Raw genomic sequence first — 122,768 nt, forward strand, 5'->3', positions numbered from 1 at the left:
TGTTAGCTTGCATTTACATATATGTTCCCCCGACATCAGTGAATCATCCAACTGCAAATAGTTTTGCGTTTTAGAATAATTAAGAAGAAAGGCTTGAATAAAACCTAAACGTCTTTTAAAGAGTCATTGAACTACAAATCATTAAGGTAAATTCGATATTTTCGTCTATCCGCTTGAAATGGATTCGGAAACAGAGGCATATCTGTTAAATATTTTAAAGCACTTATCTTCCATTTTAATACCTGTTTAAAATTTTTAAATATGTGTATAATTTTCTGAATATTCTTTTATTATGAGGCTAAATATCTCAGACGTACCATAAATAAACAGTTTAATTAGAAAAATTACTAGAAAATCGCGTAATTCTAACATAATTTAGAAAGAAAATAACACCTTATATTTCTTATGGAAAACTCAGATTGGCGACACTTTTCCTGTTTTGGCGACACTCAGCCACCATTTCGGCGACAAAATTTAAGTCCTAGAATATTCTAACTTTGAAGCGATAGGACAAATATTTACGGAGTTACACGAATTGAGTTTAGAATCATGTCGAAAATTCCGAAACTTCATACAAATATAATTTTGATAAACTTTTTAGCAAATATTAGATTGTTTTTACATTAAAAAATACATAAATATATTTTTGCTTCTAATTAGAGCTTTAGAAAAAATATTAAAAAAGACAACGGTGTTCCATCCGCGTCAAATGGATAACTGTTTCTCTTTTAATGTAAATAATTGCCTCATAGTGGCCTCAAGGTAATCTCGGAAGTCAAGTAAGAGGTTTAATTGGCCCTATTATAAAACAAGCTCATCTTTGTGTATGTTTCAAGAAAGGAGAAACCTCTTCAATAAGTTCAAAACCAGTATTAGTTGATATTCAGAAGAAAAGATGATGCCTGGATGTGGCAAAAACTAATTTTCTACAAACAAGATAATTTTGAATTCAGAGGTTTGGAAGATTTACATACAAAAGAAAACAAGTATCTTAGAACATCCTATGCCAAAAAAATCAAACAAAAAACCTGTAACTTGTATCAATTAATTTTGCAATTATTTTTAAAAACTGCATAAAGTTTCGTAAACCTAGAGTAAATATTTATGGAAATATGGACATTTTTATAAAAAATAGTAATTTTTTTGGCTTGCGATTTTATTTTTATTGCTTCATAAATATTCAATGGAATTAAACAAATATTTTTGAAGAAATTTAAGATTAATTACAATATTGTTAATTTAAAAAAAAAAAAAACTCGTTAAAAACTGTGCAAGATATGAATATTCAAGCTAGTTCTTTTATACTTCGCAAACACAGAAAAAAATTTAGATAAGTTTTTTCATATTTTTGTAGGTAACCGTATTTGGCAACTAATTATAAAAGCCGTATTTGAATATCTTAAAAATTTAAAAAATTTCAAGCAATTTTCTAAGCAGTATTTGTACTTTTTCAAGGAAAGCTCAAAAAGACAATCCCCAAATTTCATCTTGTGCTATTAAACAAGATTTATTAAATATGAGACCGGCATTGTGGGGGATCACCTCTCATAAAAGTATGTTTTCTTTCTCTATATCATCAAAGTTTGGTTTCCGGATGGTTACTGTAAGGTATCATCATTTGTTATTAAATTTTGTCTTTTGATACAAAATACTATTTGTGGAAAACCCCTGATCATTTTGAGCTTTCTTTTGAAAAGCACAAAACTACTTAAAAAATTGCTCAAAACTTTTTAAATTTTTAAGATCTTAAATCAATTTTTTCTTATTCGTTGCCAAATACGATTCACTACAAAATTATAAAAAAACTTTTTAAATTTTTTTAATTGAATGTTCAGTATAAAAAAACTTGTTTGAATACTCGTTACTTGCACAGTTTTTAAGGAATTTCTTTTTAAATTTTAAATCAGTGATTTTGCAATTAATGTTAAATTGCTCCAAAAATTCCATTGAATATTTATAATGTTATAATGAAAAAAAAAAAAAATAACGTATGGCAAAAAAAATAAATTTTTTGCAAAAATTTCCATATCTTTATAAATATTAATTCTAGGTTTACGAGACTTTGTGCAGTTATTAAAAATAACAACTAAAGTAAACGATACAAGCTTAACGCTTTATTTTCTGACATAGGGTGCTCAAAAATACTGTTTTTCTTTCGTAATTTATTATAGGTCCCTCAAACCTCTGAAAGCCTAAAATTTTATTGCCAAGCATAAAAAATTGCATGAACTAAACATCTCTGGAGATACAAAATATATATACATATATTTTACGTGCTGCACCAACAAAGTTTGACTTTAAGACCAACAAATCTCTGACAAAAAATTAACAGAAATCTTTTTTATCTAGGTATTTTAAATTAAATAAAGTATAAACAAAAAAGATTTCACGATTTTATTTAATCATTTTCTAATTAACGATATTTTAAACAGTAAAAAAAGACAATATTAATTCATTATAATAATAAATTTAAAAATTTGTTAGAAAATTAGTACAACTCTTTTTCTCAGAGGAGTAGTTTCAATATGACATGCATTATTTTTAATTATTCAAAGTTAAAAATAATGTATGAGAAATAATTTTTTATTTATTGTATTTCAAGGAAGTACAACTGAATAACCCTTTTAACATCCCCACCCTTGTGGGTACCCATGAAGAGCACAATCCTTATTTTATTACAAGGAAATATCGCAATAAATTTAGTATTTTTGATCTTAAATACCTAATTTTTTGTTACACAAATGCATAATATCTTATTATGCCAAGATTCATAACAAAACATTATTAAAATCTTTGCAAAGACAAACATTAAAACACTCTGTTTTAATACCTCATCTCAAGCGCTACAATTTTTTTTAATTACTGAGAAGCTTCACTCGCCCACCCCAGAAATAAATGTGAAGTAATTTTACTTGCTGAAAAGTTTGATAACAAATCAAATAGGGATCCCCATTTAATAATTTATTTTTTCTCTTTTAAAATATTCACAATGAATGTTTAAGATTTATATCTGGCAACATGTTATCTCTCTCCCCCTCTTGCTACTTTTGATTGGTAATCTACTCAAGCACAAGCTCATGAAATAAAGATCTCGTGAAGGAACAATAAATTGTCTACAACAATTTGTAAATAATCAATATTTAAAGCAAAAAATAAAAATGACGAGGAATTTCCCAAATAGCTTAATTATATATATGGATAAAACTAAGTAGATTTCCCTAAAAAAATTTAAATTGTGAAGTATTTAAACTACAAAATTTCAATTCAAAAGTCTGATAAAATGATTAAGGTTTGAAAAACATAGAACCATGCAGATTTATGAGCAGCTACGGTACTTGCTACATAGACTGCTATATTAAAAATTAAGAGTAGATTAGAAACATCCTAAATAAATATATTAACACTTTGTTAATAATAAATAAATGGAATTAACAATTTATGCAACTGATACAAGGATATATTCATTATTATTTCGATAAATACACAAAGTTCAATTTACTTTATATTTTCTTTGAAACAATTTTTAAATCCTTCATTGGATGTGAAAACATTTCTAATAAAAGGGATGGATTCTTCTCAATATATTCAGACCATTCACAGGATTTAAAGATTTCATTGAAATGTTTTACTACGAAATCAACTGCATTGTCTTTGAGAAGCTTGAGATTCAATAGATCAGATAAATACAGGATTTTGCATGCATTTTCCAAAGACAGAGCTGATAGAGCAAACTTATAACATGTATCTATTAAAGAAAGAACTTGATACTTATCGGCAATTATCAGCAATTCTAAAGTACTTTCGTCATCAATAATATCCACTGATCCTGTATACAAGAATTCCAAGAAAGATTTCAATGTCTTGGGATCAACGTCTGAGATTTCCACGACATTAGATTGATTTTCGAGCATGTCCTGGTGGTGAAACATGGCGCGAAACACTGGTGATCGAGCTGAGAGAAGAAATTTATGCGCAGGTAAACTCATGTTATCGGCTCTTAGTTCCACATCAGAATGTTCCAGGTCTGCAAAAAATTTTATGAGATCGTCTCTCATAGTTAGAAAATTACTCAACTTCATTGAATTAGGATCGTTTATGCTGACGATATCAGATAATACACTACCATTGGGTTCGGAAAACTCGCAAAACAAAGTAAAAGTAACACCGTTCATGTGGTTACTTTTATCATTTATAATCGTTCTTCTGGGGATAAAAGAAGGAAGCACCCATACGTCATTTTTGTTATTAGAAGGGAACAAATGTTGGACATTTAGCCATAAAATCTTTTCTCCTTCATGGTTTAGAAATGATATTTTGCCGTTTAAAAGTCTAGGTGAGGATGAGCCATCTTTTAATTTCCGTACTCTTAATCCTATAAAGTCATTTGGAGCATCAGCCGCAGATATTTCGTACATTGATGTTTCTGACAAAGAAAATATTCGATCCATTAAAAAAGACTTGCTTTCGGGTAAGGTTATTTGCCAAATAAAACTGGCCCTATCCACTTCTATTTTAGTTCGGGCTACACAGTTTGGTCGTTCCTGCATGGTGTACATCTGGCACTGGATGGTTAAGATGTCCTTGTTCCAGGTCAAACTGTCTTTAGCTATCTTCCCACAATGAAAACGCCACCATAGAAAGCTCTTTCTTTTAAATACTGTCAAGCTCTTTCCTGTACATATTTTTGCGAAACGACTACTATCATAAGTTTCTATTATATTGCCACTTTCACCAATCAATTGAAATATGAAAGAAATTGATACTTCCTCATCACCCGCATCGATGTCATTTCTGTGCAAATAACATAAAACAATATCATTATCTATTGTTTTAAATGGAGGTGTAATGCTTAAGTACCATTTGCTTCCGCCAAAATTTATAGGAGTAAAAACTGGACTCTTGAGATGCTCTCCGTCCCTGCTTTCATAACAGCAAGAAGAAAAATTTTTAATTTCCCATCGGAAAGAATAACTTATCCGTTCAACCATCACAAACTACTTTTTGAAGAACCACTTTGGAGAGCTTCAATTATTAGTCCACACAATATTCAACAAATTCTTTGGCAAGTGACTCTAAGAAATGTGGGGCGTAAGAAATGGAAAATGTATGGTGAGAAAAACAGACCAATGAGAGCGAACTACTCGGTTCTGATCACTCTCTTTGACAAATACGAGATTTTAGGGAACAATACGAAAAATAGATAAGAAGATATATGTTTTGGGGAGCAAAGGGGGTCTTCTTAACAATCAAGTTCAACAGGTGGCATGAATGATGTTGTAGATTAGAATATAGATATCCTAAGATAATTTTCAGGAAGAGTGACAATTAAAAAAGGAAGAATGAAAAGTTAGGAGCAGCAAAGCAGATTTGGTAAGTCTCAAATATTAATAATAAACACGAACGCCAGCAGAGAGAGTCAATATGAGCACAATAGATTTTTAGGGTCAAATAAGTAACTTGCTTAAAAAAAATTTGAAAAATAAATTTAAAGTTCTATTTCTCGGAAATTATTCAAATGATTTCGTTCAAATGCTGCATTTTGGCATATAAATATATTTGCCATTGCTTTAAAATGAATGTAAAAATTTGCATACCTTGCAATTGAAAATTTTGTCGACCATTATTTATTTTTGTAATCAATTGTCTTTGGATAAACCAATTTTTTAATTGCGTACAAGAAATTTTCAACTAGCTTAAAAATTCCTCGAGATAAAAGAATGAAGATATCGTTCGCTCTCCTGACCACACTATTGGAATCATATATACTCTAGATTGCGGTCATCCCGCAATTTTAAAACACAAAGTTTTTTTATTAAAGAAAGAAAGGTAGTTTATTAAATGAATGCAGTGTCTGATTTCGCAATTTAAAATACCGTCAACGCGAACGAATTAGCAGTCCTATGGCGGAAAATATAAAAGTATTCCGTATATTTTTCGCGCACTGTAGAATGCGCAATAAAATTAAACGGATCACTCTGAATAACTTTTGATCTAATGATCGGATCTTCAAGATCAAATAAATAATTTTTTCTGAAATTCGATGTCATAGGAACTATTCGACCGATTTCGCTCATATTTTGTATTTTGCTGTGTAAAATTACTTTCTTTAACATGATGTAAAAAGTTATATATCTTACAATCATTACAATTTTTCGACTTTTTTTTAAATTAAATGATAAACAATAATAAAAGTTTTATATTTCTTTCTTTCTTTCATTTTTTTTTCCTTCTTCTTTTTTTCTTCTTCTTTTTTCATAATTTATGTGCTAAAAACTATTTCAATTCACTAAAAAAAATTCTCGATATATGGCAAAAAAAATTAACATGTAAGGGTCCATTCCATACCTTTTTCCTGAACAAAACTATTCGACCCTGTTTCTCAGATTGTGTCTGCCAGGTATCTTACAGGTCAGAAATCTGAAAAAGATGTAAAAAAAAAAAAGCATGTTTATTCAGAGAAAGTACGTTTTTGCGTCCGATTTCGTAACTTAAAATATCGTCTGCACTTATTAATTAGCATATTCGAGATCAGACCTTGAAACCATTAAGATTGCCCTAGAATGTGAAATTCCGCTCATTAGATCAAAAGTTATTTAGGTCGATTTGTTTTATTATTTACCCACTGTTCGCCCCAACGCAAATTACTAATTGGCAATACAGATATTTGGCAATGTTATTAACATTTGATAATTCAAGGATCGCTACAGATGCGATAGATAAAATCAAATCAGTGTAGATTGAATCTTTATACTATCAAAACAAGGTAAGGTCATACATTTATGAAATTTGTAAATGCAAATTTTTTTAAAATCAATCTTGTGAAAAATTCCATAAAATGAAACTTTTCTTACCCAAACATATCTCCCCCATTTATCTTTTTTTTCCCCTTCTCATTTCAAATTTTGTATAGAGATAAGGAATTCAAGCCATCCACTAAGAAATTGAACTAACTTACAGGTACTCTTATAACGCCAGAATCGTTTGTTCTATCATGAAATTTGGTTAGCAGGTGCAAAGGGCAAATTAATCCTCGATCCTGAAATTCACGGTAGAGCCTTGTAAAAAATTGTACGGTAGAGCCATGTAAAAAATGGAACATTTGTTACAAGCTAATTAAAAAAGGAACTATATTCTTGGAAACAAAATTAAAGGAAAATTGGTACTTATTCATTTAAAGGAACCTTGAGAAATCACCATACTATTATTGACTCCAATTAGGCTTAATTTATTTTGTTAATATGTAAAACTTGAAATTAAAATAAGCTGTATACTTAAAAGAAGAAATGGTACTAGTATTTCGTTAAGAGAAACGTAAAAGATCAAGCTATTAAAAACGTCGATAAAGCTTAATTTAGTTAACAAGTACTCATTGAAATGATAAAGACATGCTGTGTACTATAAAACAAAATTAATAGAGAAATGGTACTAAATTGTTGATGAAAAATAAAAGAAAACTGTGGTATTATGATAATGGGTTCAATTTTAGTAGAAACCAAATATACAAAAGTAAGTACAAAGTGATTGCATTAGTATATTTGGTACCTATTAAAACTGCATCAATACTGTGCAGCTTTGATATAGATATTGTGAAAAAGAGACTTTTTACGGATTTCATGAGTGAGGTAAATTTCGACTATCATGAGTTGGCCTCGAGCAACAGCCCCCTGCTGAATGATTCTGAATGTAGTTAATCTCTATTTTGATGGTTTGAACTATTAAAAACTTGTTTGACTTAATCTAATAAGACCAAAAATAATAATAAATTTTAAAAATGGAATTATTACAGCTTTGTTAATTGTGTTGGTATAGATCTTTTAGTTTTGTGTAGGATTTACATTATTGTTTAGAACAGAACTGATAAGGTATTCAGCTAAGTAAGGAATAAAATCAACCAATTAAGATAATATCTTAAACTGGTTGATTATGTGGCTTATCATAGTTTCGAAATAAACTCATATTGCATTCTATTGTGTCTGGGTTGTGTAGTTTTTGTGCAGAAAGACCTAGAAAGATGATGGCCGTCCTTTCTTTTTTTTTTTTTAAACTTCTTCTTTAATGCTTGAATTAAAAAAAGTTTTATGGAAAAAAAAATATTTTTCCAGTTTTTTGCTGGAGAAAATCATATCTTCGATAAAAAAATAGATCGCGAAATACCGATTTCTTTTGTGCCGCTCTTCTCAAAACACAAATGCTTTTTTTATTTTATTTTTTTTAACTTCCTCTTTAATGCTTGAATTAAAAAATTTGTATGGAAAAAAAATATATTTTTCCAGTTTTTTGTTGGAGAAAATAATATTTCGAAAAAAAAAAAAAAACGCGAAATACCGATTTCTTTTGTGCCGCTCTTTTCAAAACATAAATGTTCAAGAAATAAAAACAATCTCAACTTTTTCAAAGTAAAATCTCATATAGCCTGGATTAAATAGGTTCTGAGAGGGTTTAGGTCTACTGTTCCCAAATGGCGGGACCCTGAGTTTCCCTTGAAGAATAAAAGAGAGTTTCAATTCCTTGAAGAATTCCGAGAGTTTCAATTTTTTAAACCAATGATGATTTCAAAACCTGTCATTATATCCAAATAACAAACCATCATTTACTTGATATTTTGTTTATTTAAATAAAATAACAATAAAAAAGAATTCGTAAAATTTTTAAATAAAATATTTCTTACAAAAACACTGTATTGATTACATTATATTATATAAAGAATATACATTTATAAAAACTGCATTATCATTTCTCATTGAACTTTTCCGTTCAATATAAAAAAATCAAATCATAGAATAATGAATTAAGTTTCACTGATAACCCTTTTCAACGCTTATAAGTTCTTTTTCGGAAACTATAATTCAGTGTACTTCATATTTATTAGCTACTATTTTATTTTATTTATCATTTATGTTTCCGTGACCGTAAAAAATTGAGAAACGCTGGCTGGAGCCAGGGCTCTTTATTTAATTCTTTATTTATTTAACTCTTTATTTCTTAATTTAGGCTTCTCTTTATTTAATTAATTGAATTAAAGAGAATAGAAGGGCTGGTTCACTCCTTAGTAGAAACTCTCGCCGCGCCGATCCTCCGATTTTCTCTAGTGACGTCACTTTGGCGCAAAGTTCGCATTTTTACTTCAAGAACGAAGCGTTCGGCCTTAATAGCTCTAACTAATATTGAAACATTTCTTTCTGTGACATATTCTAAGATCTTTTTTTTTTCTTTTCTATAATGACTTTCCTCAGTTTTTGCAGTGAATTTACAAATATTTAAAACTATTATCGAAATGCCAGTTTGCGCGATTGCAACTTGCAAAATGAACAACTATGTAAAGAATGGATTCTGAAATGACACAGTTAATATAAAACAGCAATACGTTTATTCTATCGTTAAGAACTTTTATAAAAATTCATTATCTAAATAGAAACCGCCTCATTACTTCAAAAAGAAAGGTAGGTGAAAAAAATTGATAAAGTCAAAGAAAATTAAAATGTAAATAAAAAGTATAAATAAAATATAGAGTATATAGTTGAAATTCTCCTAATTTCATAACATATTTTTAATGTAGTTATTCGAAATATTTATGATTTTTTTAAAAAATTACATTCTCTTCAATTTAAATATCTATAAATTACATCATCGTAAATTTAAATATCTATAAGCAATTGTAAAATTTCTAATGTCATAATGAGCCTAAATTATTATTCTGTTTCAGTAATTAGCGTTCAATGTTGATGTTTTCTAATGATTAAGTATGAACAAATTAATGGCATATTTTAAAATCAGGGATTCTAAATTTAACTCAACTTAATGTTATAAAAGAATATGTAGATAAAAAAGTGTCGATATATGCTTTAATTTTTCTTAATAATTAAAGTTAAAACTAGACTTTTTAAAATAAAGTATTTATAGTGTTATTTTCGCCAACTAGTAAAATATTTTTCTAAGTTTAAAATGGTATTTTTTTTTAATATAATGGCCAAGAAGGTTTTTTTGAACCACGTTTATGAGTGGAAATAATGTGTTAATTACGTAAAGTTTGAAAGCTAATAACCAGAAAAAGTCTAACTTATTTTTACAAAGAGAAAGATGCAAAGTTATCATAATATCTTTGCTTTCGATCTCCGAGATCTGTGGACACAGTGACGTCATGAGGAGGGAAATCGTAGCTTCAGCTCTAAGAGCGGAGTGAACTAGCCCTTCTATTATCTTTAGCCCTGGGCTGGAGCCCTGGATTATATTATTTTCTGACTTCGAACCACCTTGCCTCGGACACAGTAAAATATATGGAGGACTTCTTTCCTCATAATTTTAGGGGATTTATGCTTGTGGTAAACTTTGGCATTTTTTTATTTTCATAAACATATTGTTTTTCTTTGCACTGTGGAATAATTTCTGATGAATCATTTCCTTTGTAATCGATCAACGTCAATTATTTTATGTTTTATAACCGTCGTGTAGCATCCGACTCACTTTTTGGGTTTACGACTACTAATGTTCAACTCCGTAGCCTTATAATTTTTAACCTAATCCAGAAGGCAAGAGAACTCCTGGATCAAGTATTGTGGTAAATTTGTCTTCAGGAAGAACTTTTTGATGGAACTAACCATGGAGTGGAGAAACCCCATTGTTAACCTGACTGAAAAGGGACTCTAACCCATGATCCGTCTATCAGAGGATATTTTACGCAAACACTGTGGTCTGTGCGAGCCGGAAGCGGAATTCGTATCCCCAACCCCTGCCATCGCTGGGATTCGAACCTGGTTCACCCCATCGGAAGGCGAACGTTCCACCACGGCTCTAACATCAATTATTATTGGTATTGTATATTGGTGATGATTTTGAGGTGGTTGATCGTCAAAGTAGATCATTGGCTGCGCCAAAGTATTTTTGTCAAACATAATTTCTATCACCAATTTTCTTCCTTACCTATTTCAAAATTTAGGCATTTTTGGAAACTGAAAACGTTTTAAAAACTAAATTTAAAACTGACCTTTGTTTATGATTAACACATATTCTTGTGTTCTTAAACATGCTTTAATAGTCAGCATTAAGATTGAATTACAACTTAGACTTGAAGGGATATCATAAATCACCAATAAACTAAAAATACGTCAATAGGTAACAGATCAGACAATTTTACAAAATTATTATTTATTTATTTTTTACCACCACATGTAAATTTTTTCTGGTTTATCATGGACGGCTCAAATATTGAATATAAAATTGTATATTCTTTGCATCCTAAGTATATTCTTTGTATCCTATGTATATTCTTTGTATCCTATGTATATTCTTTGCATCCTATGTCTATTCTTTGTATCCTATGTATATTCTTTGGCTCGAAAATGGTTCACAGACTCACTTTGTGTATGTCATGCACCACTTAATAAAGTTGCACTTATTGACTTTAAAAATTTGGTAACAGGCTGGACAACATAAAATATTTTTTTTCTCCCTTTTTTCAGAATTCAAAAATTTTTAGAAGCAATCTTTCAGCCAAAGATTGTTTTTAAAATGATTATTACCACTTACGGAATCATGAAAATAATATCAAAAAGTGATATCATCTACAAATGATTATCATTAGTAACAGCTTTGACAGTAACAGACAGGACACTTCACTTGGACAACACAAAACAATTAATATAAATCAGGAAATAAATACAATGGACCCCGCTTAAAGGAATACCATTTGCAGCCAATATTAACACAGCGTTATTCGATTAAAAGTGGAATGCTTCATTCAGTTTTAAATACTTAATTTTTTCAGAATTTTAATTTTTAATGGGGGAATGCATAGTATAGTGTTTTGTCATAAATTCAATTTTATGATCAATAAATAATTACAATTTAAACTGTCTGTGTCAGTATGAAATAGAAGTGTCATTTAAAGTTTTATGAAAATAAATATATGCTAACGAAAAAAAATATTACAGGTAGGATAATATTATTTTTCTGTTCCTTTCGAAAAAATCTGTGTCTAAAGACTGACTTTTCACCCATTTAATTCGTCAATTTATCGAAATTCGAATTTCCCTTTCTTTTTTTACTTAGACTTTCAGAGCTTGCATATTCCTTCCAAATACTGCAATTTTTATTTATTTATTTATTTATCCTCGATATTTGAGAAATTTTAAAACTTCTCTATTTTTTTCTTTTACGATTATTTTAAATCATTCCTTTTCACATTCATCTTGTATTCTCTGGAGTAAGCAATGATTATTCTACTTTAGAGAAAGACACACTCAGGGCCTCTTTATTGCCTGGGCCCACTAGGTATGGGCCTAGAGCCCACAATTTCTGTGGAACCTCAGATATTAATAAAAAGTCCTTATTATTACTGTTTCTTTTAATTACTGAAAGAAATAGGTTTTCTCAAAAAATTCATTTTTTTTTTTAAATTTCAAATTTTTTTGCATGCATTTTCCAGATGCAATCAAGTAATAAGTGACTTTTAGCAGAAATCACGGATTTCAATTGTTTGTGGTCACCAAAGTATTTTTATTTTGACATATATAACATTGTTTTTTTATATTTTGCTCTAATTTATAGATGCGTAAACTTTATCTTACAAAAATGATCTTCAATTGTTTGCTTCCAAAATTTCCTAGAATGTTTCTCTTGAACCATGCAAATCAATCGATTCTTTTTTATTGTTAGGACTACTCTTCAGTAATATAATTTCAAAATATTTTGCAAGAGGCCCGGATAATTTGGGGGGCCTTGGTCCTGAATTTGTTCTGATCGGTCCCTGGACACACTGTAGACTAGTGTGCTAGGTTTTTGAAACTTTTTCTTATCAAAGCTAGTAGCACACCAGGAGGGTAGCATAAGTCTTCACCTCGAAACAAATCACCATATTGAAGTGACTACCTGATGTTTCATTCTAGCTAGTGAAACATTTCTCATTTTTTTTTTTTTTTTTTTTTTTTTTTTTCATTTCAGTACCTCTTCTTTGCGTAATTAAGCGAGGACTGAAAACGACAAATATCCACTTAAACGAGGAAATTTAATATTAGTTTCATATAAAATGATTTAGTTCCATTAAATTTTATTCCTATAAGCGGGTTATTAGATTAGATTACATCCGATATACAATTAAGTATACACACATCTTCTAGATTTATTATAAAATGCATTTTTTAAATGAATAAGTGTTTTGAAGTTATTTTGCACATTGGAAATAATTGGTAAGCTGAAAAAAAAAGAAATTTAACTTTTTATGACAGTATATCGAGGAATCTTCCAGGATTGCTCTTTGCCAAAAATGTATAGAAAATATAACGCTTGACAAATTCTTATATTATGTATTACACATAATAACTTAATACGTATTTTCGAAAATCACAATCATCCAAGCCAACAGTCTATTTCATTAAAAAAATATTATTTTGACCTTGGCCAAAGAATTTGCCATGTGGCAAACTATTTACGTTTTGGATTTCAACTCGGTTAACAGCTAACTTAGCTGCATCACAAAATTAAAAATTGACTAGTTGTCCATTGTCGAACTAGAAATATACTTCTGGTGTATTGTTGAGGAGGTGGGATCAATAACAATTCGAAAGTTACTCTAGCGCACGCACAAACACACCACAATTTTAGAGCGGAACGTAAATAATAATAGTCCCCTCCCAACCTCCGCACCACGCTTCACAACCAATCAAATGTCCGTAGACATTTTCGGCTCTGAAACAACCGAAAGCATGACATTGAAGTGAATACTAAAGCGCCATTCACACTGCCCCCGAGTTCCCTAAACGCAAGTGCGAGAACCATGATGACTCAGGGGATAGAGCGTTCGCTTTCCAATGAGTGCACGGGGTACGAATCCCAGCGCTGGCTGGTCGATACGAATTCCGCATTCGGCTTGCACAGTGCTGACGTAAAATATCCTCAGTGGTAGGCGGATCATGGGTTTGAGTCCCCCTGCAATCAGGTTAACTGTAAGAGGTTTACGCGGTTTTCCTCTCCATGAAACGCAGATGCGGTTTAAATCCATCAAAAAAGTTCTCCACGAAGGCAAATTCTCCCAATATTTGATCCAGGAGCTCCCTTGTCTTCTGGATTGGGTTCAAAATTACAAGGCAACGGAGTGAACCAAAAAAATTGGGTCGGCTGTTCAACGACGGTTATGAAATAAAAAAAACGCTCGTGCGAATAATTAGAAACTACCTATAAGATTGAACTGCTCGCGTATGTGCCAATCACGCTTGCGTGTGAAAATGCTCCTTAAACTAATAAACTCCTTAAACTCAGATTCAGTAATAGTCGTTTTCTAAAATCTCAACAGAAATTCAAAGTCCTGTCGCGGACACCATATGTCAAAAAATACAAAATAAAAAGATGACCTGAAATGATACTCAAAAGACTTCGAATCAAATAATTAAGAAAACTCTACTATTACGTTTAATAAAAGGAAGATTTATTCACTCAACAACAAAATTATAGCATCGCCGTTCCAAAGAAAAAGAAAAACAAATCTCTTAGTCCAAAAACTATTATTTTCATTCTAAACTTACCATGGCAACCACCAAAACTCTTCTTGTTGCCATCTTTAAATAGGAACAAAATATAGGCTGCGCATAAGCACATAATATTTCACAACACGATAAGAGAAAACACAACCCAGACTATCGACTTTTTAAGAGCGGGTACTCAAACCCCGAAGTCATGGCTGGAAAAGGAACACAATACGGGAAAATATTGTTAAAACAAGGGGAAAAAAGTACTCCGTAACTAACTCAAAATATGAGGACAGATCAAAAAGGAAATTGCACTAAATCGCAACAAGAGCTGCGTCGTAATCTTGGACAATGCGGAGAAAGAAACAGTAAGTGCTCAGGCGTCTGATAGCAAGAGGTGCATTTTTTTTTTTTTTTTTTTTTGCTTGCCAGTCTTGTTTTGTGTGTATAGCAGGTTAGCACCTCAACTGGAAGTTCAGTCCAAATTGGAGGTGCGTGCAACAGTCAAATTTCTATGGGCCAAACGGATTAATCGCATGGGCATTCATCGTGAAATCAAAGCCGGACACACGTATATCCCGGGTGAATGCCGCAACATTCAGTACCATTGCAAAGGTTGACCACGTGAATACGATGATTGGAGACAAAATCGGCGCATAAAACTGCTCGAAATTGCCAACATGTGAAACATTTCGCATGGCAGTGTGTTCTCCATTGATCTCGAAGACCTAAGATTTCGTAAACTGTGTGAAAGATGCGTCCCACGTCTTCTCACCGATGATCACAAGAGACAATGTATCCAATCCTCACTGGTATTTTTGCAACGGTGTTTTGCGGAGGACAACAAATTTCTGCGGTGAATCATCACCGGGGATGAAACGTGGGTCCACCACTTCGCCCCGAAATAAAGAAAATATCGATTGAATGGTTGTACACCTCATCACGACAACAAAAGAAGCCCAACGTCCAATTATCAGCAGGAAAGGTTATTGCGACGGTGACATGGAAGATATGGTGGTCGTAGAATTTATGCGGAAAGGCATGACAATCAACTCGGCTTCGCATTGTCAAGCGTTGAACCGGTAGCGTAAAGCAATTAGCGAGAAGCGCCTCGTTAAATTGAGAACCGATGTGATGCACGATAATGCAATGCCTCACACGGCCCGCCAAAAGAGTGAACTGCTGCAGTGAAATGGGAGGTACGGCAACACCCTCCATTCAGTCCCGACTTATCGCCAAGCGATTTTCATGCTTCCAGTCAGCTGAAAAAGGGTGGACAACGATTCCGTAACAATGAGGAAGGGAAAGCAGCTATTTCCGGGTAGCACTAGAGGAAATCTCTACTCATCCGGAATCGAAAAGTTGGTTGTTCGCTTTAAGAAATGTTTAGAGTCTCTTAGGAAAAGTGAATTTGCATTGTATACTGTCATAGCCGTGTTGCTTTTGTACAGGTGATTTAATAAATGGCAATAACTTTTCAGTGTAATTTACTTTTTGACCTCCCCTCGTATTATTTTAAAAAAAATATATTATTTAAGGAAGTATTATTCAAAAAAAAATATTATTTGAAAAAATATTGCTTAATTTTAGTTAAGGGACAATGAGTCGCACAAGTGTAAACAGCCTGTTTTATATTTAGTGCTGACCACTTTTCTAAAACATGTAATATTTTATTTAAGAAATTATTGGTTCAGAGTCAAGCATCACGGGTAAGCTGTCCATGAGCGGGTGGTTGACCATTTTGATCAGATTGAGAAGGGGCTGAGATTGCGCAGTATCGGTCTTCGCCTTACCATAAAATGCTCAACTTCGTGAGCAGGTCTTCGGCCTACTAAACCTAGGTGGCCATCTCCTCTGCAGAGAATTAAAATTGTCAATGCATTCACATCATCCTCAGGGATGTTTTCCAGCCCGTCGCCAATAGCTTATTGTGCAACTCTAGTGTGTTGTAAATAAAGTACTATAAGTACTACTACTACACCTACTTAAAGAAATCAGGAAAAACAAATTATGACAAAATAAGGTATACTTCCCCAATGGTAATTTAAATTTTTTTTATGTATGTGTATTTTAAAAAACTTTTTATTTAGTGGCATAAAAGTTTTACTCAAACCATAGAGTTGAGGCAGCACTTCAATAACTAATTTAAAATAAGCAGACGTAATTTAAATTTCTATTTCAATTTTCTTATTTTTGATCGATGTATTCTACATTTTATGAACTGTTTCTATGAACTGTCTATGCAGATTTTATGAACTATTTACATAGTTAAATTTCCTTTTATAATACATGATTACTGAATCCTGTTCAAATTCTCACAAAACTTTCAATGACATAATATCACGACAATTTCCAGATAAAACAGACACGGTTTGATGAAACTTACAGGTTACAGGCAAATGACAATTAAGGAAGAGAGAAGTAAAATTCCATCTACATTCATTCAAGCGGTAAGGAATGAAAACGAAAATTGTGGGCAGGTGACAAGTTTAGCCATTTTCCTTAAAACTGAAAACGATTTGGTTCTTATTTTCTCTTTACAACATCTCAACTTTACCTTTATTTTATTTACTTATTTTTTTGTATCGACAAATAATAAACAAAGTTTTCCTTTGCCTAATTTGAATCGAAACCAGGTCGTTGCATCTTCTTCGTAAATAGGTCACTTACCGCTCCCGGCCTTGAAAAGAAAAAAAAGAAAAGTAAAGAAAAATTCAAAACCGCAAACAATGATTATTCGAAAAAAATATATAATAAAATGAACTGAAAGGGCAATTTTCTTTTGTTTGTGGAATATTATCGTCATATTCGGTTTTCAGATTAAATGGCTGTATTTGCATCAAAAGGACAGTTTTGAAGAATCACATGACTTGACGAGCCAACAAATATCTCGGTCACTCTACGCTTAACTCAACTTTTTTTTAACACTCAATAACAATAGAGAGTCGTATCTTATGACAATAGCGATATAATCGCAACAATTTTAAGAGTTATTTGATATTATTGTAAACGGAGAGATTTTTAGGGATGGTAAAAACGATAAATCTTATTCAAAGGTTTAAGAGGTTACAGTTTTTATTATTTTAGTAATAAATTGAACAAAAAAAAAATGAATAAGAAAACGTTTTATATATATAATCAATAGTTTCGACTAGAACCAATACAGGAACTTAGTAAACATTAATCCTTTAAAAATCGAAATATTCTTAAGACCCAGCCAAGATCGAAATAATTTGAAGGCTGGGAAAAACCCTTCGCGTTGATAAAGGTCTACTAGAGGTACCTCCATAAATTAAAAAATATATAAAATTCGGGCTTGGATGAGATCGGACTTGAAAAGTTAATCCGAACTCATATTTTGTGCATCACCGACCCCACTACCATCGATAAAATATTTACCATTCTAAAATTTAGATTTAGTTTTTTAAAAAAAAACTATCATCCTGAATAACTTTTAATCTAATAATCGGATCTTTACGTTTCAGGACACAATCTTAATGGCTCGAGAGGATGATCACGATCGGAAATATGTTAATTAATTAGTGCAGATACAGACGATATTTACGAGAGCAGACTCAAAAACATACTCTCTCTAGTTAATAATATTTTTTTTAAATTTTTTTTTTTTTACAACGGATTTGAATTTCTGACCCCCAAACTAAAGGAGGTATCAGCAATCCGGGAAATAGTTTAATCAGGACTGGGATCCTAAGTTTGAACCCCTTTAACGTTAATTTTACTTTCAGCGAATTTCACCATATCTCGAGAACTTCTAAGCGAATTGAAAAATTTCTGCTCGAAACTATAAAATTCGTTTATCCAAAGATAATTCCATTCAAAAATTTGGGAGGGGGGTGGGGAAGGTTCGAAAAATTGTGACATTTGGTGATAAGGGTTATAGATGGGTTCTACGTGTGAGACTTTCCCCATTTTGGTTAAAGGAAAAAAATTTATAATCAGCGGATAAAATAATTAATTTTTTATTATTTTTTATTAATTATTTTATAATTTTTCTTCTTTTGGATCAAACTAAGAACACAACTAATTATTATTATTGTTTTATTACCAACTGTCACTAAAAAAATTGTAGTTATAAATTAAAAATAAAATGAACTTTAACATGTGTTTTGCATCTGAAATATGTTTATAATATAGCATGACGTGTTTTAAGGAGTTTCCTCAAAATAAAGAGTTCGCGATACAAATTTTGAAATAAATCTTTTAATTCCCCATTATGTTATCACATACTAAGTCGCTCTTTCATGTAAGTAGAAACTTATTTTTAAAAAATTTGTTTCTCCGAAGCAAAGTGTATGGAATGTACTATGTTAAGTGTTAAGCACAGACACGAATTTGCATTTCTTTAAAATAAAGAGTTCACGATACAAATTTGTAAAAAATAAATAAATGAATGAATGAAAAATAAAGTAAAAAATTCTGTTTGATATTATTTAGATCAGGATGCAAAATTTCCTCCCCCTAACTCGCCATTGGCAACCAAAATGTAAGGCGAGCTAGAACACGGTTTGTTACAACAGAGTTTGTCTTAAGTGTAACAAAGTTTAAACGGCAGAGTTTGCCTTGAGAATAACCATAGCCACCACGTGTAGCTATGGAATAACAGAGTCTGAGATTATACGGAATTGGACGCTGTAATTGACAGATTTCTGATATTTTAATTTTTTGAATACTTATTTTATTTAATGACATTTAATAACGCGATATTTATTCTGTTTTCTCATTTTTTATTTTTAAGGCTGGGTGAAAACGAAAAATCGCCGAAAAATGTAAGACATCCGTCAACTTATTATTATTATTTTAAATTTATTTTTAAACACCTAAAAATTAAAATTTAAAAAAAAAAATTTAACAAAATAAAGAAAAGTCAAAAACAAATAATTGAATTTCCTTGCACTCGGCCATTCGAAAAGTTCCTTTCAATTAAATAATTAATTTGATGGGTAATATCTTAAAGTTATTCACTTATTTGTTTATTTTTAACTCTTTCATCGCAACGAGCGAAATAACTCGCCTTCCTACTTCCTAGAATATTCACTGTGCTCTATTGTAGAATCAAAAAACTTTAAATAAAACTTAAATGTTAGCTAGGAAAGAAAATATCCATTTATATGAAAAATTCATGAGCAACCACTATTTTTATAACATTGTTTCTTAACATCATTGAAATAAAAAAAGATATATAAGTTAATATGATTAAACTCAAAGGTGGAATTTTAAATCCTCAGTTGTGAACACTGATGAAACAACAGCAAATTTAACTAAAAACGAATTTACCAAATACCTCAACTGTTTCACCCACTTGAAACTTAAATTTACAATTTGAGAACTCTCAATGATTTAAAATCAACTTAACCCGTACTGATTTGTTCGAAAGACAGATAGAGTTTGTGGCGTAACTACCACTACTAGTATTAAATACCAATTCACTAAGACATTCTACAAGACATGTTAAAGTGATTCTATCTACAGGTAACTTTTGATAGATGAATGTTTACATAGTTGATAATTATATCTAGAGGTGATATGAACTCGCCAACATCGATGGATGTTCTATATTGAATAGTTGATTTGCTCATTAAAATAGCGCTGAAGATCCGGTGAAGTAAATATACACTTGAGTACTTGCATTCCAAGAAGAAGGCAACCAATACCCACGCATGTGAATTAACATTTAGTTACTTAAATAGAACCGTATAGCACATCGAATTTGCTTAAATATAATTCTTTCTACTCTACTTAATTTACTTAACTCAGATTTTTCTTTTTTAAATGTATTTTACTGTAACCGTGATGGATTTTTCTTTTGTGCACCTGGTAACTTCGATGCATAATAAGTTTGTTTATATTCTACATTGCATCGTGCTTGTCTTTGTGTAGATATATAGTGGTAGAATTGAAATCTTTGTGAAAGAATCTTTGCGCAAGAATATAGGCTGCTGTGTTACTTAAGAGAATTGGTACTTGGCAGGCTTGGCTTAAGAGAATAGAAAGAACAGTTGCTAACCTAAGCAAATACCACGTTTCAACAACCAATCAGGATCGAGATACCCACACTACGTCACTTGCAGGCATCCCATTCTCCCAGACAATAAATAAATAATAATAAAATATTGAGCAAAAAATAAATGTACAGCATAATTCAACTAGTGGTATTCGTTCATCGAATTCTATCGCAGATTAAATTCCGGAAGAGGAGTAATGTGACCTCACTACCATTGCAAATATTAAATACCAATTCACTAGCACAGGAGTGGCGAACCTTTATACACCAACGTGCCGTTTTCTCTTAAAAAATTGCTTAATGAGGTCATAGACGTGCCGTCAAATAATTTTGACTTCGTGATTATTGGGAAAATAATACTAAAAACTATCAACTCAAAACTCTTTATTTACATTGAAAAAAAAATACATTTTGCAATGTCTCAATTATACAAGTAATTCAACTTAAAGTAACATCAATGTGACTTGAGTTGTTGCAGATTAGATGACCAATAACTTATATTAGGTTCTAAGATGTTAGTTTAAGCAGGACTGTTGATTTTTTTTGCTAGTTATTTATTGTTAGCTTGTTTTTTACGGTTATTAATTGTTTTTTAGTATTAATTTTTAATTTTTTTATTAGTAATTGTTTAATATTTTGTTTGATTTTTGTGAATTTTAATTTAATTGTTTTTTAGTATTAATTTTAAATTTTTTTTATTAGTAATTGTTTAATATTTTGTTTGTTTTTTGAGAATTTTAATTTAATTGTTTCATAGCGTAATAGCATTTGTGTAATAACAATTGTGATCGGTGGAGTGCCCAAAATATTGCGTCGCGTGCCATTGGTTCGCCATTCCTGCACTAGCATATAAGACATGTTAACTTGATTCCATACGAAAGATCCCATCATATGATTTAGAACTTACTTGTTGCCAGGCACCCTCCCCTCACCTTATTTCTATTCAGTTCCTCATTACATAAACCCATTATAGATAAATTCTAATTCGACGAATCAGTTAATGTCGCTTTGCGGCATTATCTGAACTTCGCGTTATTTTACAAAAGATTCTTCTTTCAAAAACTCTACCTCTTTGAAATTCCTTCAAAATTATTTGACACAAATCTCGATTATTTACTACGCTCTATTAAGAAACGATTTATCATGTTTAGCACTTTCCCGAGATTAATGTGAAACCACTTTTACAAATTCCAACCCCTCCGTTTAGAGGTCAAGGGGTGAAAAAACAGGAAAAAAGGTAACAAATTATTCCCGTTTACCAAAAACATTGACCATCTTAGAATTTTGATGAGGTGAAAGGTCATTAAGGGGTAAAATAGGGCAGATTCGATCCGATGCTCTGTTTCGAACAATACTTGCTCCAATCCATGGGCGTCGCAAGGGTCTAAATTTTGAGGGGAACAAAAATAAAACACACAGTTACAATAGTTCTCTAACACAAAAAAAAAAAAAAATTCTTATGTCTGTTAAATATGTACAAAAAGATAAATTATTTTTCTCTCCCTCCTGCTTTTAACTTTGATGAATTTAATTCGATAATGATTTATGAAAATTTTCTTCATTTGTCTGAAATACTCAACTGGTTTAACTAAACGTGGCGACTTGCTCAAAAGAGCTAATCTTCGGTAAAACAGTTGTCGGTGCCTAAAATAGTTAAATAAATACATGACGCGAGATTTTGCTGAAAAATAATAATCGAGAATTCACAAAGAATTTTGAGAAAAGTTTTCAGCAGATTTGAGAAGTTCCAAAATCCTATAGAATGAGAGAAGATGATGTTTAAGCGAAAAATACTGAAACGAGTATATCGTATGTTCATGACAATGACATACATACTGTATATGGTATGTCCTATAATTATAAACTTTAAACTCATGACGCAGAGACATCTATGAAGGAATAAAAATATCCGCTAAGAGGAAAAGGACTCTCCTGTAACTGCCATCATCCAAATCCTTTGGTCCCATGTCGCAAATTCCCGCCATCCGAAGACTACCCGTGTACAAAATGGTGACTGGTGCTGGGTAAATCTGTCGTGGTCACAAAGTCCTTCAAGTCCCTTCCCCATAACAAATCAATACCTCTAGGGGTACTAGATAGGAGATTGATCATGCTTTGGTTGAGGTCAAAATTACTATCTGCGGATGGATGGAGTGTGAATGCGTCCTTCCTGTAAAACAGGCTGTGACGTATGTGCGTGACCGAAGTCGAATTCTCGGCCATAGATGGCGCCACTGGAAAACAAAGAGAACCGTGTCCATCTACCTTAAATAGGCTTTTCAATATTGATAAGTGGCATAAGACAACAACAAGAAAAATGTAGTAGCTAATGCGAGAAATTCAAAACAAATCTCTTGAAATAATTCTAGTTAGCAATGGCAATCATTGACTTGTCAGAAACTCTTCTTTTAGTCATGACTAATTCAACCACAAAATATGAGAAGAAAAAAATTCTTTTCAGTACCTCTGATAAAGAAATATTTAGAAGAATAATAATCTATCTAAAACATTGCTTCAAAATTCGATTAATCTGAATTTAATGGTTCATAAATACTCCGCCTATATTTAGAAAGATCTTCAATCCATTTAACTCGGCAATTAATAATAGGTATTTAACGTAAATGACTATCAGTTTGAACGTAGACTATTTCCTCAAGGTATTTTGTGTACTTATGAATATATAATCATAATACCATTAACCTACCTAAATGTAGAAGGATATTCCTTTAATGCATCTTCTTAAACAAAGTCTCAGAAAATAGATTGATATGACTTGGATATGAATATGATGACTTCTTTCTAGTTCTGTAGGGGAAAGTTGGTCAAAACTGAGTCCACTTTTTTTCTTTGTCCAATCTTATTATGAGTTCTTATTTTTTCTAAGTAATCACGTTTATAAAATTGAATGAATTTTAATTTGAATCATAAATTACTCGTTTAGATTAAAAATAAATAGTGTTTAATGTGGTATTGATAAAAATAATTTTAAAAAAAAACGCTGTTTTCGCAGGTGAAAGTCAAAGTATATCATTAACTTAATGAAAAACCAAATCTGTAACCGGTTATAGTTTTAAAGCACATTAAGGCTCATTAAGTTGGGCCGTTTGTTTATTTCTTAGCTAATCTAAAAGCAATTAAGGTGCGTCTCGGGCTGATGTAGATTTGTGCCACACTTTTCAAGAAATGAAAATTTGCACTTAAATCATTACTTTCATTTAAAAATACATAGATCTTTTTACTTCAATTTTTTATTTTTTATTTTTTTTTTTTACTTATTCCGGTTTAACAGAGTGGTGGGAAGGTTTTGGTCATCCTTTACTAAACTGTCTTAAAAATTATTCTGAAATCCTTCTGTTAACTGATTCGAACTTTCCCGTCTATTGTAAGTATTTTGCAGAATTTTTATTTAAGCAAAATTAAAGTAATTGGAAATTAACACTACGATGCATTAAAAATTAACAATTTCTAATGAAGCTGTTATGATAACTGAATGGCTGGTTTAATTGTAAGGTACTTCGTAAATAATGAAAAACATTTGAGAAAACGGGAAAAATAATAATAGGTAATTGAACTGTAATTTTAATAGGGAATTTAGTCTTTGAGAAGGAAGACGAAGAAAAAAATTGCTGTCTTTGTTTTTAATTATTCATAACTATTCTGAGTTTTAAGTATTACAAGCATATATTTTATGAATATTTTTTTTTTTTTTTGTTTATGCAATACATCCTCATTATTTCGAATTGTAAAGTGTATTTGCATATTCTTAAAAAACACAGTGAATTGTGATCATCCATCGGTATTGGAAAAAATATTTTTAAAAAATATCAGTTAAAAACACAGTTAAAAAACTGGTTTTTCAGTAATAAGTACATGGTGACATTTGGGAGTTACAAGTTTTTTGATAATTTTTAAATTATAGCTTTTTCAATACTTTAACACATTTTTGGGAAGTAAAATCCCACATGTTCTGTCCGAAATCCCAATCCTGATATAATAATTGGCAATTTTAAGGGAATTGATTAAAATTATAATAATCTTAATCGATTCCGTTAAAATTGCCATTAAAATAGTAGCTTACGTTTGATAATTTATGTCCCCCGAAAAAGATTTTCCAGAGTATGGCGTGACATTTACGGTGGATACAAAAAAGAGTACCAGGAAACAAGAGCACCGGAAAAAAAGGTTACCGAAAACAAAAAGAGCACCGGAAAAAAAAAGGGATATCGAAAACAAAAAGAGCCCCGGAAAGAAAAAGCACTTCATTAAGATTATATATGTGTTAATTCGTCCGATTCTCGGATTTAATGCGATAAACTAATTATTCGATTATTATTAGATATTTTTTTAATAATTAATTAAGATTCAAAGTTTAATTTGAACGTGACTGAACAGAACCTTTTAATGCTAATAAATATTAACAAATGTAATAAAATATTTCGATTACAAAAATTTATTTTTTTCTAAAAAAAATAAATAAATAAATAATTGAAAAAGCATTATTTGTATCACAATACAATAAGTGTATTTAGGAAAATTTAGAATAATTTCAAAACTGCTGAGGAGTCCCTATTCTATTTACTGATTGTTAAATTGACCATTTATTAAATTAAATGAAGTGGGGAAAGTTCTTTTCCGTAAATTTTAAATTACTCCTTATTATTACTACATAATGACAGTCGGGGATTCATAAAATTCTTATTTATTTATTTATGCTTTTTCTATTTTTTTTTCTTCCTGCAAATATATCCGTTTTTGTTTTACCTATTGCGTTCTTTTCATTTTCATTGAATTCATATATTTCTTTCATTGTTTTATAAATACCTCATCCACGGATCTTGATAATGTTAAAATTCTGCATTCATATTTTTTTTTAAAAAATCAAAACATAAATAAATCCTCAGTTAGCACTCGAAATCACGAATCACGCATACTATAACGATTTATTTCATATAACTTTTTCTTAGCTTATTCTTTGGTGAGTTATGGCTATTGGGGGGAAATTAGCAGGGGTGGGGAAGCAGGTACACCCCTGTCATTTCTTCGAAAATCGTGTTAAAACCAGTCCAATAAGGAAATAGTGAAATTCCCCAAGAAATTCCCTACTTTCTACCTTTCTCCCTCTGTTGGGGTTCCGAAGATTTGAAAATCTTTCCGCAGTGAGTCACAAACTTGTTCGATTCTTGCAGTTGCGAGAAGTGTTCGAAGCTCCAGTATTGAAAAGTTCGCTCAGTAGGTTAGTTGCTAATCTGTTGTGAAAGCACGTGTTTTTAGAAATTCGAATTATTGGATAGTGTTTCTCACTTCTGACTTTCGCACGAAGCTTTGTACAATAAAATGATTTGTAAGTTCTGGCTTGACAACGGATAATATTCTGATTTAATTTGTGTGACTGCCGTGGTGTGTAAATATTTTGATATTGCAGCTGTAGATTTGGGTAAGATAATCTTTTCTTTTATTTACTTGTCATGATTTTAGTGAACTTTCACCTTATATCTGTTGAACACTTAAAAGATTTTTCATGTCTTTAAGCTTTTTAAGTTAAATCTAAACTTGATTTTTTTTTCTATAATCATTTATGTGTCAGTATGGGCTTATTAATGCCTTCGATGAAGCTTGTATTTATGCAGTTTAGTGTGATAGATTTCAAAAGTGATTAAATTGAATAGGTGTATTTGCACCACAAATTTAACCGATCATTAAAAGAAGAAAAAAATTTCCACTGTCATGTATTATTTTTGGAAAGGTTTATTAATATTGTTAATAGCGATTTAATATATAATTTAATAGTAATTTTTAATTTTATTTAACAATTCTCAATTGTATTCTGCTTATGTTTAGATTCTTCAATTTCTATTTGATGTTCACTAATAAGTGCTTTCGATGAAGCTTGGCTTCTAATTTTTCAATTTACTGCGATAGATTTCAATTGTTTTTAAGTCTATTTGCACTGAAACTCTCAATCAATCCATTCTTTTACATAAAAGTAAATAAACCATTATCATACATGTAATTTAAAATATTTGTTCATGTTGCTTAAATTTAATAGCATTTTTTAATTTTATTTAACAAATATCAAGTTAAGATTCTTCAGTTTCAGTGTTGTATGGTATAATAAGTGCTTCCGATGAAGATTAGCTTCTAATTATACAATTTAGTGTGATGTTTTTCAATAGTTATTTAGTCTATTTGTTCTGAAACTTTCAATCGTTCTATTTATATTTATATATCACCCACAAAATTAAAATATTTATTGACTTCGCTTAAATTTAATAGCAGTTTTTAATTTTGTTGAACAATTTTCAGTTAAATCCTATTTGTACTTATATTTTTCCTTTATAATTCTTTCTTTTATTTAATTAGTTGAGAAATGATCTAGATTTAACGTATGAATTTAAATTTTCAAAAGTGTATAATATGCCATTTAAAAATTTTTACTTTTAATTTTTTTTAAAATTGTTGATAAACTCTGTGCATGTTGCATAAAGATTTTAAGATGAACGCGTCTTTTGTTTAATACTCGTAAATATAGTTAGAAATAGTGCAAATTAATTGTAGATAAGTGATAATTACCTATAGAAATCAGGATACTAATACTCATACGTCAGGATATGTTAGTTAATTTTAATCATACTTTTGCATACACGATTTTTTAAATAAACTTTGTCCTGTTGTGACTAATTGAACGAAATATGTTATATATTTCCATACATTTCATCACGTATTTAAACTTGGGATAAATTTTATTTTGAATAATAGGGGAAAATGAATGTTTGATATCGACCACAAGACTTAAAAAATTACTGTTAATTGTCACTTTTTTCGTCGAAAAAGGACCCCGTGTGCATATTTTTTTTAATAAATATGGAATTGTAATTATTTGTACCATTCTGAGAAGTACTTTGTTTCACACTTGTTGTTGCTTAAAATGTTTCCGTGAATAAATGCTTAAAATGTTTCCGTTCCTAGTAATGTTTACCATATTTTGAGATATGCTTCAAAATAAATACTACCATGCATTATTATCAATATTTTTTTTAATCAATTTTTGAAAAAATGGCTACTTTTAAACATGTTAAATCAGGACAGTAACAAAATTTCCTAATTTTACCCTATACATGTTGCGACTCGTTTACTGGATTTCATGATTTAAAAAGTATTAGTTTTGTTTGAAGTTTGTATATATGTTATGTGTCTAATATTAACATCTCACTTAGGTGTTTTTTAAAAATTATTTTCATATTTATCGTACATTCAATCGCAGCTTCAAATTTATATCAATTGTGCATGCATCGCGTCGAATTGATTTTGTTAATGGCATCAATCTGTCTCTGAACAAACGCTAAATTTTGTAAGTTAGATAATTTTCAGTCTTAAAATTACAAATCTGTTGTTATTGTTAAATTAACGTGCATGTTACAATTAAAAGTGGATTCCAACTTGGAATTATCGTGGAATTTTTGTGTGGAATTGATAAGTAATCTTTGTTGCAATTAAATTCGGACAAAAGACCCATTATATCAATAAAACCGGAGGCTAGTACAGTGTCGTGGTCATCGAATATTGTTAGTTTTATCACATTTTCTTTTAATTATATCAAGGTGGTTATTCCTGACTCTATGTGAAATGTTCGTTTTTGTAACAAAAACGTGAAAAATTACATAATTTTCTAAATCAGAAATTGTTGTAAGCAGGGTTGGGTTTTTGCCGTCAAAAATTGGTTTTTGACATGAAAGTGGTATAAACCGTGTTTTTACCGGTAAAAACCGTCAAAAACCTATTGTTTTCTTTAATTTAGGGCATATAGCGGACAATATATTTTCACATAATTGCCTTTATAAATGAATGTTGTAAATTATTGCTATTGATTTTGGAGCTATATACATGTATTCTTATAGAAGGATATACATTCATATAGAAATATTCAAACTCTAAAAGGATTTCCCAGGCTTTTTCATGTCTCATTTCTGTGTAAAATCAAAATTGATAAGAAAAGTTTATTTTATGAGGCTTTCTATTTATGAGAACATGTGTTTCTCATAGCAAGATTTTATGATTGAAAGTAATCAATCTTGACATTCTTCAGTAATGTAGTATGTCAAACAAAATGATGCTTGGAAATTTTGAAAATTTTGTTTAGTATCCTAATATTTTACCTCAAATAGTATGTTTTGATATATTCATGTTGGGAAAATGCAAGAATCTGTTCTTAAATATCTTTTAACAACTTTTTTTCTAATTTTATTGCTCAAAAATGAATTAATTTTAAATTATAAGCAGTTAAACTCAAATAAAAATACAGTTTTACCAAGACTATGGGTTTTTGACGTTTCTGACAGAGGGGTTTTTGCCGACATGTCTCAAAAACTTGCCAACCCTGGTTGTAAGATTAGGTTCTTTCTGTCAGGACCCTATTTTTGCTAATGTGAAAATATTTTTAAAGTAATTTAAAAGAAATCGACTCCGTTTCTCAAAGAATTTCGCAAGTGATTTATTTATTTAATTTTTAGAATGGAAAATTTGATGAAAGGTCTGTTTGTTAAGGATAAAGTATTTTACAAAAGATCAGTTTTTGCGGTAAATAGTTGCGTTAACCTTAAACCCTTTGAGGTGGAACACCGATGCCCCTTTTATATATTTTTTTCTTGTTCGCTAATTACTGATAAAAATATAGTTTTGTGTTTTTTAATTATGAAAAACAGTTTAATAATCCCTAAAAAATCTGTTAGATTATAGAAGTTACATTTGTACTAAAATATAAAGTCCAAAAAGATTAGTTTAGAGTTTTTTCTTTTCATTCATATTCAAAGATTTATCGATAAGTGTTTCGCTTCGATCTAAATTTAATTAGATCTTAGATGTAATTTGAAAAAAATATTATTTAGAAGTGAGCTGTGTTTGGAAGAGTCTACCCTTCAAAGCAGAAAAAGACATCGATGTTTCGCGTATTTCATAACCATAAATCAGGGTTGGAGTTTTTGCCGGCAAAAAGGGGTTTTTGCCAGGGCAGTGGCAAAAAACTGGTAAAAACCGGCAAAAACCATATTATCTAAATTGCTAATTAAATATTATTACAAAATACTTGAAACAAATTTAAATCAATCATAAGGAATAATAATTTTGATACATTACATGAAAAAATTATTTTTAACATATTAATAATTAATATACCTAAGGGTAATAATTTTTAAAAGATTGAAAGTTTTTGATCTCTTTTCATTTTAGAATCCTAAAATAAATGTTTTTTTTACAAATAAATATTATTATTTGTATAATACTATTATTTAATATAAAAAATTATTATTTGTACAATAATTAACTACACATGTTGATAGATATTTTATGCTTTAAATTATATTTTTATTAATTTAAAATAAGTTCATTTCACTGGAAAAAAGAGAATAATCACAAATTTTCCAATCAATAATGTTTTAAACTACTAAAATGATATATTATTACATTATCATTTAATTATGGAATAATAGTTTTGTTAATTTTTTTGTAATTATTTATATTCATAGTATATATTTCAATTTTAGGACTAATTTTGTATCAAAAATGTGTTTTTGTCCTCTCATCTTGAAAAATATAGTTTTTTGCCACTTTGCTTGGCAAAAACCTGTTTTTGCCAGGACGGTTTTTACCGGTATTTACCATGGTTTTTTCCACCCGCGGCAAAATCTTGCCAACCCTGCCATAAATTATTAAAATGCCAAATATAATATTTTCTCTTGTTTTGACCTAAGTTAATACAAAATGAAAAAGGCAAGAAAAATGTAAAATAAAAATTCTGTGTCAAAAGGTATAAAACTGACAAAACATTTGAAGGCTCCGTCGTATTATGAAATGATGCGTTTTTGCGAATAGTAACCTGCTGTTTCTGCTGCAAGTTTGCACCTGTTGCTCGTGACTGTTAGTCCAGTTTAGCCTATCTAAAGCCAGCTAAAGATTTTTCTGGGTTCTTCAAAATCATAACATTACTTTTAAGATGGCTAATTAAATTTTTGATGAAAAAGTAGTTTAATTTAATTATGTATGAAAGTTCAAATTATCATTTCACACATTTAAGTATTGCACTGAGGGTGAGCTATATGGAGATATAGCGCAAGTTTATTTTTTAATTTAAGTATTGGAAAAACTTCATTTGTTATTATTTTTACATTTATGCAATGCTGAAGAAAGTATTTCTTATATCTGACATTGTTTACTCAATCATAGAATGGCATGAATTGCTTCTTTTTTATTTTTTTGGTCAATGTGGCACCCCGTTGGTCTCGTCATCCAAAGTCAGTGTCAGAATATGACTATGTATTGAGCAGATTTGAACAGGCATTGCTTTCGCAGGACGATTATTTAAATATGAAATTTCTCTGCATATTTTTACCGATCTGTTACAATTGCATCAGTCTTTTCACCCCAATCGTTTCTGGTGATTTTTAAATCGTTCCATCAAGATGGCTATCTTTATCTAATCTTGAAATTGCAGTAGTTTATTCTTCGGACATTCTTATCTTGAAAACGTGTTAGGTTCGTTTCTTTGTCGGCATGTTAAATCTGATGGTTTTCGGTTTGGTAATCTAGCAATCACAAATTTTCTCATGGAGTCCAATCTTATAACTGATTATTTTGATTTATGAGAATTAATTGTGCAATCAAGGTTGGTAAAATGCTGATTGCATATTTTGACTTGGAGACCAGTTTTTGAGCTAAAGAATGTGTTATTCTGTGCGTAAGTGAAATATAATTGCGGTGAATTTAAACAAAAAGTGAGAAATTCTGTCCTAGTTGTATTTTTTCTCAGTGCAAATGCATTACCCTATCATATTTTTCCTTTGTCCATTGGTGTAGTACTTAGTTTTATTTTGTCTGTATTGAAGGTTTTATTGTGAATTTCATTTAATGGCATCCTCAGTTTTAGCTACTTTGTTTTTTATTTGAATTAGTGTTGTTTTTGAAGATCCATTTTGTTCTCTTTAAGCTTTAAATCGCTTCCTAGCCAGTCTGTATTTCATAACAATAAATTATTAAAATGCTAATATAATATTTTTTGCTTATTTTGACTTACTGAATTAATACAAAAAATAGTTATAAAAATATGTTTAGTAAGAGTTTTGCGTTTAGCAATTAAGCAATTTTTAAGAGATCAAGAAAAAGCTCTTTTTGAAGAGCTATTACTTTAATTTATTTGATGAAATTGGTGAAAATAAACTCATATTTTAATATGCTCATTGTAGTATGTGAAATAATTTGTTTTATTATCTATTAATATTTTTCGATATTGCACACATTTATTTCAATACGAGTAATTTTAAAACTTATTAAATATCTACTTGAGAATAAGGAATAAAGACTCGTTCTGCCAGGAATTATTTACTTTTCATTCAACAAATCCTTTCTCTGTCTTTGTAATTCATTTGTTTTTAGTAGTTTTGACTGAAAAAAAAAAAAACAATTACTGACTTTATTTATTCAGTCAGTATATATTGCAATAATTAAATAAAAATAGTAACTTTTTTTTATTGTTAGTGGTATTAAAAATTTTCAGTTGCAGTATTGTTAAATAATATCAAGTATTATTTATACATTTTATCAGAGTTATGGTCGCTAAACGCGAAATCAATTAATGAAAATATGATTGAAATTAAATAAAATATCCAATATACTTTGTTAAACAAAACATTATTTTTATAAGCTGTGATAAAATGCCTTAATATTTCGCCTAGGGCTGCTACCGACCGAAACGAATAAAATAATATTGTTGTGGCATTTAGCCCATGCTGTTATGGAATGTGTGGTATTTCCATCGGTCATGCCATGTCCACTTGGTAACTAACTCCTGGCTGTTCTCCCAATGATACAGCAGTGGACTTACTAGAGTTCCGCATCACATATTTTTACTTAAAATCGTCGTTGTTTGATTTCTTTCTTTTTTCCTTTTAATTTTATATTGGAAAGTGGTAAGTCTTTAAATATTTTATTTATTGTTTGATTATATTTTTAAATATTTCTCTAATATTAATTTGCATCAAGAGAAATCGAGTCTTTTACGTTTACCTACAGCAATTTTCGTAGAATTTTCGACTTGATTACGGAATCACGGTACTACAAGAATATTAATTGAAGCCTTTTTATATTTTATGTACGCATCTAAGGTATTTGTGATTTGCTTATTTTTGTTGACGAAGGGGTAATGCACTATCACTATTCACTTATCGGACTGATTTCAAGTATCGAAGAAAAAAAAAACCTAATATATTGCAAAGGTAATGACATTTTAGGGGAAGCATAATAACATAGGGTACGTAGCGTTTTTAAAAAATATTTTTGTTTTGAAAAGCTTTTCGGTGCTTTTTTCACTGGACGTTAGTAAAAAGTGCTTAATTTTATTTGTTTGAAACTTTTTATATTTTCAAGATTCAAATCTAATTTTATTCATTAGCGATCAAACACGATTCTCTTCAAAATTATGGGAATTTTTCCGCGCATGCAACTTGATCGCTCACATCTTGTTCAATTTTTAACAAACTTTTTTTCAAATTTTAAAATAATTTTGTTAAATGTGCTCCTATTTTTTTAAAATTTATATATAAAGGTCTAGCAAAAAAAAATTTCGTATCTCCATCAATATTTAGGCTGGACTAACGAAATTTATTTCAATTATTGCGTTTAGTAATAGAGACAAATTACCAGTTTATTATTATGGTTTCTGACATGTGTTTAAAAACACTTTTTTTTCGTTCGTTATTTATTGCCAATTCACCAAACCACTGAAGACGAAATTTTAAAGATAAGTATGAAAAATTAAATAACCTAAACACCTCTTAAACTTATGTATTTTTTTTTATTTTATTATTATTTTTTTTAAAGATATTACTTGCTAATACTTATTTAAAAACTTCATTAGCTTCAAAGATATGCAATGCTTCGTATCCAAAATGTCTCTCGGCTACTGTAGTTTTCTGACTTCGTTTTTTGTTTCTTCTCATTTGTGTTTGGCAAGTCTTGAAAATGGGCGCTTGTTTTTGAGCTCTTGAAACAGATTGACTGTTATTCTCAATTTGTGTGTTTTTGGAATGAATGAAGATTTCAATCATGTAATGCCTTTCCGCTTCAGTTTCTTGAACATTTATGCAATGTATCTATTATTCGTTTCTGTTTTACTTTTTCTGTTCATTTTTTATTTTATTTATTAGTCTTGTATCTATTATTGACACCATTAATAAAAGTATAAATGCAATCATTTTAGCTTAATATCTATTCTTCTGTTTTGTTTGGTCATCTATTCACATGAATGAATACAGAATGATTCTGATAAGATATTTTAAGATGAAAGGGAAAAACTATTTTCTCTTTGGTTGATGTTTTTCCCTCCAAATTCGTCAGCCAGTCTACTTCCTGTCCAGATAACAAGTAGGGGAGGTGAAGATCCCTGGGATTTCTTAACCCCATGTAGAGTTATGGTGAGTCATATGATGGATATCCTTTTAGAGTTGGTGAAAGTCAACTGAAGTTATTCTTGTGTGCTGAAAGCATTGTTCGCAATTTTATTGCATTTCTGAAAAAGAAGCAACAGTTTTATCTATGAGCTCAGAGGATGGTTTTTTCTGTGTTATTCTTGGCAGTGAATGGCCCTATGATAGAAATTCGGCTTTTTGTGCATTTTCAATTATATTTTATAACGCTTAATAATCGACAATCAAATTTAGACCTTTATTCTTCAGGGTTGATGGTTGTCTTTGCAAATAAAATGTCCAGTATAGTATAAATTTTTTGAGGTTTTTCCTATGGAATATTAGAACCTTTGTAATAATTTAATGTGACAGATGACCCTGTAAATTGCATAAATGTTATATATTTGGTATTATGAATTTAAGATGTTTTAGTTCAGTGTTTCTTAACCTTTTTGGTATAATGGATCCCTTTTAAAATTTTTTAAGAAGTCACGGACATGTGAAAAAATTAATTGCAAAAAGCATCCATTATTAGAAAACATTTAATTTTATTATTTTAATAGTATAAAAAATTTTTATAATTAAAATTTTTAACGTGAAGGTTGCTGCTGCTTTTCCTTAATTAACAAATTGAATTGGGGGATAGTTTTCGACAAAGCAACGAGCATATCATGTTCAACATTCAATCGATTTCGATGTTTTGTTTTTATTGTCACGAGTGTGGAAAATCCCGCTTCGCAAAGATACGCCGTAGCAAACGGAATTATAGCTGCCATAGATCGCTTTACAAGCAATGGGTAGGCTTCCAAACGTTTTAAAAACTAGGAGTATTTAGCAGACCCCCAAAATATGACTCATGGACCCCTTAGGGGTTCATGAACCACAGGTTAAGAAACCCTGTTTTAGTTGATAAAATAATTTTTGATGAGTTCCTAACCTTTCGAAGTAGAATTTTTGCAAAACATATTTTTCATACTTTTTTCATTATTTTATTTTAGTTTGGATGATTATTCATTGTTTTGTATTAATTGAAAAAAAAAAAAATTCTATTTAGCATTTTATTGCTTGATAGTTTCGAATTACTGCATGAAACAACCACTGGTGACTTTTCCACTATTAAAGGTAAAAGATTCCTAACGTGGCTCACTTCCAAACGATAATTTTTCATATTTATTTAGATCTTAGAGAAACAGTTACTCATTATTGAATATTCTTCTATTTATAAAATCAATTGCTGATAATATTTGAATATGAATGAAACAAATTTTTTTTCAAACTACTTTTTTTGTATTTCATATTTTAGTACAAAAATAATTCCGATAATCTAGCATATTTTCTAAGTAGCTATTTGACTGTTTTTTTTTTTTTTTTTTTAAATCAGAAACCAAAATAAGAGCGTCTAAATATATTGCTTGTAATTAAAGCGCCTGAAAGAAATATATATTTAAAATAGACACCAGGTGTCCCATCTGCGTCAAAGGTCTAAGTTGTATTCTTTGAATTCGAATAAAGAATCCACATTTTAAAATTATGAATTTAAAAAAAATAAGATCCAGTTCTAAAATGAAATTGAAACTAACTACCGATTGAAGCGCAATTTTAAAAAAAGTTGTTTTCAGATTATTTTTTTTAAACCCGTTTGCCATTTAGAAAGTTCGATGTGATATCTGACTTCGTTGGTCTGATAAACTTTTTATCCAAGACGCAGATTGAAATCTATGTTAAAGAAAATGGACGTGGTATTTCATTCCCCAATTTTGACGTTGTACGAATTTAGATTTCTTTAAACCGCTGTACTGTTTAATGTTCTGAATACAAAGATATACCTGAAAAGTTATATCCATTATATACTATACTCGACCCCAGTGTTTAGAAAGAAAGAAAAAGTAAGTTGTGTGAAATGAATGTCCACGTTTAGTTGTTTAATTTGGGTCATACATCAAAAAGCAGCATTTTGAGCTGTGTCTATTTTTTTAAACACTCATTTTGAGCCATGTCCGTTTTTTAAACACGCATTTCGAGATGAACATTATTAAACAAGCCTATTTGAGCTGTATCCAAAATTTTAAAAAAAGATAAACCCTCAAAGAAGAAAACGAAAAAGACGAATTATTATTATTATTTTTATGTAATCTGAAAAAAGAATTTGGATGTAAGCATAACAAAGTTGTGTTATTTTAAATTTTCTGGTCGGCCCTTATCCATGTTGTCCTCTGTCTCTACGTAAGTGATGTAGTTCATCTAAACAATGCTATCTATCATTTAACCCACTTCATCGACCTTTTATTTGCAATAGAATAGCCCACGGATTCTCTTTCATCTTCAAAGAATGAAGAAGGTTAGTTGTACCATAATTAGCGATTAACCTACACTTTCTACTCCTTTTTCTTACTCATTATGTCAAATGTAAATATGCCAGATTAAGTTAACGTGGACTATACAATACATGTATTTAATTTTAGACTAGCTAAGTTATTTTTATATTTGGAGATTGGGCATGATAGCTTTTTTTTTTTAAATTTTTTTTTATCTTTCTTTTTATTGTTTAACACATTGCCGCACATTTATTTCTCAATTTCTTGACTGCAGTATGAAATTGAGTGTCGGTGATACATTTGGAAATGAAAATTATTACACTTTGTCGCAGTTTTTCCGTAAAAACGGTCGACCGCTGTAACCGTCATTTGCTAATCGCTCCCCCCCCCCAATCTTCAGACACAATTTCCAGTAGATCATCGATGTTAAGCATCACTGGCAGCGGGCAGTGAGCGGGTGTTTGATCAATTTGTGAAGTGACCGAGGATGTGCGGTATCGGTTATCGTCAAACTACTTTACATTGAAGTGTTCTACTTCGCGGTTTACAAAAGCGGGATAAAGAAAAACTTCTGATGGCATGTCTTCAGATCATCCTCAGCAGTCGCCAATAGCAAAGTGTGCAGCTCTAGTGCGATGTAAAATAAGGTATTAGTACTACTTCTCTTCCTAGAGCAAATGACGTAATGTTAAATCATTATTCCGTTGCATTACTGAATAATTAATAAATAATGGATTAGCACACTTCTTACTAATGTTTCTCTTTTTATTAATTAAAATAAATAAGACTGCTATTGCCGCTATTTATTTGCATATTACCAAAGATCAGACAAACTATTGCCGTCATTTGCAGCAACGTGTTTAGCGTTAGCGGAAAATTTGCGTAGCTGGGTATGCTTGTATTTTTCAGCTCATTTGAATTTTAGACCGACTATTTTGATAGTGGGCTATTTGAATGCACTGATATGCCCTATGGCGACATTGTCGCAGAATGTTTCAGAAGTTCTTGCAGAAAGATTTTTCTTCTGGGAAGAAAGAAGTTTGGTTTTCATTTCTGCAGAATTTTGCGAGTATTTGAATTGCGCATTTAAATAATCTCTTATTGTGGCGTTTAATTTACGCCGATAGTATCGTAAATCCATAGAGTGAATAGAATCCATCCTTTTATTATTTTTTTTGGCAATTATTTCTTTTGACTTTCATTTAGTTTTTAAAATCCGATATTATTTATTACAACAATCAAATCTTGAAACGAAACACGAACTTGTGTAACTCCTTTTGAAGAGTCCAATTCGCGTGACTTCGTCCTCTATTTGTTTTTCGGTAATTACAGCTAGAGGTTTCATGATTTTTAATTATTTTTTTTAATGTGATGATTTTCAAAAAGCGGTATTTTCGAAATGCGATAGTGCAGTTTTTCCCCCCAACAAAATGCGATAATATTACCCATAATATTAGAATTAAAAAATATTTCACATTGAATAAAAATGTTTTTTTTATTTTTTTTTTTTTTTTTTTTTTTTTGTAAGCACAGCGTTTTTTGTTAATTTAAATCTGGAACACGCATCTTTGTTGTTATTTAAACTATCTTGCAGAAGGATATGAGTGCTAGAGTTTTGTCGCAGAGAGCCTGAAAAAATTCTGCCAAAGGGATGATGTGCATAGTTAATCTTCAATTAAAAATTAAATTAACTTTTTCAATTTAAATTAGTAAGATTATCATTGCTTATAGAATCATTCTCCAATTAATAGCGTCATCGGTTCCGTTTTTAAAATGAAAAATATAGTGAAGGGTCCCTTTTTCCAATGAAACGTGTTAAAAAAAATTAATTTTTTTATAGATGTGTGTTATCACGATAAGATAATTTGCCAAGATTCTGTTAACGGATCCCCAACTGTCGAAGTGTAACTAAATTTGTGCTCAGGTTTTCAATTACTGCTGTCAATTATTCTGTCCATGTTAATCTTGTGGGGTCATAGAATTGAATAGATTCTTTCATTCAAAGAATGATCGAGTAGCTGTCCAAATTTTTATCTGTTTAACCTTGTAACCAACATGGTGACCTTTTACCACCTACAGATATAGTTGAAAAGCAATACCAGAGAGAGGCCTCTCGTGCATTTTGTAAAATACTGTTACCAAGCGTAACGAATATATGGTTTTAATAATTTGAAGTTATCGTCCTGAATTAGGGGATAATTGAAATTTTCGACAGAATGTTTGCCAACCTGCAATCCTTACATAGCATACCACGCTTTCAGATAGGAAATTATTTTTTCGATCTATCAGGCATTTTCATGTGATCAATTATATTTATCTTTATTTTAAACTTACCTTTGGCACTTTCATTCATTTTTCTTCACATAAGTCCTTAATTGTTTTATTTTACTTTTTGTGTAGTTCTAACTATTAATTTTATTTCAATTTGAAACATAAGGATTTTCTGACCAATTAGTTTTTAATCTTTAAGGCACTTTCATGTGACCAATTATATTTATCTTTGCTTTAAACTTACCTTTGGCACTTTCATTTATTTTTCTTGACAACAAAGATAAAATTGTTAACAATTTTAATTTTTAAATGGTTCTAAATATGAATACTTCAACTTTTAAAACATTAGGATTAAAAACATTTTTTGAAATCAATTTCTATCTACCTTAAGCCTGTAATAGAAGTTATTAGTACTAATTATTTTTATTAAAAACTGTGCCTTAATATCTTAGAAATTTTTGACAAGAACAATTTTACTTAAAAATAAAAATTTTACTTTATATTTTTTTTTCTTCTGCATTTATTGATTCTTAATATATATAAATATGTCAAATTCTATACTACAGTTAAGATTGTGAATTTAAATCAAGTAAATTTGGCAAAACGTTTTTTTATTTTTGTATTAGTTGATTTTACTTTTCACTCGTGAAATATTTAAGTTAGTAAAATGTAATTATTATTAGTATATGTAAAGTGCTTTAAGAGTCGCAATGGCTCCGTGGTTAAAGGCACTGAACTGTTAGCGTGAAGGGCTGAAGTTTGATCCTCAGTGGCGACTTCTAACCTTTTGCTTCAAATCGATTTGAATCAGCTTCATAGTATTAGTGCATAATGCTGATCACATTTCCAGTATCATGTCGTTAAGTCGCAAAATTGTAGTGCCGTAACCTCCATAACCTTCTGGTCCACAACGAACTGTTGCAGTATTGCAGTTGTTTTACTTTTCTTAAGTATATGTTAGTTTCATTTGAAAGTGACAAGTGCTTGTAAGATTTACACTTTAAAACACTTTTTGGACAGTTTTATATTCGTCAATAAGAACCATAACACAAAGAACTCAACCTTGAATGAAAGATATAGTAAGTTTTATTATTCATTGAAATTAAATAGAAGGGGAAAACCGTTCTCTATTTAATTTGTAAAACTTTCAAGTTTAGAAAGTAGGTCAAACAATTTTCTATTTTTCTTTTTAAACCGCAGAAGGAGAGAGGTAGAGAAAGAAAAAAATATTTAGGCGGATCTCCGGGTTAATATCCTTTGGGCATTGTGTAACAGCAGACCAAACCAAAACAAGACTTCGAAATAGGGAGTCACGTTTATGCAATTTATATTTCGATTCTATTTTTTTCTTCTATATTTATTCCCTTCTAAACTCGTTTGAGAGAGGGATTATTCGAGTGGCAATGATTTTATCAAACAGTTTAATCTGTATGCTATTGTTCATTGGGAAAATTTGTATCACAGGTGGCATCATGTTAGGATTGTTGAACCACGAATGTAGAAAGTCGTTTGATCTATTGAACTCGTAAACCCAGTTTATTTTGTTTTTCAGGATCGTTTGCTTTTTCGGTATAGCCATTTTCGTTCACTTTACTTCAAGTAACACCTTCCATTAATAAAAATTTGGGTTAAAGAAAACTAATGGTACCGCTTTTTGATTCCTAGGCCCGAAGAGTGGCTTAAATTTATCTTGAAATATTGTTTTAGGATGGAATGCATATTTGTATCCAATGTAATTTTGTTCAAAACAAGAACAAATCTAACTATTCTAGGAAAGTCGTGTGTAGTTAAATATCATAATTGTTTGTATTATTAGTTCACGGGCAAATAAAAGCGGTTTTTTTTCTTTCTTTTTTTGTGGATTTTAAAGAATTACGTCAGTCCAAAAGAGTGATGCCATTGATCGAGTTGTCTTATCTTCCGTAAGATTTTCATATTCGAATAATTTATTAAAATCAGACGCATTACTCAATCATACTTATTTTGCTTTGAAATACTTTAAATGTAAATTTTTGAAATTAAAGTGCTAATTTGATTAACATTTAAAAGTAAATTAATATTTTACTTTTTTTGTATTTATTCAAGTTTTATTATTAAACTATATTTCAAAAAATTCCATTTGATCTATTTAAGTCGATAAATATACAAAGAAGGGGTGTGAAATTTTAAGATTAACTGAAAGGAAATAGTGGTAAAAAGTTAAAGAATTGGTAATCAAAAAAGTTTTCTTCGTATATTTAAAATTAAGTTTTATAAGTTGAGAAAGAATTAATAAATCTATATTTTATTTAAATGAAAATCACTAATTGTTAAAACATTCTAAATCATACTTATTTTTGTATAGAAATTTTTGTATGGACTAATTCAAAATATAAGTTTCGTAATATGTTCCAATAATCTTAAAAAAATTATCGAAAGGGATATATTTATTGCATTGCAATATTTGAACATTACAATAATTAAATTAGTAAAAGCAATTATTGTAATCTATGTCAAAATTGAAGAGGCCAATGTTAACATTGTAGCATTTTTACGAATTTTTTTTTTTTTTTTTTTTAATTTGGTTTTGGAGATTATCCAGACCAACCAGAGATTATCAAATACCGAGTAATTTTCTAGACTGCCTGAAGAAGAGAATCCAACAATTTGGAAGCAATAAAACAATCTTCTCACAATTGACGTTGTCGTTTTGGTTTTTCTCGAAAGTGCAGGCTTGTAGCAATCCCTTTTAACATGGCCGTTACTCTTATTTTTGAAATTGTATCTGTTTTCATGGGCTTTGGACAAATTCTAGTTCTTTTAATCATCACAATATGTTTGTTACCTTTCTTCAATGTTTCTTTTTTTTTTTAATTTTTTATTGATGCCTCACCTATTATTATTGCACTCAAACTTCTAAATCCTATTTTCTGAGTAACTACTTTTGTTAATTTTAAGATTTCACTAAATTCTTGGAGGAAAATAAATCATTTGAAATGTCATATGGTTAATTCCAGGTTTTCTAAATTCGCCTTTCTCTTGGGTTAAAATTTTCAAATACTAATGGAGATAAAGCAGAATTTGCTGCGAAGAGTTTCTCTAGCTATAAAGCATCCTCTTAACATGAAGAATTATTTTTATTTGCTATTCATAAACTTAATTTATTTTTTCTTCGTTTAAAAAATTGAATTTGAATTTATTTCATTGTCAAACGTAAAAACTTAAAAGAAACTTCAGGTTATTAAGATTCACAGGCATAACAAAAGGTGCAATTAGTGGCAAAGATGTTTTTAAAACAGATATAAATAAATAACCTAATGATATTTTATTTTCAACAAAGCCGTGTTGAATTTTAATCAAATTTCAATCTTTCCAAATCTACTTTTAAATATCAGAAAGTGGAGTTAGTTTTATTTATTTTGATCTTTCTATCAGTTAAGTGAAATCTATTTATGAAAGTAATGGGGGGAAAGTGTGAGCATTTTTAAGATCGTTACGGTTCTTTAAGCAGGAGAATGCGGATCTGTGGAATATAAACGGTCGATTTTTACCAGCAATGTGAAGTTGTTCTAACCCAGTTGGTTGGGTATTCCCCAGAATGTTCTAGCAATGGCAAATAATTTGATATTTTGATTTCTTGGCCTAATTCTTTTTCTTTTCTTTTTTTAAACCGCATGTTTTCTTTTGAGGTACGTGATGAAAACATCGTTTGACACATTCAAGTATTTGAAATTCCTTTTTTGATGACACGTAATTGATCTTATTTAAATGAAACTTCACAAAAAATTTCCCTATTTTGTATTTTTTCTATTTTATTAATGTTACTAATGTCTTTCCATTTTATTTTGTTTCTTCCTTATTTTTGGAAGTTCTGCCAATGCTTTGAGCTTACAAATAATTAGTAAGTAATTTCGTAAAAAACAGGAATGGCTGCATCACAGAAAAAGACACTAAATTTTAATATTTTTCGTTTTAACTCAAACGTTTTGATTTAAAAATGGTTGTGTTTCGAATGATTCGAAAAATACTGTTAAGATAAACAACTCGTGCAACAATTTTACCTTGGCCCCACTTGGGCTCAAAATTGGCTCACTATGCTATGAAGCTACATGAACATGCACAGAGAGACCAATATTGGGATGTCTAGCTTCTGTAATATTGGTCCTTTTATAGGGCCGACATAGGATAATGAATATAAAATATGAATGGTTAACTGAATGTAAACAATAACAAGCTTCCTAAGACCGGAAGAAATTTAGAAAACTTCCAGTGTTCCTCCGCATATGTTACGATGCGATGTGTAAACAGGCTTAATATTTTAGGAAGTTTTATTTTTGTAATTTTTTTAATCAAATATACGCGAAATTTTACCATTCATAAGAGTTTTCTGTAATTTATAAATTCTAACTGGTCAACAAACTTAAGAAAATTAATATCACAACAAGAAGTGTATGGTTTGCCACGTTTTGAGTCTTATCCCATAATTTTGGCTATAATTGCTTAAAATGTCTCCAGTTATTTTTTGATTAGCATCATAGCATGCTTGCGTGGTCTTCCAAATATATTTGTTATTTGTTTCATTGAAAGTTAAATTGAAAAAACGCGTAATGTAGTGAACACTACAAGTATAATATTGTATGGCGCAGGGCTCGAAAAAGCTCAGAAATTTTACCCGTCCCCGAAGACGGCTTGTCCAACAATGCACCCGTCCTCCGTTGAAACTAACCCGTCGCTTTTAAATAAATAAAAATATAATTTTCTCCTAATTATTACAAACATTTATATAAATTGCACAATGAATTAATCCTTACTAGGATTACATTATACAGTAATATAAGAAATACTAGGTTACTAATAGTAACCTAGTATTTCTTTTATGAAATAATTTATTTCTTTTATGAAATAATTAAAACGACAAAGGTCAAGTTATCTGGAATGTCAAGTTATCCGAGGGTACTGCGTTTTTTAAATGAATCGAATATGACGTTTGCCAGTTGCACAATCAAGCCAATGATTTACAGAGGTTTCTGAACAGAAATCTGAAAGGGGTTTTCCATTTAGGTAGATGTTCATAATTGCTTTTAAAGCTTCTTGTTTAAGACCAGTACGTATTGTGTTTTTTTGTAAGTTTATTGCTGCAAAGCCCCTTTCAACCGCTGCAGTACTCCCAGACAGAGAAAACATCAATATATGCGCAGTATGTTGTTGTATTGTGGGTCATTTTGCTATGTTGTAACTTACAAGACTCTTGTAAGATAACAAAAATTGAAAATGTATCACGAATATTAACGGGAAAATGGCCGTCCGCGCGGACGTCGGATTCGAGAAACTCGTTGTCCGCGGAGAATTTTTGACCGTCGAGGACGGGCTGTTTTTCGAGCCCTGGTATGGCGCTTATGCGTAAATATCAATCGGAAGTAGTGACACGGAAGTCTTAAGGTGAATTTTAACCCCTAGCGCCACTTGTGCTTAGCTTTATAGGGTCAACCATTCATTGGGTCAGTGTTTCCCAAAGTGTGGTACGCGTTCCCCCAGGAGTACGGGAACTGTTTAGTGGGGGTATGCGTTCTAATGCGAAACAAAGCTAGCCATAAAAATTTACGATTATGTATTTTTCTATTGGCTTTTTTTTGCAGAGTTAACAGTTAATAATTAGTGGTGTCAACAGCCAGTTGTGATTTTTAACTTTTGTGCAATTTTTTTATGGTAAAAAGTACATTCATTTTTTTATTAGTGGTACACAGCGTTACGAAAAATTTAGAAAGGGTACGCAAAAGTCATAAGTTTGGGAAACATTGCATTGGGTGAATCTGACAATTCTATGTAGGGCCACTGTCGGCCCTTTGAATTCTTATTGAGCCAAGATTCGAGAATATTGGTCCAAGTTAATTTCTGCTAGGGAAGTAGCAAAAGCTTATTTCTGTGCTTTCATTTAAAATGATCCTATGGAATATACACTCCTCTCTCTCGTATTAAATCCCCGTTCGACATTTTTGTCTATGAGCTGGGTTTACATTTTTTGTTTCTTTCCTGACGACAGTATAGAATGGTGTATTAATTTCTTTAAAATTACGGACTCGTCCGAATATCTTTTTTTTTTTTAAATTTTTTATTCTTGTTAGACCAGTAATGGTGTTTGTAATCTTCACGGTTTAGAAAATTCCCTGAGGTGGCCTCCGTTTTCATGAAATATCTCAAAAAGTAGAAATCACTGTTTTTTTTTTCATTGTTCATAAATTTAAATAGAGAAGCCAGTTTCTAAGACAGAACGTAAGTGACGCCCTTGTGCAATTCAAGCGACGAAATACGTGGAAAGTCTTTTTTTTTTTTTTTTTTTTCTCTATCGAAATCAAATAAACGACATTTTTTAAAAATCTTTAAGTTATTTAGGACATTATTGTCAAACTGTCATCTTTGAGTAGTGTGAAATTAGGTTTATTTATTTTAGTGTTAGTCTTGACGTTATTTCTAAGATTCCATTGGAATATTTATTTCCTTGCCTTTGTTATTAGTCCTTGGAACACACATCGTCGATTTCTTGCCCACGAAAGGTGAAATGGCTTTTAGATTTTAAATATTTTTTTATTGGACAATGAAGCTCTTGTTTAAGGATTCATCCTTCGGCAGGAAAAAAATTTACAGAATTTATGATAGTTAAGAAAGATTGATTTGCCACATTTAAAATTAATCCCTGTACAATACGGAATTTATGCAACTTTTCTTGTTATATTATTTAATAAATATTATTGTGCATGTAAACAGTTGTCATGTAAACAGTTTAAGCTATCAAAATAAAGAGTTTCACACTTATTAAATTTCCAGCCTAAGTTAAGTATGCTGCTCTTCATTGGGGATTGAAATAATTCAAATTATTTATGAATTACTTCATTAAACCCGTCTGTGTTAAATTATAAAACCTCTATCCTAATTCAATTAAAATTAAGCTTAAAAAGAGTGCCAAAAAGGAATCATTTTTGTTTCTTGACAATAAACAGATTGTTGCATCAAAATTTAAATGTATTGAATTAAAAAAGAAAAAAAATACTTTTTAATTATATTAACACAGATTTAGCTTCGGATTCTAGAGATTAAATTTTAACCTAATCATATTGCTCGATTACCATTGAAACTTCATCAACTGTGTTTTTACATCAAACAATATTTGCACCACCAAGTGAGAACTATCCACACTCATGACAATATGGTATTCAATAATTATTGATATCGCCATATTATTGTTTGAGATATTTGTTTTTGTCGATATTATCGTCCTATTTAATGATTATATATTTTATCCTTATCGTTTAATATGGTATTCACAATATATCGTGACTATCATCACGATGTTGAAATAATATCGATATTTCACAATACATTACTCAGCTCAAGCTATATGTATTTTAAGGTTAGGGTGGTCGATTAATGGTCAAAAACGTCTTCCCTCATCTTTAATTCATTCCTTCTTAAATGTTTTTCTAAACTCTTGCGCAGGAGAAAGAAAAAAAGACACAGTTTAAGTTAAGTGTCTTGCACTTCATGCAAAACTACAATTTTAAATTATACCATCTCGCCATTTAGAATTCTCTGGGGTTTAGAACAGATAAAAAAAACTTTAATATTTTGAAAGTTTTTAAACTTTTTTTTAGAAAAAAATCGCCAATTTTGCGAAATTATTCCAAAAACAAGAATAATTATTAAAATTAATTAATAATTCTCAAATTTTGCAAATTCTTATGTCCTCAAATAATGTATCATAGAAGTAACTTTTTAATTACTAAAAATAATATACATCACAAACGTCTTTCATTTTCACAAAGCTGTGGCTTTTCCTTACATTGGGATTTTGCGCCAATTTCAGACTAAAAATAGGCTAAACTTGACCTAACAGTTGTAAATGACTCTTTCTAACTTGCAGCAGTTATGAAAATAGCATATCAGTTGCAAATAAGCGTCATTCCATGTGACGACAGAGTATTCGAAAAACAGCCTTAATGAAGGTTAATTACTGTCAAATTTAATCTTCAACCACTATCATAATCTGATACCAAGGTGAGGGTCTTCTTCTTTAATAGCCACCTACCCATCATGAGGCCCTAAAATCACGAATATAGGACAACTCCTCCACTTTCTCTCAGCGTTCACTTTCGAACATCGAATCTTTTTATGATAAAAAGAACTTTCGCTTGCACAACATCAAGTGGGGCCATGGAATTTTAATGATGTCTTGTCTTTTTTATAACTTCGAAAGGGAAAATCCACCCAAAGAACGGCAGGTAACGGGGTCAAGAGAGAAGAGAAACCAGGATGTAATCTCCACGCAGACTATAAATTTTGAAGAAACAACGAGGAGTCACAGTTCAGGAGGCAATATAGGTTGCACAAGGTGTTTAACACACGATTGGACATGATATAGCGGTTTTGGGTGTGAAATGATCGATTAACTTAATGCCTTCTTTTAAATATTACAATTAAAATGAAGGTTATCAATTCTCAAAAATTAAGTTCTGATACATTCGTTCTTTCGAAATGCATCATTTTGTTTCAAGACTGAGGCGATGGACAACCGGAAGTATACTGGATTTGCACATCTGTTTGAGAATATAATTATCGTTTGAATATCCGGTTTGAAACCGTGTACTTAGAATCTGACTGATAATATTGTTGTTCTTACCGTTCCGAGTTAACTAAGTTTATTGGAACCGTTTGCATTCTAAAAATAATTAATGTTTTTGGAGACTTCAACTGTGTGTAACTAAGTTTTACATCTCACTTTGTTGCTGTTAAATTTTGAAATGAAAAATATTATTCTTCGTTGATTTTCTACACAATTTCAAGGCTCGTATTTGTCCTGATATTCCTGATACCAAAATATTTTTCAGTTTTTTATCATGATTTTTCAGATTTTTGTACTAAAATTTTAATTCTAGAAAAATCTCAAGATTCGGTTGTTTTAGTTGTTAATCTTGTTTGAAACTTTGGGTCATCGATGAAGAAAGTCATCGATTTTGCTGTCATACGTTTTGACATTTTTTATATATGCCCAAATTAAGTAGTGGCGTTTAAATAATTTTTTTAAGTAAAAAAAAATTTAGTCTCTCGTCTGTCAAATTGAAGTGAAAATATTGTTTTTCAGTTATTTCAAAATCGAAAGTACTTTTAAATTTTCATATGTTTTAAGCAATAGTTTAATTTCTTAGTTTATTATTATTATTTTATTTAGATGATCTTTCTCTTCTGAATCTACCAAGTGCCGATATAACGTTTTCTTATCATTTGTTTATTTTTGTATACATTTATTGTTCACTATGTAGATTACATACGATTTAGTTTATAAGTAATTTATGGTTGTATAGGTAATACCTATATAATTTTCAATATTCTTTTAAACTTTATTTATTTTTATATTGAGGTATCTATTGAATTTAAGAAAATTCAGGTTCTGAGATGTATGCGTGAAATCGTGCCGTTTTGCAAATTTATTTCTGATCAACTTGTTCCAATCTTAATTTTTTATTCAAGAACGTTCAGTGTTGCTCATGTTTTTTCTTCTCCAACGATTAAAGAAATATGTTGCACGAAAAAAACAACTTAAAAAACTAAACTAATTGCATTTTTTTTCTTAAAAATAGTTTAGTATGTGTATATTGTACCAAAAAAAATCCTGATTTTTATTTTGAAATCACTACTAAGTCTGCAATTCTGAAAAATGTACTTTTTTTTAGTTTTGATGCTACAATCTATTTACCGCCCAGGGATAAAATGAAAAATATGAAAGATCATACCTCTGAAGAATTTTTTTTTAAAAAGCAATTTATTTTTATTTTCTCTTTTAAGTCTCAATGTCCCAAAAAGTAGTGATCAGTTAGAAATATAGTGACTTTTAAAATTAATTTCTCGTGAAAAAAATATATTTAATGATACGACATAGAACAAAAATAAAGTTGAGCTGCCGTGGTTCAGGGGATAGAGAGCTCAAGTCCCAAAGATGTGACCCAGGTTCGAATCCCAGCGATGGCTGTTAAATTAGAATTCTGCTCGCTGCTAGCTCCGACCATAATACTGTTATAAAATATCCTCAGTAGTAGACTACGGTTCACGAGTTAGAACCCCCTCGCCGTCGGGGTAACCGTTGGAAGTTTTCGTATTTTCTCCGTGTAACGTAAATGAGGGTTAGTTCCATCAAGAGGTCTTTCACGAATGGTAGTTTGTACCAATGCTTAATCCCGGAGATGCCGTGATTTCTAGATTAGAGATTTAAATTACAAGGCTGTAGAGTTAAACATTGATAATGGTAAACCCAAAATTGAGCAAACTGTTCAAATGGAATTCATAAAGTAAAAATATAGTTGCCCAACACCTATTCTCCACATTTAATTCATTTTTTACTTTTTGGAGTATGCCAAATTTTTTCGCCGTATTGCTGATACGTTGAATATGGCTGTGAAGTTGGAAGAATCAGAGCTTGAGTTGGAATTATTCACATGCCTCCGATACCGGTTTCTTAAAAATTAAAAGGTACCGATTGGGAAGCGAGCTAGCTCTAACCACAGAACCATCGTGGCTCATAATAGTTATTAAACTTTTTTTATTTTATTTTGGCTTCTAAACACACTAATAAATGTTATTTATTTACAGGAAAATGGGAAAGACGTATTTTGGAATGTTCACCTTGGCCTTCATCGCCCTATCCTTTGTGACTGTTAGTGCCAAAGTTCATCTAAGTTACAGTGAAATACATAAAATGGGCGGCATATGCCCTGCTTTGGAAAGCTGCCAGAAACCTGACGACCGATTCAGATCTGGCAACCGAGAACTTCTTCTGCCAAAAGATAAAAACTGTGCCTGTGATTATCTGTGCGCCGACTATGGCGATTGCTGCATCGATGCCCCGGATGTCGAGGTTAAATATTCATTGCCAGATTTCAATTGCCTCGAAATGAAACAGTTTGGTGGTGTCTTCATGATCGACACCTGCTTACATTCTTACGAAGGCCCTGATGACGTCAGGTATCAATGCGAAAATTTGATGCCTGGAGATGTGACGGATCCCATTGGAGCAATGCCTGTTACAAATTATCAGACTGGAGTAACTTTTAAGAACTACTACTGTGGTATTTGCAATTATATGACCGACAACTTAGTGTTGTGGACTCCCAGGCTAGAGTGTCCGACCGTGTCTTTAATCGAAAGCACACCGAATATAACCCATGAATATGCTTTCAAAAACTTGGCTTCCACTGACAAAAGCTGGGGACTTTACCTAACTGGCGACAATGGATCTTTGTTCTTTCATGACTGCGAAATTGATCCTCTTATGCCTATGGTTCTAGAAACTAAAATCAGACTCTGTAGACCAGGTTTAATATCTGATTGCCCACCAGATTGGGAAAATGAGGAAGTCCGCGCTATGTGCCGCTCGTATATGGGTGCGAGATATATCCATGGAGGCGACAAGTACAGAAATGTGCATTGTGCTTTATGCAATGGTGTCAACACAACTCGCTTGTCATGCAAATTTGCTGAGTCGAGAGAAATTACTACTTATCGCACTTACGACACCCATGCATTTTCTTTGTTATTGGATATCAATGATAGAAGAGGCAACAATGTTGGCATGATTCAATTTTGCGAGGAAGACGAGATATTCGATCCCTTTTTCAAAGTTTGTCGCAGTCTGGCTTGCTTACCTGGTTACAAAAAGAAAGGAACGGAATGTGTTCCAAGGGGGTTACCAGACCTAGATGATAATTCAAATAAAGTGGATGACATTGACAGCGGTGATGGTCCCATTATTTCGGAAGATCCTGAACTGATAAAACTCAGTCCAAGTGATGATCATGACCAATCCGTGTTAGGGTACCGCGAGAGTTCTGCTGAAAATGGTACTTTTGACGTTGCGAATCGAACAGTTTACAGTTTAGCTGATTCAAATATTGACAAACCTCTACACGGAGAACTCAACAAGCTTCAGAACTGCTTGTTGATATCACTAACTGTTGATGATTATGTCATGCTCCCTAATGCGAATATTTATGTACCGAAGTATAACAAAACATATGAGCCTACAGCGTACCATGCAGCGGATGGTTCAATTTTAATTTGTTCTCATTTAACTGATGAGGTCAATTTCAAGTTCATGCCTTTAATGGGTTATGTTACATCAGTAGGATTAGTAATCTCAATGATTTTCATTGTAGTTCATTTGATTGTTTTCTTCTTGGTGCCAGAGCTTCAAAATCTTTCAGGGAAAAATCTAGCATCGCACTGCATTGCCCTTTTGTGCGCGTACTTGTGCTTTTTAACTGGATCACTTGGAGTTCTTAGTTTCGAAGCATGCTCTGCAATATCATTTTTGACCGTGTATTTCTTTCAAGTTTCTTTTTTTTGGATGACGGTGATGGCTTTTGATGTTTGGCGATGTTTGAAAATGGCGACTACAGAACTTCGAGTAGCCAAAGGCAAACAGCTGAAGCGATTTTTCTTTTACTCAATTTTTGCTTGGGTCATGCCTATGTTAATAATTGTGACTGCTGCCATAGCGGAGTTTACTGATTTGTTCCCCGACGAATATAAACCGAATTTCGCTTCTCCTCGTTGCTGGTTTAAAAGAAGACGTGCTCTTCTAGTATATTTTGTTGCACCTTTGATTGCAGTGGTGGCAGCCAATATTTGTTTGTTCTTTTCAAGTGCGCGCATGCTTGTCATGGCCAAACAGTCTTCTCTCAAACAACAAAATCAAAACCAGAAACAAAGTTATAAGTTATATTTGAGATTAGCTCTTCTCATGGGTTTGACGTGGACGACTGGATTTGTTGCTAGTTACTTTGACGTGGAACCTCTTTGGTATTTATTTGTAATACTCAACACTCTTCAAGGATTGTTCATCTTCATAGGTTTCTCCTGTACCAGCAAAGTTTACGATCATTTCAAAGGAAAAGGCTCAGAAAAATTCCATTCTGGATCGACTAATACGTCAAATCTTTCTACTACACCATTCTCGTCAAAGCTTTTCACGAGGTTTAAAAGATCAATCTCTCCTACACCTTCTAGGTCAAACAGTTCAATTAGAAAAGTAAAGCCTTTGTTCTGAAGTGTGTTCCTTCTACGGTTCGAAAGTTGAGCTGAGCTACTTGGAATTTATATGTACCTGCAATAATCAGTGAAATAAACACTTTAAGCAAGTTTAACTGAATGTCAAAAAGCTTCAACTATTTGTAAGCTAATTATTGCGAACTTAATGTGTAACTACTGTGATTGTTTTATGACTTTTACTCAATTAAGAATGTACCATAGTCAAGAATTTTTGTGATAATTGTGGATAATTGACAATCTTCAGGATCTGATTTTTAAAGCAACTATAAACTGAAACTTTGTAAAAACTCTGGCTCAATTTTTATAGTGCATGTATGTGTATTCATTTGTGATGTTTTTGTGCACCGTGCAATCATTATACATCTTGCTCTAATCTCATATCACATCATTAAACATTCCATTATTTTAAATAGATTTTAAGACTTGTGTTTACAATTTTGAAGAAAAAAAAAAGCTTACAAAATAAAAGAAATTTATATCTTAAATATTTTTCCTTATTTTTCATAGGCTTAATGTTTAATTTTTCTTTCAGCTTTAATTTCTCAAAAAAATTGCATAAATGTTAAAGAAACAATGAGGGGGCAATCTATCATGTTTCAACGGGTGAAAAGGAAGTAGTTGTATATAGAAAAACACTGAAAACTTTCAAGGTTTATATCAAGGAGTAAAGTATGATTAATTAATGTTTTTTTTTTGTGTAAAAGCCATCCATTTATTTCATACATTTTGAAAGTTAACAGTTATTTGGTAATAAAGCATTCATTTTTTTTCAATTGTTTTGAAATCGTTTCGTTGAATGCTTGAACAATCAATTAGAAAGTTATTATATCATAATTCTTAGTATCTCATAATAATTTGTTTTGTTATAGTTTTAATTTCAATAGATTAAGATGATATTGCAATTGTTTAAGTATCATTGCCAGAGAGCAACCAGTTAAGTTGATAAACATCGGGTTAGATGCGATGCAGGGCCTTATCTAGAAATCTGCCCCCCCCCCCTCATCCTGGTCATAGCTTTAAACCAAATTTACTTGTTGATATATGAAGTGCCTTTAAATTATTATAACATGAGTAAATTTCGATATCTTAGTAATTTTGAGCTTATATTTATTAAAATTTTTCTTAACTGATAATTCGGTTACACAATTCTCAAAGAAAAACGACATAAAGAAATTATTTGAAACATTCATAGGGGCCTGGGCTGCTCAAGCTTTATGGAGAAAAATAATTAACTCTCGTAAATCTGAAAATTTTTCTCACTTTTATTTCCAGAGTCTCAACATTTTGTCTGACTCCTACCATCATTATTTCATCATTTAATTCTTCTCTTTAGACTAATGTTATTTACTTATTTTTAAAGACTTCTCATCGGGACTCTAGCCGACTGGCCTGTGTAGGGGGCAGGTAACTGTCCTTGCATCCGAAAGGTCCCGGGCAAGGCATAGATGTTTCTATCTCTCTCTCTGTGTTCTATGTCCTTTCTCTTTTGTGTGTGAATGTGACCCGCCCTATGAACGGGTTGTGGTTGTGTGAATGGCGTGGCAGAAGCCGATTCCCTGGCCATAGATGGCGCCACTGAAAACCAATAACAATCGCCTCCCCACTGCCTAAATAGGCATACGACAAGAAAAAATTCGGGACTATCAAATGTCTCTGACACTTTCGATTAACAGGTACACTCCTGTTTTGTTATGGAAGCAAATTGTATCGGCAGGAAAGAGAATCTGCTGATTTCAGCCAGCCGAAGATTCCCCGAGTAGTAAATGGTGATTAGTACACGTTAAATCTGTCGTCACAAAGTCCTCTATGTTCCCATATCAAATTATACCTCTCGGGTTACTGAAATGGTGAATGATCGTTCTCTGAGCAGTAAAAAAATTTTTAAAAAAAATTTCTTTTTTAATTTCGTTGTGAATTGTGTTTGGTAAAAAATGAAAAAAGTGGGGCCTGGTTGGCAATTGTAGCATAGAGCGTTCGCCTTCCATTGAGGCAAACAAGGCTCGAATTCCAGCGATGGCTGTTTGAAACGAATTACGCCCCCTGCTCGCACCGACCACAGAACTGACGTAAAATATCCTCAGGTGAAGACAGATCATGGATTAGAGTCCCCTTGTCAGCCTAACCGTGGGAAGTTTTCGTGGTTTCCCTCTCCATTCCAAGAGCAAATGCGGGTTAGTTCCATCAAATATACCAAGGCAAATTTGAATATGAATATTGAATGAGGTTTACTGCGAAGGGAAAAAATCAAATATTCCTATAATTTAACATAAAGTGCGACCTTCTTGAAAATTTTTTGCTGTAGCAGAGTTTCAAAACTAGTCAAATATGGCAGATTACTGAAATATAATAGCTTTTTGTTTAAAGTTTTACTTGGCATCTTAATGCTTGTAACAAATTTAACCCTAGATAGCTAAATATTTGTCTAAACAATGGTAATTTTACGAAGTTGTAACAACCTTAAAATCCGAATTGAGCATTGTTTTTGATTCTCAATACATTGATTAATTACAACTAATCAAGCATTCGTAAGATATGTATATTTTATTTTTTAACCACTGAACAACCGCCCCAATTTTGGGTTTACGACTACTGATGTTTAACTCTATAGCCGTGTAATTTTGAACCCAATCCAGTAGAACAGGGAACTCCTGGACCAAGTATTGCAAGAAATTAGTCTCACTAGAGGACTTTTTGATAGAACTAATCTGCACCCATGGTTGACAAGAGGACTGTAACCCATGATCCGTCCGCCACTGAGGCTATTTTACGTCAGCACTGTGGTCAGTGCGGAATTCGTATAGACCAGCCATCGCTGGGATTCGAACCTGGTTTGCCTCATTGGAAAGCGAACGCTGTATTCCCTGAGGCAACACGACTTATTGTTATCATTGCTACAATTGTCCATGTAAGTGAAAATTTATAATCCATCTATTTCTCAGTGGATTACTATCTGTTAACGATTACAGTTGTAATCCATTCCCAACTTATTATTTGGAGTCGTGAAAAATGTTTCTTTGCAAGCTTTTATATTGCTTTTTAAAACAGTAGCGTGTGGGTTATTTAAAAAGTGTTCTCCAGATTCTTGAAGGACCAACTTAAACAGATCTCCAGAAAGAAAAAATAAACTTCTCGCCGAAATGCCGAATGTTAGAAAGTGGTCAAAAAATGGCTTCAAGCCGCGTTCGTTCCGCACAGCTTCAATGTAAAAGGAAGTGGTTTCTAATAAAATTTTAAAAAGAATTGAAACCTTTAATCACACTATTTGTAATATGCTATAATAGGCAGTATACTTTAATTGTTAATCCTAAGCCTGAAAAAAGTGTTAGTTACTTAAAAACATTATTATGTAGTCGTTTTTTATACTTTTTCAGTTTGTCTAATTATTTGGATCTTTCCTTATCCGGATCAAATTCGGTCTGGATAATCGGCGCTCTTCTGTATTTAAAATATAACGGTGTTTCTCTTAACTAACACAAACTATATAAGTTCTTAACTCATTGCCCACGAACCGTAGGGCTGCGATGCCTCAGGGGATAGAGCAGTGTGGTTACCAACTGGCGGCCCGCGGAGCCTTTTCTTGTGGCTAATGTAAAATTTTGATACAGCTGCCGCCCGCCATTTGACGAGTTTTTATTGCGGCCCCCGGCCTCATGTAAGTTGGAAACCCCTAGGATAGAGTGTTCGCCTCCCAGTTAGGTGAACCGGGTCCGCATCCGGCTTGCACCGACCACAGTGCTAACGTGAAATATCTTCAATGTTTGACGGATCATGGGCTAGAGTCCCTTTGCCGCCTGAAAAAGGTATAGCAGAAATAATTCTAATTTTTCTCTTACCTGGTTCAATCTTTTTACCGTAACTTCGCTACTGCGTCGCTTGTGTTCAAAAGAAAACGAATTCTAATAATTAAACAAATTTAATGAGAGGACGGACATAACATAAAAGCGATCATCCTTCGTAGAAATCAAACTAAAAGAGAAGAGAAAAAAACAATGTTCGTTCAGTTCGAGCGCCATCTGTGGGCATTCAAGTTAATCTGTTTCACAGTCAGGCTAACCATGAGAGGTTCTCGTGGTCTTCCTCTCCATGAACGCAAATGCGAGTTAGTTCCATCAAAAAGTCCTCCTCGATGGCAAATTTCTCTCAATGCTCGATCCAGAAATTCCCATTGTCTTCTGGATTGGGTTCAAAATGACAAGGCTACGGAGTTGATTTTTATTTTTTTATTTTATTGAAATTACATACATTTGCTGACTTGTGTGCTCAATATAGGCTTATAAGTCATTGTCAAGTAGAAAATACAGATAGAACAATTCAGAGAAAGACATCACAAATACATCCAGGGTTACGGCGGGATTCGAACCCGCTACCTCCACGCTTAACAGAGCGTTTGGACCGGCGATACCACTCGGCCAGGGAGGCCCCGCTATGGAGTTGAACATTAGTAGTCTTAAACCCGAAAATTGTGTTGGCTGTTCAACAACGGTTATAAAATAAAATTAGTTACAAAATGTGAGTCAATTTAAGCTTAATTTATTTAGGGCATTCATGTATGTAAATAAATCGATTATAATCTAGTCCACTTCGAGACAATATTACAAACTGTAGTAAAAAGCACGAAAACTATTAGACTTGCTTTCTATGCTTATTTATTTCGTCTTTAATATTCAAATAATGAGCTTTAATTTTTATTCTAAGGAAAATTTCTGGAAATTTCAAATCTTTATTGGGTGTGAATGTTTTATTTCTGAAAAATTTTACTTTTTACGCAATTATATTTATTTTAGTCCAGCAGTGAACTGATCGTTAAGACACGTTTCCCAGCAGATCACCGAAGTGAAGCATCACTGACTGCGGTCAGTGTGTGGGTGGGTGAGCACTTGGATCAGTCTGCGTAGGGACCGATGGTGTGCGGTATTGGTCCTCGTTAAACTGTTCTACCGTAAAGTGCTCGACTTCGCGTGCAAGTCGTTGGGCTTCCGAAGCGGGGATGCCATCCCTCTGCAGAGGATCAAAATTGTGATGGCATGTCTTCGGATCATCCTCAGGGATGTTTCCCAGACCGTCGCCAATAGCCCATTGTGAAGATCTAGTGCGACGTAACTGAACAAAATATTTATTTTAATGAAATGATTTGCTAAAATATTTTGTTTGCCTGTTTTGCAACACTAGCAACAATGATTGAACAATAGTTGAAGTAATTTTCTTAAATTATTAATTAATATTCATACAATGAATTTTTATCATTTTGTAACAACAATAAAATGTAACATTAACAATACAACAATCTATATATATATTTCTCTCACACGGCGACAAAAAAAAGCCTCATTACAACTCCCCGAATGGCATCGCTAGAAAATAGACCAATGATTACCACTAAAAATGTCGGGGCCTCCCTGGCCGAGCGGTATCGCCGGTCCAAACGCTCTGTTAAGCGTGGAGGTAGCGGGTTCGAATCCCGCCGTAACCCTGGATGTATTCTTTGTGATGTCTTTCTCTGAATTGTTCTATCTGTATTTTCTACTTGACAATGACTTATAAGCCTATATTGAGCACACAAGTCAGCAAATGTATGTAATTTCAATAAAAAACTAAAAATGTCACATGCCAAATCTAGCTGTGGTGGCTCAACATATAGCCCTTTTAAAAAAGGAAACTGAAATAACCAATTTCATACTATTAAGCTAAGCAGAAGTGAGTAGTCTTTGTCGATAGATCTCTATTTTAGTATTTTGTCGAAAGCGCTTTTTTTCACGATTTTATATATTACGAATTTATTTGACGATTTTTGATTTATATCACGAATTTATTTGTTTTATCACGAATTTATTCTAAGATTTATACTTATGTTTTTAACAAAGTTGTGAATCGTTCATGGTTATTATTTTTTAAAAACATAATGTTTTGTTTATGCAGGTTTTTCCATTGCAATTCACTTACTTCAATTTTTAATAGACTCAATAATAGCCAAAATTTTAACCTTTTTAAAGAGATATCAGTTTTAGAAATTTTATCTGAAGATTTTATACTATAGCACATTTCCAATAGGTTTAACGAATTACATGTCATTTATTTGAATTCAAATTTATTTTAATGACGTAGTATTTACTAAAAAGATGTAATTTTTTTTTTAAAAAAAGTTGTTATATGGATTTGAATAATTGTTTTGAATTCTTAGAATTTTGTGCATTTGCAATGTACCAAAGTAAGTAGCGAGCGAAGCAAACCATTTAAGATTGCGTAGCAATTTTCGGGGGTTGGCGAGCGTTAGCGAGTAGGGGCGCAGCCCACTAGTACTAAAATGTAACCATAGAAGTGAAAATTGTTGGGGAAAAAATTACATTTTAAATTTTCTTAAACGAAGAAATTGTCAATGAATGTCAATGTCAGGGGTTATGAAATTGTCGGAGATAGGGAAGAAAAAAAGATTGCGTGAGATGAGATTGCCCCGCAAGGTTAACCTGCGCTTTGCAACCCCCCTCCTAATACCCCCTTCACCACTGACCTAAATTTGTCACATTGCACTCTACTACACCCAGGGGGTAAGCCTGCTGAAGGCCTCGTGCAAAATGGAAAGAAAAAAAAAGTATCACGTGGTTTTAAAAGTGTCAATATGGTGGTTGCATTCAATTTTCTTTAGAAAACTATTTTTTTTATTAAAAAGTTTATCTTTTGCCAATAAAACTTTTATTTTGAAAGTATAAAATTTTTTTATCAATTAATAAAAAATAAAATAGAATATTTAATTTAAAGAAAAAATTTCATCAAAGCAATTGATATAAAATTTGATAAACGAATTATCATATTGCAGAAGCAAAATGTGTAGCCAAATTGTAAAAGACAAAACGAAACAAATGAGTATAGCAAAGTAGCAAAAACAAAACGAAACAAATGAGTATAGTTAAGTAGCAAAAACAAAATGAAACAAGTGAGCATAGCCAAGTAGCCGAAACAAAGTGGAATGAAGTTGCAAAAAAAAAAAATTAAAGATATACCAGTCAAGTTGCAGAAATAAAATTTAAAAAAAGTTTGGTAACCAAGTTGCAGAGCTACTATTTAAATGTTACGTAGAAAACGAGATTACAAAGAACGTTAATAAGCATGAGAGTTTTAATGATCTCCCAAGAAATTTCACTGTTCAGGAAATTTTTTTCTAATGGTACTGTAGCGGCAGTACATTCAACCCGACAGTACATTTTAGACAATCGTTTAATTTGTCGGATGCGTTGCAAATGGAATTAGATATCCTTCTGATTTATGTAGGAAAAGAAGAAAAAAAGAATAACTTCCAACTTGAAATTTTGAAAACATTAACGGCCATTTTACTGCTGCTGAAAGGGAACATATTTTCAGAAAAGTGAAATTTATTGAATTATGGAGCCAGCAAGACGAAACGCGTTTAATAATAATTTCATGCGAAAAATAGATTATGATTTAGTAAATTAGGAATTCTTTTCGGAAAATTAAAAATATTCACTTGCTCAAAAGTATAAGCTCTTCTCTCTCCTGGTGTTGCCTAAGAATTTTCATTAAAAATATAAAATCTGTCTTAAGATTGAGACAAGAGTGTGATCATATTGAAACTGGAGGGAGGAAAAAAAAACACTGTGATAGTTTATTACCCTCATTTTTATTAGAAGTAAAGTTAGTAGGTTTTGCATCAATGCACTGTGGGCCAGTCAAAAATTAAATTTTCAACTAAAATATATGTAGGCAGTTTTAATATAGCCCAAATTAAGTATTCGTAATCATTCCAAACATTATAATTTACTTTTTATACCGACGAGAGTACAATGTAATGAAAAATATGTTTAAACATTTTTTTTAATGTAACTCTTAAATTTTAATTTCAGAAATATATATAGGAATTTCACCTTACTGTTACATTTTTATCAGAGTAATTAGTCTGAAATTATAGTACAATTTTTCAATTTGTTGGATTAGTTAATACTCTTGACAAACTTATAGTTTATATCTTATCATTTGACATTTTACAATGTTTGAATGACTTTCGAAACTTAGTTCCAAAAAGTTCCACGAGGTAATTAGCTAAACTTTTTTTTGTTGTCTTCTTTGATGTTTCTTCTTTCGAAAAAACCTGCCCCATTTTGCCCGTATTGCAAAGGTGGACTAAATGTACTGAAAAACAAAAATTATGTTTTTTTCACATTTTCGCGTTATTTTGTACATTACTTCGGAAATATAATTTGCTTTTCATTTATAATATAAAACTACGAAAAGTATTCTATTTTCATTGCTATATTTAATTATTTAAACGTACTATTATTTATTTTTATTTTTGCTCGTTATATTTCAGCTGCCATTTTTTTTCTTTGGTATTATTAATGTATTTTAAAATTTTAACTATGAATTTAATTTACCTGCACATAACCCCAAATTTTGAAACAAATTTTATCGAAATACTAATTTTGGTCACGAAAACTTAGATGCTGGCCCACTGTGCAATGATGTAAAAAAAAAAGTTAAAAAAAAACATTAAACTAAAAAAATACTGTTAAAAAAAAGAAGTAAGACTTGGAGGAAAAATACTCCAGTATTTGATTCTTGTGGGAACAATGCTTTTATGAATAATCATTTAATGTTATGCATTTCCATAAAAAATTTCTCGTGAGTACAATAACATGATTTTTTTTTTTAAAGTGTAACTGTTTCCTTGTTTGAGTTCTGGTGCGTTTTCATTTGTATTTAATCGTGCTTTTGCATGCAGTTTTCATTCATACCTTTTTGTATTTAAAAACAAGGAAAAAAGTAAGTCATACTTTCTATTCACTTTGACAATAGCGCCTCAATAAATATTTGTCTAATTGCAAATTTATTTCCTTATTGGGTATTGAACGCAAGAGGATAATCGAATTGTGGTACACCCAAAGTGCACCCAAAAGTTAAATGTTAAAAGTTAACTAAAAAATATAATATCTAACATTAAAGTATTCACTTTATATTTCATTGCTTACTGCATAAAAAGAAAATCTGCATGGGCATTTGTCCCATGGGCACAAATAAAACTGCGTTAAATATTTTTCTAAACATATAGAATCGTTTTAAAGGAGTTGTTTACTTTAAAAAAAAAAATTAAAATCTTGTAGAAAAAGATCGAGGAAACAAAATTTTTAATTAATATATTATTTGAATTATCATCGAACAAAAATATATGCAAGCTTAATTATTAACTGAATTCTCTAAATTGACGTGAAATTAAGAATTATAAAATTTAACCTCGATCCAGACTGTGGTAACCTTGTTAATATAAGATATTTTCTTCGTGTTAATTCACTGAGAACATGGAAACGTAAAATTTTAAGAGAAAAACGCTTTACAAATATTCATACCACGACACTACACTCAGATGGGTTTTAAAAATTAAAAAATGATAAATAAGTTAATGAATGAATAAATAAATAAAACACTCATATTAAACTAATAAAATAGACCATCTCTTTTTTAAAAGTAAAAAATCAATGAATGAATATTTCCAACTATTTTTTATTTTAGGGAAACAATTTGATACAGTTCTTGATTATAATTAAAATATCTACAATTGAATGAAAATACTATATCTGATAAAGAAATTTTTTGTTACGTAGTTTCCGATCAACTTCCTCATTCTTTACCATCAGCTCTGACTTCCTAGTTTCGGTTTCTCATCTCTTAACAGAAAGGGTGACATGGTAAAACGCTTAAAAAAATTTGGCGATTTTTCTGTACGATAATTCTTTTCTACACCGGAAATTTTTTTTAAACATTTTTAAACTTTTTATGAACAGATTTTTTACTCCTCAGTTATCATTCAATCATCGATTAAAAGGTTGGCGACCTTTCTTAGAACATTTTTTTCCCGCTCAACTTTAAACATCTTCAATAAATAAACAGTAAAAAAAATCTTAAAAAATCCCTTAATTCAACATGACTTGTACTTTACTCTCTTCCTGTTGCGGGGTCTACACGACCCAAATATCGCTAGTTTTAAGAAATAAAAAAAAAAATGTTGTCCCTTTTCTTACCCAAGCCTTTATGGGCCCATGAAACCTTCAACGATACATTTAAACGAATAAAGAAATACAGCTGCCGTTAGGTAAAGTATAAAAAATAAAAAGGAGATAGAAAGGGGAACCTATTTGAATAATCCACCGTAGTCTTTTTTTATTCCACAAGCCTCACCCTTCCCCTAGCGGTTCCCCCTTTTTTTTTTTCGGCAGACGACTTTTTTTTATCAAAATCTTCTACGTGAAGTGAAGTGGGTTTCGGTTTTATAGATAGGGGATATATTGTCATTTCTATGAGTTCAGGGTGTTAGGGAAGACTTGCCCATCATTTAGGTTCACAATAAAGGTAGTAAAAAATTTTATACCTGATGGGGATATATTTCCGGCAGCAAAAATTACTTTGTTTGGAAGAACTTCCAGGTGGTTGTAGATAGAATCTAAGATGAGAATCACGCGAAGAATATATATTACAAGAAACTTTTATCTTAATGAGATATCTAACAAAATCTAAGATAAATTATTTTATTCCCTTGTAAGATTGATGATGTATGAATGAGATTTAATTTACTACAAGTTTGAGAAATTTAAAAAGATATTCGACATTTGTAAAGCATTTATGATTTAATATGAAAAGAAACGTATTCAAACAACAGTAGATTGATAATAGAAGTATGATAATCAATTTGCTACAAGCTAATGAAATTTAGAAAGATATTTGTCTTGTAAAATTATTGATAATTTGCTTAGAATAATTAATAATAGAGGGGTGATTTGTAGGAGGATTGATCTGCTACGTGCATACTAAATTTCTAAAAATGTTCGATAGATATAAAATGCTGATGATTGAATATCACTATTTAAGAATATTCAAACAATAATAAATTAATAACAGAGCGGATAATTGTGCAATAAAGAATTTGAAGTTTTCGAAATTACAAATGATGTTTGGTTTTTTTAAATGAGATGATATGTTTAGAATATTTAATAGATTGAAGAGATTTGTATGAGGATTAATAAGCTACAACTTAATGGAATTTAGAAAAATGCTCGGTATTTGTAAAATATTGATAATTAATTGCATAGATTCTCAAACCTTTTGAATTACCGAGCACCCCTGAAAATTAAAATTCAACGCGGAGTACTGGATTTTATATTGCAGCTACATATTGTACTAAATTGAACGACGAAACAGGATTAACGATGAGATGTGGTTTAATGCGAAAATGCTCATTATGTATATTTTTTACATAAAAATGTTTTTAATTTTGAAATTTATTTCATTTTTTTTTAAAAAATTAATAGGAATATTTAAGAATATTCTAACAATTATTAATAATAGAGAGGAAAGTTGTATCAGTATTAATTTGAACAAGTTATAGAGAAAGATGTTCGGTGTTTGTACAAAATTGCAAATTCTTCATGCGGATTGGAAAAAAAAAAGTAAATAAGCAATAAATCGATTTTGATCAATACTACATAATCATAAACAAAACTGAAAGAGACAATTAATTAAGCTAAATTTTTTTATGCATCTTTTTACGTTATTAGAATAAGCAAAACTTGTTTTTCATAAATTCATCCCATGAAAATAAAGATTCGGTACTATTTGGCATAATGCTATTGTTCTAGGTCAACCATAGTAGATTGCCAAAATTTATCATTATCAAGAATTTTCTGGTACTTATCTGTTTCGTTGGGCCGTAAGAGCTTTTCCACAGTACTTATAGTAGGTATCTTGGTACCAATATAAATATATTAAGTGCATATTAAAAATTGACAATTTCAAAATCAATTGACATATCAAAAGCAGTGCCTATTGCAAAATTATATTAAGCACCATAGACATAAACTACAGAATGGCAATTTTTTACTGTTCTCGTGTACAAATAAGTTATTTTTCTCCATTAAATTAGCTTTTATACACAATTTTTTAAATATATCCGATTTTTACCTACTATAAAAATTTATTAATACTAATTGTTTATAATACATAGTAGCGACACAGCATTTTTCTAATCATTTTTAGAACTAACATCAGTATTTATTTAAACGGCTTTAAAAAGTCGCCAAACTATTGATGCTTAAGAGGACGCCATAAAACGGGAGAAACTTTTCGTCACATATTCTCACCTCCATGACTAATGTAAAATTTAAAAGAAAGAAAAAGTGAGTTCGCATAAACCTAGAGTAAGCCATAAAGTTTCAATTGTTGCAATTAAAAAAAAATTCAAAACATGAAAACGCGAACAAATTATTTGAAGAGAACTTCACCATTGCGTAATCCTAAGCTATGTTCTCATAAATTATTTTCATTTTATTATTTTAAAAATTTGTTTTCCGCATTTGAAATTTCATAGCTTACTCTAGGTTTGTCTGAACTCACTTTTTCATTATTTAAATTAGTAATGAAGGAGAAAGAGAATTTGCGACGAGAATTTTCTCTCGTGGTATGGCGTCCGCTTAACGCAGTTTTTCGAAGCTCTGTCGCCAAGAAAAATAAAAAAGTCATAATTGAAGTGCCTTACACTTAAAGTAATGCGATGATTTGTAACTTAATTAGATAATCTTACCGTGAAGAATTATCCAGGCTTTAAAATTGACAAATAACTGAAATATTTTAATAGTTATTAAACTTTTTTAAAAATCGTTAATTTGGAGACATTTTTCCACGTAGACAAACTGCCTTATTCTCAGTTTTTGCAACGTTCTACGAAACCAGGTAATGTAGCATTTGAGTAAATATTAAAAAATTAGCCCATGAACGCTTTTCTTTTTCACAAATCTGTGGTTTTTTTTCCATATTGACGTTTTGCGCCATTTTTAAAATAAGCGTAGACAGCGTTGGCGTTAGATAGGTCAAACTTGACCTATAGGTCATGAGTATCAGTCTCAAACTCACAGCAGTTATGAAAATAGCATATTATTCGCAAAAAGCATCATTTGATATGACGATGGAGCTTTCGAAAAACATCCTGTGGTAGTGGGAACCTATTAAAGTTCGCAAATGCCTGTTACAGTCAATGGGAAGGGTTCTGCGCAATTCCTCGCACCCAATTCATAATGGCGACAATTTGTCGTGAGCATGATTTATCGAAGTGACAATTCCTCCTAGTGGGCGCAACTCGTCGTAAAGCCAATTCGTTTTGGATACAATTCGCCGCGACGAAATCAAAAGATTATAATGGTAAAAATGTCTTCACAATATTACCGCGCACAATTCGCAGTAGGACGATTCATCAGGGCGACATTTTATCGTGGGCACAATTCATCACTATTAGTTCTGGGCACAAGTCGTCACAAACACAACTCACAAAGACGCGATGCGTCAGGGGATAGAGCGTTCGTCTTCCAATGAGGCGAGCCGGGTCTGAATCCCAGTCTATACAAATTACGCATCCGGTCTGCACCGACGTGACATATCCTCCGCGGTAGACGGATCATGGGTTAGAGTCTCCTTGCGTCAGGTTAACCGTGGGAGGTTCTCGTGGTCTTCCTCTCCATGTAACGCAAATGCGGGTTAGGTTAGCTCCATCAAAAAGTTCTCCACGAAAGCAAAATCTCTCCCAATACTCGATCCAGGAGTTCCCCTGTCTTCTGGATTGGGTTCAAAATTACATGGCTACGGAGATGAACATTAGTAGTCGTAAACTCATAAAATTGGGTCGTCTGTTCAACAACGGTTATAATAAAAAAAACACAATTCACAACTCGTCGTAGCAACAAATCGTCGGGAGCAAAATTTCTTGCAGTTTCGATGACATACATCGATAACATATTCTTCACAAATTATGAAAAAGTTCAATTTGAATGTTATAAAAATTTCAAACGTAATTGTAAATTCGTAAAATATTGTTATAGAACAATTACAACCTTACAATTCAAAGATGTTTTCGTTATTATTAAATTAAATACGTATAGTTGTTGCCATATGCCATTAAGGCGAAGGGGGTGTGCTGATTTTATTTTTCAAAGGAGCCATCAATGGCCAAGATTTCGACTTCTGTCACACACATACGTCACAGCCCGTTTATAAGGAGGACCCATTTATTCATCAACATATTGCTAATTTTGACCCAAACCAGCGAACGATCAATCTCCAATTCCGTACCCCCCAGAGGTATGATTCGCTATGGGAACATGGAGGACTCTGTGATCCAACAGATTTAACGTGCACCAGTCACCATTAGCTACAAGGGAAGTCTTCTGCTGGCGTAGATCGAAAGCACAAACTCTTAAACATGGGCTTAATGCCCTATCAACCAGGTTATCCCGGCCCAAATAAATATTAAAAATCATTTTTAAATTTTTTTTTTTTAAATTCTGAACTATAATTTTCTGATTTGTTGAAATAGTTCTAAAGATATGGAGATGGATGCAAAAAGCAAAATTAATAGTAAGACGCTCCAGCGCCTCTGTAGTTTGAACCAGATTGTGGCCCCTTCCTATAATTTGAGTGAAAACTATGAACCATCGTAAAGAACAGACATGTTTCGCTGGAGAAAATGCAGAAAAAACGCGTTACAACGAACCTCTTTCTTTTATAATAGACAACTATTCTGATTTAAAATATATATCCAAAGTTTGATGCAATAAATAATTATTTTAAAATTTGGAGAAATGTCTTTCAATAGCTAAAATACTAGACAATACTATATCCTCCTCAATAGCAGAATGCAATAGCAGTTTCCATTTTTCCTTAATTAGCAAGCTCTTTTTTATGTTTCATCAACAATTTATATTTTTATGATTGATTGTATTGAAACATTTTAGCACTCCAAATAGCAAAAATAACAAAGAAAATTTAGAATATTTTTTAGACAAAGATAAAAGAATCACAATTTCATTAAAAATTATAAAAAGTATTAAGACTGGGACTTGAAATACATATAATTTATGTTAATGCAATTTAAATTTTTATTAAGGGGTTTAATCTAAATATGATGTAAAAAAAATAACTTGAAGAAAAAAGTTAAAATATTTTGTGTGCAAAATTGAGTTTGACAAAAAGAGGTCATTGATATCTTGAGAACTAGATTCATTCCGATGGTCACATTATTGTACTTACGAAGCCAGTACCTTCAGCATCTTGGATTTTTTTTAAAAATTTTAATGCACATGTATTAGGATATTTTTTGCACTTAAAAAACTTGATGTAACATTATTTGACAGTACAAACCTTTAAAAAGATGGATAATAATGGAGTTAATAATAAGAAAAAAAACACTTGAAAATTTTTAGAATTTCGATGGATTTTTCCTCAAAACTTAAAAGTAATGAAGCTATGCAATTTATGGTTTTGTGTCAGTAATTTAAATATTTTTCTGTTATAAGATTTTTTAAAAATTTAATTTCATTACAGTTTAAACTGATGATAACCAATTAGGATGAGGGTAAAATTTCTTTTAACTTTGAACAAAAGCAAAGATACTTATCAAAAATCTGCAAACAGGTAATTGAATGCTATTTACCTTACTTTCAAAAACTGCAGGATGCTGAATTGTATTGCTATAATTTTGCCAGAAAAAATTTATAGAAGAACTAAATTTTATAACTTAATAATTAGTGACTGCCTAGCATTTTAAACAATTCAAGATATAGTGCCAAAAAGAGTAAAATATCCACCATCAGTTAATTTTATATTTCACTTTATAAACATCGTTGCACAGTTGACCCAATTTTGAGTTTCCAATGTTACAAGGCAACTCCGTAGCCTTGTAATTTTGAACCTAGTTCTGAAGACAAGGGAACTCTTGGATCAAATTTTGGGAGAAGTTTACCTTCATGGTGGTCTTTTTGATTGAACTAACCCGCATTTACATTACATACAGAAGAAGACCATCAGTTTAATCGTGAAAATTAAATAAAGAGAACTAAAACCATATGTAGAATTTTCCTGTCTCCAACACTTTGACAAATAAGTTCGGTCGAGAGGCCTCTTAAAGAAAATAAACTTAGAATGAAAAAAAGAATTAGAATTAGAAAAAAAAAAGTTAAGATATGTACAAGATTGAGTTTGACAAAAAAAAATTCATAATATTTTTGAGAAATAGATTGATTTTAATGTAAAATCACATTAACTCAACCATTATTAAAGGGATATATTTCCCATTAAAATATTGTGAAAATTTTTAATAACTTTATTCACAGAGAACAATTCAGTATTTTGTGTCTGTTTTTTTTTTTTTTTTGAATTTATAAACGAAAAAAAATTTAAAAAAACCTTTGATGCCATTTTCACTGCACTTGATTTAGTCACCAGAGATAGAATGTTGAGGACCTAAAAATTTTTAAATGCCCCAAAAAATTTAATAATAATAATAATGAAAAAAAATGTAAAAAATTTATCTAAACTGAAATAATTTTTTTTCCCCTCCAATGCCCACCTGCGCTAACATCCGTCAATTCAGGCACATACAGGGTGATTTTGATGGCCTCTCTTTCAGGGGCACCATATTAGGTGGGCCAACGTTGCTCCCACAGTGAGGACAGATAGTACAGAGAAGGAAAGAACATCCATGCCTTGCCCAGAATTCAAACCCAGAACCTTTCTGATGCAAGGGCAGTTCCCTGCCCCCTACACAGGCCGATCGGCTTTAAATTGAAATATAATATCCTCAAAATTTTCAAAACTTTGTTTTATCTTATCTTTCTTTTTATATATATAAAAAGATTTCATCACAGCTTGTAGTTATAAATTTTGGAAAAAAAATAAGATAATTATATGAAAATAAATATACCTCATAAAGATAAATAGGAATTTATAATTTTCAGCTAAAATCTTCAAGTGTTCTGCATCGTATTATTAAATGTATTTTTTACTTTTTTTTTGTTTCAAATTGAGTGAATACCTTTTGCTCAAAAGAAATTTTTTTATATCTCTTCAAAAGTCAACATGAATATTTGTTATTGGAACATATTTAAAATTACAAGATTCAATGCAAAATTCATACTATTCTATAATAAAAATTAACAAATGACTAAAGAAATAGTAATTAATGCATTAGAAAGGGAAAAAATTACAAAAATGTACATTTTTATCTAAATGTGGATAGGGTATATACTTTGTGTTGTGTATAAATAAAACAAAGCAGTGAATAAAGCACAAATAAAATACAGAAATAGATACATTACAGTTTCCATTTTGTAAATAAAAACCTTTCTCAGTGTCTAAACACCAAATGTATGATATCAACAGCTGGGGTACTTATCACATTTCCTGTCAATTTCATCTTGCTTAATTAACAACTTGCATATTCATCAAAATTGCATCTCGGCTGGTTTATTAGAAAAAATTAAACATACCCTTAAACAACATGAAAGACATGCATAAAATTAGGATATAAAATAATCTTTTGTTAAACATAATTAGAATTCTAATCACAGATTTGAGTTTTCTTCTCAAATATTTCAGCATTATTCTTCCTCTACTTATTTAGATTTCTAGAAATCATTCTATATTTTCCTTTATTATCTTGTTCAAGATTATTCATCATTCCCTGCTATTTAAACCATTTTGCATGTGATTGCCTTGTCACTTCTTACAATCATCATGTCTTTAGACACTGAGGTAGGTTCTTATTAAATATAAAAAACCGAAATAGTTTTTTTTTAATTTGTGCCTTATTTACACATTCCTGAGTGTATAATTTTATGAAAGCATTGTTCAAAAAGCAGTGGAACTTCATTAGAGGTCTATTTAAGCAATTCATAATGTTCCTAAGCTGTCCCAATATTTTGTTTAGTCTAACACGGGATTCAGTAAATTGAATAAACTAGAAAACCTAAATGTTAACACAGATATAACAAAAACATAATTAGCATTTTTATTCCTTTTTAAATTTATTAATTTTATTTTGGAACATATTTGTTTGAATCTTATTTTTTAAAAACATTTGCTCAACTTAAGAGACTCTGAATACCAGTTTTCAACAGAGGGATTTTCAATTTTCTCATTCATTATAACATCCATAGATAATTTTTTTGGTGAAATCGGCTTTTCAGATTCTCTTATTTGAAAAATCTTTCTTAGACAATCAAAAACAGCAAGTTCTTCCGCTATATTCAATGTTTCGCCTGGGGCACGCCCTAAAAACTTCTTATCGGAATATATGCCAACATTATAGATAGCCATTATGGTATTCCGTCCTGACTCAAATATGAGTCTTGGTTCGTATTCACTCATGCCATGCTTCACTAAAATAGAATTCAAAACAGCACAAGGATCTTTTAAGTCCCATAAGTCAAATACATCTTTTCCAACAAGTTGTGTGCATATTAAGTCTAAAACAAATTTTTCAGCCTTACTTTTACTATCATCTTTGGCTATACTTCCAACTATTGCTAATAATGAACTTGCTAGAGTATGATTTTCAGGTGGATATTCTGAACATAAAATCAAGTCTTTGGTGCCAATGTTGAATGAAACGTGTGCCAAAACTTCATCAGATAACAGATGATTGTGTAGAGCCAGTACACCTTCTTCAGGCAAAAGTGGAAAACAATGCCTAAGATATCTCTTCAAGAAATCACTAGTGATATCGCGTCCATCGGCAATAAGTGATGTATTTGGTCTTAGATCCAGAGTCACATCTTGTGTTGGTATGTCTAACTCTTTCCGCCTTTCCTCTTCGGACTTGATGTAAGATTCATGAATGAAAGCACAACGTAAAGTTTCTTCAGTTATATTTTCATGCAATCTTTGATTAAATGCGTACAGTTCGGCTTTGTAGTTCCAATTGTCCCACTCACTTCTTTTTCGTAAACGATCAGGACCGGCTAACTTACGTCTGAATTTCATAGCTCTCAATGTACGACCATAGCCTTTTCTGAAGGATCGCTCTTGTGTTAAAATGTGTTCAGTAACTGTTAAAACACGAATTTCATTAATATTTATAGCATTTTTTATGTTTAAGATCTTAGGAAAACCGAAATTCAAATATCTGAAAAAAGCCATGGTTTCTTTAACAACAATAACAATAACAAAGATTCAAAGTGAAAGTTGCAGCTTATCTATAAAAATGTTAAGAAAATTCTAAAAACGAAATGTTGATTCAAAATGCAGTATAAAACTGATCAGAATTATGAAAATATTATGCTGTTCTTGGAAATATTTCTACTTAATTTAAAAGTCTCTTAAACAATATGTAATTTTGAAAAAATTATTTTTATGTTGTAGATCGTAACCGTGAAAAACTTCTGCCTGTTTACCGAAAGTGACAAATTTGGAAGTTTTGAAATGCTTTCGTGTATTAATGCTGATATGGTTGATTTAATTTGAACTTATTTTCTATTTATAATGAGAGTTAATCTCGGAAAACATTTTATTCAATTTTCAGAATGTCTTTACTGAGTGCAAAGTGGAAAAAAAAATGATTGTTATGTATTGTTTTAAAGAAATGTCATAGCGAGATATATTCCCTCATCTTGTAAAAATTTATCGCATTTTTTATTTTTAGGTGAAAGTTAATTTATAGTGAAATTATATACTTGTTATTTTAATTATGAGTTCTAATCGAGGAAACAAAAAGCACATTTGTGTGGTAGTTTTAGGAGATTTCGGTCGAAGTCCAAGAATGCAGTATCATTCATTGTCTTTAGCTAAACACAATTACTTGGTCGATGTGGTGGCTTATAAAGGTATCATTTTAGCTGGCATTTGTAATATTAATAAAGAAAATCTTTTAATTTATTTATCTTAAATATCGATTACGCATTTAAGGTTCCAGTCCATTCAATCAGGTGCTTGAAAACGAGAGGATCCAGATTCATTATATGAAAGAGGTTCCAGCCATTATAGGAAGTAAGTGATTTTCGGTTCGATATAGATATTTTCGTATTGATACCTGCTTGTGCCAACTATAATGTTTAAAGCGCTAAAAGGATTTTAAATTTGCAAAAATACATTACATACATTAGGTAATATCTATCTATATATATTTAAAGGTTTGCATGTGAGTTACTACAAATAGTTTACATATTCTCAATATTTTTGCCGTGAGCCGCTCTAATCAAGTCTACAAAACTTAGCATTTATTTTAGTGATGGTTCCATTAGAAAAATATTCTTCTCTGTATTATTGGATAGATTTTTTTTTAATTCAGATATCCGTGTTATGAATTTTCTGCTAAAATTTATTATTTGTTTTTAAATAATTTTGATTTTTATGCATTTATATTTGTGATATGTGATGTTTTGTTTACCAGTTGAAAGAAATATTTCCATATAAATGATTGTATGTGTTAACTACAATTGCTCAGGCACCTAAAGGAATTTGAAAAGTAATAATATGCGAAATTCTGCCAATTAGTCTCCTTCTGTATAAAGTTTCATTTTTAAAGTTTTTCACTGAGAGTTGCCTAATTTTGGATTATTTTGATGTAAGTACCAATACAGAAATCATCCCAAGTTTATTGGAAGAGCTACAATATATCCTTACTAACATTAAAATCTATTAGATTAGCCATATAATTTTGTGATACTAACACTAAAGAAAAATTGAATGAAATAGAAATTTTAAACCAGAGATTAGAAATATAGCTGTTATACATTGACTGTATTTTTTAATTAAATATATGTTCTCCAATATTCATAAAGCCTGTTTAGGATAAATATTGGTCTACTTTTCTCAAATATAGTGTTTTAATAGAGGCAAATATTTTATAAAGATTAGCTGTATTTTTTAATATTAAGATTTATTTAACCAATATATTTATACTATCAAATTTGATTCTCAGAGCAAAAATTTGATATCTGATTGGTAAACATTAAGAATAAAATTTTATTTATTATTTTCTATTTCTAAATATTTTTAATTGTTGCTTTGTGTTTAATATTGTATTTAATTTTGCTGAAATATTTTTTTTAATGCAACATTATTTTTTTATTTTTCAGGGACGCCCAAAATTATCCAATATATTTTAAAAACTATTTGGCAAGCTTTACTTCTTTTTTGGACTTTACTTTGCCTTTCAAAAATGAACTGCATTTTACTTCAAGTAAAATACTTTGTTTTTATAATTTTTTAAATTATTTTTTCAGTTAGTAAATTACAAGTTTTTACTTTATTTAAATAAAAGTATGTAATTTTATGTGTATTTTATTTAGCTTTATTTAAATTTAATAATCTTATTATATAAAGAATTTCTTTTGTAATAGATAAATTAGTGTTAGGATAAGACAGGTATCATTTTATATAAATGTATCAATAAAATATCTCTATTAACTTTTTCTCTACTAAAATAAATAATTTTCTTTTTAAGTAAGAGTTAATTTTAATAATTCACTTTATACTTTTATGTGTGTGGAAATTTAAAAATTTTATTTTAATTTTTGTAATGAATGTTAAATCATAAATTAAGTGAAACACAATTTTATGGCCATTAAGCTTTTAACCCTTTATTTAATTTTTTACATTAATATATATTCTTCCATATTTAAAAATATAACATTTGAAATTAAAGCTTAAATTTAGATTGTGAAATAGTGATAAAACAGTATTTCTTTAAATTTATTTGCAAAATGTTCATATTTTTGCTTCATATGATTTAGTTACTTGTTTGCAAACAGTTTGATAAATCAGTTAATTAAAAAAAAAAACCTACTCATATAGAAAGTGTATTCCTATTAATTACATAAATGCTGCTGTATACAAGATTACAATTTTTGAATGAATTATATTGCAATACAGTCAGTATCGGTTATATGGTCAGCTCATGGGTCCAGAATATTATGACCATATAAGCGGTGTGACCATATATGCGATAACCAAATATGTAGTATAGTTAATATGGCGTGAATATATTCTGGAATCAATGTATTTTTTAAACAAATAATTCAACTTTCAAAAACGTTTAAGAATTAATTATTGAGGTGCATAATAGGAAAGAATGAAAAAATAATTTTTATACTTTTAGAAAAATTTAATTCTTTACCTTAGCATATGTACGTGTTCAAAAAAAATATTCCAATAAGCTTGACTGTTTCTTCTTCTTGGTTGTTAAAACACCTTTTTCTAAGTCTCTGATAGTTTTTAAATGTTCATCTGCTGCATCTGAATTTGCAAAAAAAACACCTTAAGTCATCTATAGCCTTAAGAGCATCAGCTGTTGATACAGACTTTTTATTGCATTTAGTATCATCCTCATCGTCACTTCTTTCAGCATTCAGATTTAAGACATTAGGTACAATGCCTTCTACAGTTGCTTCACAATTAGTGAGGAAATCAACGTCTATTTGGGAATACAAATTTACGTCCGGCATTGCATAGCCTCGGTTTCGAAGATTTTCTGCCAATTCAGCCAATTGAAAATCTTCCTCAGGGTCCTCTAATGATACCGAAGAGTCTGGAGAACTGTGGAACCCGGCGCGATGGAAAAAATTTTCAATAGTTTTCGACGACACCATGTTCCAGCTTTGGTCAATATAGAACAGTGCGTTCAAAACTGAAACGTGAAATTCTTCTTTTCTGTCTATGGCGGTGATCATATCCCGTAGAAGAAGCTTTCTGTACATAGACTTGAAGCTTTAAATTATGCCTTGATCTAGAGGCTGCAACACACATGTGCTGTTTGGAGGCAAAAATATCAGCTCAATCGATTTCAAGCCCTCAACAGGACAGTGAGCAGTGCAGTTATCAGCAATCAATGCAACTTTTCTGCTTTTCTTTGAAAAATGTAGGTCCCACCTTCTGAGAGTTTTTTCCCAGATCGTTTGGGTCATCCATGCTTTGGAATTGGCATCGTACAAAAGGGGCAAAGATTTACAATTTTTCATGCATTTCGGTTTCAGAAATTTTCCAATCACCAAAGGAATCATTTTCTCCGAACCATCCATGTTTGCAGATAACAAAACTGTTAAGCGTTCCTTACTTTTTTTCCTGCCTTATACAGTTTTCTCCTTTGAACCCAAGGGTTCTGTCGGGTAAGATCCTATAGAAAAGTCCACATTCATCGACGTTGAACACGTTAGCAGGTTCATATCTTTCATGAATATCTCGCAACACTACGTATTTCCATTCTTTTAAAGAACTGTTGTCAAAATCAGCAGCTTCTCCGCACAATTTCTTAAAGAATAGGTTATTTCTTGCATTCAATCGCTGTATCCAGCCATTGCTTGCAACAAAATTTGATTCTCCTAGTTCTTTAGCTATTTCTAAAGTTTTTCTTTTAGAATATTCCAGGATATGATATAGGAGCATTTCGTGATCGTGCATATTTGATCCATGACAGAAGAGTCTTCTCCACATTCGCATAAGGTGACACTCACTGACGTTTTCTTTCTCGGTCGCTAATTGAAACATCTGGGCAGCTACGTTTGGCTGCTAAAATGTTTTTTAAAGTTGTTCGCGGTATAGAATTTTCTTTGGCAAAAGTAGCTTTTGAAAGGTTTGACTTTTTAAACTTTTCAACCAATTCATTTTTTTCCCGATATTGTTAAATTCTTTCTTTTCGAAGCCATAATGAAAGCATGGATACGTTATTCGTTCAGTAATCCAAATAAAATGTTCTTTTCTCTCAACTTCAACTCCTTTTCAAATGATCAAAAGACCTTTTGCCCTTGGGCGGGGAAAAGAATGCCAGTGGTCAAATGAGGAGAGGGTAAGGTCAAATGAGGAGAGGGTAAGTGGTCAAATGAGGAGAGGTAATGAATGCAAAAGAGAAAAGAGGGTAGGGTGACGAAATAGAGGGGGAAATTCCAGTTCTCTCCGGGGGTCGAAGGAATGTGTTTACCTTCTGGTCATTTTTCTTGTCTTCCTGTCTAAGGAAATGTCTTAAAATGTATCTTTTTTCAAAAGAAAAAAAAAGGAAACTGACCATATAACCGGTAACTCGAGAAATAGGATGACCATATAAGCGGTGAGCTTTAACACGTGTTTCCTACTAAGAAGACGGGACTTTACCATATAAGCGGGGTGACCATATAGGCGGTACTGACTGTATTATATATTTTTTTAATTTTCTCAACGTTGAGGCTTTTTTTTACAAATATTATTGTTCAAAAAGTTCTTTACTGTACATTTTACCAATGTTAAAGCTTTTTCTACAGATAATATTGTTTAAAAAGTTCTTGAATGCAGAGTGCGGAAAAAGATAAGTAGACAACCCTGAATAATGTTTGATTTAATGATAGGATTTTCACCTTCTAAGACTCAATCTTAATGGCTCAAGGAGGTGCCTTAAAATAAGCTAATTAATAAGTGTAAACAATTTTTAAAGTTATGAAATCAGACACAAAAATGTATTTTCTCTGAATTAATATGTGTCTTTTTTTGTCAGATATGAATTTCTGTCCCCCAAAATATAGAGGGTGGCTGCAATCTAGAAAACATGGTCCCAATAGTTTGGTCAGTAAAGATCTCCAAAGTTTAGACCCATTATAGTTAATTTTAATTTCTTGCCTGTTTTACTGGCAAATTTTATAATTGTGTGTAAAAATTTTCAATTCACTTAAAAAGTTCTAGAGATATAGCTAAATATGCTAAAAGTAAAGTTAACATTAAGGGTACAAGCTATGGAGCACTTTCTTGACCAAACTATTTGGAGCATATTTCCCAGATTGCAGTTAGCCTCTATATTTTGGAAGTCTGAAATCTGAATTTGTCGAAAAAAGGTATGTAGATTCTGAGAAAGTGCGTTTTTGTGTCTGATTTTGTAACATTTCGTCCACATTTATGAATTATCATATTTGCGATCACACCCTTGAGCCATTTAGATTGAGTCTGTGAAAATCCGAATTAAAAAATATTAAGAGTTGTTCTTTTTTTTTCCTCCTTTTTTTTCTTCTGTGCACTGTACATTGGCAGTTTTGTTTTTATTCTTATTAAAAGTAAGAGGACTTTGTATTTTTACTTTTCTCCATTACTGTAGGTGGATCTTTGAAGATGTTTTTAACATTATTGCTACTGCAAATGCATCTTTATTTTTTAAGCAAAATATTTTAAATTCTTATCTTTTTTGTTCACTTATTAACACATGTTTTCTTACAGAATCCCCCATCGATTCCCACATTACCAGTATGCTGGCTTATATCCTGGCTTAGATATTGTTCTCTATTTGTTGATTTTCACAATTATGGATATACCATACTAAGCCTCTCTACTGGAAAGAAGAGTAAATTAGTAAAATTCGCAAAGTGGTATATTCTTTATCATTACTTAAAAATATTTTTATCTAATGACTATGCAAACATTTTCTTTGTAGAAATTGTAAATTCTAATAATATTTATAAAAAGTAATGTATTAATGGTTAGCATGGTGTGCCCCTCTCCCCCATGGGGATTTAATTTTAAGTAGATCATTATGATTAAAGCTAGAATATTAATAATTATCAAAATGTGTGCATTCCCTGTGTATATTTATTTTTTAAATTTTATATAGATGATCATAATTATCTATCAATATTAACAATTAAAAGTGTACATTTTTTAAAATATTTTTTACATAAAAAATAAGAAAAACTAACTATAATTTTTTTCTTTTTTAAACTTATTGTGAATTTAGCTATGTTTTTATACCTCTTGTATTAAATAGCTCTGTCTGAATTTATATTTTTCATAGAATTGTAAGTTTTAAGGAATGACAATTACCATATGCTTCCAGGTGTGAAATGTATTTTGGCCGTAAAGCAAATAAGTCCATATGCGTCACTAAAGCCATGAAAGATGATTTAAATGAAAATTGGAACATTAGGTATATTTCTGAATCCTATTTTCCATTATTCTTCCTCATTCACTTCATTCTCTTGTGAGAAATTTTAAGATTTATAAATAAATTATAAACTTTGTTTCGGTAACTATTTACTGCACAAAAATTTTTTATTTGTAACAAAAGTCTCTATTGTTTATTATATATTTTGTGATGCATTTTCAACCTCAAATCTAATATTTATGTTATTTCAGGCTAAAAAACATTTTCTTTAGTTGTCTATGTTTTTTAAAACCTTTTTTTTTTTTTTTTTTTTTTTTTTTAGCAGGTTTGGAACTTTTGTCATATTCTTTTTGGGTTGGAATTTTGAAAACCTAATACATTTTTGTTTACTTAAAAAATGTTTATTTTGTGTCATTATTTTATAATAATATTTTACTCTTGTTTTTATTTCTGGATTTTTAATTTTTTTTAAAGTATTAGGTCAGTGTTATATATTTGTCTTGCAGACCATGACCAAATTTTGTTGGTAATGGCAGATCTATCATATTATCTATCTGAGCAGCCATTTTATTTTTAGATTTACAATTTGAGTGAATAATACAAAATAACTAGAAAAAAATTCAACAATAGATATGCATTATGCCATTAAACATTATAATTGTAATTATTGATATGAAATTTGTGTTAAAAACTTGCAATGAATTTTGCACACTCACGTACTCCTGGCACCAGAGGTATCTCACTTGTATCTCACTCAGCTCTGTAACAAAATATTGCTCACCATTTCAAACTGTAGAATGTTGGCTTTGTGGGCGAGCTAGTGGGTAAATGTTTCCATATGGCCTTTGCAAAAAAGGGCGAAGAACTGAGACCAAAGTACATTTCACAAAGAATGGGGGAGAATACATAAGATGAAAATGCCTGATCCGAGGTAAAGTTCCACATGCCCAAAAAATTTAAAAATAGTCCCCAAATCAAAAAAATAAATAAAAATAAGCATAAGCTCTCCTAAATATAATGCATTTGCAGACTAGTTCTTGGAATTCAATGGACGAGTCAGTGTTACTCTTGGGCTGAAAAGTTTACAGATTAGATTCTAAATTAATGCAAAATAAGCAAAAGCGGTAACTAATCTATACCGAGGTAAATTTTATATCTTAATATGTACTAAAAATTTTAATTTAATTTATAATTTGCTGTTCCGTATTGTTTTAATTTTTCTCAAAATAATAGTCTCCAATATTTTTTACCAGAGCATCTGTGTTGTATGATTGCCCACCTAGCATCTTTCATCCTATTTCAGTGGAAGAAAAACATTATTTTTTTAAGAAAATGAGTGAAACATATCCTCAATTTAAATCAAAGTGAGTATAAAGCATTTCTATTAATTTTTATGAATGACCTGCAAAATGTTATTTGCATTTAATTTCTATCATTTTCAGTTATTAATACATGGTTTTATAACAATTAAACATTTTCTTATGTAACATGCCAAGTAATTTTTTACTGAATTTTAAGTTTTCATATAATCAAGGGAGCTGCCAACTTAATGAACATTGTTAGTTGGTCTTGCTTTTCTGTGTTTATACGCTAAAGTGTGTAGTAAGAGAAAATGCTGAGTCACATTTTTAAATAATCATTTTCTGGTGTTTCTATTAATTATAAATATTACATTATTATTAAAATATTACTGTTGAAAAATAATTGGGGCTGGACAGAGTTTAATTTAGTTATTTAGGCCATTAATGGCACTGAACTGTTAGTTCTAATGTTGATATTTTTAGTTTTATTGCACTTTAATTTTTAAATCTAATTTAACATTCATTTATAGATTAGAAACTGCTGAAAATGAAACTCGTTTTACTAAACTAATTGAAGATAAATGTGAATTACTTCCGAGTCGACCAGCATTGGTAGTTAGTAGCACTAGTTGGACTGGTAATCATTTTATTTTATTTAAATTATTCATTATTATTATTTTTTTTATTGGGAAAAGGTACATTTTACAATCTGACAAATCATTAAAGAATTAGCTGAAATCATTCAAAGATTTTTAATATTGAAAAATAATATTGGCTTTTTTTAAAAATAGAAGACATTCAAAGTTAAATAATTTAAAATCATTCTCTGTGATTTTTCTAAGCATATTTTTATCGTAGTAAAGTTATTAATTACAGGTATTTTTTCTGGGGGAAAAAAGAGATATTTTCTTTAAAATTCTTTTTTTTTTTTAAATTCTTTCTTTTAAATTTATTTTTATTATTTTTTTTTAATGCTTTTCTTTAAAAATGTAGTATCTTAAGTCCAATATTGGTCACTTTCAGGGTTACTTACTAAAATAATTGCATGAATTAGACGTTGAATCATGTTTGGTTTTCAAAATAAGTTTCTATCAGTTTATAAGGCACTTTTACACTTATTAATTTTTGTCAAATGCATTTAAATTTAAGTTTGAACAGATATTTAATTCTTGTTGGTCTTAGTTTTATAAAGGATTAACTAAACAGAATAAACATTTAATGTTATTAGCTTATTTTAAACTATAGTATAGTATATGATGTATTTGTATTGTATACCTCTGTTATTGATTGGAGTAACTAATGCTTCCACAATATCTTTTTTTTCTTCCTCTAAATAATCAGAAGATGAAGACTTTTCTCTTCTACTTGCTGCATTAGATGGTATGTATGAAATAAATAATTTTTATATAATTTAGTTAAAATTGACTTTTTTATCTTTTATACTTGATTTTTTTTTTTTTAAAGATTATGAAGAAGCAGCAACCAGGAGAAAGGACCTTCCAAACTTGATTGTTGCCATTACTGGTTTGTAGCTTCTTATTTATTAGCTATGTGTAATGGTTTTCATATAAGAAATTTTCTATTTTTCTGTGTAGTACTTATGATTTTATTTGAAAATTAATTCATGCTATTATAGTAAACTTTACCACAATGGAGGAGGAAGAACAAAAATATTTAACGCTGAACAATAAACAATTTGAAATTTGAAAAGGAACAATTCCATTAATTAAAGAATTTTCTATTTTATTAATCAGTTGCTTATTCTTTTAGTTTGACCTTACTTCTGTATTGTTTCCTAAAACTGCTTGAAGATTTTATTTTTTGCATGCTCATTTAGAATTCTTTTCATTTAATGTAATTTTTTTTCAAGTCTTGTTGGAAAACTAATAGTAAGTTACATAGCTGTTAGGTGCATTGCAAAGTAGCTTAGATATTATTGACTGACCTAAATGTAAAATATATTACTATTGCAACATATCACTCACTCCTTAATCGCTAAAGCCTTCCAACAAGAATTCTGGTCCAGCTCAAATCACTCATGAATGGGGCAATGCATATTTACCATACTCTCTTTCAGCACGAGTATGGCCACCTTATTCACCAGTCTTGAATCCAATGTATTTTTCCTTTTGGTTTATCTTGCTAAGTATGTCTGTGCTAAACTTCATGAGGTTTTGGCATGTCTAAAAAATATCCTTGTTTAAGGAATGAGATAAAATGTTAATGGATTATTTGGCTCCTAGCAGAAATTTTGTAATGCATTTACAGTTCTGCATTGAAATAAAAATTGGCCTTTTTAAACATTAGTAAAAGAAATTTTTTCTTATTAATTTAAAAGTTTGGTTGTGATATTTTAGTAAATATTAAATTTTTTATTTTATGTGGACAAGTTATTTTTTGTTTTGTTTCTGAGAAAATTCATATATTAGGTAAGCACCTAAGGAAGGTTCTGGCATGTCATTTGCTTATTTTTACTGAACCAGAGAGCGTAGGAATATGAGCACTCTTTATGACAATAAAATTCCCCTATTTTAAAATATTTTTCTATTAAATGCAAAAAAAATATAAATGATTACAGTGAAACCTTTCAGTGTTACTGTGAATTTACCATTTTACTGTGGATTGAACAGTGGTCACCACTGTCCATTCCACAGTAAAATGGTCGTTGATGCAGGTTGGCCGTTCTTAGTGGTTACCTCCGTTGACTTCAAAATTGTTATCAAAGGTACATGACTTTTCGCCAAAGATTCTAATTTTAGTCAGTGTCATTTTTCTTGGTGCGGAAACGCCATTTCTGTTGGCATCATGAAAAGACGTATCAATGGATAAAATTTAGTGTCTATAAAAGTGATCCCAACTGATATAATTCTGTGTAAAGACAAATTTACCAATAATGAATGATAAAGGTTTTATAAATAAATAAACAATTATGTTTTTTGTTTAAGTTTGCATTTCATTTTATATCATAAAAATTAATTAGATTTAAAAGATAAGAACAGCTTTGTTTATTTAAGATGCTTGTTTTTTCTAAAATACCTTTTTTTTTCTAATTTAACTAGCAACTCTGTAAGTAAATCATTGCTAGCATCGTCTTTAGTGCACTCTGACTGCAAAGTGAGGTTCTATCGTCCAAAAGAGCTCTCTTAATAAGAGCCTCACACAAATATTTTAAATGCATTTTAATCTACTTATTTGTTTTGTTAAATTTTTTGTTTTGATATTTTTTGTGTTTTCTTATTTGACCTTTTCTGCATTTGGTGCAGATGTCTTCCTGGTCGCTGGGAGAGGTTTTAATGATATCTCTTAAAGGTTTTTTTCACCACGAAATCTATGGAAAAAATTCTGTGTCTCCCAAAGGTGGCTGTAAATAGAGGTGGTTGCTGCATTGGTCTGTTCTGGAGGTTTAACTGTAAATAAATAAATAAAAATTTGAAAATTCAAAATAAAAAAATAAAAACTAATAGGATTTCCAAACCTGAAGTAGAAGTTAAATTTGGGAAAAGAAACAGCTGGAAAAAAGAGCTTCTTCCTGGAGTTTCGTGACTTTATAGAATAAATTAAAACATAAGTTTTGTTTTATGTCAAATGACATCTTTTATTTAAATCTAATCCTTAAATTAGATTTTTACAGTATATGTCTAAGTTAAAGCAAAAAGCAAGGCGTTGAGTGACTTTCTTACATAGACAAGGCAGGGTTTCTATATTGCTTACATTTTGTGACAAGAGAGGGTGGAGTAAAAAGCTTATGTAAATTAATGCTTATGTAATATTCGAACAGTTGAAGATTCTTAATATGTTATTATATTTTAATGTAAATAGTATTTTTTGATACCATTAATAAAAGAAGCGTTATTCAAAAGTTATAATTACTTGCTATGAGAGTATACAATCTTTGTTATTTAGTTAAAGACAATTTAATAAGCACAACACAACTAATTTAAATACCATTACTTATAGACGTTTTCTGATAATTAACCTATTTATATGGATAATTTAAATACTATATTTTAATTATCCTTTATTTTTGATCCTTCAACTATATACATCCAATTTAGTTTTATTCTTTCTTTTCCTCACTGATTATCTGAGTTTTTGAGTGTGTTTCAATACAGAAACTATGCATTGCTCTGCTGAAATTCTTTTTTGCTATTTAACTTCATTATCCTAATTTAAAAAGATTTTTATAGGAAATACTTAAACTTTCAAGTGGTTCAATAATTTTTTAAATATATCTATATTTTTTTTTATATTGTTTATAATATTCTTAACTAAAATTCTATGATTCCTTTTTATAGGTAAAGGTCACTTAAAAAGTTATTATGAAAAGGAAATTAAAAATAAGAATTTTTTGCGGGTTGAAGTTATAACTTTGTGGTTAAAGTTTGAAGATTATCCTACATTCCTTGGTATGTATAAAAGCTTATAAACTAATGTTGTTGTTTTTTTTTAAATTTATTTTGGAGATTTGAAACAAAATTTTTTTATTCATTCATGTCTTGACATAGAATGTTTTTTATTTTTATTTTAATATTCATCCTACAATATTGTTTCAATGATCTTAACTTTTTTTTTGTTGTTCATCTTAGATTATTTTTTTCTTTTAATATTATTATTGTCAACAATAAGTTTGTTGCTTTACTCTATTTAGTTGACTTTATTCGATAAATTTATAATTAAAGAATATAATTATGATAAAAGTAAAGGTTGAATTTAAAATCTAAAATGTAGCTATATAACGATTGTGCAAAATCTTAAAATTTAGCTTTATGTTTATACTTTATATTTAAAAAAAATTGATGAAAAACAAACATTAAAATTACTTTAAAAATTATTGTATTAAAATAATTTTACCATTTTGGAAAAAATTATTTTATCTAGCTTAAATATAATTTTATTTAAATTATAATTTTATCATTTTAAATTAAGCTTTTTACTTAAATAGATTTGTATTTTCAAATTAACATCATCAATTGTGTACAAAATTAATGTGTTGTAATTTTCAGCATGTGCTGACTTGGGGATAAGTTTACATAGTTCTTCTAGCGGTCTAGATTTGCCTATGAAGGTGGTTGATATGTTTGGATGTTGCTTACCTGTCTGTGCTGTTTCGTTTAATTGGTAAGAAAACGATTTTATCTATCTTTGTATTTTTCTTATGTGGCATCATAAATTCAAATATTTCTCTATCTATTTTCAATGCTATAATTAGTATTCATTATGTTATATTGTCTAGAGTAATAGTTAATAGTAGTGTTAAAAAATTAGTTATAAGTTAAGTATTTATTTGGATTCATTTTGTTTGGTTTGCTTGGGTAATAATTTAAGTAGTATTGATTTGTTAGTAATGCATTATTATTTAGAGTAATTTACAATGTGGGAACGGCTGCTAAAATAGCTCCAAACTGTTCCAAAGCAAAACTTCTGCTCCAAAATGTCATTTTTTCCTAAAATTACTCCAAGCTGCTTCAAAACTTCATTGAGCAAAAAGCATGACTTTGCTTTTTTTGCTTACAAGGCAAAGGGATGGATATCAGCATTGCTTACATTTTTTCATTGCTCCTTTTTTTTCAAAATTAATTTTAAAATGCTGAGTAATAATTAGAAAAATTTTACTTTAGGAATTAAATTTAAGGAAAGTAAAAGTTAGAAGAGTTTTCTTTATAGGATTTCAGAAGTAAAAGTTTTGACAACAGAAGGAAAGCAAAGCATTCTAACAAAACTTTTATACAATGAATAAAGCCGTAAATTTTTGTGCAAATTTACATATTTTTATTCAAATTAGTTCTAAAATTAGATTACTACAATAAGTCTAATACTTTGAAGTTAAAGCAAAAAAGATGGGTCTTTGCTTATTTTTGCTGGCAAGAGGTTCTTAAACTACCCAAAAATTTTGGTTATGCAATATTTGAATGGTCCCAAATGTACTTCACTAGTTTTGTAATTTCCACTGAAGACATTATACACAGAAACATCTTGTACACACATAAAAGGGTTTTTCTAATCAAATGCTCTCTTGAACATTTAAAAATTATGAGTTATCATTATGTCTCCTAAGCCTTTCAATTATAATATTGTTTATTGCTTTGTTTCTGTAGCATTGATGAGCTTGTTAAGAATGGAGAAAATGGTTTAGTTTTCACTAGTGCTATTCAATTAAGCAATCAACTCCAGGTATCAATTTTGAATTGATATTAATTTTTATTATATTCTTTCAAAATATGTTTGCATACTAAAAATTTTTCTTCCTCTACATTTAGTGCCTGTTCAATGATTTCCCTAGGAAGAAAACAGATTTAAATATTTTCCATAAGAATCTAATGAAGAGTTCCAATTTAAAGTGGGATGAAAATTGGAATCACACCGTTTATCCTCTACTTAACGAACTATCTTTATAAAAAAAATGATTTACTTTCTATTAAGAGTTGTTGGGAACCAATTTTATATTTTATTTTAAACTTATTGATTGTGAAATGTGCACATATTTAGTTTCATTATATTATGCTTTATTTTTTTAACAAATTTAACATTTATTTATAACTTATTTTTACACATTGTAACTGCTGTGGTTTTATGTGATACTAATAAATTTTTAAATAATTTAAATTGAATAGTTTCTGGGTCATATCTTGTGTTTAGTAAATAAATACTGATTTATTCGTATTTCGTCACTGAAACTCTTAAAAATATTTTACCAAGGATGAAGAGGGAAAATATTAATCAGTATGATTTGTTGAATTAAATCAAATGATTTTTTCTTTAAAGAATAATTAATTTATGTGTCTCAAAATATTAAAATATAAGATTGTTTGGATTTTTTATAATCTTAAAATTTATTTTAAGGTTTCCATTGGCAAAATTACAATTGTTATTAAGTGAGAAAAAATTAATTACACTTTTGAAATGACATATCTAAAAATCTTATTTTTAGGATTTTTTTAGAATGTGAGCAGGGAATAAATTGAAAATTTAATGCAGTTTTAAATATGGATTAAGTTGAAATATATATATCTATAACAGTGAAATTAATTTTGTAATTTTTTTTAGCCTATTTTACAATAAATAATGATAGTTACATTTTTACATAATTTTTAATAAATTTGTACCTTAACAGTTTTTTTTGCAGAAAAATAATTCAAAATGAATTTTTATATTTTATTATTTAAATCAAATGAAATTCTGGTTGAAGAAAAATGATGAAACTTGTTATGTTTTATTAGTTCAAAATGCTTTTTAGTTATTGGTTATTTATTATACTTTGGTTATTTATTAATTGGTTATTTATTATAGATTGATATGTTTGTTTAAAAGATTTTGTAATTGTCGTATTGGTCAAAAGTTTTTTGGCTTTGTGTTTGCAGCATTGAACTTAAGAAATCCAATTGTAGCAACTAATATGATTCCACTTTCTTTCTAGTACAAGTATCATTTCAAAACAAACAACAATGCAAGTGTATATCAAAACTATTTTAGAACTTTTATTTCTAAAATTTATTTTTGCATACTTGATAATATGAATATTATATTATGGTGGCTTATGCATAGTAATTTTGCATGAGTTTAATGAATTTGTTTTTATGTTACTGCAAAAATATTATTTTTGATGTTATTAAAGTATTTAATAACTTCAAAAGTTTTATTTTTATTTACTGCAACACTTTCTTATTTTGACTAATTTCATTGACATAGTTTATGCATTGTTGATCAAAGTTCTTTGATATTTCGTTGGTGCAGAAATAATTATTTTAATCTTACTTTAATATTTAATAACTTCATAAGACTTTTTTCAATTAATTCAACTCTTACATGTTTTTAAGTGTGTAAACAATTTAAAAAAAATTAAAATAGTGATTGTGATATTTAAAAGTTTTTATTGAATAATGAATATAAATATTGTGTAATTTTTTTCTTCTCAAAAGCAAGAATTAAAAAATGACTAGTAACATGCAGTAACTTTTCATGTAATTTTAAAAGTTTTTCATTTAAACTTTAATCATAACTGCAGGGAAGTTTATCTCTTCATTTTCTTTTTCTTCTTTCATTTCTTGAATTAGTTGATACTGCTGAATCAACCTTGTCACCTCATGTGCCTATTTTAAAAAATATAATTCTTTATTAGTTTCTTGGGTTATTTACTTTTTATATTCATTCATTAAAGAAATATATAAGAAATTGCATATATATATTATATAAGAATACATATATAAGAAATTATTCATGATATATATGGGCGAATCTCAGGAATCATTAATCGAATTGGATCTATTCACTAAGTTGTCCAGACCGTAACCCTGTCAAACCGTAACCTCAGGATTAATTAATCGAATTTAACATAGTAAGGGCATCAAAATTTTCGATGTTCACGATTATTTTTTGATATTTTATACATTTTCAAACAATTCTGGAGGTGTAAAAATAGTGTGCCTATTATTTTTTTTTATTATCAAAAGTTAAAGGTTTTAGAGATCTGCATATATATATAAATGCAATATTAAATTAATAAAATAAAAGTTTTTTAAAAAAAAGTTTTTTTTCTTTCTAGTCAACGCTCTGGTAAAATGCATTATCAATATTTAATGTTTCCAACTGAAATGGTTAAAGTTATTTTTTAATTATGACTAACTAACCACTAAACTAAATCATAATTTTTATTCCAGCTTTACACCCTCTTAAAATTGTATTTAAATAAAATTTAAAGCTAAATGTGGTATAATTGAAAAATATTTATCAAAAGCAAATTATTCAATATACAAATAATGGAAAATAAAATGTTCAAAATTTCATGCCACTTCATATTTAGTTTATTTGTTATTCTATTTTTAAAATCAAATAATTTGCAAATAAACCAAATTCATCATTTTTTATGATAAATACTCCATTGTCACTAAAATCAGAAATTTAAAAAAAAGTTCCAGCCTTGAAAATATATTAATAAATTATTTTAAGCAAAAAAAATTCAGATATAATGATTTAAAGATATCATTTGATTTAAATCATGCTCTTGTCTATCACTGCCTGTTCTAACATTATTATACATTACATTACTAACATTTGTCATTTTTTTTTCAGTTATTTTACTCATATAAAAATGAACTGATCACCATTTAAAATAATATCTGCAAAATATAGATTATTTCATAATTCTATATATATTTGTTTGTAAAGATTCTACTAATTCATGAAACTTGGGATATGTTAGCAAAAGTGCTGGAGCCTATAATTATTGTTGAAACTATTGAATTGCATGAAAAATACAGTAGACCTTTTAATCTTTGTTAACTGGAATCACATTATCTGAGTAGCAACCAAGGATCAAGATGACCAAAAAATGTAAAAGGAACAAAGAAGTATTGATTGTGATATGACACCTATGAATGATGTTGAGAAATCGATTTAGTAAATTTCTTAAAAAAGTAAGGAAAAAATTAAAATATTCAATCATATCATTCTTCACCAAACTATGAAGTAAACAAAATACTTTATTTTCCTTTTAAAAGTAGTAATTTTAAATCTCGGTATTAAAGTTAAATTTTTGTTTATCCTCTTTCTCTTGCATTAATCATTATTAATGCATGATCATTATTAATTATTATACTCTATTGTTTGTATAATAATTTTAAGTTCAGTTTTTTTTTTTTTTTTTTAAATTATCACTTATCCTTATCTAAAGTGAGGCATTTCCTGACCAGACCATCCTGGTTACTCAAGTGTCTACTATATTAATTTATTAAATTTGTCAAAGATCTTATGTATATTTTTTTATTTATTCCTAACTTAAGTAAAAATGGATATATATATATATATATATATATATATATATATATATATATATATATATATATATATATATATATATATATATATATATATATTAATAATTCATTATGACTTTGCTTCAGTTATTAAAAAGCTCAATGGAAAACAAACAATAGGAGGATGAAAAAAGTGATGAAATGAATTCTTACATGATCAACTTGTAGACGGACAGTTTTCTTTATATTCCTGTCTCCAAACATAACATCTGCATAGGTTGTGCCATTCAAATCTACTACGTTATAAGGTGCATAGACTGCAGCAAAATTAAACCTCCATTGTGTTTCCTTTATAGAAATATTGAAATTATTTTTCATTATATACAACTTTTTATTTATCATTTATACACAGTGTTCTATAATTACTTCCCTTAATGCATATTTCAGACTTTTTGTCTAAAAGATAGTCTTAAAAGTATAAATCCAGTCATATTCTTAAATAAAAATAAAAAATACTTTTGCGTTAAAACAAATGAACAAAATCTATATCACATTTATGTTTAAAAATTCTTTTATATTTTATTTAAAAATATTAGAACTAGAATTTATACTTTGCATCTTTCATTTGTAAATATTTTTTCTGGTTGAATAAGAAATGTGATTGAAGATAAAAGTAAACTTATATATAATTATTCATTTAAATTATGCTGTTTATTTTGAATTTAATGTTCTGGAAATATCAATTATTTATGATTTAAATTTATAAAGACATTAATATTTTTTAATGCGTCATTAATGATTTCACTCAAGAAATATTCAGGTTTTTTGAATGGCACTCACAATCACCCCTGCATTAACATGCCAAAATATTATTTGCAATATTAAAATCTTGCATTTCCTTTTTATAAATACCTGCTTACTGTAACAATATTTGCATAAACAGTCCAAAACCAGGTACTTAACTGTTTAAGAATTTAACAATATAAATTAAGTCGTAAAGTAAAATGATTCTAAGAATAATTTGTCCAATAAAATTCCTATGACCTACCAAAAAAAAAAAAAAAATTTAAATTGAAGAAAAACTGAACATCTGGGGAATCATTTCCTTCTATATTTTACTTATAAATCTTATCATAAATTCATAATTATTATAAATCAAATTTGAAAAACTCCATTTATATTTATTACAAGTTTAAGATGTTTTTAATTTAAATTAATATTATATTGAACTTCCTAGACAGCTATTTTAAAATGACAGACAGCTACTTTAAAAGGGCATTTTAAAAATCATTTAAATTTGAGCCATTATTTTTTAAACTGGAATAAGTCCATTTGGAGCTACGAAGTAGTTCATTTATTTATTTAAGATTCTGATAATCATTGTGGCATTTTGATGTTTTTTATCAAATTAAAAATGTGACCAAAACTGATTAACCATTGCAAATATTTTGAAATTCATTCAAATACCAACCCTCAAAAAGCTCAATTTGTGAAAAAGAATTAAAAATGAACTTATTCCATTTTCAAAAATAAGGGCATCTATATTTAATAAATGATGTCCTGCTTTGCTTTGTTGTTTGTTTAATAATATTAACTAATATTATTTAAAATATTTTCATTGAAGTAAAGCTCTTAATAGTTTAATTTATTTATGTACTTACATGTGTCTCCATGTGCAAAACATTTACTCCCATTTTATTTATCGCAAGAATATATTCCTCTTCTATATCTTCCTCCAACATCTGTAAAATGATATTTTTTTAAAAAAATTATATACTTTGTCCCAAAAAAGTTTAATTTTTCAATATCAAAGAAAAATTTCTAACCTTTATTCCAAAAAAGCAAGAACCAAATAGGGACCATCTTTGTAGTATTTCTGGAAAAAATTACAGTTCTCAATTAATTATTTCACCTCTTAAAAGTACTTTAAATGTAAGATGCGCCGTACAGGCTTTCAACCCAAAATAGCTTAATCTATGCTAAATATATTATTCTGTTGTATTTGTTGTTTCAAATAACTAGGTAATCTTTTCACAGTATAAATTCAATAATTTTCCAGTCATTTTGATCCTAGGAAGTTTTTCAACAATTAATACAAGTATATCAAAATAGTGCAAAATGCTTTATTTTGTTAAATAATTTGACCAAACCTTTAGCTATATATTAATTTTATTGTAATGAAAGTGGACATATCTGATAATGTCAGAATTACTGTAGCAATTTCAGCGCCACCAAAGGAAGGTAGTAGGTTTGCATCATATATTAGGTATCTATTAGCCAACACATTGAGAATACCCAAAGTCATAAAATAAGAGCAATCCTTTGTGATAAAATTAAGTTTAATTAAAAAAGTTTAAAAATAGTAAAATCCTATATGTGTTTTATTGCCCTATTGGTACTCTTTCATTAGTGAAATAAATGGCAAAACAGAGAAGATGTAATTTTGTTACATCACACTCATAAAATATAAATATATGGTTACAACATTAAATTGGCAGTACAGGTTATAAAAAAAAAACGTCCGATTGTTTGAAAAATATAGTATAACAGCAAGTTTATAAACAATGAAGTTTTTTATGATTTGTACATTCTCCCAAAGATTCAGGTTAAAGCATGGAAATACATTGATGAATAGTGTGATGTGAGAAGAAAAAAATTCAAGCCTACAGTTAGCAAAATTTACTGATAGATGAGTTAAGTTCTGATGTTGTTTGAGACGATATTGGAGTGCTCTATTAGTTTGTCTTACATAAGAACGTCCATATTCACATGAAATTGCTTAAATTCTCCAGTTGTCAACGCAATCTTTGGTTGTTTGAGGTTGTTGTTTGGAAAAAATCAATGTCTTATCCCTTACTAAAGATGGTACACCAATGTCACAGCTAAAGGTGTATAGATCTTTATAAAAATTCTATCATTAATTATTTTTAAAAGCTGCCAATGGTTTCATATGATATGGTGTTTGTCCTACCAGATCCACTATAAATGTTTACCCATTGACAAAGACTTTTACATCATTTGTCTTAGACAATGCTTAAAATAAACAACCACTATTTTAACAATACATAACTGCATTTGGTTTTACGCTCTCTGTCTGGTAATAAAATTATTACGACTACAAGTTGTTTTGTTCTGAAAGTATCCATCTTCAGCATGATTTTGCATTCAGTTTAAGCACTCTCACCTGAATTAATTATATGTAATCAGTTCATACTTAATATTTTATGTTGAAAACATGTCTGTATGTGTATGTAGAATTGAAAACGAGTAATATTATAAAATGTATGAAGTAAAAAATCATTACCCAAGCATTGAGCCTTTGCTTCAGTTTTATTCAGTGGAATCATACTCTCCCATAAATTGGGAATTGTGCTTTTCCACAAATATTCTTTTTGCATGCATATATTTAAAGCAGGCTTTGGCAGTAGATGTTCTATTTCTGTCCTATAAGCAAGATATGTATAATCAATTATAATAGATAGTTTTTCTATTTTTACTGTCTCTCAGTACGTTAAATGTTAAAATTTAGTTAAAAAAAATATGTTAAATATTGCTTATGTTGCAACATATAAAATATTAGTAAATGATAAATCAATCTGCAAACGTGTAAAACCAACAAATTGCTATAAATTGCTATTTTTTTCAACTTTTCTAGTTTTTTAAAACTGATTTTATATTGAAGAATTTTTATATTAAATGATTTTTTGTATAAATACTTCTATTGTCTTTATTCAGTTTCATTAAACTTTGACAAATCATTGTATTTTAAAGTAAAATTTATTTGTCTCATGCACATAAGTCTATTTTTAATATTTTGTTCCTTTTCATAGAATATTTTTTGTTGTTAAAAAATATAATACTAACTAACTGTTAACTAATATTTTGCTGTTAAGTAATGTAATATGCTTCATAAATTATTTAAATATAATTTATGAAGTTTTTACATAATTTTCAGAAATTTTATAATATATTTGAACTATTATAACTTACATGCTTGGTTCATTCTCATTTCCTTTCGATCTGTGCAACAGTAAGGCAATTTTGAGCAATATCTCCTGCATGAAAATTAGTTTTTTTTATCAGCTTTATTTGTAAATATTCATACAAAATTACATTTTTATTTAGTGAAATCTTTTATTAAAACCTATTAGTATTTCAGTGTCACATTGGTATACTTTCATCAGCAGGTTAAATTTAAATTGAACAATGCCATTTCTGCTTTACCATTTACCCTACTGATGAAGGTATACCATTGTGATCCCAGAACATGTAAATATTTCTTCAAAGATTGCACTTTTATTTAGTGGTAATTTAAATTTTAAAATAACGTTTATTTAATAAAAAATTCATTCAAAATAATGTTTCAAAATTGCAATTAGTAAAAATCTTTTATTAAAACCTATAAGCATTTAGGTGTCTTATTGGTATACCTTTATCAGCAGGTTAAATTTATATTGAATAACACTATTTCTGCTTTACTATCATTACCATTCATACTACTGATCATATTTTATTTTTTAAATACAAAATATAAAAACATAAACTAACATTTCAATAAAGAAAAAAATTTAGATAGCATTTCTTATTTTAAATTTTTGATTTTTTTTTCTATTTCCACACACACACACATATATATATATATATATAGTGAAAACTCCGTTAAACGGACATTCATGGGACCGTTTATGAGAGTTGTCCGTTTACGGGAAGGGTACCCTAATAACGAAATTTAATACCGTTAATTGTTTTTAGAATATTCTCAAAGATGTAGAAATAATTAAATAATATCTACAAGGATACTGTAAATATCTACAAGAGTATTTATTTAAACAATAAGAAAGATAAAAAAGAATATATATAAAGAAGTTTAAAATAAATACATAATTCTGGATGTAGCTACAGATAAATAAATATAATTTTCTTATTAGCATAGATACTCATGTTAGACATATGATACCAAATAGGAGCGTACTGTCCTCAGTCCGTTTCAATTAATAGGTTCACATCGCCTTACACCTACTTATCATTTGATACGGAACATGGTTAATACCTTCTTGGAAAATAAGCCTCCCATGATTCACAGAAAAAAAAAGTAATGCATACCTGTAAGTCAGGAGGACCTATGGAGATGATTATTCACAATTGATCAGCTATCAAGCGTCTGAATAAATGTTTCATTTATATAAACACCTCAAAGATTATACTTCTGTTCTCTTTTTTTTTACCCCAGTTGTGTTAAATACAGTCTTCAAATTGATAAGAAAATTAAAGAAATTTTCAATGGGGAAGAAGCATTGAGAGAAGTCATTTCAACTTGAGGGGTCTCATAACCTGTGTGGTCCAGATGAAAAGATCAAAAGATGCCGATGTCAGAATTATTTCAGGAGTGCAGTACCATTTTCTCTCCTTTCTTTACTAAGATAAGGCAAGGTGACAAGAGAAAGATTGATTTTTTGGTGGTGAAATAGCTTAACAATATTTTTAGTTATGGATTAGGCAAAAAGTTTCATTTACATGCTTTAAAAATGGTGAAAAGTTGCATTTTTTTAGCTTGCAATTTATTTAGAAAAAGTAGTGTCCGGTTTGTAGAGATAAAAAACAACGTTTCAGGACCAAAATGACTGTCCGAGTCCGGTTACGGGAGTGTCCGCTTTGAGGAGGATGTACGTAATGGTTTATTCATAGAAGATTCCCGGGGAATTAAAAATATGTCCGTATTGAGAGGCGTCCGTTTTGCAGGAGTGTCCATAACAGGAGGTTTCACTGTATATGTATATGTATATATATATATGTATATATATATATATATATATATAATGTATTCAACTTATTGGTCTTGAAAACATTGTTATATTATTTATTTTATATTTCAGTATATTCCTAACTCTTTTATTAATTCTTTCAGTTCCACTTTTGAAATCATGTTGTTAAGATTTCTTGGGAAAAAGTCAGAAACAAAAAACTAGACTTGGTTCATTCAGCAAAAGAAAAATTATGAGATTTACTGCATTTTTTCGTAAGATTTACTGCATTTTTTTTTCAATGAAGAGAAAAATCAAGAGACATGGTTTCAGTTACTTCCTGTGGAATACTCCTTTTTTTCTACCAAGGACTCACTGGGACTGAAGGAGTTGAAAAATGATAAAAGAGCTCACTTGCTTACCATTGTTTTTTCCGATAGAGAATGGCATGTCATGACCAGTAGAAATCCTTCCAAGTAATCAGGTACAATTTGATGAAATATAATCTCTATATAAAGCTCAGAGTCTAAACGTAGCTCAAAATTCCACACTGACCGACAAAACACTAAATAAAAAGTGTTTTCGTTTCTTTGAAGTTCAGCTACTAGGTCCAAAATGTACTCATCATTCTCAAGTGGCATTGTATATTGATCTGCAAAATGTAAAATAAAACATTTAAAATTGTTACTATTTAATGGTAAAAATTATTGATTGCCCTAGAAGGTAAGAGTAAAGAATTTTTTTTTCTTCATTAAAATTGCAGTGGATTAGATTATCATTAAAATATCTTATTTAATTTAAATGATTGATGAAGTTGGTGTTTTTACATGTTTTGGTTTTTCCCTGTCTCTTCTTTATAAAGTGCTGTCATGATTTGTTCCACAAAATTCCATGTTTTCCCCCATGTTTATTCACTATTGATATTGCATTCTAGAAACCCTTTGTTAAAATCTCTGATGCACATATGTAAAATTAGTTTTTAAAAACATAAAAAGGATATTTATACATGATTTTTGGAATTATTTTAATGGTTACTTTTACTGGCTACGTCTGTCAAAAAAGTTATGCCGGCTCTATTGTCACTTCTGTTTAAGGAAGTGTTTCGTTATAATAACTATCTCAATTTTCAGTGTTTATCAACATGAAAGTACTTATATGATTAGAATAATGAAGCTCTGTAATCTGAAAATTTTGTTTATGCGAAGTAGATTCATTCCTAAATACCTCAGGTAATTTAGGCTCAGCATTATTCATTAAAATTTTTTATTTATTAACAAGTTATGATTTAAAAATAACAAACATTTGTAATTTTTAATCTTATCAATCTTCTGTGATAAATAGTTTAATGTTTGTATGAAATAAAACTTCATTTATTGACAATCATTTATATTTTAAAAATAATGAATAGGCAATAAATAGTTAAATGTTTCCATTAAGTAATGCTTCATTTATTAACAGTTATTTATGATTTTAAAATACCAAATTTGCTTAATTTATAACTTCAAAAAATAATTTGCTGAGATTAATAATTTTATGTTTGTGTGAAATAATTCTTCATTTATTACAATAATTTATGATTTAGAAAGAAAAACACAATTGTGGAATTTTATTTTAAGTAACATATTTTCTGTGATTAATAATTAAATGTTTGTGAATTAATAGTTAAATGTTAAAATCATTTATGATTTAAAAATAAAAAATTTGTGTAATTTTTAAAAGCTAATTTACTGTGATTAATAGTTTAATGTATGAAGTAATACTTCATTTACTAACAATTATTTCTGATTTTAATTAACCAATTCTATGCGACAATTACTTTAATGTTATTATGAAGAAATGCTTAATTTATTAACTATCATCTATAATTTAAAACTAACAAATTGTTAATTTTGAATAACGAATTCGCTCTGTATTATAGTTAAGTGTTTGTATGACATAAAATCATGTAACATAATTCTTCATAAAAGAAGTCATTTACCTCCTTCAACTATGCAATAGAGTGAAAATTCTCTGAATTCTGTTTCATTTGCTATTCCCATTTCTGAACAAATTGATTTTATTATGTCGTCTACAACAGTTGATGATGTTGTCAATAACGATAACTGCAGCCCACCTGGTAAATAATAGGCTTGTAGCTTACTTAGTTTTCCTTCCTAGAACAGAAAGAAATTATTTTTTGTACAATATCAGATTCTTGTATTTAATCAAACTCAAATTGATGTATATTTTTAAAAAGAAATTGGAACTAAAATACTGTCTATTTTTTACTTCCAAATCTTTTTGATCACCAATATTTTAGAATCAATAATTTGTTGTTGCGTATCATGTAGACAAAATAGATTTGTACTTTTTTAAAGATGAATATTTTTTTTTCAATTAACAATAATTATGTTTTTGTTTACTTCACTTACTAAATATCAAAGATTTAAAGCAAAAACGTAATAAATTGTATACCAATGATTTTTAGTTAGTAGCCTTTGTCAGGTGTAAGAGGCAACTTTTTATAAAGTATAATTCAGTGCTGAAATTATTGAATGTTTTAACATCTGGTGATAAAAAGGGTAAAATCTGTCTGTGTGAATCTATACAATATTCATCTCAAATATTAAATGTTGCAAATTATATTTATTAAAAATTTGGATCTAATATGATGAGAAAAAAACTGAGAATATTAATTTTTAAAATCACATGATACTCGATATAATTTTATTCTCTCATCTATCTTACATTTATCATTATTCTCTGAAAAATTCAGTTTAATGAATTTAAATTTTATATGCGTATATATATTAAATTTGAATATACGTAACATATAACTTTCCCTAATATTGCATGTTTGAAAAATATTGGATTGGTGTAAAAAAATATATATATTAAATGGGTGAAGTAGCGTGTTAAAAATACTAATAAAACATTATTTCCACCATTGCGAAAAACTAACAACATTCCTAAAAATTTTGAATGAAAAAAATCTTTTTAAAAGAAAAAAATTGTGAGGTAAAAACATCTTGTATGTAAAGCTTTTGGATCTTTGTTTTAAAAAGCCCTTTTAACAAAATACTATTTATGTTTGATTTTAAATTATAAAATATTCAAATTTTGGACATGAAATAATATATTTCAATGAACTTACAGTGATTCCATCCACTTCTGCATCGGTTGGAACATTGCGTCTTCCCCCACATTTAATGGTCTGCCTCAAGTTATGTAAGCATAGTTCAGCAGTTGCTATTCAGGAGGAAAATTTTTTTTGTAAATATTTATCATTAACAGCTATCATAACATGCATACATGCATGTATATATATAACGTTGCTGAGTGGAAGGGTTAATACAGGTCTTAGACCGGGGGGGGGGGAGGATACAAAATTTATTTATTAATTATTAGACAGTGCAGTCGTAACAAAAGTGTATGAAAAGTTGGCTTCATGGTTATATGTTAGGGAAAATCTTGCAAAGTAAAATCCGTAAAATTTTTCAATTTACGGAAAGAGGGAAATCTTAGTAATTGCTATTGGTTTATGAAATAGATGGAGCGTTTCCCACAGAGAGCAAAGGGAAAAATGTCCTGCTTTTAATTAAATGCATACTTGAGCCAAAATAGATTTAAGAACAGGATGTGGCTTTTAAAAGTGTGAGAAAGTATTTTGATTAGAATAATTAATTAGGATAACATAAAAAGATTAAGAAGCTTTTTATGTTATATATATATATATATATAGTTTTTCCCGTTTTTAAATTTTTTTATCATACTCTCTTTTCATTAATGGTCACGAAAAATGGTGACCCTTGGCCAAAGCCTAGTGTTACAATTTATTTTATTTTCTTAAATTAATAAACATGCATCTCTATTTTATGTTTTTTAATGCAAGGATTACCATTTAATCAAAAGTTTGTTTTGCCATTTTAAAATTTTGTAGTTTTGTTACTGTATCTATGAGTGCTATGCAATTATTTTTAAAATCATTGAGTGCATAAATCATAATGCTTGTGTACAAAATTTTATTCTATTCACTTCCAAAGGGTTATATGTAAGCTAAGTTATTTTATAATCACCCAGTATATAGATAAATGTACGTATTTAAACTAAACTCAGCGGCGCGACAACCCTAGAGGGCCACGGCCTACTGTGCCCATCTCAGTTTTCTTGACCTTGGCCTCTGGGGTGCAGAAGCAGATGTTCCGGTCAGGTGGTCTGCCGAACGCAGAACCCCCAGTGTTTAGTTCCTAAGCATGCTTGGTACTCATTTATCGACCCACTGAAAGCATGAAAGGCTGAGTCAACCTTGCCCGGCCCGGGGATCGAACCAGGGACCTGTGGCACGACAACGCGAAGCACTACCGCTCAGTCACCGGGTGTCAATGTATGTATTTGGCAAATGCTTTTAAACTTGGAAATTTATAGAACTTTTAAAGAGCTAATATCATCAAAAGTATTAAAATTAAAAAATTGAACTGAGGTGCTTGCATCGCTAGAATGGACCAAGAAGTGCCTGTGAAACAAAAAAATTGTGTCAATGCCCTTCATTAGCTGAAAAAAAGGCAGAAAAAAACAATGGCTCAATTCAGTGGAATCAGATTTTAGATTGTTTGGAGAAAAAGACTGGCAGTCCAACTCAAAAAATAAGTTTTTCTGGCAGAATCTTCAACGAAAGGTCTTAGACCACCCTAAGCTCTCATTCCAAATATGATAATGATGAACGAAGTAGTAATGTAAGAGACAAAAATATTAGGGAAAAAAATGACCCAATGACTTAAAGATATAAAATGTCAAAAATAGTAAAAAAAGAAAACCTTATCAAAATGAAGGCATATGTCATAACAGTTAAGAGGTTAAAATGAAGTAAACTAAGCTCTACTTAAACAGTGTGCCTTAACTAAAAAATGAGTCAATTAAATATGTAAAACCTAAATTTTATGCATCTGACATATATGTATATTATATAGTAAACTATCATTGTACTATTTATTGCTATCTGTTTCTTTCAACTTCATTTAATTTAAGCTTGAAAGAATTATACAAGCTTGTTTTTCTTAACCTTACCTTGCTCTGCTCTTCTTTTGTCGTTAGCTGCTGTATCAAAATATTTCATTAAATAAGGCATTAAGCTGTCTGTGCACTTGAAGAATGCTGCAATAAATGCCAGAAGTCTCCAACCACGAATTTGACTCTCTCTATATAGTAGAAGAAAAAAACTCTTTTATTTAGATACATTTGAAACAAAAATATTTATGCATTATTTTGGAATTACAACTACAAGAGTTACATTGCTAGTGGTTAACAAAGTTTAAAACCATATATTTCTTTTACAATTCAATTTTGGAAGATGTTATGTGCTTTGTCATGTAGGCTTTCTTTAGAACTCAAAAATGAACCTTGTAACAAGACCGCAGAAGCTGCGTTCCAGTAGAATTAAAAGACCACAAACTTCTGCAAGAGGGCATTTTTCTGATTTTATAAGGAATAATAAGATAGCCACCTTATTCACCAAACTTGAATATAATGTGTTTTTCTGTTTAGGTCGGTCTTGTAGATGGGTGTTTGCGCTAAAGCTCGCAAGACTTTTGCGTCTCTTAACCCCTTAACGATCTGTTAATTTTCAAGAAAACGGTCATAAAAGTGCCTATTTTTTTTATTAGAGCTATTTGATTAGTGCTGACATCTAGTTTAAAATGAAGTAACTACCTACAATTACCTTAAAAATAATTCTGGTGTTTAAAATGTGAAATAAAATGTCTTCCGGGCAAAAGAAATGAATTAGTATTATTCTTATTGGCACGTTACCGCTGAACATTCCATCCCGAAAATTTCACGGGAGCGAGAAATAGAGGGCGAAACCTCTGCCCGTCATTTTCACAGGAGCGAGACGGAAGGGGTTTAAAGAAAACTTGAGCCACAAATAGGGCAAAGTAGGGTAAGCCTGCTGGAAATTTTTATTGTGCCTTAGATGCAAGGTAATTTATTTTAAAATTGGCAAATAGACTGCAGATATTAACGTTTTCATATTTATTGAAAATTCATATCTATTAGTTTGTGTTATCATCATATCTATTGGTTTGTAAACCAATAAATATTACATATTTATTGGTTTGTGGTATATTGATTACTTTGTTTATATTACATTTGTCAAGATTTTTTGTCGTCAAACTGAAATATACAATGAAAAAACTTCGTTTGAAATTGCATTATTTATGTTCAATATGTTAAATTATGCATGTAAGTTATATTATTTACACAAAAAAAGAACAAAACAAAAGTCATGTTTTATTCCTTTTAGCTGCTATTACAAATAAAAACTGTTTTTTAATTGCAAAAAATTACCTTAGACATTAAAATTTCATTTTAATGAGTTAACTTTGTGATTTTTACACCGAAGAGCCATTACATTATGACCACCCTGCTAATAACATGTAGGACCACCTTTAGCCCTCAAAACTGCTAGCACCCGCCGTGGCATTGATTCCACAAGGTGCTGATAGGTAGTCTGAGGTATCTGGTACCAAGCGCTCACCAACTGGTCCTGCAATTCCCTCACATTGCGAGGGGGTAGTGTGGCAGCATGAATTTGGTTTTCCAAGTAGGACCACAAATGCTCTATTGGATTAAGGTCGGGTGAATTTGGGGGCCAAGACATGACTTGAAAGTCACTGGAATGTTCCTCGAACCAATCCATTACGATTCGACCCTTATGACATGGTGCATTATCCTGTTGGTAAACACCATCCCCCGCAGGAAAAACTGTTGCCATGAATGGGTGAACCTGGTCTGCAACTATGTTCAAGTAGCTTACAGACATCAGGAATTGTTCTATGAGGATTTTGGATGCCCCATGAAAACATTGTTCCTGGGCGAGAAACCATGAAAACCTGGGCGAGCCCATTGTTATAGATGGAGGGTGGTCATAATGTAATGTCTCTTCTGTGTATTTTATTAGAGAAGTAGTGATTTATCATTGAGTTAGTTCATCAAAAAATTCAATTAAATTTTAAAATTAAACTTATTATTTATTAATTCCAATTTTAAAAGAGCAAATTAATAAAATTTTAAATAACTTGCTTTTTTTGTTATATATTTAGTTTAATTTTTTTTAAAATCTCATTGAATAGGTACTTACGGATTTAAACTTTTATTATTTGTAGTTTGTTTCATTAATTGACAATAAACTTCATCTCTGATTGGAGAATGATGATGACAAATCTGAAAGAAAAATTATACTAAATACATTTTTTCCCAACAATTTTGCAATACGTTAATAATACTGATGTAATTTAAAATAATAGAATGTTCAATTCAATAGTAAGTTTATTAAAATACTCTTGTATTTTTTTAAAATTAATTATTTATTTATTTTTTGAACTTACAATTGAGTTTTAAAAAAAAGACAGTTTTAAATGTTACTAATTGATTTAAAAAAAATCATATATTCAAATCATATGTTTGTTTTTTCCCTATGTTTTCTTTTTGTTTAAAAATTTGATATATTTTAAATTATTTTAGGATTTTTGTAATGTTAAAACCTTTTAAGTTTTAAAAAATTATCTTTTTTTTAAAGAAGCGTTTTTTTAAAAATTTTTATTTAAATAAGTTAATTGAGTTATTCTATATAGAAATATTTGTCAGCCTACAATAAAAGTAAAGTACAAACTATAAGGAAACATTATTATTTTTTCTTTTTTTCAATTCAAAACATTAAAAAATAAATGTAAAATTAATTATTTTTGATTTGTTTACTATTCTGTTTTGCAGTTCTCTCACATAGATGCATTTCAGTTTCACTTAATTTGAATTGAGTATTTACATGTATTATTATTTCATTCCGAAATAGTGTTTAAAATGTATTGTTATGATTTACTTTTAATTGTACTTCATTTCAGTTACATTTATAAAATTTTTGCTGATTATAAACTTAAGTTCTTCAAGTGTCTGACTAAATCGGATTTTTTAAAAATTTATTTTATTTTTTTAAAGAAATCAAGCACCTTTGATATTTATTACGTTAATAAAACCTTTTTAGTTTTATGATGAATTAGCAAATAGATATTTTATAAAGAATAAAAATATCTCACCACTAGTATTGTATATACACATTCTACTTCTTTCTGAAGTAAGCCTAATGGTAAATCTCCCATATATCTCATAATAGCTAAAATATTGAGACAACGTTGTTGTTATTATTAGTTTATATTTTTAGTTATAATGTATTATATATGTATCTAAATTACTCCTCTCTCCATAAAGTCTGGAGTTGTCTGTTGCTATGGAAACAAGAAAGCTTATTTAGGTTTCTGATACCTCTCTTGCAGTCTCCGGACTGTATATTTAATACTATAATAGTTCAATCTCGTAAGCATAGTGACTGACAGTGTGCCAAACGATTAGCGAGAGGAGTTCTTTAGATAGACTGTATGTTAAAGTTTTTATTGATTACCTGTAAATGTATCAACTGCTAATCTATTTAAATAGTCATTTTCCAGCTTTAATAGTGATGTTACAATTGGAAACTAAGGAGAAATAAATGGCATATAAAATAAAGTTTATTGTACAAGGTGTTCTCTAATGACGACTCTTAATATGTATGTGAAAAAATACACATAATATTAATTATTTTAGGGAAAAAAACTAAAGTTTCAAACTCTGGTAAATTATCATTGCGATTAGAGAAAAAGAAATATTAAAATCATCTAAAACTAGGATATTTTTTAGATTTAAGCTGAAAGGAGGTTCATATCCTTTTTGTAAACTGAATAGGTACCTCAAGGGTACGTGATGTTCCCACTCTACATGCCCTCCTTCCGTTTCTATGGTTTCGGGAAATCTTTCTTTTTCTCCGCGCAAGTATATTCAAACGCGAGATTTGCCGAAAACAGGGAAATGAAGAAGGAAAAGTGTGAAGAGTGGGAAAATCGTGTAACATAAAGGCGCCTATTCTCTTTACTATGAGTATAACAGAAAGTAAACATATTTAAGTCTAGCAATATATTTGATTGTTTTTGCCCCGTAGTATATTTTTGGGTTATCCATTATGCCAGCGCAAGCAATCAAGTCGTTAATGTAAAAATAGTTAAATCCCACTGTTTTTTTAATAAATAAATTTTAGAAGAATTATCATGTAAAATAACTGAATTTGCTTGTGTCTTCTAAATGGTTAAAAAGTTAAACATAAACATTCAGGACAGTCATTAGAGAACATTCTATATATACACAGTCCAGTCACATTAATGTGACCACCTGTCAAAATCCAGAATAACCACCTTTGGCAGAGCGAACCGCTACGAGACGTGCAGGAAGAGAGTCAGTTAGGTTTCTGAAAGTGTTCACTGGGATGTTGAGCGATGCCGACTCCAGTGCCGTGGCCAGCTGCGCTAGATTACGCGGTTGAGGATCCATGGCGCGAACAACCCGATCGAGGTGGTTCCATAGATTCTCGATTGGGTTTAAATCCGGTGAGTTTGCCGGCCAGGGGAGTACGGTAAATTCATCCTGGTGTTCTTCGAACCACGCACATGCACTGCGAGCTGTATGACACCTCGCATTGTCCTGGTGGTAGATGCCATCATTCTGAGGAAAAATCATTTGCATGTAGGGGTGGACGTGGTCCGCAAGGACAGATACGTACTTGTACTGATCCATAGTGCCTTCCACAATGATGAGTGCACCCAATGAATGCCAGGAAAACATTCCCCAAACCATAACGCTCCCTCTTCCAGCCTGCAGCCTTCCGGCAATTGTTGCAGGGTGTTTGCTTTCAGACGTTTCACGCCGTATACGCCAACGTCCATCTGTCCCATGGAGCTAAAATGTGATTAATCGGAAAAAGCCACCTGTTATCACTCTGTGGACGTCCCGTTGCGGTACTGGCGTGCAAATTCCAGCCTTTGTCACCAATGAACAGCAGTCAGCATGGGTGCATTAACCAGGCGTCTGCTGCGGAGGCCCATGCGCAGCAACGCTTGCTGAACAGTTGTTGAGGATACACTCTTGGTAAGCCCCTTGGTTGATTTGGGTGGTCAGTTGCTCAACAGTTGCACGTCTATTCGTCTGAACGCATCTCCGTAGCCTTCGTTCGCCTCTGTCATCTTTGGCCCGTGGTGCACCACATGTGCCACGCCGCTTGTTTTGTATAGTGCCATTTTGCCATGCATAGTATACTTTTACGACGGCGGCACGCGAACAGTTCACAAAATCAGTCGCTTCCGAAATGCTTCCACCCTTGGTCCGAAAGCCAATAATCATGCCCTTTTGGACGTCGGATAAATCGCTACGTTTCTCCATTGCGCCAACGACTGAAATGCTTTTCGATGCCCTAGGACAGTGTTTCCCAAACTTATGACTTCTGTGTACCCCTTCTAAATTTTTCGTAACACTGTGTACCACTCATAAAAAAATGACTGTATTTTTAACTATAAGAAATTGCACAAAAGTTAAAAGTCACAACTAGCTGTTGACATCACTAAATATTAACTGTTAACTCTGCAAAAAATAGCCAATAGAAATATACGTAATCGTAAATTTTCATGGCTAGCTTTGTTTTTGAATAAAAGTTTTTAAAACTTTCGTTGGTTGCAAGATATTTCTCATAAGAACGCGTACCCCCGTTAAACTGTTCCCGTACCCCTGGGGGTACGCGTACCACACCTTGGGAAACACTGCCCTAGGACATCCAATATATACACTACACTGTAATGTGCTGCCACATGCACTCTGTGATTGATTATTTCACGTTGACGTCGAAAGTAGGTGGTGGTCACATTAATGTGACTGGACTGTGTATTACGTGCAAATTAAAATAGCAATGTAAACAACTGTTTAAAATATTTCATGTATATTAGTTTAAGGTTGGCTATATAGATGTATATTAGATTGTTAAAAATATTCTACATTAAAATATTTTAAACATTTTAAAATATTCTCTATAAAATGTATATTAGCTAGGTTAGAATAATATAAGTATTTATTAGATAATTTCAATTATAATGCTTTATTTTTCAAGTTCAACTGCTCTGTTCCTTTACATAATATTTTTTAAACTAATATTTATTTTTAGAATTTAATTATGACTTTTATAAAATATAAAACTTTTTTTGTTTACTATATAACATAAATTTTTCTGTAATATCTGAATCTTGTATACGATTTTAATTTAATCCTCTGTCATGTGCGTAGAAAATTGAAGCGATCAATGTTAGAAGGAGATATGTCACAAATCTGCACTTTCGAGAAAAACTAAAAAAGCTGTGCCATATGTGGAAAAATTGTTTTAATTGCTTCCAAATTGTTGGCTTCTCTTCGTTAGGCAGTCTAGAAAATTATTCGGTATTGATATTACAAAACCAACAAAAGACTTATTTTCATAGCAATAACTCCCTTTTAACAACGACCGCTTCAAGTGCATTTTGAATTGTATCATATAAGGCAAAATTAACGGTTGTCACTTGCCACGGGGCCACTAAATATATCAAATGGCATTACAAATTGTTAGTCAGTCGCCATCCAACGTCCACTTTTTTAGTCGAAGATGCAGCCTATGCTCATTTTATTTTACTCTGAAAATTGCTTTGTTTTGATTGTATTCTTAGATTGATTGTATTGTTGTCACTTGCCACGGGGCCACTAAATATATCAAATGGGATTACAAATTGTTAGTCAGTCGCCATCCAATGTCCACTTTTTTAGTCAAAGATGCAGCCCATGCGAATTTTATTTTACTCTGAAAATTACTTTTTTGATTGTATTTTCAGGCTTATTTTTAAAAAATTTTCTTCAATTTATAAATAAACCTTGTAATGTTTACCATATTTTGAAAAATGTTTCATAAGAAATGCTTTATATTTGTAATATCAATACTTAATAAATTTAAATTTTTTGTGGCTGCATATCTATAATTTAATAATATTTTGCTCTTAACCAGTTTTCCCATTTAACTAGATATGCCCCTGTATATGAAGGATAATTGTTCTTCCAAAAATGAGTATTTACATGACACAGAAACGGTTTAATGCGAAAATTATGCAAGGTGTTCCCAACTGATATATATAAAGATCTTGTCAAAAGTAAAGCTAATTTCATTAAGGATCGCAAATAAATATTTAAACAAGAAAGAAACTAAAATTTTATTAAATTCTAATTAATCACTACTTACTGCGAAAAATTATAAAAATTACGAATCAAAACTTATTAGACTGACGGAAGAAAATTAGAGAAGATGAAAGATGACTTTCAGAAACACCTTCAAATTTCACGAAGCAATCAAACTAGATTCAATGTTATTTGTATTTCGTCTTCCTCGGTAGAAATTTGTTCGATTTCATTATCGTTTTTTGTCTGTAAGCCTCAAAATATTTTTTTTCCTTCGGTATAACTTGTATTTACTAAAACAATTGTTTTCCCTTTCAGAGTTTGCTGTGAACAATTTTGGAAACGATGTAGAAAATTTGATGAGTTCATTTAGACAAACAAGTTATGATGATTACCAGATCAAAGAACGTTATAAATTACCTAGATTTCCTGTGAAACCTGCCGAACTGTATCCACACAAGTGCTATATGTGTGATAAAAGGTTTACTCAAAAAGGTTCTCTAAATCGTCACATGATTACTCACAAGAGTGAGAGACCATTTGCGTGTGATATCTGTCCAAAGCGTTTCAAGTACAGGACAGTACTCATTCACCACAAAGCTCTCCATTTGAATAATTCATCTTACATTTGCAATAAATGCGGGCAATCATTCCGTTATGAAGCGCTGCTACATACACATGAAATGAATGGTGATTGCATTAAGCCTTCCTATGTTTGATAGTCCGTTCGTTATACTAAACATGAAAAATGCTTCTTGGTAGCTAAATATTTCGATACATATTTTGTTACAGATTTATATTTTATAATATCACTTGTTTTTGATCTCGTCTATTTTGTGATCTTAGTTTTATTTTTGTGAATAAAAAATTACTTTATTTATGATTGAATCGGTATTTTTTTTTTTTAAGAATTTGTTTTTTTTACTCTATTATTAATTTTAACCCTTTGACATCCAGTTTGAAGAAAGCCACATTTCGAATCGGGTACTTGCAACGCGAGAAGAACAATACGCGATTAGGCCCAACCATGTGATGGTTGTGTTATAGCAATAAGCCATGGTTTATTATCACCTTGAATCTATTTTCGGATCAAGATTTAATTGAATACTTGTAAACGGCGTCACTCGCTTGTGTCTAACCTGTTTGGTTTCTGAATCGTAGCATAAACTAATACAATTTACTCACAATGGCGTCACTTGCATATAAACAGAGAGAGATATAAAATAAGTCATATTGCAATTAATAATAAAGCGCATTATTATTTCGCATATATTGATATAACATTAAAATGCAAGTTAAGAACTTTGAGGTAAATAGTTTCTCTTTTACGCTCAAAGCATAATTAGCCTGTTTTAAAGAAGCATACTGAGTAAAGAATTTGCATAAAAAATTTTAGTTTTATTATTTATTAAACATCTAAGATAAAGGTTTTATCTGTAGCTGTGATAATAGCAATCCAGTTTTTATGTTAGCAAACAGGACAGATCTGGCATTTATGCAAAATATATTCGCAAAAGTATCAGAGAGTTGCTCTAAGACGGAGGAAAAACTTTTCCCCTTTCAAAATTTCTCCAATTTTCCAAGACTTCATTATTACTATGGCTTTTCATTGCTTTCGCGCTATACTCATCTCTAATAATGATTGTCCATGTAGATTTCAAAATTTGTGATAAACTCTGCCTAAGTGAACAGAGAATGGTTGAAACTTGATGTGTTATCCTCATGAGCAGGGCTTCAGTTGAAATTTAGAGCTTGTCGGAAAGTGTGGAAAATTTTGCTTTGTTTAGTTCATTAATCACGTCACGTAAAGGAGGTGTTTACGTACGACTTCATTTTAGAAGCTTTTTTGTGGCATTTGGCAGACTAAATTCTTTGATTTTTGTTCTATTTACTTAAAATAAAGAAAAAAAATGTTTCATAGCATATTATATGTATATATTTACTACTATATGTATAAATTAAGTTCCACACGGCGTCCTACATACAAAATCTTAACCGGAGACATTTATCCTCTAGATCTGAGAGTAGGACTAATACTCACTGGTGAGTATTTAACTTTATCCGTGAGCTCTTTCCATGTCCAATCATTGAGATGTGACTTCTTTGCTCGTCTTCCCGTCAGATAGCCTAGAATTTTGACAGTGCCTCTCATGGATCCGCCATAAGTAACGCTATGATTCTCCCTGGAAATACAATATTGAAGTTTACTCATCAAGAAGGAATCAGTTGTACGCGTGGGGTTTGACGAAAGTTTCGCCGCAACTGTGAAAAGAAGCTAAGGAAAATCTAGACTTGGAAAATTATTCTTGGATCTGCATTAAAAGAAGAACAGAACCATGCTTAAATTTGAACAAATCACACTTGATCAAAACCCGTATCGTGCTGTTTTTCAGGCACTTTGAGAAACAATTTCAGCAATTAAATTGTACTTTGATTACTCAAATTCGCTTATCACTATTTTTTACTTGATTTTAAGTACGAACAGTACGGGACTGACACATAAAGTTTCATTTCGCTTTAAAATAGCGATATATATTTATTTCCTGATTCCATTTTTTTTTCAAAAGTAGATATTTTGATAAAACGTTATTGCATGAGCCAGTAGCGTATTATGACAAATGCTCTTATACCATAATTATGAAGGAAAAAGAAAGTATAGGATTTAACTTAATCTCTTCCGAATGATGATTTTAAGTAAAAACTTGTATAATAGATTCGTGATGGCTTATTGACTGAACAATTCCATCAAATTAAAGCTTTAATTGCAAGAAAGGTGTAGTTGAAGAGCATCGAATGCTTGTAGAAGTTTATGGTGACAATGCTCCAACTGATAAATCATGTAGGGAATAGTTTCAAGAATGGTGAAAGGTGTTGTATATTATGAGCTGCTACAACCTGGCCATTCCATTGCGGGCGATCGGTATAGGCTACAATTGAGTCGTGCATTACGTGAAAAACGGCCGGAATACGAACAAAGGCATGACAAAGTTATTCTTCTGCATGATAACGGTCGGCCTCATGTGAAAAAAGTCGTAAAAAATTATTTGGAAACTCTCAAGTGGGATATTTTACCGCACTCGCCTTATTCACCGGGCATTGCTCCTTCTGATTACTGGATGCAGCACGATTTGGCGACATTTTTTCGAGATGAAATTCGAAAATTGCCTGAGAGGTGGGAAAAAGTAGTAGCTAGCGATGGAAAATACTTTGATTAATCTGTTCATTCATTTTGTTCAAAAATAAATGTATTTTTGATCACAAATAAAAACGGACCGAACTAATTTGTACTCCCAATAACTAGCAACAGAGTATAGTACTGTTATGTTACAATAATGCCTACTATAGGAAGAGTTCGACGTGACATAGTCATATTCGAATAAACCTTACATTCAGCTTAATCTTACAAACGCTTTTATAACCTTTGCTCCCACTAACACAATCTATGTGGTTGGGATTTATTGCCGGGGGTTTTACCTGATTGGATTGTCCCTGAAATGAAGCATTGCATATTGCAGAAAAGAATGTCTCTCAGCAGAAGCTCCAGCAGGTTTGTTGCTCCCATTCCGGACACCTTTCTCCAATTCCGGGGTTTCACTTGATATGAAAAAAGTAGAGTTTCCCTATATTAAGTTGAGAAAAAAAAAACAATGTTATATGTCAGTTGCAAAAATCAAAATATAATTCGACTACAATGCTACTGCTAATTCATTTCATTCCTTTCAACTATCCAAGCTTAGATTCTCATTTTCAAAATTAAAGAAAAAAAATTTGCGCATAGCAATCACGAACATAACAATACAACTGCATCAAAAGTGAAATTTGATGTTCCTCTATGTAACTAATTAAAAGCTTATGGAAAAATGAGTGGTTTAGAAAAGTGAGTTACTTGTAAACCATGAGGTTTCAAATGCTGAAGAAATATTTTCAGAATATCAAAATACAAACAAATTATTGCAGGATTGCGCAGTGGGGTACAATTCTGTAATAATTTGTTTGCATTTTGATATTCTGAAAACGTTTCCTCAGCATTTGAAATTTCATGGTTTACTCAAATTCGCTTTTCTAGAAACTTTAAATTTGTTTCGCAGATAAATGAGAATTTGTCATTAAAGGTTTTTCCCGCGTTATAGGAATTATTAGATGCGTAATGACATAGATTCAGAACTATTAAACCCATTTAGACTATTTATGGTTATGTTAGTTGTTCCTGACATTTTTAGTTCTAGCATAGAAGACTTCGCTGTATTCTAAAAGGATTTTTTTTTATCGGTACTACAGCTTTTTACTTTATTTTTTTTATTCCAAATGTTTTGAGCTCTTTGTACTTTTCGCTCATTTATCTAGTCAAGCTGTTGATATCAGTTTATTAGCACGGATGTGATATTTCTATACCAAAACTTTCTCACTTTGTTTTCTTTTAGAATTTTAATATCTTTTCTGTGCAAGTATTCGGTGGTTTCATTGCTCAACGTGACCACAAAAATTTTAATTTTATACAGCACAATATTTAAATAAAAAAGTAAATATTCTGAAGATTATTTTATATGTAACTATTTATAATAATATAGTATTATAAGATTATACTATATTATATTAAAATAATAAAAATATTATAACATTATATATTGTATTAAAATAATAATAATATTATAAGAAAGTAAGAAGTATAAAACTACTACTAGTACTAGTTACTATACTTCTAGAATATTTTATTCTTCTTATACTTATTATATAGAATATTTTGTATAGAATATTTTAATTATTTACAATAAATACTTTTTTAACTTTACATTTGATTTTGAAGTCGATAGCCCTATAAATACAGTATTCCTCGAAATTATAATCTCAGCTAAATTTTCATCTAATTTTCATGAACTAAATACTTTTTAAGCTAGTTTTTCCTCACTAAAATTAAGTTTTTATATATTAATGTAAAAGATCTAACAATACTTTTCCCTCAAAAAGACTTAATTTTTTTTAAAGTGTATATTTAAAGAATTCAAGCCACAAAAGTATTACCTTATTGGACCTGAGTATTACTTAATTTTCATAAGTTCTATACATGAAATATAAAAATAATAAATACATAAATTAATTAATATTATATAACAATGATATAATTATTATAATATGATATAATTATAAAATAAATACATATAATTCAAAGACTAACTTTTTGTTTGAAATGGTAACTATTGATCTGCTGTTTACCTGAAGTGTGAAAATTTATTTATTTACTGACAAAAAAAATAAAAAATAAATTAAATTAAACTTTTTTTTTATATGTCTCTTAATTTAAATAATATAAACATTTAGCTTTCATGCCTCTTTCAATGTCGACGGAATTTAATGAGTAACTTTTAATGAGTACTTTTAATGATTGAACCGGTGAACATAGATCCGCTGTTACATTTTAAGTGTAAAAATTTATTTATTTACTGAAGATTTTTTCTAAACTTTTTTTATATAAGGTCTCTTAACCGAAATGTATAGGTTAAAAGGCAGGGGTCACTTAATTTATATATTTGAATTAAATTCCATAAACTTAAAATCAAACATCAAAGTATAAATTTTATTACCCCTAAGAAAAGTCTTACTCAAAATGCATAAAAGTTTAAATGTAATTTTTCAGTTTTCCAAACAAATTTCTCGGAAATGAGTGTGCAAAATAGAAACATTCAGTTACCACTTTAATGGTGATACTTTCAATGTCGAAGTATTTTAATGAATGACTTTTTGCTTGAAATAGTAAACATTGATCTGCTGTTACACTTGAAGTGTAAAAATTTATTCATTTACTGAAGATTTTTTTCATATAAGGTTTTTTAACCTAGAATTTTAGCTTTCATGCCTCTTAACCTAAAAGTGTAAGTTCAAACGTAGGGATCTTTTAATTTATGTATTTAAATTAAATTTATTAAACCGAGATTCAAATATTAAAGTATGTATTTTATTATTCCCTAGAAAAGTCTTGCTCAAAACGCATAAAAGTTTTTAGCTAATTTTAAATGGGATTTTTCAAATATCAAATTTTTCTGAAATAAGTGTACAAAATGAAAACGTTTGGTTACTTTCAATATCGAAGGATTTTAATGAATAACTTTGTTACATGAATAACTTCGAATGCTTTGTAAGATTCTCTTCCCATTGCCCTATAAATTATGAATTCAATTTTGTAAAGATTTTTTCTTCTTTTTTTATTACATTTTAATTTCTTTTCAAACATTTAATTAACTTTAGTGTCACATAAAATGATCAACACCAACTAATGTAATTTAAGAAAAGGAGCCAACTTTTTTACCTTCCTGCATCCTGCCCAAGCCAACGCCCCCTTTTCTTCTGTTGATGTTCTTTTCATTTCTTATTTAACTCTCGTATTCTTCTTTCATAAATGAAATCCTTCCTACCTGCGAAAGATAAGAAAGAAGACGTGGTCATTGCTGTTTCTCTCTATGGCTTATCAGGAAGACATATAGAGAAAGAAATGAGAAAAAAGATTTATAGGATTCGGACCTTTTTCTTATGCATTGGGGCGAGAAATGAAAAACCATCTCATCAACTATCCACCCTGTATTCGATGGTAGGCGGTTTATTCATCACGTTGAACATCGTAGTAACCTAGAAAATAAAATAACATTTCAATAACTCTTTTCTTTTCATATACAGAGACGGTAAAAGAAAAATCTGTACAAGGTCAATATGGTGTAAAAATTTTAATCAGCAGCCAGTGTTCTGCACAAATAAGTGGTCACAAAAATTTGTTTAAATTCAATCAAGTTTGTGTAGTTTAAATTTTAAATTAAAAACGTATTTTTTGTATTATTTATGTTATTGTGAATGACAGAAATCAAGAGAATGCCGACATTCACCGGTGAATGTCAACAATCACTTAGTCCCTTTGGTGAATGTCCGAAATATCTGCCATATCCGATTTGATATTAATTTATTCGTTGATATTATTATATTTATTCGATATTTTAATATCTGCTCAGGATAGATTAGGAGAAACATCAGTGTTAGGAGTACCGGTTAGATGTATACCGGGCAGTGGCACTCATGGCAGTACTTTTACTTTCGTTACTTGTACCACCGGTACAAGTAAAAAGTACGTACTTGAACTTGTACTTCGTTACTTTTTAAATTTAGTACTTTTACTTGTACTTTCGTTACTTTTTTAGGGAAAAAGTACAAGTATTTGTAATGGAAATATCGAATGAAATCGTTACTTTTTTCTAAAACTCGGTAAGCTTTCCAAAAAAAAAATTTAATTTAAAAAAATGCTTATGTTTCTTTAATTTATAAAATTAATGTGCAATATATGTGCATTCACATCTAACTTCGTGTTTAAATGCCTTCTGTTTCAACTTATACTGCACATTCAAATATTTTTCACTAGCTCAAAGATCACAAAGCTATCTGAAACCCCGTGTTTGCTTTGTTTATGTTTGTGCTTTTAAAACGCGTTTCTAAAGAGTAAAACAATTTTAAATCAATGGTAATTTAAATAAATAAAAATAATAAACTAAAAATTAAAATCAATAGATAAAATTTCTTTTTTGTGCAAATCCATAAAAAGTTTGATATTAAAATTATATTTGATTTTGAAATTATATTGTACGATTATTTTATAAAATTATATTATAATATTCTTCCGAATTTAAAAATAAATTAACATCCATAACATTCAAAATTAAAAATTCTTAAATAAATAACAACTATTTTGCAAAAACATTAAAGAACATAAGAATATTATTCAATAAAATTTTAGGTTACTTCGAATTTTCGATTTCCTAGAAACGTATTTTTAAATTGTTACTTTTTTTGTTTAGTACTTGTACTTTTTACTCGTTACTTTTTTTAAAAATACTTGTACTTTCACTCGTTACTTTTTAAAAGTAACGTTGCCATATATGGTGGCACTGAACCTTAAAAAAAAATTTGATGCAGGTCATACCGGGCAATTGCACTTAACTAGACCTAGTAGTATATATTTCGGACATTTACCAAAGCGACGATGTGATTGTCAACATTCACTGGTGGAAGTCAACAACCACTAATTTCTGTCATTCACAGTAACATTTATATAATAACCAAAGTTGTTCAAATTTCTCATCAACTATCATCGTTATTAAAATTGCATGATTTTGTCAGTTAAAATTTGAAAATTTAAAATTATATAAAAATTTGCTGATATTACAAAGCAAAATTTCTCAGCTATTATTCAATATAATTATAAAAAATCATTAAAAATTAGTTTTTGGTTGGAATTATCTTTGGATAAACAAGATTTATATATTTGAGGAAATATTTTCGATTCACTTTATAAGTTTTTAAGATAAGTGAAATATCTTTAAAGGGAAAATATCATAGTAACATTAAAGAGGCCAAACTTCAGACCACACTCCTGCCTAAGCTATAGAGGTATCATATTTTCCAGATTGCGGTTAATTTAAATATAATAATTAATAATTATAAATTAATTAGTACCTATAAATAATTTTTAATTAATTGATAGATTATAGAATTAAGCACTATTCATTTAAGTCAACCAATCCTTTCAAGCATTAAGATAGTTAGAAGAAAATCTGCTTATTTGAACAAAAGTTAGCCAGGGTGATTTTGGAAAAATTTTAAAAATTCTTCAAGGAAATTGAATCAATTACATGAAGATAAAATTTATTTATTTTTCCTGAATAATGTTTCCAACGGCAACTAACTTATTGCTATAATTGAAATACTCGTGGCATACAGGGATTCCAATCGCTCTGTTTTCAGCAAAAGATTTTATATAATGGATTAAAAGCTAAAATTTGAGTAATTTTGTTTAATTTTGCCAATGCCTTAAAAGCTTCAATACGAGATAATTCGAACCAAGTGGCGCTTCATACAAATTTTTATATAATTTAAAGATAATGGTGGACAAAATAACTCTAAATCAAATATACTAAACCAAGAATATGCATTAAAGTTATAATAAATGTGATTAAAAATTATCTTAATAATCAGGCTGCGAAATTTATAAGTAGTTTTCAACAAAGTTCTTTAAATTAGACAAGTTTAATTGTTATTTTCTTATTTCTAGAAAATTATGCTCGAATGTTATTTAAATCTGCAGATATGTTACTTAGCAACCATTAGCAAAAAAAAGGAAAAAAAAGAAGACTCAAAATATTTTAAATGAAAAAATATTGATATCAAATTTGATATTATGATGAAATAATTCTTAGAATTTTTAATATAGTTTGCTCGTTAGCACACAACATTAACATTTATTCTTACCGGAGTTGAACAACCGTCCTAGTTTTTGGGTTTACGGCAATGCCATCAATGTTTAACTAGAGTAACCTTGTAATTTTTTGCACACCCCGGAAGACAAGGGCATTTTTATATTTACCTATAGCCTTTGTGGAGGACTTCTTGAGGAAACTAACTCGCATTTGCTTTACAAGAAGAGAAAAGCCATGGAAACCTCTCGCGATTAACCCGACAGCAAGAGGATAACCCATGATCCGCCTGCCACTGGAGATAATTTATTTCAAAACTGTGGTCGCTGCAATCCAGAAATCGAATAAATTAGCTATCACTGGAATTTGAACCTGGGTTGCCTCGGTGAGAGACGAGCGCCCTGTCTCTTAAGCTATCGCGGCTCCCAATTTCACCACTTAATTTTATAACCGAGCTTGAGCCGATTTTTAGAGGTTGTATGTAGGACTGGGCGATATTAGAAATTATATATCATGATGCATCGTCAGTTTTGCATCGCGATATAGCGATGTATCGCGATATAGTATTTTTGAATTTCATTTACTTGTAAGGCACAGAAAGTCAGATTTCTATCAAAACTTCATACTCAGATTGATTTAAATCAATTTATAAATTTGAAGATATATATGTTTTGCTTAAGAAAGATATTAAATAAATTGACTACAATGTACAAATCTTACTTAAAATATTTATTGAAATGTTTGTTGAATTCATAATACGCGTAAAACAAAGTGATAAAAACTTTTTTTAAAGCTTTTTTTACAAATCAATATTTTCTTGTACTATTATGCATAAATAATTACATAATTATTAAGTTCGATCGTATTGTTCAATTTCTAAATGAAACGTTAAAAATTATTTGTATGTTTAAAACAAAGTGCTAAATAAATTTTAGAAAAAAAAACGCTTTTAAAACACTATTTTTTATTATCATTTCAGTTATTATAGTTCTATTATAGTTCATTTACGTCACACTAGAGCTGCACAATGGGCTATTGGCGACGGTCTGGGAAACATCCCTGAGGATGATCCGAAGACATGCCATCACAATTTTGATCCTCTGCAGATGGGATGGCACCACCGCTTTGGTAGCTCGACAACCTGCACGCGAAGTCGAGCACTTTACGGTAGAACAGTTTAACGAGCACCAATACCGCACACCCTCGGTCCCTACGCAGACTGATCCAAGTGGTCACTCACCCGCACACTGACCGCAACCAGTGATGCTTGACTTCGATGATCTGCAGGGAACCGTGTCTTAACGATCAGTCCACTGCAGGATCTTATCATTTCAGATAAATAATTAAATTAAATTAAATAATAACCGAATTATGAAGTAAAAACAAAGTAAGATTTAATTTCTTTAAAAAAAAATTGCGATATTCGATAATATATTTAGCTAATTAACAAATAATATGAAAAGAATATTTTTTAAAAAAAATTTATTATGCTCTCTAATAAAACGAAGTGCTAAATGATTTAAAAAATTGAATAAAATACGCAAACCTTTCAAATTTTTTTAGTGTAAACAAAGTTGATTGACTTATGTCCAAATCCAAATGACAAAAATAAATTTTGTTTTAACTTTATTTCTAAAAATAAAAACAACAAGATTTATAAATTTAAAATCAGTAATAAAAACTCATTAAATTATTTGAAGTTTCATCCAAAAAGTTTTTAATAAATTAAAAGAAAGTAAAAAAATAACCTAACAAATTCAATTCTTTATGGGCTCCCAAATTAGATTGCCGATAATTTTCACATTTAAAAATAAAAAGTTTTTTTAAAAAAAAAACTTATCTAATTAATAAAGAAACTCTTCTTTCTATATTCTTTTCAATAATAGATTGCCTTCAGAACAAGGTAACATCTCGAAGTTAGTCCCACTGAAAATAATCTACAAGAAAAGTCGCGACAAAGAAAAAAAAAGCTAAGTGGTGCGAAAAGGAACATGCGATATAACGATATGTGTTCTCAAAACTCTGATTCTGATTCTACAGCTCACCAATCAAGGCCATTTCAACATAACGAAACGAGCATCGTCTTCCGCAGCGCGAGTCGACATCGGAACGTAAGAGAAGAGTCTTATATCGCTATATCGTTTTCTTATATCCTTGCGTGTCTTATATCGCTATATCGTTTTGCGTAGAGAGCGTTTTGCGCTCGTTGTCTTTACTCGACGGCTTAAATCAGATTTCTGATGCATCGCCTTGAATGAAAGTCGCTGTATCGTCTTGCCGATATATGCGTTAAATCGAAATGTCTCGATACATCGATTTATAGCCCAGTCCTAGTTGTATGTTTAACCATTTATAAAGTCATAGTAATTATACTTCTTATCAACTTCATTAATTCATTTTGAATTGTCGGTGGGAAGCTATTTCTTCTTCTATGATTTGTGCAACTATCTGCTCATAACTTTACAAAATAAATAAAACAATGAAGGGTATTTTCCACAAAAATGTGAGTAACGGTGAAGGGTGGCGTAGGGTCAAGAAGAGAATCACTGAGAAACTATTTTTTCGTGTGCGTCATGCGTTCGCTCATTGGCTAATTTTTCATCGAGTTTATGTCTAGTTATAAATACAGAATTTTATGGTCTGTGGTATCCCAGTGGTTAGAGATTCGGACTCTAGTCCAGAGTTACCGGAATTCGATCCTCGACTGCACTAAGACCCACCGTGCTCGAATAATCTGTGGAATCCAAACTATTGTGGTTGATCACTGAGCAATACCATGGGTACAGATATCTGGATAAAATTTCCTTCTCCTTTAGATATTGAGGAAGTGGCCTCATGAATGAGTGTTGCTGCCATCTATTAGTGGAGTTCTAAGTTAAAACGTAATTTCGCCCTTGCGGTGCTCTCTTGTCAAATGAAAGGTGCACCTTTCTAACTTAACTCTAGGGGTATATTTCTAACTTAATTCGCAAAAGGCCAATCGCTGGCAAGCTGGGCAATCGCTGGCAAATATCTCCTACTTTCCCACTAAAATGATAATAATAATAGCCTTAAACACCAAATGATAAACTAATAAGCTAATTTAATTTTCTTCTATACCACAACTTGCAGCCCTGTGTAAAAATGCAGTCGTTGAACGATCAATTTGCGGTGCTGTGCCTTCCAACTAAATTATTAGGGAAAATCTATATTACAAGCAGAAGAAATTTTATAACTCTTTCTTAAACTTATTTCAGTTAACTTATTTTTTTATGGTTACACATATATATGTGGGCTTGTGTGCTGATTGCAAAGTAAGGCTTATAGTCATGAGGAAGAACAAATAGCACAAGTTAGAGAAGAATATGATACGGATGCCTCAAGAGTTACAGCGAGATTTGAATCCGCTACCTCCACGTTACAGACTATTTGGCGAACTGGCGAAATTGCTCGATCAGGAAGGCGCGTTTGTCATTTTAATCAATTTCGAAAAAGCCCTTGAAATTATAACCTAAAAATTCTAAAATGCAGAGGTAATAATTGAAGGTGTCAAAACATTTAAACCTTTCGAATTTTCAATATTTACAGTTTTATGTAATCGATAGTTTTTAAAGACAATTTTCTTTTACCCAAATAGATTCAACACAAATGTAGCTCACAAGCATATTTAAAGATTAAACATGTACGTAGTTTATATACAATAAAAATAAATAAATGAAAATAAAATAAAGAAAGGAAATCTGCTATAACTTAATCTTATTTATTTTTAGAGAGGCAAAGTGAACAAAATTTGAAATGTTTTCGAATTTAAAAATATTATGCATACGCTTAGTCTTTTATTTTAATTAAAAGAAAGAAAACATTTTCTTATGACTCTGAGGTACAATTAGGACATTATTGATTGAAATAAAAATATATTATTTTTCTGCGGCCCTCTTACAAAAAAGTTTGTTTAAGATACAAAAAAACATATTACTTACTCACTCGACGAATAGAATTCGAAAAACACTCTAAAAGACAATTTACATTCGGAATTACATAGAATTATCACTACTTGACAAATGAAAACAAGAATTATTTCTTTTTTTCTTTAAACCTGCACTACTCAGAATAAGCTGACTAATCCGTAGGTTTACAATCTAGCGACAAGCTTATGCAACTTTACCTTCCAGAGTGGGAGTTTAAGAAAAGAATAATAAACTAGAGGGGAAGAAAAAACCTTTAAAAAAAGGGCTTTTCTCATTTAAAGGCTTTTAGGGCGTTTTTCATTGTTTATCTCAACACAAATGGTATTGAATGGATACTTGCGCCTTTCTATTCAGTTAGGCCGTATCGTTCTACGAGATGGATCTTTTTAGAAGTGCTTTCGAAGCGTGTCTTCGGATAAAAAAGATTTTTCGTTTATATGTCGCTATTTGAGGAAGTTGTAAAAAATCAACTGAATTGTAATTTTCATCAAGAAAAAAAAAATTTCTGAATAAGTACTGCGTAGGTATACTTTGCAAGTACAGCGTATTTCTGTAAAAAAAATTTTTTTAGCAAGTATTATTTTGTGAACTACATTTTAAAACTACATTTTTATGTTTGAATTACAACTACATTATTAAATGTAGATAACTTCAGCTTTTTTTTTTTTTTAAATGTAGTGATTACAAACTATTTTTAAACTGTAATCACTTTTTTAACTGCTTTAAAAACAGGAATTTAGCTACAGAATTCTATTTATCCTAGCGTTCAATTATTATTATTTTTTTAAAACTAGAATATTGAGAGAAAAAAGCTTTTAAATAATGGTCTGAAATAAATATTAATCCCATTTATTTTTTACGAATCGTTTCACTCAATATTCTTTGTATACCTTTTGTGACAGTGAATATTTGTTTCAATAAATTTCAGAAAATTATAAAATATTTATGATTTTGCTAAGCGTTTAAAGCTAAATTTAATTTGACTGTCAAAAAATATATACATAAATAAATAAATAAAATGAAGTACATCGGGGACATTCTCTTTGCGTCCACTAATGGACCAGCATAAGATTTTCACCAATTAAGTTGCGTTTGAATTTTGTTTTTTACTGAAATTACTTTAAAGTAGAACTCGTAATAACTCAGAGGACAAGGAAACTCTTGGATCAAAGCAATGTGACAAATTAGATTTTGTGGTGCACTTTTCAAAGGAACTAACTCGCATCGGCGTTACAGAGAGAGGAAAACCACAAAAACCTCTAATCTTTACTCCGAATCTAGGAAGGAGGTTCTAATCAATGATTTGTCAACCATTAAGGACATTTAACGTTAGTACTGTCTGGTCGGTGCGAGCCGAGAGCAGAATTCGTATCGAACAGCCATCGCGAGGATTCGAGCCTAGATAATTTCTTTGGGAGAGGAGCCTACCTCTTGAGCCACTCTATATAGAGGTATTTTGTAAGGAACGCCCTCAATTTCTGAGATTTCAATAGCAATTTTGTCTTCTCTTTATCTGCCCTAGCAGCAATTTTACCCCAGTTGGCTTCAAAATTGGCTCGATATAGGTCCTATTAGAACATGCACCGAGGGACCAATAATGGAACGTCTAGATTTTGTAAAATTGGTCCCAGAATGGCCTATATAGGGCACACATTGGCCAATATGGAATCTACATTGGCTAAATAATGGATTTAAAATATCGGGTGAACCTGACAATTCTATATAGGACCAATATTGATTGTAAAGTGGCTGTAAAATATCGAGTGAATCGGAAAATTCTACATAGGGCCAATATAGGAAAAAAAAGGCCTTTTGAACCCTTACTGAGCCAAGATTCATGAATATTGATTGGCCCAATGAGGGCCCAAGTTATTTTGCTGCTAGTGTGGTTTATCCTCGCTTTATCTGGTTTTATCTGGATTGCTTTATCCTATATTTATTTATTACTTCACTGCTGATATAGAGCGTCTTTATCTATTGCTGAATAATACAGAATGACGCTCGCTGAAAACCAGAATATTTTTAACCAGATTAACATAAATTTTTAAGCCAATAAAAAATTTTCGTATGACAAATTCACCTCTAGAAACAAACGTATCAAATATTTTGAATGGAAAATAACGTATAACTACAGAAATATATTACCTGCACCCGCGTGAAATACAGTAGGAAGTATCTGAAATAGTTTTCCAGTTAACATTCCAAACATTCTTACGACTCCAATCTACATACTTTTTCATTCAAAAATTTGTTCGGGTACGAAGTTTTCCTGTGCCTATATCTACAGATTACGATTGATATTGTAAACTAAAATAGCATATTTGAACGATTTGGAAAGCTTTTGAAAATTGATGGAAAAAAGCCACCAAATCCTGCCTAAAAAATAGTTGCAAATTAAAAAAAAAATATAATTAGATGCTAAAACCAACGAAATAAAGTTCTAGAATGAAAGCAAAAAGGAATAACAGAACTTTAATGAGACAGCTTTTAAAATATTTTTATATTTTCAAGTCTATAACAAACCTGTTAAGAGTTTGTTATAGACTTGTTATATATTTTATTTCTTATTGAATTCAATAGAAGTTTTTTTTTTCTTGCGCGGATTAGGCAAAAGTAGCTATGAAATCTCTTCGCTATGAAATTTCTGATGACTGAAAAAGTCAATGAAATGTATATTTTTGAAGCATGTGTTGCTTTATTAATCCTGCAGTAGGCTCTACTGTCATTGTGTTAAATAGGTGCTGTTGTAAGAGATGCCTAATTATTTCGACCAGGGGTTTCCAACTTACATGAGACCGGGGGCCACAATTAAAAACACAATTCAAATGGCGGGCCGCAACTTTATCAAAATTTTATGTAGGACTCTTTAATGTTTGAAGAAACATTAAATATTACCGTCACATTTTTACCAAGTTGTACAAAACAAAAGTATTGAATTACAAATTAAAATAAGAAGTAGATTCTTAAAATATTTAATTGCATATTAAAAAAATCGGGCTACAATAACTTTAACCCATGTATTAAACAATTGTGCACCCATGTATTAAACAATTAATGTGCTACAGATATCATAGTAACACACAAAATGTTCAATGACAAAATTGAGGTTTGTCTGCTGCAACCACCAGAGAATAGATATTTACTTTTTAAATTTAAAATTACAAATGTGTGTGTAAATATTTTCGTCCAAAATGAGTAGTTTCAAAAAGTTGAATCGGAGAATTTCTTCGAGAAAATTTCTGCTACACACATGTTAAATTATATTCACAAAATACAAAAAAAAATGAAATAAAAATGAGCAACATGCACGATTATTTTTGTACTTGAATGAATATTTTCTTGGATGCAAAACCTGAGAAATAATTTTTTTTGCACTTTTGGTGTGTTAAATTTCACAGAAACAAAGAAATTAGGTTTTTTTAAACAAGATAAGTATTTTAAACCCATATAGATTTTTTACGAAAATTGTCCGCAAGAAATAACAACTAATATATTTTAGT

The 122,768-nt window shown here is 30.2% G+C and overlaps 5 protein-coding genes and 1 long non-coding RNA gene across 11 annotated transcripts; 3 read left to right on the forward strand and 3 right to left on the reverse strand.

The window, feature by feature from the left end:
* Positions 1-3,435: 3,435 nt before the first annotated feature.
* LOC110282210 (speckle-type POZ protein B) lies at positions 3,436-5,174 on the reverse strand. The gene has a single exon (XM_071177287.2). The coding sequence runs from the start codon at positions 4,986-4,988 to the stop codon at positions 3,501-3,503; it is 1,488 nt and encodes a 495-aa protein (XP_071033388.2). The 5' UTR covers positions 4,989-5,174; the 3' UTR covers positions 3,436-3,500.
* A 20,431-nt stretch (positions 5,175-25,605) lies between these two features.
* LOC107436875 (uncharacterized) lies at positions 25,606-52,068 on the forward strand. Of its 4 annotated transcripts, none has more exons than XM_016048711.4 (2): positions 25,606-25,912; positions 49,127-52,068. In XM_016048711.4, exon 2 carries the CDS (start codon positions 49,131-49,133, stop codon positions 51,579-51,581), a length of 2,451 nt encoding a protein of 816 aa, XP_015904197.1. In that variant the 5' UTR covers positions 25,606-25,912; positions 49,127-49,130; the 3' UTR covers positions 51,582-52,068. The 4 variants fall into 4 exon arrangements, with proteins under 4 accessions (XP_015904197.1, XP_087013156.1, XP_071033387.1 ...); XM_087157030.1 differs by lacking the exon at positions 25,606-25,912 and adding an exon at positions 31,042-31,241; XM_071177286.2 differs by lacking the exon at positions 25,606-25,912 and adding an exon at positions 32,342-32,432.
* A 17,319-nt stretch (positions 52,069-69,387) lies between these two features.
* mRpL44 (mitochondrial ribosomal protein L44) lies at positions 69,388-70,588 on the reverse strand. The gene has a single exon (XM_016050283.5). The coding sequence runs from the start codon at positions 70,538-70,540 to the stop codon at positions 69,470-69,472; it is 1,071 nt and encodes a 356-aa protein (XP_015905769.2). The 5' UTR covers positions 70,541-70,588; the 3' UTR covers positions 69,388-69,469.
* A 192-nt stretch (positions 70,589-70,780) lies between these two features.
* Alg1 (ALG1, chitobiosyldiphosphodolichol beta-mannosyltransferase) lies at positions 70,781-106,985 on the forward strand. Of its 3 annotated transcripts, XR_015431309.1 has the most exons (15): positions 70,781-71,223; positions 71,306-71,386; positions 72,478-72,581; positions 76,571-76,719; positions 77,184-77,273; positions 78,485-78,595; positions 79,063-79,169; positions 79,874-79,912; positions 79,997-80,056; positions 82,828-82,938; positions 83,536-83,650; positions 84,628-84,703; positions 94,187-94,506; positions 97,158-97,229; positions 106,416-106,985. XR_015431309.1 is itself a non-coding variant. In XM_043048711.3 (13 exons), the coding sequence occupies exons 1-13, from the start codon at positions 71,088-71,090 to the stop codon at positions 84,925-84,927; spliced, it is 1,317 nt and encodes a 438-aa protein (XP_042904645.1). In that variant the 5' UTR covers positions 70,781-71,087; the 3' UTR covers positions 84,928-85,135. The 3 variants fall into 3 exon arrangements, 1 of the variants encoding a protein (XP_042904645.1); XR_011636104.2 differs by lacking the exon at positions 97,158-97,229; XM_043048711.3 differs by lacking the exons at positions 94,187-94,506; positions 97,158-97,229; positions 106,416-106,985 and adding an exon at positions 84,790-85,135.
* On the reverse strand, positions 86,384-119,402 carry LOC107438106 (unconventional myosin-XV). The gene is made up of 18 exons (XM_087157031.1): positions 119,281-119,402; positions 112,611-112,715; positions 112,399-112,504; positions 109,572-109,717; positions 108,139-108,280; positions 102,451-102,523; positions 102,089-102,165; positions 101,137-101,219; positions 99,066-99,196; positions 97,156-97,250; positions 96,001-96,175; positions 94,445-94,674; positions 92,272-92,336; positions 91,586-91,725; positions 90,108-90,157; positions 89,943-90,023; positions 88,495-88,629; positions 86,384-86,619 (listed from the first exon to the last, which is right to left on the reverse strand). Exons 3-18 carry the CDS (start codon positions 112,453-112,455, stop codon positions 86,512-86,514), a joined length of 1,788 nt encoding a protein of 595 aa, XP_087013157.1. The 5' UTR covers positions 112,456-112,504; positions 112,611-112,715; positions 119,281-119,402; the 3' UTR covers positions 86,384-86,511.
* Positions 87,804-91,104, forward strand: LOC147814861 (uncharacterized). Its single transcript, XR_015431310.1, has 2 exons — positions 87,804-87,942; positions 90,881-91,104. It is a non-coding gene; the product is annotated as an uncharacterized LOC147814861 (long non-coding RNA).
* Positions 119,403-122,768: the final 3,366 nt, after the last annotated feature.

This window comes from Parasteatoda tepidariorum, chromosome 2, assembly GCF_982258835.1.
Source record: "Parasteatoda tepidariorum strain Cologne lab strain chromosome 2, Ptep-v5.0, whole genome shotgun sequence".
Lineage (NCBI taxonomy): Eukaryota > Metazoa > Arthropoda > Arachnida > Araneae > Theridiidae > Parasteatoda > Parasteatoda tepidariorum.

What these genes read in the sequence shown, in the direction of transcription:
- LOC110282210 (XM_071177287.2), bottom strand. Translation starts at nt 4,988, where the DNA reads ATGGTTGAACGGATAAGTTATTCTTTCCGATGGGAAATTAAAAATTTT.
- LOC107438106 (XM_087157031.1), bottom strand. Translation starts at nt 112,455, where the DNA reads ATGAAAAGAACATCAACAGAAGAAAAGGGGGCGTTGGCTTGGGCAGGA. An exon ending in AGCAGTTGATACATTTACAG is followed by an intron (nt 102,166 to 102,450) that starts GTAATCAATAAA and finishes TCAATATTTTAG; the next exon opens with CTATTATGAGATATATGGGA. An exon ending in CAAAAGAAGAGCAGAGCAAG is followed by an intron (nt 97,251 to 99,065) that starts GTAAGGTTAAGA and finishes CCTCCTGAATAG; the next exon opens with CAACTGCTGAACTATGCTTA.
- Alg1 (XM_043048711.3), top strand. Translation starts at nt 71,088, where the DNA reads ATGAGTTCTAATCGAGGAAACAAAAAGCACATTTGTGTGGTAGTTTTA. An exon ending in TCTACTTGCTGCATTAGATG is followed by an intron (nt 79,913 to 79,996) that starts GTATGTATGAAA and finishes TTTTTTTTAAAG; the next exon opens with ATTATGAAGAAGCAGCAACC. An exon ending in AGATTATCCTACATTCCTTG is followed by an intron (nt 82,939 to 83,535) that starts GTATGTATAAAA and finishes TGTAATTTTCAG; the next exon opens with CATGTGCTGACTTGGGGATA.
- LOC107436875 (XM_043048692.3), top strand. Translation starts at nt 36,821, where the DNA reads ATGTCTTCAGATCATCCTCAGCAGTCGCCAATAGCAAAGTGTGCAGCT. An exon ending in CTAGTGCGATGTAAAATAAG is followed by an intron (nt 36,889 to 49,126) that starts GTATTAGTACTA and finishes ATTTATTTACAG; the next exon opens with GAAAATGGGAAAGACGTATT.
- mRpL44 (XM_016050283.5), bottom strand. Translation starts at nt 70,540, where the DNA reads ATGGCTTTTTTCAGATATTTGAATTTCGGTTTTCCTAAGATCTTAAAC.